Source organism: Schistocerca americana, chromosome 2, assembly GCF_021461395.2.
Source record: "Schistocerca americana isolate TAMUIC-IGC-003095 chromosome 2, iqSchAmer2.1, whole genome shotgun sequence".
NCBI lineage: Eukaryota > Metazoa > Arthropoda > Insecta > Orthoptera > Acrididae > Schistocerca > Schistocerca americana.
Genome location: NC_060120.1, coordinates 459,618,381 through 459,762,559, shown reverse-complemented (window position 1 = coordinate 459,762,559; position 144,179 = coordinate 459,618,381). Strand labels below are relative to the sequence as shown.

Here is a 144,179-nt window from a genome sequence, read left to right as displayed (position 1 = left end):
GTCCTCCTGAGGAATATCTTGCCAAATTCTTTCCAACTGGCGCGTTAGACCTTCAAAATCCCGAGCTGATGGGAGGGCCCTGCTCATGACTCTCCACACGTTCTCAGTTGGGGACAGGTGCTGCCATCATGGTGGCCCAAGTAGTCTTCGGCAAGCACGAAGGCAAGCAGTAGGAACTATCGCCGCGTGCGGGCGGGTATTCTCTTGATGAAATGTAAGCATAGGATGGCTTTCCATGAAGAGTAACAGAATGGGGCACAGAATATCGTCAACGTACCGCTGTGCTGTAACGGTGCCACGAATGAAAACCAAAGGAAGGAAAATAAATGGCATCCCACACCATCACTCCTGGTTGTCGGGCCATACTGCGGTTGACATTCAGGTTGGTATTCCATCACTGTCTGGGGCGGCTTCAGACACATCTTCGCTGGGCATGAGGTCTCAGTTGGGAGGGGACTCATCACTGAGGACAATTCTCCTACAGTCAATGAGATTCCAGGCCGCAGACGCGTCCAGAGACGCCCCAGACAGCGGTTGGGAAACAACCTGACTGTCGCCCTCCATTACGTCCGACATCCGGCAGTTATAGTCTGAGCTGGCATTTCTTTTCATAGCAGGACCCCTGTCAGGTTGTAATCTGCGAGATCCGTACAGCACACCGGTACTACGGCGATACTCCATGCCCTGTTACGTTGCCCTTCATGGTAGTCATCCTGGGCTTACATTTCAGAATGATAATGCTCGTCTGGACAGGACGAGAGTTTCCACTGCTTGTATTCTTGCTTGTCAGGTCGTACCTTGGCCACCAAAGAAGTGGATCTAGCCCCTACTGAGGACGTGTGGAGCATTATCGGCAGCGCCCTTCTATTAGCTCGACATCGAACAACTCCATCAATAAATGCCAAGCCGTCTGCCCCATTAGCTGAACGGTCAGCGCGTTGGAATGCCACGCACGGGGCCCGGGTTCGATTCACTGCCGGGGTGGGAGATTTTCTCCCCTCAGGGACTGGGTGTTGTGCTGTCCTCATTATCATTTCATACCCACAGTCGAGGCACAAGTCGCCGAATGTGGCGTCGCAATCAATGAGACCTGCACTTGGCGGCCGAACTTCCCGCCTGGGAACTAGCGGCCACTGACGCCATACGGTCATTTTCCCAATGCCAAGCTGAATGACTGCTTGCATAAAGGGCCAGAGCTGGGTCAGTGCTCAGTTTGTGATGGTCTTTCTCTTAAATAAATCATCCAGGTCTTCGGAAACCGTAATCATTTGTTTGCCTGTACATGTACATCACGCCTACCGATTTCCGTCCGATTCTGAATGATTCGCAGTGCATCCTTTTTTTTAAATCTTAGAGTGTTTTTTAACTGTTGTTCATCACCAAAGTTTCACTTTCAGACTGCAAGAATGGGAGGTTACAAGTTTCAAACTGATACCTTTTCATTCATACGATTCCCTGTTGTGTCTCTAACCATCTGTATTACTAAACACTTAAAACGATCATACAGTCTATTTTTCAGGTAGTCTGCCTAACGGCTTCCAGGGGCAGCAAAAATTTGATTTTTAATATTTAATCTAATTATTCAACGAATACAATAATTTAAAAGGCTCACATAACCTACACATGAAGAAATATCCTCTTACGTTAGAAGTTTAACACAATAAGTCAGACGTTAAAGGCAGAAAGTGTGTATGTGACTTGAGGCAGCGCAACTAAAGGCATTCGAACTACCCATCCTATATTCATACAGTACTTGAAAATGCCAGCGCTTGGCGAAAGTAATGAAAGGAGAAAAGTTTATCTCTCACCACATTTTTGCTCTCAATGCAGTGTAGTTTTTGCATCGGAAGGGCGTTTTAATTTATTACTTTTTTATTACTAACTCTATTTTCAACAAAATTCGCGGACGATGTCCACAGATATCTCTAAATTTGTCTGAAAAATTATATTATTGTACGCCACATAGTTCAGGAATACGAGATCATAAACATTTAGAAGCGTGAAAGGCTAGATTTTCTTAAAATGAGGCGCTAACTACCCACACTACATTAATCAAGTGCTTCATAATGAGACAAATTATCGACTTCCAACAAACTTTAAACACAAAATGAAACGTTTTCAGAACTTCTTCTCGCTTACAGCCACACCAAATAAAGAAATCAGTTTACTGCTTACTAAATGTTAAATACTGAAAGCATTGTTATCAGACGTTTAAAGTTTTTATTTCTTCTCCATGGATTTTAATACCTACTCCAAATTTTTCTTTTGTTTCCTTCACTGCTTGCTCAATATACAGATTGAATAAAATCGGGGAGAGACTACAACCCTGTCTCACTCCCTTCCCAACCACTGCTTCCCTTTCATGTCCCTCGACTCTTATAACTGCCATCTGGTTTCTGTACAAATTGTAAATAGCCTTTCACTCCCTGTATTTTACCCCTGCCACCTTCAGAATTTGAAAGAGCGTGTTCCAGTCAACATTGTCAAAAGCTTTCTCTAAGTCTACAAATGCTAGTAATGTAGGTTTGCCTTTCCTTAATCTAGCTTCTAAGATAAGTCGTAGGGTCAGTATTGCCTCACGTGTTCCAATATTTCTACGGAATCCAAACTGATCTTCCCCGAGGTCAGCTTCTACTAGTTTTTCCATTCGTCTGTAAAGAATCCGCGTTAGTATTTTGCAGCCGTGACTTATTAAACTGATAGTTCGGTAATTTTCACATTTGTCAACACCTACTTTCTTTGGGATAGGAATTATTATATTCTTCTAGAAGTCTGAGGGTATTTCGCCTGTTTCATACATCTTGCTCACCAGATGGTAGAGTTTCGTCAGGACTGGCTCTCCCAAGGTTGTCAATAGTTCTAATGGAATGTTGTCTACTCCTGGGGCCTTGTTTCGACTCAGGTCTTTCAGTGCTCTGTCAAACTCTTCACGCAGTATTATATCTCCCATTTCATCTTCATCTACATCCTCTTCCATTTCCATAATATTGTCCTCAAGTACATCGCCCTTGTATAGACCCTCTATATACTCCTTCCACCTTCCTGCTTTCCCTTCTTTGCTTAGAACTGGGTTTTCATCTGAGCTTTTGATATTCATACAAGTGGTTCTCTTTTCTCTGAAGGTCTCTTTAATTTTCCTGTAGGCTGTATCTATCTTACCCCTAGTGAGATAAGCCTCTACATCCTTACATTTGTCCTCTAGCCATGCCTGCTTAGCCATTTTGCACTTCCTGTCGATCTCATTTTTGAGACGTTTGTATTCCTTTTTGCCTGCTTCATTTACTGCATTTTTATATTTTCTCCTTTCATCAATTAAATTCAGTATTTCTTCTGTCACCCAAGGATTTCTACTAGCCCTCGTCTTTTTACCTACTTGATCCTCTGCTGCCTTCACTACTTCATCCCTCAAAGCTACCCATTCTTCTTCTACTGTATTTCTTTCCCCCATTCCTGTCAATTGTTCCCTTATGCTCTCCCTGAAACTCTGTAAAACCTCTGGCTTAGTCAGTTTATCCAGGTCCCATCTCCTTAAATTCCCACCTTTTTGCAGTTTCTTCAGTTTTAATCTACAGTTCATAACCAATAGATTGTGGTCAGAAGCCACATCTGCCCCTGGAAATGTCTTACAATTTAAAACCTGGTTCCTAAATCTCTGTCTTACCATTATATAACCTATTTGAAACCTGTCAGTTTCTCCAGGCTTCTTCCACGTATACAACCTTCTTTCATGATTCTTGAACCAAGTGTTAGCTATGATTAAGTTGTGCTCTGTGCAAAATTCTACCAGGCGGCTTCCTCTTTCATTTCTTACCCCCAATGCATATTCACCTTTTACGTTTCCTTCTCTCCCTTTTCCTACTGCCGAATTCCAGTCACCCATGACTATTACATTTTCGTCTCTCTACATATCCTAATAGTGTACTGGACGAAACAGTATTAGCAAACGTCTTAGGAGCTTCAGTTTCTTGGATTTGCCCGACATCGTTACTTTCATAAGATGTATGAAAGAAAAAGTAATGTCTTCCTTCACTCCTCTAGAAGTGTCCACACTCGGTGATTTAATCGTAAGCCTCTCTGTGATGTGTAATGCCTCTATTGTGGCTTCTATCCTGGAGTTTGATGAGTATCTCTCGCACGTACTACATGGATCGGTGATGACACGTGTAGGTCTTGTTTGGTTCTTCTCTACCAGTACTCAGGCAGTACTTGAGCAGTAATGAAGAATCGGTTAAACGAAAGTTTAGTAACCTACCTTTAATGTGGCTGGTTTATACTTAAGTCGGATTCTTCCAATGAATCTGGTTGTGCACACTCGCCTGGTTGGTGGGGCGATGTGCACAGTGATGCCCTTGCAGTTATCGCAAGAACATATTAACTGACACGACTGTTCTCGAGCTCTCCACTTGGAGAATAACCAAGACTCCCAGCATATTTAACGCTGATCTACTTAGAACCCATTGTGATCAAAGTGAAGGCAAATTAAATCTCCCTCCACGCCCCAAGAAGCGTTAAGCACTTCGTGTATCAACACAACATTTCAGAGAGAGAGAGAGCCCTTTCTCGTCTGCAGATTCTTCTCCCTTTTCTGTGAAGAACATTGCCTGCCTCCAAAATTAGTCTGTCAACCACGCTTCTACGTACAGCAATTATTTCTCCCACTCAAAACATTACTTTTAACTGTCCAATCCACTGTGTGAAGAAATGACGTAAAGAGTGCAATCTCCCTTCCGCCGAATTTTTCAGACTGTTCCGCCAATGAGAGAGGCTCAGATCTTTACTAGTATTCATATTATTATTATTATTATTATGTGCGTATGCACCCCGTCGGATAACGCATTACATTTATGATTCGCCATTCTACTAGCCCATATAGCCTTCATTCTTTCGCTATGTGTTTTCTTCCTTTCTTCTGACCACTTAGTTCCTGATCTTTTAGGAACTTCATTCTCTGGCTTTACTACCATCTATTTATCTTCTCCGATGTTCATATCTGTGACTTTTCCAAGTCATATTTGACTTCTTCTATCCATGGAACGTTCTTCAGTTTTGCAGTGTACGTCAAAATCTTGTAAGTTAGCCTTGAAGATGGGAATCTATGAATGTGTCCACAGAATTTCAGCCTTCGTTTCCTGATATCTGATATCTGCGCGATTTGAATCTATACCCCTCTGCTCTTTTATCTGGTCCCACATTTTCCTCGTGGTCTTTCTTTTCTCCTGCAAGATGTTCTCCATATCGCCTTTTCTATTAAGTACCAAGGTTTCGCTCGCGTACAGCACTTCAGGTTTAATCACTGTATTATAATGTTTGATCTTTGTATGAATGGACATACATTTCTTGTTGTAGATTTCACGCGTTCTCCCATATGAGCTTTTGTAACCGAACTTTCTGTTCTTCCTTTTCCAACCCTGTTGGTTCTATGATCTCACCGAGATATTTGAAGTGCGGAACTCCTTTGATCTGCCTGTATTTTGTGTTAAATTCCTGAATGTCGAATTTTGTGCAAATGAACTTGGTCTTCTCGAATGAAATTTGCAGTCCAGTTTTCTCAGCGCATTCCTTGAGGACTTCAATTTGTTAGGTCGCTGTATTTTCGCAGGCTGCTAGTATCACTAGGTCGTCTGCGAAAGCTAAACAACTGACCTTGAGGTCATCATTCTTTCGTCCGAGTTGAACGGGTTTCCAGTGGTCCTGGGTTTTCAATTCTTTCTCCCATTCTCGGATGACTTTATCCAGCACAAGGTTGAAGAGTAATGGTGACAATCCATCACCTTGTCGTACACTATTCTATATCTCAAATGGCTCTGACAATTCGCCCATGAATTTCACTTTCGACTTCGTGCCCGTGAGTATTTCCTTCATCAGTTTTAATGTCTTTCGATCAAGTCCTTATTCTTCTAAGATGTTAAAGAGGGACTGTCGATCGACCGAATCATATGCCTTCTTGAAGTCGACGAACACGCAGATGGTCGGAGAGCTTCAGGTTGCTCTGTATTTCAGTAGCATCTTCAAATTGAAAATTTGTTCAACACAAGAACGCCCCGGTCGGAAACCGACTTGATAGTCACCAGTTTTGTTTTCAAGCTTTTCTTGTGTTCTTTGAAGAAGGCACGCGGATATAATTTTGTAGCTGACTTCAAGGAAAGAAATCCCTCTGTAGTTATTGACATCTGTTCTGTCACCTTTCTTGTGTAACGGATGGATGAGTGCACACTTCCATTCTTCCGATACCTTTTCCGTTTTCCAGTTGTCTATGATGATCTGTGATGATTTGTGTGAGCTCCTCAAGTGTGTTTGGGCCTATGTTCTTTAATAGCCCTGCAACTATACCATCTTCTCCAGATGCCCTGTTATTCTTGAGCCTGAAGATGTGTCTATGGATTCCTTCTTTGGTAGGTGTTGGAGATTCTGAGTTTACTTGTGCGTGTGCGGGAGTCTCTTTGGGCCATCTTGCTGTGGGCTCCTGGCAAATGAGTAGCTCTGAGAAATATCGAGCCAATTCTCTACAATTATCTCGGTTAGTCAGCGCAAGTTTGCCGTCTGGTTTTGGAAACATAAGTTCTGAGGGGTGTATCCTCGAATCCCCCCTGCGAACGTCCTGTAAAAGTCTCGAGTATTGTGATCTTGGAAGTCTTTTTCTATCGAGTCCAACTGCTCCTTCATGTGCCTCCTCTTTATTTATCTGATAATGTTTGAGACTTCCTTTCTGGTCTGAAGATAATGTTGTTGAGTCTCCCGTGACTTCTTAGAGTTGTATTTCTGGAAAGCACTTTTCCGTTCTTCCAGTGCCTCTTCACATGCTTAGTCCCACCACGGGTGTATCGTATTCTTATTCAATGGTACTGCCTCTTTGGCTCTCTTGCTTATCTTGTTACGGAATTGATGCCAGGTGCCTGCCTTTTCCTTTTCCCGTTCTTCTTTTATGTTGCTGTCTTTGATCTTTTTGGTGTCGAGTTTTTGAAGATGAGTTTTCTTGTGGTGGATTCTTTTCGGAGTAAATTTCACTTTGATCCGCATTAGATGTCAATGTTGGATCCTCTTCGGACTGGAACGTCATGAATTTCCTTCTGTGAAGGCTGTGTATTGGCTACGTGGTTCATCTGATATTCGCCGAGAGGCTGTATACGAGATCTCCAAGTCTTCTGTTTTCGAGGATGTTTCTTGAGGGAAATGGGCATTATTTTCAAATTTTTCTGTTGGCACAGTTCAGTGAGTCTCATGCCATTCTTGTTGGTGAATTTATGGGCCGGGTATTTGCCTACGGTCTTTTGGTACTCCTTTTCTCTGCCAATCTGGGTACTGAAGTCGCCTAGTAATATCTTTGTGCCTTCTTTGGGGACTAATGCCATAATCTTCTGAGTTTAGACCAGAACTGCTCTACCTTCTGCAGACCTCTCTTATTTTCAATGTTCGTGGGTGCATGTACATTAATTAAGGTGCATTTTTTGTTTACCTATTGCATGCCCATTGTCAGTAATCTACTACTTATGGGGGTGACTTCTTTAATCGAATCAACTATGCTCTTGTGAACAACAAATGCCATACCCAGGAGTAGGGTGCCACCTCTTCCTATTAGCTTGTCTGTTTTACTTTTTAAGATACAATAATTACCATAGTCTAGCGACTTTGCATCTGTAAAGCGTGTTTCCAGAAGAGCCAGTATCTGTACCTTTTGTCGATCTAATTCTGATGTTAAGATGTGTAGTTTACCTGGTTGTCGTAAGGTGTTGATGTTGAAGGTCCCTATGTAAGTGGGTCTCTCTGGTGGTAGTTTGCCAGACAACTCCGATTTTCTCTGTGGTCATGGTAGCCCAGGTCCCCAGTTGCCGCCCATTGACAGGTGGATTGGTTACCACCTGGGGTAATTCTGTTGTTACTCTTACGAATCATAATTGCTTGTAATCGAAGACTTGCCCAGTGCTCCCACTGGGAGTTTAGGACCAGGGATTGCTAGTTCCTGGAACGGAAGGTGTGCAGCCGTACCTACTAGGTAAACAGATGCTGACCACTTTGCCACTCAGTCCAAGTCAGGCGCCAAGTGGACTTGAAATTCGGTTCTTCTACCCTCTCTGCCATTGAGAAATATGTCCTCTTCTGCCATTGAAGCCGTTGACCAGTTTCTATTCACCTCAGTTGATCTGCGGATGCTTATTTGGTTAGGCCTTATTCACACCTGCCCTGCATATCTACAGGAGATTCCCCTGTCAGCCATTGGGATGCGCCGTGTTGGGGTTGAGGGCCCCCACCCCAGTGTCTCAGGTAGGGTTATGTCTAGCTAGTATTCACATGTAGAGGTACACATCCTGCACTGTACACGTGAGTGCTGTGTGCTGTTTTAATTATGTATTTCCTTCTCTGCCTTGGAAAATGCTGCCCATCCAAGTAGTGTGAGCTGCATAGCCTCTTCTCCCTTGGGATACCCGAGGCAGAAAAACGCCTTTGGCCCCCTGTGGTGAAACAAACTAGCCAACTCTGTCGAGACCAGCGCTGCATCCAATGCAGCCACGATATTTATGGTCTATTCCTAGCCTTTGACACGGGTATGCAAATTGGCTTTTAAAGCAAAATGTTGTGTCATTGCTTGCCACCTTTTCTCCCTTCAAGGTCTGTGTCGCTACCAAAAGGTGTGTCCATGCAAACAGGAAGAGAGATTAATTAGTATTGCATTGTGATCAGCCAAATACACTTTCATTATCATCTGATATAAATCATAGAGGGAGACCAAGAGATGAATACACTAAGCAGATTCAGAAGGATGTAGGTTGCAGTAGGTGCTGGGAGATGAAGAAGCTTGCACAGGATAGAGTAGCATGGAGGGCTGCATCAAACCAGTCTCACGACTGAAGACCACAACAACAACAACATCATCTCATATCTAAATTAAGTCTGTTATAGCCGAAGTATGGTGTGTGAAATATCATTCGAACAGTCTCTTCGAGGAGATGCCCACGGAAAATGATAAAATGGACTGTCACCTTATCTATTGTCCATGGAAGCTGGCAAAAATGGACTTCCACCTTCCATAACCCCCCCTTTCTAGTTAATTTGATGCTGGGTTTAGTCAAGGATTGATGTGTTGACTAAAGCAGAACCAAATCAGATAAGTGTCTCAACTTCATTATTGAGCTGTCTTCCGCTTTGTCCAACTACCTTGTCTTAAGTTAAGGTGAGTCATCTTACAATATTACTTAAATTTAATATGTAAAAGGTTCAAGGAAGTGATTGGCAAGATCATTTGTTGTGTCTTAATGTCGTTGTACTGAAGTACTATATGTTCATAGACTAAGTGTCCAAAATTATTGATAACTCTTTATAAGTGATTAAACTAGAATGTCTCTTTCACACTTGAATCTGTATCTCACTCATCTTTAACTGGTCTAATAACGTATCAAATTTGTGAAAGGAAAGATCCACATTCATTCCAATTACCGGGAATGATAATGTGTACGGCTGACATTGAGGAAACCTTTCTCTATCATATTATTTTCTCTCAACCCTTCACATTACATGTGCATTTAAAATATTTGTGTCTTGCATATGGAATATTATTAAACTCAACGTTGTTGATGGTAAACACAACATACATCTACAATGAAGCGCCAAAGAAATTGGTATAGGCATGCATATTCAAATACAGAGATATCTAAGCAGGCAGAATATGACACGGGTCTGCAAATTGGCTTTTAAAGCAAAATGTTGTGTCATGGCTTGCCACCTTTTCTCCCTTCAAGGTCTGTGTCGCTACCAAAAGGTGTGTCCATGCAAACAGGAAGAGAGATTAATTAGTACTGCGCTCGGCAACGCCTATATAAGACAACAAGTGTCTGGCGTAGTTGTTATATCGGTTACTGCTGCTACAATGGCAGGTTATCAACATTTTGAACGTGGTGCTATAGTCGGGGCACGAGCGATAGGATAGAGCATCTCCGAGGAAGCAATGAAGTGGGGATTTTCCCGTACGAACATTTCACGAGTGTACCGTGAATATCAGGATTTCAGTAAAACATTAAATCTCCGACATCGGTGCTGCCGGAAAAAGATCTTGCAAGAATGGGACCAACAGCGACTGAAGAAAATCGTTCAAGATGAGCGAAGTGCAACCCTTCCGCAAATTGCTGCAGACTTCAATGTTGGACCATCAACAAGTGTCAACGTGTGAACCATTCAATGAAACATCATCGATATGGGCTTTCGGAGCTGAAGGCCCACTCCTGTACCCTTGAAGACTGTACGACACAACGCTCTACGCCTCGCATGGGCCCGTCAACACCAACATTAGACTGTTGATGACTGGAAACATGTTGCCTGGTCGGACGACTCTCGTTTCAAATTGTATCGAGCGGATGGACATGTAAGGGTATGTAGACAACCTCATGAATTTATGGGCCCTGCATAAAAGCAGGAGACTGTTCAAGCTGGTGGAGCTCTGTAATGGTGTGGGGCGTGTGTAGTTGGAATTATATGGGATCCCTGATACGTCTAGGTACGACTCTGACATGTGACACATACGTAAGCATTCTATCTGATCAGCTGCATCCATTCATGTCCATTGTGCATTCCGACGGCCTTGGGAAATTCCAGCAGGACAATGCGACACCCCACACGTCCAGAATTGCTGCAGAGTGGCTCCAGGAACACTCTTCAGAGTTTAAACACTTCCACTGGCCACCAAACTCTCCAGACATGAACACTGAGCATATCTGGGTTGCCTTGCAACGTGCTGTTCAGAGATATCTCCCCCTCTCGTACTCCTATGGATTTATGGATAGCCCTGCAGGATTCATGGTATCAGTTCCTTCCAGCACTACTTCAGACATTAGTTGAGTCCATGGCACGTCATGTTGCGGCACTTCTGCGTGCTCCCCGGGGCCCTACACGATATTAGACAAGTGCACCAGTTTCTTTGGCTCTTCAGTGTATAAAATAATTGAAGATACAAAGGTATACATGTACATAAAATAACTGAAGTTACAAATGTATGCATTTATATAAAGTAAATGAAGTTCATAAAAGTATACAGGTACATAAAATAATTGGCGTTACGTGGTACATGTTACATCAGACAGTAGATTATACGTTGACTTGCAGGTGACATCGAGATAATGTCTTCTGGCACTGTAGAGGACACTTTTTTCCTCGGGTAACTTGATACTGAAATACACTTTTTCCAGTACTAGAGTTGCACACTTAAACTTATTTGTGGATTGCGGTATGCAGTTCCTATTGTACTCCTACACTTATTTCTGGACTGCAATACATAGTTACCATCAAACTCATACAGTGATTTGTGGACCACGTTATACAGTTCCCATTCTACTACTGCAATTACTTGTGGACTGCAGTATACAGTTCCTATAGGTTGAGTGGCTGGGTGCACCACAGTCTGTTGTCACAGCTTATAGCATCTTGTTTCATTGTGGTAGAGACGTATGTAATGACATATTATGATGGTTCTAGTTATAGTATAGCTGGAGAAAATGGTAAAAAATTTGATGGCAGTGTTTCATGACAGACGATTAGTTAGATGTGTGTTTGCACACACATCAACATGACTTTAGTACCAGGGTCATCGCTCTGGTGATGTAACAAATCATGGTTTTGCTTGAGGTCTTTGTTCTTGATGATTGCCCGTATGAAGACCAGCAACAGTTTGCTGTTTGACGATCAGAGTGCTTCGTGTTCGTACTATTGCCTGAGCATTAAGTTGAAGTGTTACGGAGTTTTTGCACGGTATTTTGACATATTTGGCTTTTGGGATCTCAGGAGAGGATTGTGGAAGGTGAATAATCATTCTTCTAGCCCAGGTGTTCTTTCTTTCTCCCTCATGGTTTTCTCTTATTTTCTTGTAGCAATTTCTGCTCTTTTTACTCATATTTTCATTCTTCTTGCGCTGGGATAGTGTATGATCTCATAATATGTGTGTTGATGAAATTGGATAACTTTGCCAGGTTTTATGTAGGATTTTGATAGGACTGAACAGATGTTCATGGTGACCTTGGTAACTGTATGCTCAACGTCATGCCGTTCAGTAGTACTCCTGTTCCTATATCTATTGTTACATGGATGCATCGTTTTACATCGGTTGCGAAAGGCTGTTGTTCTCCAGTATGGTTCCTATCAGAAGTAAGGTTCCATACTACTCGTGCTTGACTGAATTCGCCTTCAGACTGTCCCTTTTTTATCCATTGCTTGTATTTTATTGCTCGTAAACTATCATGTCATTTGCTACCCATCATGAGTCACTGATGTCTCCAGCTCTTACCTAGCTGTCTTCTTGGAGTTCCATTCTGTTGTCCCACGATCATTGCACCCCTGGCTCGACGTTCTAAGAGCGTTGCCCTCTTGCTTGTGTCTGTATCTCGTGTTTACAATGTTATATACAAAGTTCATACCTGATGTGTGTAGTAATCTAATTTTAAGTTACATATCACTCTGAAAAACAAAAACTTTCATAAGAGATTATATGTGAAATTGTTATATGAACTTAACGCTATTATACCTTTTGCAGTTCAGTTTGGATTTTATATATAGGGCAGTTGATTCTTCAAGTTTTGCATACCATTTAATGCTATCAGGTTTCCTCATCTTACTAGTACATAGTATATAACCGAAAGGTGTTCATGTTTAAGTTTATCATTTACATGCTGCTAGTATTTATTTCCTACTTGTACTTAATTATTAGCTGTGCATGCTCTGTAAGTTCTTAGTTTTCTTTCTGCCTCCAGCAGATCATGCTCGAACAGCGAATATTATGTATTGCTTGTGCTATGGCTTGTTCTGTTGTTGTCTCAGACTTGGTAGGCATTTAACTAATTCTCTTATTTTATCTGGTGGCTGTTGGTTTTTTAGAACAGGTATGGTGGTAGTTGAGTTGTGGAATTAAGCCATTCATTTATCACATCTTGGAAATTTCATAAATGAATATCCCAAGCATTGTGCCTTTTTTTGCAATTTAGGTAGCATAAGTCACCTAAATGTTTCATCATGCATGCTGATAAGTTATTTATTTACTCGTCAAGTTCCGTAGGACCAAATTGGGGAGCAAATCTCCAAGGTCATGGAACGTACCAGTACATGAAATTACAACATAAACGTAATAACAGATAAAAAATGTCCATGAGCCTTAAGAAAGTCAGTCAATAAGTTTAAGTAAACGCTATCAACAATACAATAAAAATCAGCTTAATATTTCAAGGAACTCCCCGACAGAATAGAAGGAGTGACCCATGAGCAAACTCATCAGTTTCGATTTGAAAGCACGTGGATTACTGCTAAGATTTTTGAATTCGAGTGGCAGCTTTTTGAAAATGGACGCAGCAGTATACTGCACACCTTTCTGCACAAGAGTTAAGGAAGTCCAATCCAGATGCAGGTTTGATTTCTGCCGAGTATTAACTGAGTGACAGCTGCTTATTCTAGTAAATAAGCTAATATTGTTAACAATAAATCACAGTAAAGATTATATACATTGAGAGGCCAATTTCAAAATACCCAGACTCGTGAACAGGTGTCGACAAGATGTTTGTGAACTTACACCACTTATTGCCCAAACCGCCCATTTCTGGGCCAAAAATATCCTTTTAAAATGGAAAAAGTTACCTCAAAATATACCATACGACATAAGCGAATGAAAATAAGCAAAGTAGACCAATTTTCGTGTCGAATGATAACCTACTTCAGATACCGTTCGAAAAGTAAAAATGGCAGCATTAAGTCTTTGAACCAGATCCTGAATGTTGGCTTTCCACGACAGTTTACTATCTATCTGAAAACCTAGAAATTTGAACTCTTCAGTTTCACTAATCATATGCCCATTCTGTGAAATTAAAACGTCAGGTTTTGTTGAAGTGTGTGTTAGAAACTGTAAAAACTGAGTCTTACTGTTATTTAGCGTTAGTTTATTTTCTACAAGCCATGAACTTTAGGTCATGAACTGCACTATTTGAAACCGAGTCAATGTTGTACACAACATTCTTTACTACCAAGCTAGCGTCATCAGCGAACAGATTTTAGAGTTACCCGTAATACTAGAGGGCATACCATTGATATAAATAAGGACCTGGAGTGGCCCCAACACTGATCCCTGGGGCACCCACCACTTGACTGTACCCCACTCAGACCACACATAACAGCTGGCCGCTGTGGCAGAGCGGTTCTAGGCGCTTCAGTCCGGAACCGAGCGACTGCTACGGTCGTAGGTTCGAATCCTGCCCCAGACATGGATGTGTGTGATGTCCTTAGGTTAGTTAGGCTTAAGTAGTTCTAAGTTCTAGGGGACTGATGACCTCAGATGTTAAGTCCCATAGTGCTCAGACCCATTTGAACCCACATAACAGCCAGTCTCAACATTGTGAATAATGACCTTTTGCCATCTGTTGCTACAGTAAGAGGTGAACCAACTGTGAGCTACTCCCCATATTCTGTAATGGTCCAACTTCGGGATCAATATTTTGCGATCAACACAATCAAACGCCTTAGTTAAATCAAAAAATACTCCTAGTGTTCGAAACCTTTTGTTTAACCCAACCTGTACCTCACATAGAAAAGAGAAAATAGCATTTTCAGTTGTTAAACAACTTCTAAAGGCGAACTGTACATTTTATAGCAAATCGTGTGATATAAAATGATCACTTATCCTTACATACACAGCCTTCTCAACAACTTTAAGAAACACTGATGGCATAGAAATAGGTTCAGAATTGGCTGCATCCCTTTTCTCCCTTTTTATAAAGCAGCTTTACTACTGACGTGAGTACTTTAATTGTTCAGGAAACTGACCATTCCTAAAGGAAAAATTACAAATGTGGCTAAATACAGGGCCAATATGTGGAGCACAGTACTTTAATATTCAACTAGGCCCACCATCATAACCATGAGAGTCCTTAGTCTTCAGTGATTTAATTATTCACTCAATCTCCCCCTTGTCAGTATCACAGAGGAGTATTTCAGACATCAATCTCGGTTCAAATGGTTCAAATGGCTCTGAGCACTATGGGACTGCTGAGGTCATTAGTCCCCTAGAACTTAGAACTAGTTAAACCTAACTAACCTAAGGACATCACAAACATCCACGCCCGAGGCAGGATTCGAACCTGCGACCGTAGCGGTCTTGCGGTTCCAGACTGCAGCGCCTTTAACCGCACGGCCACTTCGGCCGGCATCAATCTCGGAAAGGCATTTGCCAAGAGAATTATATAATTCCCTGTAGAAACTGAAGTTTTATTTAATTCACCAGCAATGCTCAGAAAGTGATTGTTAAATACTGTACATATATCTGATTTATTAGTAACAGAAATATTTTTACTACAAACTGACTTTATACTGTCGACCTTGTGCTGCTGACCAGATACTTCCTTCACAACTACCCACATGGTTTTAATTTTCTCCTTCGAATTAGCTGTTCTATTTGCATACCATATACTCTTTGCCTTTATAATAACATTTTAAGCACCTTACAGTACTGTTTGTAATGGGCTACTGTAGCTTTATTGTGACTACTAACATTTTGGTATAATTACCACTTTGTTCTACATGATATCCTTATCCCACTAGTCAGCCACCCAGGCTGGCTATTACTGTTAGAACCCCATTTAGAACATTCTAATGGAAATCAGCTCTCAAAGAGCATAAGAAATGTGTTAGGGAAAGCATTATATTTGTCATCTATGTTATCGACACTATAAACACCCTGCCACTCTTGTTCCTTGACAAGGTTTAAAAAACTCTCTATTGCTGTTGGATTGACTTTCCTACATAGTTTGTAATTACTTGTGACATTTGTTTGAGTACAAAAACCTTTTAGTGTTAAAATTTGTGCATCATGGTCTGAAAGGCCATTCACCCTTTTACTAACAGAATGGCCATCTAGTAATTAAGAAAGAATAAAAATATTGTCAATGGCTGTGCTGCTGTTCCCCTGCACCCCAGTTGGAAAAAACAGTCTGCATCAGATCATATGATTTTAGGACATCTACCAACATCTTTTTTCTTGCGCCATCATATACAAAATTTATATTGATGTCACCACATATAACTAATTTCTAGTACTTCCTACAAAGTGAATCATGAACCCTCTCTAGCATGAGCAGAAATGCTCTGTAGTCAGAGTTAGGGGACCTATAAACAACAACAATTAGAAGTTTAGTTTCACTAAATTCAACTTCCCCTGCACAACATTCAAATATCTGTTCAGTGCAGTGCTGTGATACATCTATAGACTCAAATGGAATACTGTTTTTTATGTACAAAGCCACTCCCCCACCCCACAAGGAACTCCTTAAAAAACAGCCAGCTAATCTGTATCCTGGTAAAGGAAGCCTCTGAATTGTCAAATTATTTAAGTGGTGCTCTGACATACCAATAATTTCAGAGTCAACATCTATAAGCAGTTCACTCACTTTATCTCTAATACCTCTTATATTTTGATGAAATATGCTAATCCCTTCTCTACTTCGAAACATTACATCCTCAGAAGGTGAGCCCTTAGTTAGAGGGACTTCCTTTAAGCAGGTATACCTACCAGCTGACTTCAGTCTAAGAAATGTGCATCTCTAACACCAAGTACTACAGGAATTTTTCCATGAGTGATCCCACCACCACCCACTACACTGTCACCTATAAGCTTTGCCAGCGTCCCCTTCCCATACTAATTGAGGTACAGGTCATGTCTAGTGAAACCCGATCTACTGACAGACCCAAATGGCACCACTGAAATGCGGCTCATGCCCTCTGCCATCAGCTCCCTCTCCAGCCCCGTGTTAACGCGCGTAACAGCCGCATTAAGATGAGGCCGATCATGAAGCTGAAACAGTTGCACGAAATACACGTTAGTGCCACCAGTTTGAGTAGCTATTTTTACCAGGTCACCACCTATCATATTATCCGTCCCTGTCAAGACTGTTCCCTGCTCCACCCACTATCACTACCTGATCCTCCTTCGTAAAATTCCTGAATGACTCCCCTATGCTATCAGTTACTTAGACAACCCTGTACTAGGCATCACAATTCTGGTGACCTGGTAATCATTCCCCAACACTTCCTGAAACTGCTGGCCCACACCTCTACCATGTGAACTACATAGCTGCAAAACCTTCTCTCTGTTAGACTTTGACTTAGGCCTCCTAACTGCTGAGATCTGCTGCATGTCCCCTACATCTACAGCTACGAGAGGCTCCTCTCCACTCACCTCTAACAGTTGGTCAAATCTATTGCATATACGCAAAGTATAACTGAATAACTTCTCCTCCTAGCTGCCTTCTTGCCAACTGCCAGTTCCCATTCCCCACCACCCTTCACCCTCCTCAACCTATCTGGTTAGTCCTCTGCGCGTTGTAACTGCACCTGAAGGGCACAAATCTTATGCTCCTGCTCCTCTATCAACTTATTTCCACTACAGATTCTGCATTCCCAGGAGAGGATCTCGCTAGAATGCCCAGTGACTTCCCCACTGCATTCCCCCCAATGAAAATACTTTGAACAAATCCCACACCGTAACCCACTACTCACAAACCTACGACAGAGCCCACACCTCTCACTCACGGTAAAATTTTACATTTACTCCAAAAAACTGTACGTCTACGTCACATAAGTCCAGTTACGCCAGTAGAACTATTTGTAGTGAAAATAGCGGTCTCGAAATCATGTGTCTACTAAGAAAGCAACTACTTGTATTAATACTACTACACCACAGCTAATACCAATACCAACAAAACTTCACAAAATTATTATCTAAAACCAAAACTTCCAGCGGCCACTGGAACACTCAACGAAGTTAAAACACTGAATGAAAATTTTACTGAAATTTTCGCTAGAAACAATATGAAACGTCAGCTGAAAACTAAAGCACGAAATTTACTAAACGACTTCAAAGCACAGAAAACTCTAAAAAACACAGTGAGCGAACGTTTCCATTAAATCGTTATTTCGCCACAAACAGCGCGAAACACCTCTGCAAGCTATTAAATTTATCAACTGTATAACAGCGCTCAAATAACTACGTCAGTACTTAGCTTTATAACCGCTACAGCTGCAATTGCACGCCGCAAAATGTAAACACACTACTGAGGTGTGAGGCTTGGACGAACGACGTAAGCAAACTCACGAGTATCAGACAACTCGAGTCAATAACACAGCAGGAAAGACTGAAAGTAATGAAAATCCACTAATAACTTACTTTTACAGCAAATATCAACACAAATTAACTTTAAAATAAGTAACTGAAGACTAAAACTTTATAAAATATTGACGAGCAATTTCAACAGCAGTCCAGCACACATGACGTCACACTAAAGATCCAAGGGCGATGCTTCGAAATTTATACAGGTATGAATCTGTGTCTTTTCAATGTGGCTCGCCATTGAATCGACCTGTATTGTGGCCCATTGCCCAACAACAACCTGTCAACCTGTCCTATTTCTTTCAGAAAACATAAAACCTTGTTTCAGTGCTTTACTGATGTTCCTCCCCGCTGCTTTATTCAAAGGTGTGAGCATTATTTACTTGGAAGTTAGTTCTGTTACCAGTGTACGTTTATCCCTTTGTTGTGCGGGAAAGAGGCCCCAGCAGGTCTGTTGTGGCTAAGTGTCTCAATTTATTAGATATTATAGGGTACATGGGCGCCGTTGTTTGGGACGTTACACTTTTAGCCCATTGACAGTCCATACGCTTTGCTGATACCATTCAAACTCACCTTTCCACGTTACTGAAGTTGCATGACCATTTGGTTTCGAGAAAGAATTTCTTTGGTCGAAAATGACCATACCGTAGCTTAGATGGATGTACCAAATGTATTTGTCAGTTAATTAATTTGGTAGACAAAACGTCAATAACGTACTACCTATACTTCAGTGCTAAAACAAGATATCATTATGCAACAAATAATATTGCCTAATGTCTATTTCATTCTTAACCTTCCATTTGTATTTCATTTTTAGGATTTCTGAACCCTTTTCTTGTTCTGTTTTGATATTGTTAAAAGCATTAGTGATAAAGTTTTCAGATGGAAGATTTCTCATTTAGCATATTGAGAAATGTTCCTCCTGTGGATTTTGTCTTGTGTCGTCTTTGCTACACATTGGCAAAGATGATAAAGCATCTGCTATTACATTTGTTGCCACAGGTACAAAAATCACTGTGAAATCGCATTTTTATTGGGTAAGCACCCACTGGGTGAGTCTACCATACTTTGGTTTCGCCATCGATAAACATTCTAACGGTCTGTGATCCGCGTAAACTCTGGTTTTTCTGACCAAAAAAAATATATATAATTTTTGAAATCCCCATACTATAGCTAAAGCTTCTAGCTCTGTTATGGAGTAGTTTCTTTCGCATTTGGATAAAACCCTGCTTGCAAATGCAATGGTTTGGTGAACTGCTTTAACTTATTGTTGAAATTGTTGATATACAACCACTCCTAGTCCTGTTTAGGCGCTGTCTGTTGCCATGCGGGAATCCTGCGCTAGGTTTGGATGTGATAAAATCGGCGCTGCTAATAATACTGGCTTTAACTTCTTAAATTTTTCATTGGCTTGTGCGTCTATTGCCATAACGTATTTTCTCTGTCAGTGCACATAAGCTTGTTATGGACAGGTTGTCAATTGATATATTTTTTGTAAAAACTTACAATCCCCAAAAATCCCCACGGTGTTCTTCGACTGTAGGGTGTATAACACTGTCTAACAGCTCTATTTTGTCTGTGTCTGGAGCAGTTCCCTTTGCTGAAATGGTATGTCCCAGAAACTATACCTCTTTTGATCCAAAGATGGATTCCTCTATGTTTACCGTTACCAAATGATTTTTTAACTTTTGAAAGATTTTGCTTAATGTTTGGTTTCTTGAGTCCATGTTCCCTCTGCTATCAAAAGATCATCGACATAACAAGTTAATCTCTGTTGTAACTCCTTGTTTAGAATTGTTCCCAAGCCCCTTATAAATGCAGCTGAGGACATAACAGGAGTCTTTTAAATTGGTAGCCTCTATCAAATGCAATGAAAGCCATTTACTGTCTACATTCTGGTGCTGACTCAATTTGCCAAAAACTGGACTTCAAATCTAATGACCCCTTGAAATTCTTGAATTAACTCTTCTCACTTTTCTGGACTTTCTCTTTCAGTCACAGTTATTGTATTTATCTGCCTAGGGTCAAGCACAAGGCAGATGTTTGCATCTTTTTTGTCAGCAATTTGTAACAGGCTACTGTACATGGACTGTGCTAATTCTATCACCTCATCATCCATCATTTTATGTAACTCGATAAATATTTGTTTTCTGTAATGTAATGGTATGGCATATGGTAGTACCATGAAGGGTTTATGTTCTTTGACTTTGAACTTGTATTGGTAGTTCTTCATCACACCCATCTTGAGTAGGAATACCTCTGCATTGCTACGCAATGTGTGTTCAAACTCTCGTCTTTCTTGGTCAGAGATATCGTCTAGGATATTTAATTTATTGTTAGTCTCAGCATGTATTTCTTCACAAGTTCGCTATCCATTGAGACTGGTTCCTCAGTTCCTACGTAGCATGATTGTTTTTCCTCAATTCTCCCATCATCTACCACAATCTGCAATTGTAAGTATTTCCCTGAAGTAGATTTGTTGGTAACTCTATCTTCGAAGTGAATCATAACGTCCCCAAAAATCATACCTCCATTTCCCGCGTCTAATATTGCCTTCCGCTTATTAAGATAATCGGCTCCTATAATCATCTCGATTGACAATTTTGGAATAATCACGAAATTGGTTTCTAAGAAGTGTCCCTGACACAACATGTAATTCAAGTTTGAGTCGTGTTTTCAGTTGAGTATCGAATTGTGGGTCCCTTGACTTTCGTTTTCCTGGTTTCTGAAACAGTTTTTGCTCGGTATTACAACGATTAAATAAATATTTCGAAATGGCTGTTAACTCACTCCCACAGTCGAGAACTGCTTTCACCTCTATGTTACCGATGAACACTTTTATGATCGGGTGTACATCTGTTGACGTCTTTGGTTCCTCCTCTTTCACTAACGCTTCTTCCCATGGTTAATTCTCAAGCCGATTTATTTCCCTTGTTTCCGATTCGAGAATTTGTATCTCTTGTTCATTGCTGGATGGATCTGCATTTTTCTCTTGCCTGTCTTGCATAAAATCGTGCGTGTTATCTGTCAGGTAACTTGCTCCCACTAGATTGAACATTGCGGTTTCTATTTCTTCTTGCACTCCCACTTCTTCCCTTCTTGTTCAAACATTTGTATTAGGCAACCCAAACCTGAATCGTCCTCAATTTGTCTTAATGTTAATGGAGGGAGATCTTCCTCCTCTTATCTAGATTCCCAGTCTATTGTGTCCCAATATGATATTTTACCTTTTTGCCCCCTCTGTGTTCCATGTGTATCGTTTTGTCACTTTCTGCACCATAAGTAAGCGTAAGGATTTTCCTACTTTCGGTTCTGAGTTTGGGTGAGAGTAACCCATTGCCATCCTGGTTTTTCACTATCATGTGTAGACAATTCTGATGATGTCCCAGAATTGGTGGTCTTATCTCCACCCTCCTGTTGTGCCTTATTAAGGCCATCATTTATTTGATTCCCCTCAACTGTTCCCGAACAAATCATGGAGCACCATTAAAATTTTGGCTGTGTAGTTGGGAACTATTTTGCTGCCTTTCTCATTTCAACGATATGTATTTTAGTTACCATTTGCGTCGTCGCTTCTGTTATAGTTAAGCCTGTTATCAGTCCTAGCTGAGTTACAATTCTGTCTATTTCGGGCTGAGTTTCGCCATGAGTTTGCTCTTCGATACTCGGTGGTATTATCGATCTTCTGTCTGTCACCGTTACCTTCTCTCTTATACATTCCTTTACGTGTTTCTTCTTCACTAAATAAGAGATCTTATAAGCCTCTTTTGTCTCTCAAATCTCTTGCTGGTTTTCTCAGATTTCTTGTTGGGTTTGGTTTTGACCATCTAAAATTTTTTGGCAGGTTTTTGATATTTCTTGACGGGTTTGTTTTTGACTTACGGTAGTTTTCCGATTCAGTTCCGGCAAAAATTGGAACATATCAAGTCGTCGTGCTTATTGTCCTTCTTTCCTGTTACCATTGCATGCAATCGTTCCCTATTTGGTTTGTCAACTGCCTATTCTTCCTCCCCTGTACATAGTACTGGTACACTAATATGCAACTGTTTGATATTAGGTTTGTTACGATCGTGTGACCTTCGATCCTCTATGATCGTGGGTGGTTCCGCGCAAACTAATTCGTCCTGCTCATCATCACTCGTGATTTCCGCTGCTTCCTCACTTGATTCATTATCGACTACTTCTCCTTCCCCACATCTGTCATTTTCGTGATGTGACACTTGTTGCTTACTTAGTATCTCTGCTTCATTTCTAGTCTCCTGTCTCATATCGTTCTGAACACGATCAGCGACAGGCTGCTCATCTAGCTTGATCCGGTCCAACCCCCCCCCCCATCCGATCCAACCCCCCCCCCCTCCCCCCACCCCTCGACATTCCGTGACTTTGTTGTGACCTACCACTGTTTGTCATGTCGAACCGGGCTAACACTCTTTGTGTTTGGTTCCTTGTCAACATGTAATTATAATATTTTACTCTTTTCAGGAAAATCATTCATATTCCTATCTGACATCCTCGATCTACGAAAGTTTACGAAACGGTATTAATTTTGCAAAAAGTTGCTCTACTCTTTACTTTCCCTGACAGTGCAACATTGTTCTCGTGATGGAACACAATCCAAAGCTAAAAATAAAAAAAAACTCAAATGCGCAAGCAGCAACTACACTAGAATATTGTAAATGTAATGTTTCTAACTATTATGGATGTGTTACACATTATTCTCCTGGATCAGCTCAAGTGTTTTTCTTGGAGTGAAAGCGGTTTCAGTCATTTGAATACTCTACAAACATCGTCAAAATAATTGCTGTACCATTTAATGACAACTGCCAATCATAATCACTACCATTTTCTGTATAGTAGCAGAGTCATCTAATTATGATTACTTATCAGAATGACTGTCATATTCGCCATCCAGGCATGTTCATCTAATTATAATTGCCCATCATAATTACTATTATTTTTCACCGTTCTCGCAGGTTCATATAATTATAACTGCTTATCTGAATAACTATCTTTTTTTCTAATATCCTGGCAGGTTTATCTAATTACGATTGCTTATCAGAATTACTAACAGCTAATCAGAACACTACCATTTTCGCTGTCCTGGCAGGTCGCCATTATCTAACATACCAGCGTTTCTTACAGTATACTACCCACCACTTGGGATCGTTCCGAGTGTGAGTAGAAGTGTTTACGTTCTGGCCCTGATAGGTGGGAGCAGGAATCGCTGAATTGGTTAGACATAAGAAGAACAGTCATTTTTGGACTCTTGAAAGAGTTTCTCTACCAAGTAAGTTAGCTCAATGATAGTGGGTAGCCTACTTTTAGGACAAACAACCCATTCCCTGTCCTATTACGTTGCTTTTATTATCATGTTGTTTACAAAATGATTCAAGATAGAAATAGTTTACTGATAATTAATTTAAAAAGGACATGCGAATCTTAATAACAGGCTCAGATAGTTAAAGATGACAATACTTTGCTACCTGATAAGTTAAAACAAACAACTAAGGACAGAAGTAAACTTTATAGAAATGAATTCTGCAACATACTATACTCAAACAGTGTTGGTCAACCGTTTCCAACTGACATTAAACATTACAATCTCGCGCGGCTGAACGCAAAACGAGTGACGGCATCCCTGCGTGAGGGCATCCCTGCGTGATTGCGATGTGTCATTCACCTTTGTTGCACGGTGTTTTGTCGGATGTGCAGGACGCCAGATGACAGCATCTGCTCCATGCTACCTGTCAACCCATAAAACTGCCTGTTTTTGACTGGAGTGTCAGTCATATATTTATACCGAGTTCTTCCGTGAAGCAGAAGACTGTTTATCCCTAGTCTGTATGTAACGGCTGTATACATTCGCCTGGTCGGTGGGGCTACGTGCACCGTAACTAACATGACTCTTCTCGATCTCTGCACTTGGAGAATAGCGTATGACGCTAAACTGTTCAGAATCCATTGTGATCAAAGTGACCACAGAATAAATCTCTCTCCACGACACAACAAGCGTTAAGCACTTTGTGTATCAACACAAATTTCAGCCTAAGAGACTTTTTTTGTCTGCAAACTGAATATGTGGAACTGATTCTCCCCTCTTCGTGAAGAACATTGTCTCCCTCCAAAATTGGAGTCTGTCAACCACGCTCAAAACATTACTTTCAGTTGTCCTATCCGCTAATCCATCTCGGTCAAGAAACAATGTAAAGGGTGCAAACTCCCAACCCTCGCAATGTTCAGACTGTTCCGCCAAGGAGAGAGCATTCTATGATAGGCCAGCCTATTACGATTACTAGTATATATATATATATATATATATATATATATATATATATATATATATATATATATATAGGGTGAGTCACCTAACATTACCGCTGGATATATTTCGTAAACCACATCAAATACTGACGAATCGATTCCACAGACCGAACGTGAGGAGAGGGGCTAGTGTAATTGGTTAATACAAACCATAAAAAATGCACGGAAGTATGTTTTTTAACACAAACCTACGTTTTTTTTAAATGGAACCACGTTAGTTTTGTTAGCACATCTGAACATATAAACAAATACGTAATCAGTGCCATTTGTTCCATTGTAAAATGTTAATTACATCCGGAGATATTGTAACCTAAAGTTGACGCTTGAGTACCACTCCTCCGCTGTTCGATCGTGTATCGGAGAGCACCCAATTACGTACGGATCCAAAGGGAACGGTGATGGACCTTAGGTACAGAAGAGACTGGAACAGCACATTACGTCCACATGTTAACACCTTTTTATTGATCTTTTTCACTGACGCACATGTACATTACCATGAGGGGTGAGGTACACGTACACACGAGGTTTCCGTTTTCAATTATGGAGTGGAATAGAGTGTGTCCCGACATGTTAGGCCAATAGATGTTCAATGTGGTGGGCATCATTTTCTGCACACAATTGCAGTCTCTAGCGTAATGAATGTCGTACACGCCGCAGTACATCTGGTGTAATGTCGCCGCAGGCTGCCACAATACGTTGTTTCATATCCTCTGGGGTTGTAGGCACATCACGGTACACATTCTCCTTTAACGTACCCCACAGAAAGAAGTCCAGAGGTGTAAGATCAGAACGGGCTGGCCAATTTAGGCGTCCTCCACGTCCTATGAAACGCCCGTCGAACATCCTGTCAAGGGTCAGCCTAGTGTTAATTGCGGAATGTGCAGGTGCACCATCATGCTGATACCACATACGTCGACACGTTTCCAGTGGGACATTTTCGAGTAACGTTGGCAGATCATTCTGTAGAAACGCGATGTATGTTGCAGCTGTTTGGGCCCCTGCAATGAAGTGAGGACCAATGAGGTGGTCGCCAATGATTCCGCACCATACATTTACAGTCCATGGTCGCTGTCGCTCTACCTGTCTGAGCCAGCGAGGATTGTCCACGGACCAGTAATGCATGTTCCGTAGATTCACTGCCCCGTGGTTTGTGAAACCCGCTTCATCGATAAACAGGTAGAACTGCAACGCATTCTCTGTTATTGCCCATTGACAGAATTGCACTCGATGATTAAAGTCATCACCATGTGATTGCTGATGTAGCGACACATGAAACGGGTGAAAGCGGTGACTATGCAGTATGCGCATGACACTACTTTGACTCAGTCCACCGGCTCTCGCAATGTCCCGTGTACTCATGTGTGGGTTCACGGCAACAGCAGCTAACACACCAACTGCACCCGCTTCTCCTGTGACGGGCCTGTTACGGACCCGTTTGCGTGCTACGACCATACCTGTTGCATACAGTTGGCGGTAGATGTTTTGCAATGTGCGGCACGTTGGAAGCTCTCTGTCCGGGTACCGTTCTGCATACGCCCTGCAGGCTTCAGCTGCATTTCGTCGATACTCTCCATAGATGAGTATCATCTCCGCCTTTTCATAGTTCGAATACACCATGGTCACAGTTCCTACAACACTACACTATCACAGACGTCTGGTAACACGGTGTACTACAGTTGGTCTGCGTGCGGAGACGAATGCAGTATAAGAATAGCTAGATCAAACAACAACAGGGCACTACAGCCACACTCGTAAACAAGGTCGTCATCGTAAACATGTCCCTGCAGATGCTGCTCGCCGACCGTGGCCCGTGTTTGTTACAACACGCAACTGAACGTCGGAGGTTTCAAGCGTCAACTTTAGGTTACAATATCTCCGGATGTAATTAACATTTTTTTTAAAAACGTAGGTTTGTGTTAAAAAATATACTTCCGTGCATTTTTGTATGGTTTGAATTAAACAATTACACTAGCCCCTCTCCTCAGGTTCGGTCTGTGAAATCGGTTCGTCAGTATTTGATGTGGTTTACGAAATATATCTAGCGGTAACGTTAGGTGACTCACCCTATATATATATATATATATATATATATATATATATATATATATATATATATATATATATATATCATGCACTAGTCACGTTATGCCATGTGCTGTTTTAACTTCGTTCCTTCTCCATCTACGAAAATACGGCCCATCCAATTAGTGTGAACTGCACAGTCGCCTCTCCCTTGGGACACGTGAGATAGTAAACGCGCAGTTGGCTCCCTGTGGCGAAACAAACTACGCGACTTTGTCGAGACCTGCATCCCTTGTGGCTGTGATATTTAAGGTCCATCCCTATCCTTCGACATGGGTCTGCAAAGTGGCTTTAAAAAGAAATGTGTTATGTCACGGCTCATTGCTCCTTTCCGTTCCAGGGCTGCGTTTCTGCTGAAACGTATGTACATGCAAACGGAAAAATGGATTAATTAGTACCGTATTCCGATCAGACAAACACACGTTCATTATCATTTGACATCCAACTGAAGTCTGTTACGCCCTAAGTATGGCGTGTGACATATCATTCTAATCGTCTCGTATGGGAGCTGCCCATAGAACATGGTAAAATGGATGCCACCTTATCCGTTGCTCTTGGAAGGTGGTAATAATGGATTTCCACCTTACACAGTAGTCTATCAATGTAAAATTGTGATAGTTTCCTCACTACAGATGGTATTTAATACCTGAGAAAACCACTCAACTCATAAAAAATTATTTAAAAGAGGTGCGATTTTCATTTGATGATAAATTATCGAATAACAACAAAAGAAAAGAGCACATTTTGCCATTTACAATTAAAATAATAGAAACCCTAATCAAATGTCGTTTGATAACACTTTACATAACAGAAAATGTTATACATGAAAAGTTTGATCAATACACAAAATCCAGTCGGTTATCTGACATAGCTGTAAATATAGATAACGATTGATTTCGGAGTAAACTAACAATAAAGCACAAGAGGAAATTATATAATATCAAGGATAATTTGTAGTAGACTAGCAAGAAATTAAAAGACGAAATTATAGATTACTATAGAGAGTTACAATATTAAAAACTGTACACCTATCAAGGGAAACCACAAGTAGGCAACCCACATAACCACACTACGTCGAACAGCTCCGTGCTGCACTACGCAATCAAACTGCAGCTCAGAGAGACACACATGAGTGCCTGACACAGTGAGCATTCCAGAGTCCCCCTGAAAGCTACAACACCAAGAATCGCCTCTCAGCTTTTGGCATGATCAGTGTATAGTTTTTTTGGGAATAAATGTTCTTTATTTGTGATAAAAAAATGGTTCAATTGGCCTTAAGCACCATAGGACTTAACATCTGAGGTCATCAGTCCCCTAGACTTAGAACTACTTAAACCCAACTAACCTAAAGACATCACACACATCCATGCCCAACGCAGGATTCGGACCTGCGACCGTAGCAGCAGCGTTGTTCCGAACTGAAGCGCCTAGAACCGCTTGGCCACAGCGGCAGGCTATAATAATATACCGTCAAATCACCAAAAAGTTTTACAGCTTCAGAAACACCAGATCCTTTAATAATTTCATCCTGATAAATCTTATGCTGCACATGGGTCCTCAGTACGAAAGGCATCACACAATAAAAATGAGATGTACCAGTATCCCTATTAAAAATTTCACCAACATTAAAAGAACGGTAAGTACTACATAACAGTTATTAAAACTTTGAAGGCCACCAATACTTTCTGTACCCCACAGCGAACAATAGCCACGGTAAGCCATCCAGTATCATGACTAAATTCATCTTCCTTGAGAAGGGAAAAATTCTACAGATTGGTCTTGCCAAAGGCCAAGAAGCAGTTCTTGGTGTTGTACACTATGTGGTAAAAAGTATCCGGACACCTGGCCGAAAATGACTTACAAGTTCGTGGCGCCCTCCATCGGTAATGCTGGAATTCAATATGGTGTTGGCCGACCCTTAGTCTTAATGTAAGCTTCCACTCTCGCGAGCATACGATCAATCAGGTGCTGGAAGGTTTCTTGGGGAATGGCAGCCCATTCTTCAAGGAGTGCTGCACAGAGGAGAGGTATCGATGTCGGTCGGTGAGGCCTGGCACGAAGTCGGCGTTCCAAAACAGCCAAAATGTGTTCTATAGGATTCAGGTCGGGACTCTGTGCAGACCAGTCCATTACGGGGATGTTATCGTCGTGTAACCACTCCGCCGCAGGCCGTGCATTATACACAGGTGCTTCAGTGTGTTGAAAGATGCAATCGCCACGCCCGAATGTCTCCTCAACAGTGGGAAGCAAGAAGCTGCTTAAAACATCAATGTAGGCCTATGCTGTGATAGTGCTACGCAAAAAAAACAAAGAGTGCAAGCCCCCTAAATGGAAAACACGACCACACCATAACGCCACGGACTCCGAATATTACTGTTGGCACTACACACGCTGGCAGATGACGTTCATACCCACACCCTGCCATCGGATCGCCACATTGTGTACCGTGATCCGTCACTCCACAACGTTTTTCCACCGTTCAGTCGTCCAACGTTTACGATCCTTACACCAATCGAGGCGTCAAAAAATGGTTCAAATGGCTCTGAGCACTATGGGACTTAACATCTATGGTCATCAGTCCCCTAGAACTTAACTAACCTAAGGACATCACACAACACCCAGTCATCACGAGGCAGGGAAAATCCCTGACCTCGCCGGAAATCGAACCCGGGAACCCGGGCGCGGGAAGCGAGAACGCTACCGCACGACCACGAGCTGCGGACAATCGAGGCGTCATTTGGCATTTATCGACGATGTGTGGCTTATGAGCAGCCGCCCGACCGTGAAATCCAAGTTTTCTCACGTCCCGCCTAACTGCCTCAGTACTTGCAGTGGATCCTGATGCAGTTCGGAATTCCTGTGCGATGGTCCTGATAGATGTCTTCCTATTACACATTACGACCCTCTTCAACAGTCGGCGGTCTCTGTCAGTCAACAGACGGGATCGCCTTGTGCGCTTTTGTGCTGTACGTGTCCCTTCACGTTTCCACTTCACTATCACATCGGAATCAGTGGACCTAGGAATGTTTGGAGTGTGGAAATCTCACGAACAGACGTATGACACAAGTGACACCCAATCACCTGACCACGTTCGAAGTCCGTGAGTTCCGCAGAGTGCCCCATTCTGCTCTCTCACAATGTCTGATAATTACTGAAGTCGCTGATATGGAGTACCTGGCAGTAGGTGGCAGCACAATGCACGTAATACGAAAAACGTATGTTTTTGGGGGTGTCCGGAAACTTTTTATCACATAGTGCAGCTCTCAGGCGCACCCTGAAATTCTCTCTGTGTGAGGTGCCGCTATGCATCTCTGTCAGCCGCAGCTCGACTGCGTGTCGCAAGGCCGAGCTGCATGCCGCAGCGCAGTTGAGCGGGTTACTTACGTGCTGTTGTCCCCACGGCGCCACTCATTTCACATACTGCCGACGACTATTTGCTGAGGCAGAATGTTACGGTTTTGATAATTCCGTGCTGAGGCTACGCGTGGCGTGTGACATCGGCTCGCCTCCCTGTCTGGATCAGGATGCTGCACAGCCAACTGCTTCAGCAAGTCTTGCGCTACTGTTTACAAGGCCAGAGACAACAATGAAATCGCTATTGCGGCCAAGAGGAAAAATAAAGTGAAGGTGAAAGGCATTGCTTCCCATGATGTACTTCATGGTCCTTGTGTTTTGCAGGTGCTGTTTTGAATCTTTCGCTTCTAATTTCCTAAAATTAATTGTTTCTAAATATTAGATACAATTAAATTCCATATTCACCAATAACTATTAAACTTAGGGACAGTGGTCGGCGTCAGTGGAAAGATCAGGAAAAATCTTTTCGAAATTAAAATGCTGAATAGTATTTGCTTTGTGTACATTGGCGATTCTGGTGCAGTTTGTTTACATCACATGACTCAGTTCACTGACCTAAAAATCTAAAATGGCGGCAGCCACGCCCTCTCTTATCTGCCACCTTTCAAGCCACATTGAATCTATCTTTTCTCCTCCACACACTCTTTCCAAACAGTCATAATGTAGCATTAAAAATGAAAGAGCCAGTCATAGCATACAATATGGCAGAAGTAACCTAACTGAGTTAGTAGGAAATTAAAATCCCTCACTTCCCTGTCCCCTATGTCCAGCCAATCAGAACGAAAATACATTGGCGATTCTGGTGCAGTTTCTTTACATCACATGACTCAGTTCACTGACCTAAAAATCTAAAATGGTGGCAGCCACGCCCTCTCTTATCTGCCACCTTTCAAGCCACATTGAATCTATATTTTCTCCTCCACACACTCTTTCCAAACAATCATAATGTAGCATTAAAAATGAAAGAGCCAGTCATAGCATACAATATGGCAGAAGTAACCTAACTGAGTTAGTAGGAAATTAAAATCCCTCCCTTCCCTGTCCCCTATGTCCAGCCAATCAGAACTAAATATTAAAATGATGTCTAAAATGATGTCCAGTTACATTATCACACACACACACACACACACATACATGTGTACCACCTCCCTTTCTTATCCCTCAATAAGAGCCTAGTATTTTTGCTGTGTTTAGAGCCAATTACTGTGTAGCCCCATCTTGGATGTGCTAGAGGATATTGGAATTATTTATTTTAAGAAAAAATATGTTAGCAGTACATCCACATCCAAACTATATAACACCACCTGAATTCCGTAAAAAATATTGCTAACTGTGTTTTCATTAATGACTGAAAAATCGTTTACGAGTTGGCTGGCCAGTCGCATCTGTGGTTTTCATTGGAAGCTATATGTGTGTGTCTTCAGCACATTACCATATATGGTGCGGGACCGAGCACCAGTGACGTCACGAGCCACGGCGCGGCTATATAAGCACGGCAATGACAACCACACGACAGTCATCCACTTGACAATGGCAGAGGAGATCTCTGCCGAAAGCTCGTGGGCAGTAAACCACTTGAAGCGGCTTGAAACCCGAGAATGTTTTATTAATGGACGCTACATGTGATTCGCTATAGAATCGCAGAATGAGTATAAAACACATTGTTCATAAACAGCTGAAAACCAACGTATGCTTAAACAATATAACTAACAAATTAGTCCTACATAGGTGCTAAAGAGAGTTTTACTTTAAATATGTCACAAAACGTCAAAAAATACGAAATAAAATCAACTACCGGTTTATGCCCATCTGTTGGCTGTCTTCAGCAACTGAAGGCTGCAATGGCAAAAACATTCAAGGCTCGATCGCTGTACCATAATGTAAGATGTAACAGAGAGTCACATTAATTTGTACCACATCTGCGTTGCTTGTCATATGTCACAATATTCTAAAATGTCAGCAAAAACGCACCAGCAAGGCAAGAAGGCTCATTTTTTAACCTTGATACAGTCTGAGTTAATTTATTACAGTTTTGAATCAATTTTGAACAGTTTGGTGGTAACTGATGCACTTTGGGGGTTGCTGATAAAGTCTTTGTGTAATTTGATACATTTTTTTAAATAATTTGATACACTTCTGTAGCAAATTGATATAGTTTAGGGGTAATTTCATGCAGTTTGAGAGTAATCTGCTAAACTTTGAGGTAATTTGATACAGTTAATGTGTGCACACAACACTGAAAAAACATTACCTACAATACTTCCACATCTGTTTCATCATCCCCTCTCTCTGATTTGTACACAGACATGCACACAAGCACATTGACAACTCACCCATAACGGTGACGATGCAGCCTGATGTTTCATGGAAGTGATGTGAATGCTTTGATCATTCATTGCTGACTGAAATCATTATTTATTGTCGGTTGTAAGTAGGCTGTTTAGGTTTTTATATTGGTAACGCCACGTAGTGCTATGTAGGAAAATCGCTGACTGCGCTGTGTGCAGTCTGTGGCTGGTTGGCATTGTTCGAATATTCGCTATTGTAGTGTTGGGCAGTTGGATGTGAACAGCGTGTAGCGTTGGGCAGTTGCAGGTGAGCCGCCAGCAGTGGTGGATGCGGGGAGAGACATGCCAGAGTTTTGAGAGGTTACTATGAGCGGACGATCTGGACGTTTGTCCGTCAGAAAAAGGAAAATTTGTTTAATTGGATGTCACAAATATATAATGACTTTTGAACACTATTAAGGTAAATACATTGTTTGTTCTCTATCAAAATCTTTCATTTGCTAACTATGCCTATCAGTAGTTAATGACTTCAGTAGTTAGAATCTTTTATTTAGCTGGCAGTATTGGCGCTCGCTGTATTGCAGTAACTCGAGTAACGAAGACTTCTTTAAGGTAAGTGTTTCATGAAAGGTATAGGTTATTGTTAGCAAGGGCCATTCTTTTGTAGGGACTATTGAAAGTCAGTTTGTGTTGCGCTAAAAATATTGTGTGTCAGTTTAGTGATGATCAGAATAAGTAAAGGGAGGACTGTCTGAGTACGTTCAGTTTTACTTAGCTGTTTGAAAATCAGATAACGCAAGAGTTTTTCCAGCACTGTCATTCTTAATTTTCTAAAGGGAATTTATATATTATTTTTGAAATGCAGTGTGGGTAACTGTAAAAGAAGTGTGTGGCCACTATGTTTCAGTTAGCTGTGGGGAACCAATTGTCTGCAACTTCGATTTGAATATACCACAATGACTCTACGTGGTAAGCATCGTTTGACTCTATGGAATGAAACTACAATTACTGCACCTGTGACACTTTACCAAATGTGCCTCACCAACCACACACCCTTATTCAGTTTAGCTTATTAATATACGATTATCATCTTCAAGTTCCTTTTTTGCTGACTGAGTGCCACCAGTTTTGGGTCAATGTATTCTTTGATTACCACATTGGAAGATTTGCTACCTTCAGTTATTATGTCACGAATCAGCTTGCATTGACATCCACCATACACGCCATTGTGTGATTGTGTGTGTGGGATAACTTGAAACTCTAAAACACCGACGCTAGTAAGAAGAACTTCAATTCCTAGTGTGTGAATTTTCGTTAGTCTGCCTGTTCCAAGCTGTAGGTCAGAAGCAACAGGTCTAAGTGGTTTTCTGTGTCAAATTCCGCGTGAGTGAACATGGGGAATGTAGGTGTGTTGTAAATAGCTGGAGGTCCAAACAGATTAGTACTGAAATACCACGTGTAAGTGCATTTTCAATTTGGAATGTGCTAGAGGTTCCAGCCAGCAACAAGTAAACATGTCTGGTCCTACTATGTTGCTCTTTATGTTACAGAAAGTAGGTCAGCTGCGAATAGAATATGTAAACCACAGATAGCAAACAGACTCTGCACATCTGAGATCACAATCTTGTGTGTAAATAGTTACACAACACATCACTTCAAAAAGTAGCTATGGTGCAGTGGCCCGTGTAATAGCAGGGATGCATCAGGCGCTGGTTGGTGCGGGAGCGAAGGAGGGATGGGAAGTTTGAGTGGCCATTATGTTTATGTCAGTCTGGTCAGGGGAGTAGGGTATGGTTAGCAATGGACAAAGCATAGACGTCAGCACCTTGACCCAATGGGTCAGTCACAGAATATGCTGACTTGGCAGTTGATGGAGCAGTAGCTGCTGGCAACTCTTTTGCCAGCATAATATATGTGGTTCCAATGTGATTGGGTGCATGGGGCGGAAGCATGTGCAGATTCTTAAAAACTTTGCAACATACACTGAATAAATCCCCCTCTAATGACGTCATGGATACTGTCCTAAGGTCCGCCATATTGGATTTAATACTAGGATTGGATTTATTGCACGTCCAGCCAAATTTTACTTGTGCACCATTTTATATATAGGTCAAATTGCATGTGACATCAAAAGGAAGGGAGAGAAATGTAGCAATGTTGCATGATGTCGCAGGGGGAGGGTAGGGATAAAATCTAGGAACTATGCAACCTCTGCCAAAACTGGTACAGCTTTACTAAAACGACATTATCAGATGTTCGCATGTAGTCGGTGATGACAATTAACCACAGCCGACCACTTGCTTCATGTGACACAATCATTACTGACTCCACTGAGTTATCAGCTCATTCGTTGTACTTTCGTTAATCAGTCGTTTGCTTACCAAAGAAGTCGATGGCCATATGAAGTGAATGCATTGCTGGTGCTTCTGATTCCACTACCTTCTCAACGTACTTCGGATTGTTAACCTTAAAGAGGTCAGTGATATTTCTCCGATTAAGTGCCAACCATTGGGTTATAAACTGTTAATTTACAGTACTGCGTTTCGTTTACTATTTGACATAAATACACTGTTGGAAAAAAATCGTAAACCCGAGAAGGAGTTGTGTGACAAACGAAAGTTGGTAGGCGTGTTTCTACATCTGAAAGCTGATGTATATTCAGATTTCACGCCAGCCGCATAGAAGTGGCCGTGATGGGTTGGTGTTAGTCAAGAATGCCTTTAAGGCCACAAAGACGCCATTATCAGCACCGCACTGAATTTTAATGAGGTCGTGTAACAGGGCTTCGATAAACTGGATGTTCTTTCTGCGATACTGCAGAAAGGCGTGGCAGGAATGTAGCCACTGTACATGGTTGCGGCAGCAATATTTAGTCACATGGTGACCGAACTCCGGACGGCCATGTAGCAGTACCGAGAGAGCAGACCATAATGTTCGACACATGGCTCTCACACATCATACAGCATCTGCAGCAACAATTTGAGCAGCAGTTGGCAACACAGAGACACAACGAACTTTTACAAACTGATTACCTCAAGGACATCTCCATGCCAGATGCCCAGTAGCGTGCATTACACTGACACCAAACCACCACCATTTGCGACTTCAGTTATGTCAAGCAAGAGCTCATTGGAGGGCAGGGTGGAAGTCTATTCTGTTCCCTGATGAAAACTGTTTTCGTCTCGGTACCAGTGATGGATGTATGTTAGTTAGAAGGAAGTCAGTCGAAGACCTGTAGCCAACCTGTCTGTGAGTTAGGGACATTGGATTTACACCTGGAGTTAAGGCCTGGCGTGCAATGACAGCAAGAACACTCTCATGGTTAATCCACGCACCCTGACTATAAATTTGTACTTCAGTCTGGTGATTCGATCTGTTGTGCTGCCATTCGTGTACAACACTCCTGGGTAGGTTTTCCAACAACATAACACTCGCCCACATACTGCTGTAGTACCCCATATGCTGTACAGAATGTCGACATGTTGCCTTGACCTGCTCCATCACCATATATGTCTCCAATCGAGCACATATGGGATATCATCAGACGACAACTCCAGCGTCACCCACAAATAGCATTAACCGCCGCTATATTGATCGACCAAGTGCAACAGGCGTGGAACTCCATCCCGCCAACTGACAGCCAACACCTGTACAATACAATGCATGCACACTTGCATGCTTACATTCAAGTCTAGCGGTTACACCGCTTATTAATATACCAGAATTTCACACTTCAAGTGGCTTATTTCACGCTCACCTGTGATCTTGCAATGTTAATCACTTACATACATCGTATGATACCTAGAAAAATATATTCCCAAAATTCATGACTCTACATTAACTATTGTTTGAGTTGCGATTTCTTTTCCGTCAGTGTAACACAGTTGATACGATGTAAATTGGTGTGTAAGTTCTTTTCTTGTTTTGTAGTTGTGGTGCCACCAAGCAGTAATCATGAAACCACACGTACTCACAGATTCATACATTGCAGAGATGATCCATGGAGGCGGAGAGGATATGGGGAAAATACCAGGTGACACATAAAATATATATTTGCACCTTGTTTATTCTCTTAACAAGCGAGCAGACACACAAAAGCCGTCTGCACATTGTGCGTTGGATATTTAGGCAGTATCACAGAGTCAGAAATGAAAGTTGGCTGATACAGTCACCTTTCAGGTGAACAGCTTGCTGGCAAAAATGAACCAGATGTTTCTCAACAATGAATAATGGACACAAATTGTACAACTGCAGTGTCTCACAAAGAGAATCTGGAAATAACTTTGCAGAGTCTAGTAAAAGGAGAACCCTTTGTGAGTGTGCTTTATCCATTCAAAATATCCAAATTATTTCAACGATTGACATCAAAGTTTACATGTCATTCACGTCATTCATTTGGCAGCTAACACCACTCGCAACCCATTACAAAGCATACTTCTGTTTTTGTTTTTATGTGATATTTGATGGTAAGTTCCTATGGGACCATACTGTTGAGGTCATCGGTCCCTAGGATTACACACTATGTAACCTAATTTAAACTAACGTACACTGAGGACAACATACACACGCCCGAGGGAGGATTCGAACCTCCGGCGGGGGCAGCCGCGTGAACCGTGGCAAGGCGCCCAAGACCGCGCGGCTACTCCGAGCGGCTTTTATGAGATAATTATTCTCCTTAGGGACCCACTATCCCCGCTTTTGTATATAAAGCTCTATAAGTTGTTTATTTTCTTTGCTGTTCCACTCCATGTTTAATGAGAACACACTGCTGAACGCGGATGCTGCTAGTAATGGCGTTACCTCGCCTACGAGCAGAAAGGTGTTTCTGAAATATGTGGGATGTAGTGACCTGTTAAGCTGTATTCTGCATGGAGGCACAGAGCAGCTTGTCGTATGTAGCTGACTCACGACCACGCTGGTAACGTAATGAGTCTGTGAATTCCATTACGGATAGGATTCAAAAAGACTGCGAAGTAATGTCCCTTAACCGGCCGGCTCGTGTGGCCGTACGGTTCTAGGCGCTTCAGTCTGGAACCGCGTGACCGCTACGGTCGCAGGTTCGAATCCTGCCTCGGGCATAGATGTATGTGATGTCCTTAGGTTAGTTAGGTTTAAGTAGTTCTAAGTTCTAGGGGACTGATGACCACAGATGTTAAGTCCCATAGTGCTCAGAGCCATTTGAAGCATTATGTCCCTTAACCACCAGATTGAATATGCAACCTCGCGGACTCATTTGACTCGTAGTCCAGACGCCCGCTGCGACAGTGATCGCAGCTTTGCACTCTAGTGTACACTAAACACTACTGCTTTCACGTTTTTCGTCTCCCTCTTTCTGCGACGTAAGTAGAGTGCTGTTTTCCTGGCCAAGTCTTCTCCTTCCTTTGCCAGGTAATACACAGCACAATGTTGATGTATGTGTTAATTTAATGATGAACAAAGTAGGGAGTGATTATAGTTAAGGTGGCAGTTTCAAAAAGCTGTAAAAAAGAGGCTGTGCTTAGAATGACGTCAAATTTTAACGTAATATTATCGAAGAAGGGAGAAGTATTATGGAAACAAAAGCATTTAACGAAAATTTTACCACTAGATGGTACTGTAACCGTCGTAACGTAAATGGGTTCCGCTACAAATGACAGATGAATCGCAATATGACAGCTGTGGGATGAGTTGGACATTAAATCAACTGTACTGTGCAATCTGCATGACCGCACAAGTCTGGCATTCAACACGTTTGGTACTGTCAGTCGAGTAAGACTATTCATCACGCGAAGGTTGTACCACATCGGCTGGGAACAGTCCGTTTTTAATTGTCCTGCGAACAAAACGGCATAACAAGCAACAATGGCATCGATTTGTCGTTGTCTTGACGCCAAAAAACGTATAAAAAGCTACATGAAATCGGTTTTTAATCGTTCTGAGGCCAAAAACTACATCAAAAGCAACAGTGAAATCGATTTTTAACTGTCGTGAGACTGTTGCAAGACATTTTAAAATGGTTGTCGACCGTTTTCTGTCGTAAGTCTAAATCGAGAATCAGCTTGTTCACAGCACATCAGAGTGTCTCAAGGTTCAAGTTCAGAATATGTTGAGCAATATGTGCCTTCAGTTCTGCTACTTTTGTAATCGGAGCACTGAGCACAGCGTATTTCACATATTCCCACAGCCAGAAGTCACGCCCATTCAGATCAGATGATTTGGACGGCCAGGCTGCAAGGAAATGACGGCTGATAACTCTAGCATTACCAAAATTCCTCTGTAGCAGCTGCTTCACTTGCTGTGCAATGTGCAGAGGTGCACTATCTTGTATAAAAAGATCCTACCCACACATCCACGCAGTTGAAGGGCTGGAATGACGTTGGTGTGCAGAAGACTGTCATAGCATTTACCTGTGACGGTACAGGTAACAGGACCCACAGGACCCAGCTTCCTGAATAAATATGGCCCTATCATATACGATGCCACCAATTAGCACCATATAGTGATCTTTACAGAATGAAGCAGCACCGGTTGATGTGCGAGCCGATTTTCCGTAGCCCATATTCTGCAATTGTGTGTATTGATATGCCCTAGAATATGGGAATGGGCTTTGTCTGTCCACATAATATTCCATGGCCATTCATCGTCCACTTCCACGCGAGCAAGGAATCATAAACGTTCGTCTTACTTTCAGATCAAAATGAAGCACCTCCTGACCGTGGGTGATTTTGTATGGATAGCAATATATGATTTTGCCTAGCATTTTATGCACAATGCTCACAGGCATGTTCAAAGTTCGAGCAATTATCCGTGCATCACATGTTAGCACACGTCCTCTTGACCACTCCCGCAATGCTAGGGTCACCCCTTCTGCTGGCAATGGAAAAATATTATTTTCCTCCCACTGCCACATTGCACTTACCGAATGAGTTGGCGCAGTGGTTACCACGCTGGACTCATATTCGGAAGTACGACGGTTCAAACCCCTATCCAGCCATCCTGATTTAGGTTTTCCATGATTTCCCTAATCCGATCTTGTGCTCTGCTTCTAATGACGTCGTTGTCGATGGGATGTGAAACACTGACCTCCTCCCCCTCCACATTGCGCTTCAAAAAACCTATCTTTTCGAATTTCGTAGTCATGTTCTACAGATCCTTGGCAGACAACGGACCAACGCCTTCTTTTGAATGTCTGGAACATCTGCAGAGCTACTGGTACACAGGCAACGTCCTTGTCAAAGACTTTTACCAGCAGCACGCGATACTCCATTGAGACAGTCATGCTGAGAGTCTCAGACACAAACTGAGGAACAGCCGTGTACCGCACGTCTTTTATTTTCCGTATTCTGACCCTTACAGCGCCATCTAGTAGTAAAAATTTCGTTAATTTTTTTTTTAGTTTCTGTAACGTTCCCACTTCTTTGATAATACTATGATCAATTTTGATTTCATTCTGGGCAGTTTTTCGTTCTTTAACAGCGTTTTGAAAGTGGAACTTTATTTATAATAGTCCTGTATAGCAAGAGCATATTGTTGATTTTCAGATTACGTCCATATGCAGCTAAATAAACAGCATAAGTTGCGTGTAAATATGTATATACTTCCAGCTTCTAAAGGTGGTTGAAAACAAAATGAGGCGAAACGTGTATTGCGAAGTATAAATTGCATTAATTCAGCTGCAAACAGAGGTAACCCTAAACTCATCAATACAGCAAACATCATTCTTGATTAACAGTGTTGCAGTTTTGCTACACTTTTTTCCAACAGTACATTATTGTGCGCAACTTGCCCTTAAGTACTCGTACTTCAGATTATTTTCCTTCTTTCAGAAGCAATGTCACCAGGAAAAAAGATCTTACAGAGAAGCTTTCCTGTAATGGGGTATTACGATGATAGCCGATAAAGCCAATTAAAACTCCAGAGTGTTCTGTGCAGTAAAGTCCCAACAGCAGAGAGTATAAAACCCAGCAAATTAATGAAAGACCACTTTGGAAGACGTCATGCAGAATCTGCTGGAAAAGACACTAAATTGTTCAAACGCAAAGAAGCCGCACTGAAAAGTGCATGCATTTATTCATCAGGCTACTTTCTCCTGTCAACAGAAGCTGGTTTCGAAGTTTCATACGGAATCGTTGTTCGAATCGCTGAAATGAAGAAACTTCATACAACCCTTGGTTACTGGATGCTGTGAAACTACTTCTAGGAGAGCAACATGTGGGAAAGGTAAACAGGATATCTCCAACAACACAAAGTCGTATCGAGGACACGAGTCTAGCTATTTTGGATAAACACTCAAAGAAAACAGTAAATTCATTTTTTCCGATTTATTTAAATGAATCTAGCGACATTGTACTATGTTTACAGCTGCTTGTCTATGTTAGATTCATAAAAGATGACGGCATGGAAGAATACTTGTCCACGGAACCACTGAACACAACTACACACGACAAAGACATTTCCCGATCGGTGAATAACTTTGTAGAGGAAAACGAGACCCATAGGTCGAAGTTGGTCGGTGTATGTACAGACGGAACACGTTTCATGTTGGGCGTTCGCTACGGATTCCACACAATCGTGTAAGAATTTGCTCCAAATGCAACATTCAGCCACTGCATTATGCGTTATTATGCTTTGGCAGTGGAAACATTTCCACCTATTTGTTTGTAATGTACTCACTCAGGTAGCGAAGATTGTAAACCACATCCGAGGTAGTGCAACAAACACAGGAGTTGTGCAAAGAGGTCGGAGCCAAATTCTTTGCGCTCCTGTTCCACAACGAAGTACGATGGCTATCACGTGACAAGGTGTTGCATGAAGTGCTCGAAATCCGACATTAAATTGCTTTGTTTCTGGAAAGGTGAGGACAGGAAAAGAGAAAATCTTGCATGCCAAAGCAACAGATTATTTATTTCCCAAGTAGCGTATGTTGCACATTTCTTTACAGAAATATACAGGGTAAATCACCTAAAACTTGCAACGCCAATATTGCGAAAATGGAAAGTGCTACACAGAATAGATTGATAGTCATGGTCTCGTATTCTTAGCCAATAAACAACGGTTTGTAATAGTACTCAGAAAGTTTATTCTTTGTGTAAACATACATTTTTTTTAATGGAACGATGCCTACTGACATTAACAGACTAAAATAGGGTAAATTAGAATGTCAGTGGTGTTTGTTGCAGGATTCCAGTGCGAGTCTTTAAGAGATATTGTATTTTGAAAAGTTTCCATTCTTACTCTTGTTTGTGTCATTCAACCTACGTAGTTGCTTGGTACGATGTTGTTTGTTTGCTTGCAGTGTGCTCGTGTGTTCCTTGAGTGCAATACGAGTTGCTAGTCAGTTAGTGCGTGAAAACCCAAGCAGTACGTCGTGAGTGGACGATGCGATTTACCAATGCAGAAAAAGCCGACATGCTGATGGCGTATGGAGGGTGTAGAAAGAAGGCAGTTCGTTCTTGTACGGTGAATGTGGCAAGATATCCTAATAGACGTCAACCCTCTCGGCAACCATTTATCAACCTCTTCAACCAGTTACGTGAAAGTGGTAGTGTAACACCTAAACAAAGTAACAATAGGAAACAAGTGGCTATAGGAGAGGGGGGAATTAATGTTGATACTGCTGTTGCAGATGTCCGCACGTTAGCTCCTGTGCAATAGGACGAGGAAGTGGCATGAGTTAGGTAAGTGTCTTGTTTAGTGATGAAGGCACATTTACCAGTCATGGCAAGGTTCAACACCGATGCATGCACTATTGGTCTGTCGACAATCCCCGTTGGCTTCGTCAGGTGGAGAGTCAGCGTCCATGGAGTGTAACCGTGTGCTGTGGGATAGTGAACCATCAGCTCATAGGCCCGTTTTTCATAGATGTAACACTGAACACGCGCAAGCGTCGCGGCCTATTAACAGACCATCTTCCACGGACGCTAGAAGACATTCCTCTCCAGACTAGGAGTCCAGCCCATAGTGCACGAAGCACTACAGCATGTCTTCACGAATTGTTTCCAAATTGTTGGACTGGATGAAGAAGAACAGTACCTTGGCTGGCCCCTACACCGGATTTGAGGCCTGTAAATTGTTTTCTGCGGGGAAAGCTGCAAGACACTATTTACAAGGACATACCAACAACACCCGATGCTACGCAACGACGTGTTACTGCAGCCTGATCAGACGTCTGGCTGAAATGCTAGCACGTGTGCGGCAGTAGTTCCACACCAGACTGGCAGTGTGTATTGCTGCTGCCGGTGGTCATTTTGAACACAATCTGTTATGGCCAGTTGTCTCGTTACTGGTCAGAATACACATAATCAGTGTATACACCTGCGTTGTTCTTTAGTGCGTGCTCCCATAGGTATTGGACAACGCACTAGGATCATGCACCAAATACCACGGACATTCTAATTAACCCTACTTTTAGTTTATTTATGTCAGTAGGCTTTGTTTCATTTAAAAAACCGTATGTTTGCACAAAAAGTACACTTTCTAAGTATTATTATATCTGTTTATCAGTAATACCAGCCCCTGACTACCAACCCAATCTGCGAAAACCGCACATAAACAGTACTTTCCACTTCTGCAATGTCCGCAGCTCGTGGTTGTGCGGTAGCGTTCTCGCTTCCCACGCCCGCGTTCCCGGGTTCGATTCCCGGCGGGGTCAGGGATTTTCTCTGCCTCGTGACGACTGGGTGTTGTGTGCTGTCCTTAGGTTAGTTAGGTTTAAGTAGTTCTAAGTTCTAGGGGACTGATGACCATAGATGTTAAGTCCCATAGTGCTCAGAGCCATTTGAACCATTTAAACTTCTGCAATATTTCCTGTGTAAGTTTTAGGTGACTCACCATGTATACCCTTAACCTTGGCTTGTACGGAAATACGGTGCATATTTTGATAGCACAGCATAAAGTATACAGTTGTCCTTGCATATTGGAGCTTTACCAGCGCAGTGCTGAAATAAAATACGTTTCGATATTTCCAGAAGCCAAAACTGATGATAATGCTCGGTGCTAACAGTGGAAAATGCTCATTCACACATGAAATAAGTCAGCACTTGCCAGTTCTATCAGTAACTATTTCCCAGAACTGCAGAATTGACAAATGTTTCGACTGTGTTTAAGTCGATTTTCAGTCGACAAAGGGATATTTTCAGAGAGTAAAGTTCACGCCAAAGCAGAATTTCTTGGACTGCATGAAAACAACACACTGGAGATGGCTTTCTCTAAAACAGAACTAGTAACATTTTCGAGAAAGATTGATGGCGAGTATCCAATATTTTCAGAAAAAGCCCCAACTTGCAGGTGCGACAGTAGTTTTGCGTCCGTGGTGGCAACGAATGTAAAAGAAAAGAAGCGATGGAACTTGGAACACGACTTACGGTGTGCGTAGGCAGAAATTAAACCGAATATACTAATGATTATTGGAGATCAGTAACACGGTCACCTCATAGACTTCTATTATTTCTTGGTTTAATATAACATCTACAAAAACACGTGACTTTATTTTGTACGCTAATGAAATGATATGTATTTTCCTGTAATGTTTAAAACAAGAATGTTTAAACAGGTTTTACAATTTTAAACGTTAGTTAGATACTAAACTCTGTTTTGGATATTGGTTTCTGTAACGTCTCATTCAGGGGTAATGATCTCAGAAAGGTTGGTAAATAATGTTCTAACGTTAGAAAATAACTATCTGTTTGTCAATGACAATTATTTCCAGTTCTTCAAAATTACTACATTATCATCCCTACAACTGAAAAATGATTACGCTTAATATTCCCCCGAAATATTAGGCAGTACTTTACGGATCCGCCGACGGCCGGTAACGTGTGGTATGTGTACTATATGCACACGCCCCTTTTGATAACACATGCAGTGATAAAATGAAAACTTAGGTAAAATCTCGAATATCACATAGGTATAGTTCACACAACAAACGACGCTGGCGTAGAGGTCTTCAGAAATTCAATAAATATCTCACGCATTAAAACTTCTAACCAAAAAGGTAATTACATCAGAAACATGAGTCTTTTTTCCATTAGTTTATTGCCAAGATACCCTGCATACAATTTGAAACAATATTCAAATAGCAGAGGTTCATTCAGGAACCCGAAATTGCGACACACAATACGAAAAAACCTTCGGTAGCCTCGTGTTTATCTAACGGATGCGAAAATTATCACATAAAATTTAACTGTCAATTCTCCTCCCGTGCACGTCAAAATGACTGTAATTGCTACTGAAAAACCCCGTTCAAGTGTCTTTGAGAGATAAAAAGATAAGAAAACACTGCATTCTATTTATCGGTTACTTTATCCCTGTGATATCTTGTTAATTGATTTGCTTGAGAAATCTACCTAACCGTCGTAGCGAGAGCCTTCAGTGCAACGGCTGGTAGGAAAATAGACGGACGTTGTCTTACCCCTTGCAGCCGCTGCACCACAGCACGTGAAAATGACCGTCGACACTGGAACTGCAGCTCGCCCTGGTCGCAAAGGTGAGGAACATGGCGTGGATAGTATTCTAGCAACAGTTATAAGCACTCTCGTTAAGAAAATTACTGTGCTATTCAGCTAAGGGGCTATATATGGTTGTGGAACTCTACTATTGTGCTTTCGAAGTTCCGCCAGTTCCGCTATATTTCGTGAGTGCTTTTATCTACTCTGGATATCAGAAAATCTGCCTGCAAAGAATTACTAGCGACTCAATCAACTTATTTCTCTATTCACGCTTGAAAACAGCAAGTTCATAATCAAACTGAGACGAGAGGCTAATTTGCATAAAGTTCCATTGCGTTACCAAGACATTCCACATGACATTACTTGAAAACACTACACTGCCACAACCATGGATCTCACACTTTACAGGCATTAAAGAGATCTGATTTGTAATATAAACATTTTCCTTGGCCTTATTCGTGCACAGGGTGAGTCGCGTAAGACGTAGTACCCATTTTATTTCGATATCGAAAGAAGGTTTTCGGTATATGATGTTAGGGTGGAGAGGCTGGAGATGTTGTTGCGTTTTTAATACTTCTAACTCTTGTGTCAACCGAGACATGAAAGCAGTATGTTTGCTATGGACTGATGTATTTTTAAGGGTATTCTAAAGCACTTGAAAATAAGAGTACAATGTTATAACGCTTGTTGATGTTGGCGTTGAAACTTTTTGCAAAAGTATTTCTGAAATGTGCTAAAATTGAAAGTCAAGAGGTCCGGAATCAGTTATTCGGGTGTAAATACAGTCAAATGCGGTCTAATGTCAGGCTCCACTGTTATATTACGCATAAAGAAGATAGGACTACACTGCTATTTCCTCGTGTACGACATTGATACAGGATCGTCTACGATTGTTATAAATGAAACTACTATATGTTAACTTCATGCGTAACAGATGTGGATTAGGAAGACTATTCCAGATATGTGTACGTCTTCATGTTTAAGTGATTTTTTTTTTTCAAAGAGTCGAAACTTTTGATACAACAACTAAGTACCAGAGCTCCTCTTCTCGGTGTTTACACTGCAGTAGCCGATGACTGCCTTCTTGGCTTTCATTTCTAGCACGTTACTAGGATACTTTGGCACGGAATTTCAACAACAAAATTAAAAATATACTCGTTTTTTCATGTGAGTTCGAATTCGTTAAAAAGTCCACCGGCACGTTTACATAAACAAAAAGCTGTTTGGTTGGTTTGTGGGATTGAAGGGGCCAGATTGCTAGGGCCATCGGTCCGTAGAAAAACCTGCTTCAGTATCTCGATTGGTACAAGGCGTAGGAGGATTAGCAACATTATGTGACCCTCTGCGTACTATCATTTGCTGAAAACCTCGTTTCGATAACTTGAACTTTTCACGAAACAAAAGGGATGTTATGTTTTACGCGGCTCACGCTGTGTACTTCTTACTAAAATCATTTTTAAATAGTCGGCTTATGACATAGCCAGCAAAGTCCTGACCATACGATTCTTTCCTTTTATATGACGACCTCGTATCCGCTTAGCTATGAAATACTTTTACTTTCGGTACCTTAAAAAAGCTATAGACATTCGGATACGATAGTGAGACGTGTTAAGTGAGAAAGTTGTAGAGTCCCAATAATGTAAGATTTATCATAAAACGTCTACACAGACAACATTACAAGTGCGCGCAGAGTATTTGAATGTCCTGTGACCAATTAGAAAGCCTATTTTATGGTTGCTTGGATCTCTCTCAGTACTCGTTTTGCAACATCGGCAAATAGTTGATACTGTTCCCTTATAGGGTGTAGAAAAATTTCCGGTACCAGTCACAATAAAAGGTTATCTATTTGACACACGACCGGTTTCGGGCTTGCGCCCATCCTCAGGTGTTTATACATTCACGTACATGTTTATATTACTGGAGATCACTGCCTTGCCACTTACAATTGTCACACTTGTATCTGTTTAGTCACTAGCAAATAGTTTTTTTGTATTTATACAGTGATCTCCAGCAATATAAACATGTACGTGAATGTATAAACACCTGATGATGGGCGCAAGCCCGAAACCGGTCGTGTGACAAATAAATAACCTTTTATTGTGACTGGTAGCAGAAATTTTTCTACACCCTATATCGTTTAACGCCTCACCTTCCACGAAAATAGATTATTATTCAGCCATCTGCTGAGACAGGGCCCCAGAGACGTTTAACATTTTCGCCTTTCACGTACGGCGCCTCAGCGAAGCTTACTCCAGTTGCTCATGTAGCTGTTAAAAATCCATATCACTCGCAAAGGCATGGTCCATTCACATTAATGTTACCACTGACAACGTTCGACGTCAACGTGCAATAACCACTCACAGACGGAGAGTGGCAGCACTGCTAATGTGGGATATGAAAAGTATGTCGCAGAGCAGAAACAGAGCGATTTATCTGACGCCCGAACTGTGATGATCATTGGCTTTCAGGCCAAGGGTGGAAGCATTTCCGAAATGGCAAAGTTTGTAAACTGTTCGCATGCCGCCATGATTAAAGCATAACGGACATGTCAAAATGACGCCGATGGCGAGACAACTGTGCGCCGCTGGCTGCTGTGACCGAGCGGTTCTAGGCGCTTCAGTCTGGAATCAGGCGACTGCTACGGTCAAAGGTTCGAATCCTGCCTCGGGCATGGGTGTGTGTGTTGTCCTTAGGTTAGTTAGGTTTAAGTAGTTCTAAGTTCTAGGGGACCTCAGATATTAAGTCCCGTAGTGCTCATAGCCATTTGAACTGTGCACCACGGGCATAAGACGACAGGGGCGAACGACGGCTGTGGACGTGTGTACAAGCGAATAGAGGTTCAACTGTCGAGCAACTAATCTCCCAGGTGAACCAAGGAGCTACCAACGACCGTTCAGTGAACGTTCCTGCGTATGGGCTTTCGCAGCTGGCACCTGGTTCATGGACCCAAACTAACTGCTGTTCATCGGCAACAAATGCTGGAATTTGCACGTCAGTATCACAACTGGACGTCCACTGAGTGGAAGCCGGCGGACTTTTCAGATGATATGCGTTTCATAATTCGTCGGACAGATGGCCGGTGGTGTGTGCGGCCCTGGACCAACCATCGGAAAGGTCCAGGCGGGACGAGGGAGCGATAAGGTCTGGGGAATGTTTTCGTTGCCTTTCCCTGGGTTATCTCGTCATTCTGGGATGCAAAATGGATCAATACAAATCCTTGGGGACATGTGCACCTCTACATGCAGTTTATTTTTCCTCGGCACCATGGCATCTACCAGCAGAAGAATGCTAAGTGTCACACAGCTCGTAGTGTACACGTGCGGTTCGAAGAGCCCCAAGAAGTGATTGCCGTACTCCTCTGGTCACCAAATTCCCAGGATTTAAACCCAATCGAGAATCTGTGGGACGATCTCGATGGGACTGTTCGTGGTTCAAATGGTTCAAATGGCTCTAAGCACTATGGGACTTAACATCTGAGGTCATCAGTCCCCTAGACTTAGAACTACTTAAACCTAACTAACCTAAGGATAGCACACACATACATGCCCGAGGTAGGATTCGAACCTGCGACCATAGCAGCAGCTCGGTTCCGGACTGAAGCGCCTAGAACCGCTCGGCCACAGTGGCCTCAACTGAGAAACCAAACGCAGCTGGCCGCGACAGTGGAGTCGGCATGGCTCCACATCCCTGTCGATATCTTCCAGAACCCCATTAACTCTCGTCCTGCACATCCCGCGCAGCAAAAGTGGTAATTCAGGCTTCTTACAGGTGGTCACATTAATGTGTCGGTGCCGTGTAAAACTGTGGTTTCAACGTAAATGGCACTTATTCCTAACTCAGTTTACTTTTCCTGCATACATATGCGATAGTAGCAGTTAGTTCATTAGAGAAACAGTCACGTCTACAAAAGTGTTTCTCACTGGTACACGATGCATCTACTGTGAACACATAGGGGAGACCAGGGCGGAACGGCCCGACTAACGTTTGAAGCAAATATTTGAGATCTCAACGATGAAAAAATATTTTAGAAAAATTAGGAACCGTTTATACGAACATATTTGTAATATAATTTGCAAATGAAGATAGCATAAAAGAATATATTTCGTTTGTTATATCAATAAACTTAGAGTGTATCATTAACTCCTATCCGCCCCGCATGCAGGGTGGAATGGACCCTGGTTTTCTATTTATTTTCTTCGATGAGATGTCTTACAAATAATCTGGTCTTCATCGCCCTCACTATCTGTGCCAGCACACAAGTTACGTGAGCACTGCGTGATCTTATGACATGCAGTCCAAACCTCAGCTGAAGTGTAATATAATTCCTTGCAATGTATGCATGGTACATCTTTGTAGTCTTCGAATTTTCATTTTCTCTAGAGTCAGTTTCTTTTTCTTTTGTCTTCTACTTCTTCGATGGAAAGCCTTTTTCTTGTCCTTTCACTTTCTTTTTCTAGAGCTAGCAGCCAGATCTTTGCTCTATCGTTTTTAGCTTCTTCAGCTTCCGAAGATTTTTTGGCCGCTTCTTGTAGACCACTCGTATAGGGAGATGATGCGAGAACAGCGGTCTTACCTCTCTTTCGTGTCATTCGTTTCTGCCTTGGTGTAACTCTGGCTATTGGCGTAACATTTTCCGGGCTAAAAGTAGGGAAACTTGACGCTGTGGAGTTGTTGATGGATGAATGTTTTTCGCGGACCAGTTTTGTATCTCCGTTTTACGTACACAATGACGTACCGGCTGCCAACGACAAAGACAAAACATGGGGAAGAGTCCGTCAAATAAAAAGTGACCTGGGCGGAACGGACTATACCAGTAGACCGTTCCACTCCAAAGCGTATCTATTGAGAAAATAGTCAGTGACCACCATAAACAATTTTTCTCCAACTGCAATGTACACGAACATAGCTAAACACATCCTGATTTAGGTGGACTCAACATTGATTGTGAAGAAAAAACTATGAGAGATTTGCTTAGTTGGAAACGGTCCAGTAAGTTAAGAGAGATCAGGTAATTCGCTCAATTTTATAGGCAGACTATGTAACTGGTGCGCGACGAATGTAGCAACCTTACTAAGCCACAATAGACATAAGACACGTGTCAATTTCAGCACACTATAACACATATAGACGAAATGAGACTAAAGACTAACGAGGCCCTTATATTCTGGTAGTCCGTTCCGCCCTGGTCTCCCCTACAATACGTACATATATGCTTAATTTAAAGATATTTTATATCAAGGCTTTTTTTGTACCCGTAATTTCGAAACTTTCCGTGATTTAATTAACATCACGCATACTATTTTGATAGGACATTCTGTAGCTGTTTTGTTATTTGCTAACGACGTTGGTGCTAATAGAACTGGTTGTCGTAAATGATGTAAATGTTTCAGCATACTATCGTTCATGACATTAATCTTTAGCCTGCCGTTGGGTTGTTAATTTATCTACATTGGTCATCAAAATTTCGACACCAGGAATGAAAGCGAATAACAGTATTCTCCTTATTGTGTGTATGCAGTAGAGCAGAAAGGATACATGACTAAATTACTAGACGACTTGGAAGTATACATGGTGTTGTATATTTGTACACAACGGTAAGGAGAGGTGGGCTACAGAGAGGTACCGCAACTGCAATTGTAGGAAAGCTGGACAGGAGTATAAATGATTAGTGAACAAGGTAACATAACAGTCGAAAGATTTACATAACTTGTATTTCTTCAAGCGTATGAAGTCTCATTACAAATAAGCAGCAAGAAATAAGTCCAGCTATTACACTAGCAATAAGGATCACCAGCGCCCTCTATTGTGGCAGCAGAGGACGCTTATAGTCCAGAGGCGCTGGAGGCGTGGCTCAGCATGCATGTTCCATTGGGCCTGCCAGACCCCGAACGATCGCTGTTGGCGTCTGACAGAAACCTGCAGTTCCGTTGACAACTCTGACGCCTGTGGGGTAGTATCGATAGATGATATCACACGTGTTGCGAATTTTAGCGCACAGAGCTGCGACCTCTGGCACAAACAACGTCTCTGACCCGGCTAGGCACCAAAGCAAACTGAGCTTGGATGGCATAGATGGGTTTGTCATTCTGTTGTGCTTCACTTCTGTGCCAGAGCTCGTCACAGATCCTAGCGAGTGGTGGCATTCCAATCTCTCAGCAACCCATGGCTAAACAGATGTTTTCGGTGGGTGACAGACCTGGAGACAGTATTGGCTAGGGTAAAAATCGTACACCCTGTGTATTGAAGTAGGCCGTGACAGCACGGGTAGCTTGCGGTCTTGCGTTATCGTGTTGAAAGACCTTGAATATACAGCACAGTATCCAGCTTTAACGCTTCAAAAGTGTAGTGGCTATTCTCCAAATTACCCACTATGTAAACCAGTGATGATTGTCTTGTATACCAAGTGACACCCCGTTCCATCACGCCAGGGGTCAGACCCATATGACGACGAAGTAAAATCTGGCAACGTTCATTCTCTTCAAACCCTCGACATATGGATCCGTCCATCGTGAAGCTGTACGGAGAACCTGTACTCGCCTGAAGACAGTACGACAGGCCTGCCATGTGTCCAGTATTGTCGTTGAGCGCTTTACTGTCGCTGCAGCCGTCTTTACTGTCCTGTCAAGGGGAACTGCCAACTGCAGCAGTGGTTGCAGTCAGTCTGTGGTGCTCCAAACGTCGTCACATGGTCCACATGGACACATGTCTCGCTGTAAACAAGTCCATTTCTTGACTAAAGGTATGAGTAAAGGGCAAGAGGCAGATTCCATATTCCTATATTTCCGAAAAGTGCTTGACACGGTGCCCCACTGCAGGCTGTTAACGAAGGTACGAGCATACGGAATAGGTTTCTATATATCATTTCATTCTCTGTATAGAGGGTCAGCAGTAATCTGCTGTTATTTGCTGATGGTGTCGTGGCGTACGGGAAGGTGTCATCCTTCCATTACTGCAGGAGGACACAAGATGATTTAGACAAAATTTCTAGCTGGTGTGATCGAAAACAGCATTAGTAGTGTCCTGCTTGGCACAGTCAGATCCATTTAATATCTGGGCGTAACGCTGGACAGCAATATGAAGGGGGACGAACATGTGAGGATTGTAGTGGGGAAGGTGAATGGTCGATTTCGGTTTATTAGGACAGTTTTAGAAAAGTGTATCTGTAAAGAAGTCCGCATATAGAACATTAGTCGACCCATTCTTGAGTACTGCTCGAGCGTTTGGGATCCGCACCAGGTCGGGTTAAAGGGAGACATCGAAGCAATTCAGAGGTGGCCCACTAAATTTGTTACCGAGAGGTTCGAACAACACGCAAGTGTTATGGAGATGCTTTAGGAGATTCAAAAGGGAATCCCTGATGGCGACGTTCTCTTTGTGGAATGCTATAGAGAAAATTCCAACAGCTGCCAATGTACATTTCGCATGAGGACCACGAAGAAAAAAAAAAAAGAGAGAAATTAGGGCTTGTACAGAGGCATATAGATAGTCATTTTCCCTCCCTCTGTTTGGAAGAGGAACAGGAAGGGAAACATGGTACCCTCTGCCACGCACCATGTGGTGGCTTATGGAGTATGTATGTAGATAAATATGCAGATGTAGAAGGGGTTGTGCGATCCTGCATGGCCGAGTGAACATTGAGTCTGTCCTCTTGGGCGCTAGCGGCGTGTGGCCGTTGAGACCCTGTATGACCCTCTTGACCCCATCGCTCCTATATTCGCATGACAGCTGCGAAATCTCGACCAACGCGAACAGCAATATCGTGGAACGATAAACCAGAGTCTTGATAGGTCGCGATCCTGCCGGTGTCAAATTCCAGGTATATGTTTCTCCTTGAGCTTCTCACAAACAACCAACATTCAAATGCGATTTCTAAAAACCAGATATTTTCAGTGGGTAACAAATATGGAAAAAAGCTGGTCGGGGCAACGGTTTTTATACGGAGTGTAACGGATGTAAGTGCAGATATTTTTATTAGTGGCTGAGTACAGTGTAGTGTACAACGTTACAACAGTATTAACGTCATTTACAAACTTGTCATTACCACTATTACAAGTCGTATGTTCTTAGGTTGGTTAGTACCTCCAGGTACATGTGAACGTGTGGACTCAAAATGGTTGATCTATACTGGTGCAGGTACGACCTTGCAGAAAGCATTGTGTGACGTGTTTGTGTGATGACTACTCGATGCAGAGAAAAAAATTACCAACACACTGACGTGTGTACATATTAAGGTTGGTTGGTTGTTTGGGGAAAGAGACCAGACAGCGTGGTCATCGGTCGTACATATTAAGGCACACATACAAAAATATCTGCACTTCGATCCGTTACACCCTTTACACGGACTACAGACGACATTACTCTTGCAGTTGCGCTGGAATGCATACCACTTGCATATGGAAGCATGTCGTACAGTTCATGCCAGTTTTAAGTTTGTTATATTTCACCCTCATTGTGTTATAGTTTTCAATGCCAGATGTATACTACAGCCAATCAAACAGTTGTCTTTAAAGTTAATTCGTCTCAAAATCCCACCGAGTCATTCAGATTATGTATCTACCTTTTGTATCGGCTCTTCAAGTAAATCTATCACAAATATCGACGAAACATCAATCATTATTTGACTGATGAACTTTTACCCGAGATATACTCTTGTGTTCCTATCAGTCACTTCAGAATAAATGTTATGTATGCGGAATACGTTGATAACTGAAGTGCAACTCTCTCTAGATTTTCCAATGGAATTCGTTCCCAAAATAAAACGAAAGCAGCGAGCAATGCCTCATAAGTGCATAACAACACTACAGAAGCTTAGGTTTCGTAGTAGAAGTAGGGTAAATTCTGAATTTTGTGTGCACAAGAACATATTTCGAATAGGTTACAAGTTTTTCGTTCAGTTTGTCTTACAGCAGTTTAGTGAACTAGAGGCCCTTTTATAGTTGTAATAAGTATAGAAACGCGTAACATTTTATTTATTCGTAACAATAATCACACAATAAAAATAACTAAAAGGACAGGAGTGCCTTAAACTTCCTATACATACAGTTCTGCAAAGCTTCTAGATGCCAAATAAAGATTTTTTTAATAATTTACTCCAAGAAATAAAAAACTGATTGGATTAAATAAATACGTAGAAGACATGATTAAATGAGAGGAAGCAGCAGATAAAAATTTGTTGACCTGTACAAGTTCTTGAATGTCAGCCCAGAATCTGTACTTCCCTAACTGTCGTTTCTAAATCACGTCTGTGTTTCTTATCTTGTAAACAAATTCACTTGTTCATCTGCAGCTTTCTGGTTCAAATGGTTCAAATGGCTCTGAGCACTATGGGACTTAACATCTGAGGTCAACAGTCCTCTAGAACTTTGAACTACTTAAACCTAACTAACCTAAGGACATCACATACATCCATGCCCGAGGCAGGATTCGAACCTGCGACCGTAGCAGTCGCGCGGGCAGCTTTCTGTTTAATGGAAATCATTGCAGGCTATATGATCTGAGGGAGGAAATCATAGTAAAAATGTGAAATAAACTTTTAACTCTCGGAAATGCTAGTTGAAATATTAATTTTACTGTGAAGCAAACCAGATATGATGTTTTAAAATTTTCGTAGACCCGGCAGTAACGTTCCTGAAGAGTTGTTTCAACAGAGGCAATCTCTGTGGATTTTATTCCTAACGAGAACGATTGTTAGTAACCTAGCAGTCTATATTTAATCACACAATGACACGCTTCATGGCTTTGGCCACATTCAGTATCGTCGAAAGCCCGTTTCTCCACTAGTTGAACAAGGAGAAGTGCTTTAAAATTGGACAACTCTCTCAATAAGTTCATTATGATAATGTAACGACACAAACATTCAGTTATCTAAACGAATCGTTCTGTGTTCTCTCAGAACGCATGACATATACCTCTGGTTAACGGCGTGGTGCTCGAAACCGGTCGTGGTTTTTAAAATAGAAAGAAAAGTTCAGTTGGCCCTGGTATTTCGTCCAAAGTGACACTACAGTTGTGGAAACTGCATCAAGATGCTCCATATACCGCAGAAAAAACTAGATACCATAAGCGTCTTGTATTGAAACTAACTAGGGAGGATAAAGCCGTTAATCAAATAGCATGTAGAAACTAAAGATCGACGCCAAGCCGACAGCTGGATACGCTGCAGAGAAAGAACATTACTACTGCATGTAGCGCGAGCCCAGATGTGTCACTCTCAGTTTACACGAATTACTTTCTGATCACAGACGACTTACTACTCTTGGTGGTGCACGTCACATCCGTACCGAATGACAGTTCCGTAACGGCTGCTTGTTTACATTGCTGAGCCCGGGTCTTGAGGATCCACTAGCTGGCGAACAGACGGCCCTATTGAATTGGGCTCACAGGCAGCCAACCCATCGGCAATTTGAAGGACTCCTATCTGTCCATACTGAGGCGTTTAATCAGTTTGTAGTGTCTAGAGTTGCGCTCTACTAACAATACGCTGCTTTTGGTGCACTACATGAATGACGCAGTAAACCGTGGGCTTACCGGTAGTACAAGTAGAAATGGTAGGGAAGAAACATGAATAAATATGTAAGAGAGAAAATGGAAACAGAGACTTCTCATTGTTTTTTTCCCCCACATAATTCGAACCACATATCATTCATTGTTAATCTAATGTGTATAAGTTGCGCAGGATACCGTGGCCGATGCGCAGTCACCAGTTTTCATCCAAAGCGCTGAGCGAAATCGCCCGTTTCTTCTGAAGGGGATGCCGACAAGCGACTGCCACCTTTCGGCCGAGCGGCGATGACGGAATCGACACGCATACCCTGCAGTCGTTCTCAAACCATTTTACAGAAATTACTTAGTAAAAAAATTTCGTTTTTTCTTTACTTGTAGCTTTATACACTACTGCCCATTGAAATTGCTACACCACGAAGATGACGTGCTACAGACGCGAAATTTAACCGACAGGAACAAGATGCTGTGATATGCAAACGATTAGCTTTTGAGAGCATTCACACAATTTTGGCGCCGGTGGCGACACCTACAACTTGCTGACATGAGGAAAGTTTCCAACCGATTTCTCATACACAAACAGCAGTTGACCGGCGTTGCCTCGTGAAACGTTGTTGTGATGCCTCGTGTAAGGAGGAGAAATGCGTACCATCACGTTTCCGACTTTGATAAAGGTCGGATTGTAGCCTATCGCGACATTGCTGCCTGCACTTGTCGAGATCCAATGACTGTTAGCAGAATATGGAATCGGTGGGTTCAGGAGGGTAATACGGAACGCCGTGCTGGATCCCAACGGCCTTGTATCATTAGCAGTCGAGATAACAGGCATCTTATCCGCATGACTGTAACGGATCGTGCAGCCACGTCTCGATCCCTGAGTCAACAGATGGGGACGTTTGCAAGACAACAAACATCTGCACGAACAGTTCGACGACGTTTGCAGCAGCATGGACTATCAGCTCGGAGACCATGGCTGCGGTTACCCTTTACGCTGCATCACAGACAGGAGCGCCTGCGATGGTGTACTCAACGACGAACCTGGGTGAACGAATGCCAAAACGTCATTTTTTTCGGATGAATCCAGGTTTTGTTTAGAGCATCATGATGGTCGCATCCGTGTTTGGCGACATCGCGGTGAACGCACATTGGAAGCGTGTATTCGTCATCGTCATACTGGCGTATCACCCGGCTTGACGGTATGGGGTGCCATTGGTTACACGTCTCGTTCACCTCTTGTTCGCATTGACGGCACTTTGAACAGTGGACGTCACATTTCAGATGTGTTGCGACCCGTGGCTCTACCCTTCATTCGATCCCTGCGAAACCCTACATTTCAGCAGGATAATGCACGACCGCATGTTGCAGGTCTTGTACGGGCCTTTGTGGATACAGAAAATGTTCGACTGCTGCCCTGGCCAGCACATTCTCAGGATCTCTCACCAATTGAAAACGTCTGGTCAATGGTGGCCGAGCAGCTGGCTCATCACAATACGCCAGTCACTACTCTTGATGGACTGTGGCATCGTGTTGAAGCTGCATGGGCAGCTGTACCTGTACACGCCATCGAAGCTCTGTTTGACTCAATGCCCAGGCGTATCAAGGCCGTTATTACGGCCAGAGGTGGTTGTTCTGGATACTGATGTCTTAGGATCTATCCACCCAAATTGAGTGAAAATGTAATCTCATGTCAGTTGTAGTATAATATATATGTCCAATGAATACCCGTTTATCATCTGCATTTCTTCTTGGTGTAGCAATTTTAATGGTCAGTAGTGTATAATATGTTGCTACGTATGAAATTTAGTTGACATGTTGAATTTTTCTATAGACTTGGGTGGAGGTCTCTGTCTGTCACCAATCTTGAGAAAACTGATCTGACGTAGGACGTTCATTTGCGATCGCACCGCGCCTGTGATAAAGCCAGAGCGATATATCCACAACATTCCTCATATTTCATGATAGCACACAAAGAGAAGCATATTTTGCTCTATGGTTACTATGCAAAAGTTCATTATCTGCGGTGTTATTACACTAATTACAGTCTTTTCCGATGAAAGAGTGTAAATTTTAAGGGCAATCAATAGCCTGTGAAACTAGAACGCTATGAGTTTTGGAACAGCGTAAGTGAAGTGATTCCACGTTTCGATGATGTGCTTTTTCATAAGATATTGACCTTAATTTTCCTCAATTCCTCGCTTAATAAGCTTAATAAACCACTGTTTCAGAATTCTCTCGCAATTGCGTCTGCACAATAAGTTAGTGACGTGAGACTGTGTAAGCTCCTCTGGCAAAAGAAGCAAATGTTAACATGGAAGCAAGAGAAATGTGTAGGTTTCATTCACAATTCCCCACTCGTGACACTTCTCTGAAAGTCACAAATGATTAACGAACCAGGCGAAAATAAATCGCTGCATATTCGGCGGATTTCTTTTTAGATACTAGCCAAAGGAGAGGTGACATCTTTTTGAATGGTCACCATGCAAGTGTGGGAGTGAAGGGGCCCTGCTTAAAACTAAAAAAAAATATGTGAGTGTAGGCTTCAGTTTAGAATGGTACTTCCCCTCCAACACTCGGCATTTCCACCACTGGCACCCTCCCGAGGCGTGCCCTGCCATCTGCGCATCTACCAGCCACAGCATTTTGCATGCATTATATTCTATATCCTTACAGAATATATATTGCACTTCATAAGCAATAAAAATAAATTGATCGTTAACTTCTGCTCCTTCATGTAACCAAAGCAACTGATTTTGATGCAAGTACAGTTTACGTGCACAAACATAAAAATATATGTATACAGAGTGTTTCAAAAAGGTACGGCCAAACTTTCAGGAAACATTCCTCACACACAAAGAAAGAAAATATGTTATGTGGACATGTGTCCGGAAACATTTAGTTTCCAAGTTAGAGCTCATTTTATTACTTCTCTTCAAATCACATTAATCATGGAATGGAAACACACAGCAACAGAACGTACCAGCGTGACTTCAAACACTTTGTTACAGGAAATGTTCAAAATGTCCTCCGTTACAGAGGATACATGCATCCACCCTCCGTCGCATGGAATCCCTGATGCGTTGATGCAGCCCTGGAGAATGGCGTATTGTATCACAGCCGTCCACAATATGAGCACGAAGAGCCTCTACATTTGGTACCGGGGTTGCGTAGACAAGAGCTTTCAAATGCCCCCATAAATGAAAGTCAAGAGGATTGAGCTCAGGAGAGGGTGGAGGCCATGGAATTGGTCCGCCTCTATCAATCCATCGGTCACCGAATCTATTGTTGAGAAGCGTACGAACACTTCGACTGAAATGTGCAGGAGCTCCATCGTGCATGAACCACATGTTGTGTCGTACTTGTAAAGGCACATGTTCTAGCAGCACAGGTAGAGTATCCCGTATGAAATCATGATAACGTGCTCCATTGAGCGTAGGTGGAAGAACATGGGGCCCAATCAAGACATCACCAACAATGCCTGCCAAACGTTCCCAGAAAATCTGTGTTGATGACGTGGTTGCACAATTGCGTGCGATTTCTCGTCAGCCCACACATGTTAATTGTGAAAATTTACAATTTGATCACGTTGGAATGAAGCCTCATCCGTAAAGAGAACATTTGCACTGAAATGAGGATTCACACACTGTTGGATGAACCATTCGCAGAAGTGTACCCGTGGAGGCCAATCAGCTGCTGATAGTGCCTGCACACGCTGTACATGGTACGGAAACAACTGGTTCTCCCGCAGCACTCTCCACACAGTGACGTGGTCAATGTTACCTTGTACAGCAGCAACTTCTCTGACGCTGACATTAGGGTTATCGCCAACTGCACGAAGAATTGCCTCGTCCATTGCAGGTGTCCTCGTCGTTGTAGGTCTTCCCCAGTCGCGAGTCATAGGCTGGAATGATCCGTGGTCCCTAACACGCCGATCAATTGCTTCGAACGTCTTCCTGTCGGGACACCTTCTTTCTGGAAATCTGTCTCGATACCAAGCCACGGCTGTTGCCCCGTGTTAATCCATACATCAAATGGGCATCTGCCAACTCTGCATTTGTAAACATTGCACTGACTGCAAAACCACGTTCGTGTTGAACACTAACCTGTTGATGCTACGTACTGATGTGCTTGATGCTAGTACTGTAGAGCAATGAGTCGCATGTCAACACAAGCACCGAAGTCAACATTACCTTCTTTCAATTGGGCCAACTGGCGGTGAATCGAGGAAGTACAGTCATACTGACGAAACTAAAATGAGCTCTAACATGGAAATTAAGCGTTTCCGGACATATGTCCACATAACATCTTTTTTTTATTTGTGTGTGAGGAATGTTTCCTGAAAGTTTGGCCGTACCTTTTTGTAACACCCTGTATAATTATTGTTGTTATTTTGTACTCAATAGAACGTTCCTCATCATGATAAACGGCAGAAGTTTCCAGTTATTACTGATAAATGAGAAAGTTGCTTATGAATAACAGAAACAGGTTGAATATAAGTTCGCTGAAGTATTGAAGCGATGTTGATATATTTTTGGTTTGCACTTTTTTATTTTGCTTTTTTGTTAAGGAAATTGTGTTTTCTAGCACTATATGATAAATCTGTATTGTTTTCTTTATTTTTATTGCATCATCCCTCTGTTCCATGTTGCGAATCAACAACTTTCTGATAAAATGTTAATTAAACATTGACAATTTCAGTTTTGCTATAAGTACTGTTGTTTCTTAAGTAACTGACAGGAGGATAACAAACTAGAACAAAAATGTTCCGTAGGTTACCCAGCCCATTATATATCCTCACTAAGTTTCTAGACGGTTCAGCACTTCTAGTCTTTAGAGCTATCTAGTAAGACACCGATCGCATTCGTAAGGAAATCGGTCGTTAAGAGGTAACGCCCGATAGTATGCAACACGCCCAACTTACAGGTAACGACCTTATCTGACCAAAGCTGCTAGGAAAACTACCGTAGGATACGCTTACTTGTGGTATCCTATGGTAGTTTTACAACTCAAGCAGTGTCTCTTATTTTCCGCTGAAGCATCCATGGCTACATCGCCGCTTTCGTGCCACATTCGTGCACATGGGAAACCGGGAGGTAATTAGCACTTCCGTGTCGCAGCACTAACTCTACGTGCGACTGGCGAAACACATCAAATCAGCACTAGCCGAACACTGCATGCACTGCGGCTGTTCGTTTTTCTAGAGTCTCAATGTGCTCCGTCGGCAGCTGGTTCCAGTTACGTGCACACGGTGGATGGTGGGGCATGGCAACATTACAACTGCAGCAACGAATGCTAGTGATGTTTGCACAACTCTCAGTGGTGTACCCAAACCCTTTTTAAAAGTATTACTCTTTACCGTCTTATATGTGCTTTACAAGAAATTGTGATTACTTTTACAAGAAATTGTGGTTACTCTTGTCTGCGTGGCCATATTAAATAAAAAGGCTCTGAGCACTATGGGAATTAACATCTGAGGTCATCAGTCCCCTAGAACTTAGAACTACTTAAACCTATCTAACCTAAGGACTTCACACACATCCAAGCCCGAGGCAGGATTCGAACCTGCCGTTCCAGACTGAAGCGCCTAGAACCGCTCGGCCACTGCGGCCGGCGGCCATCTTCCGCAGCAGCTGTTAACACCTGTTACTATAGGTTATCTGTCTTGAGCTGACTGCAATCTGATTGAAAAGAGTTACACCAGACGCGTTTCGCTTTTATTTACAAAGCATCTTCTGCGGTTACTGGTGTTCCTTTACATAATCTGCTCCTTCCCCTCTTGCTAGCGGTAGCTGGTGTCGACTGGCTTCAATTCACATCTGCAATTGGCAGTTTTTGGTATTCTGCGTTATTCCTTGTGTTGCACTATTTGTATCTATACTTACAACGCAGCACAAGGCATAACTCAGAATACCAAAAACTGCCAAGTGCAGATGTGAAACGAAGCCAGTCGACACCAACCACTGCTACCAAGAGGGTAAGGAGCAGACTATGTAAAGAAATACCAGTAACCGCAGAAGATGCTTTGTAAATAGAAGCGAAACGCGTCTGATGTAATTATTTTTAATCAGATTGCAGTCAGATCAAGACAGATAACCTATAGTAACAATTGTGATTACTTGTTTATTTTGTTACCAATATGACCGCGCATGCCGAACGTGCATTTGTTAGATTTGATTTTCGTAATATTAATATAAGAATTCACGATATTACTGGTTATGCAGTTCGTGAAGCCATAGTCTTCAATTACAATAGGAAAATTTTAAGACACTAAAGCATTTGCCAAGTGCTGCAATATGATAGATTAAAATGAGTGAGACTCTTAGAGTTGCAGAATGCAGCTAGTTGCGTGAGTTAGAGTGATATTTCAGAATAACACTTCATTCTTGGATATGGACGACAGTAGAAGAATGATCTGGAGCTTTTTGTGGCGGGATTAGAGATTAGCTCGAACAGCATGAAGATTTACAATCTTGTTGCACAGTAGGATTGGGTTGAGGAGGGTGAGTGGCAGAAAAAGTTGCGCTTCTGGATGTATTTTGCAGCAAACACATGCATAGCTCTTCGTTAATGGTCGAATAACACAATAAGAAAGTCATTTAGTTCTTCACTTCGTCGACTTTGGACCCAATAACATTTGTCAACTTCTTATTTTGTTTTTTAAATGCTTTTTATTGTCCAAAAGGTTCCATTTTTCTCTGTAGAATTCTATGAGTTGTTTCATTTATTTGCGGTTCCACTGAGTATTCATTTTGGCAACTAAATAACAACACCGCCCACAAACAACGCAAATATACACACCCGCTGAAACCACACTCCAACACTGCGCGTGAACGCTCCCTGAAACAGCGTCCAAATACATCGCGCACGACCGAAACTCTCGCATCCTCGGCCCGACAGCCAGTGGATCGAGTTGGCCAGTGTGATCCTATCGCCAAATCGCTCTGCATTCGGTGTGGGCGTACTTTATGTTGATTACTGCATTTGCATAGGTTTCTCATTTCTCTAGAGAAACTGAGTTGTGTTGCTGCATCCCCATGATTCGTGCAAGTGCAGTACTTGCCAATTTCCTTGCATCTCTGTTCCCGTTTTCTCTGGTGTGGCCGGGACCAATTCTGTCTTGCTTTTGAAGTTCAGATAAAAAATCAATACTGACGGTATTCATTCTTATGCATAGCACGATTTTGCGCATCTACTTACATTACATAGTCTATTTGCGATGTCGACCAAATATTTTGTAACGATAATTCCTCTAACCTTTTCATAGTGGTGTTAAACATTTGCAGGTTCACCTACAGTTTTATTAAATTATTTACTTCGCATTTCTGGGTTTCTACTGTGGATACTCAAGTATCTTATTTATCTGATGTTCTGCCACATTGTGTTTTGTGCTCTGTTAAATGGAATCCTCTAATTTAGACAGACACTTTCACTCCAACTTAATAATACAGAACTTGTATTCAGATCATACTTTACCTTACGCTGAAGTCATTCTTATGGCTTACTTCCACAGATTACTCAGTTTTCAGATACTGTGTTTTGTTGTACACTTTGACTGTTTGAACTGAAAGTTATTTCTTATTGTCGAACCCTTCAGTACATTAGCTATATACATATCGAGTTGAGCTGGACAAAGAATAAAGGTACAGTGAATAGAATACTTTATTTGACATATGCTCACTTAATCTATGAGTCAAGTATTCATCTTATCCTATTATTTTGGTTCACTTTATTGCCTAAGATTTCAAATGCTGTCAGCAATATTATTAAAAAGGGATTAACTGTATATAATTTGCCACAGACGATTTTTTCGCCATTTTAACATAAAATGTAAAGATAAGAGATCTTTTTCATCGCTGACTCTTTACTTAGGAATAATTAATCTCAGATAAGAGCAGTGAACGTCCATAGCTCAATAAATGAGCTACAGTTTCTTAAAACTACGCCAAATTAGCTGACGTGTGCGAGCTGTTGTTTGTGTCTCTGAGTTTTGAAAATCTTGCACTAGATATAGAACCGACAGCCGTTCTTACATATATCTGACAAAATGTAATGTCATAGTTATCACTGGAAGTGTTTCACTTTGTGTTGCATATAATAATCATACAACCGCAATTTCAACTTAATGCCTGTTCTTTAGGATGCAAAGACCTCATTCCTGCTCGCTACATTGTGGCGATTTTGGCGTTTTTCGGCCTATGTGTGCAGTACACGCTGAAGGTGAATCTGTCAGTTGCCATCGTCGCTATGGTCAAAACAAATACCAGCTCTGTCAGCAGTGATGACGGGACGATAGATGCTTGTCCAGCAACGGAGAGCAACGCCGGAGATGGCAATACAACTCAGGTGGGAACTAACAACACGTTTTTTTTTCAGTCCCTAAAAACCTCATTCGCCGATATCGCTTAGCGCAATTGATACGAATTCCAATCAAAGTGTTTAGTATTCCAATAAAATCAGGCGATGTTTTGTACGATAACACTGCTGGTTTTTTATCTTTTCAAAATTTAACTTTTCTCCTTAATAATGTTGAAAAGTATGATACCTATGAACCTCAAAACGAAACATATAAGTACAAATGTATAATGTGATCATACGACAGCAAGCTACAACGTATCACCATCCGCTTCATATGGCGTTGGTCTCTAATACGTAAAAGCGTGCCGTTTGTCGTAGCACGGCTACTGCAAGTTCACGGTAGGCTAGGAGTATGTGGTGTTCAATTCTCCGCGCAAGCGATGCAATTCTGTAAATAAACAGAAGATCATCTCTGTTATTCTCCAAATTTGGACTGGGAGGCCATAACACAACTCGAATTCTTTAATTGGAAGCCCTGTGATATTGACATAAGCCCTGCTGGAAAGTATAACGGCTTTTGTGTAGCACATCTATCACGAGATGATGCAAAAATTGTCAGGTGCTTGCATTCTTTGAAGTATCTCTTGCAACCGTGAGTACCAAGGATTTCCATGTGAATGTCCTCCTGGCGTAATACTGCCGCCTTCAGCCTATTTCGGTCCTGTGATATATATCTCGAGGAGGAATTCTGCTGGAAGATAGCGTGTGTCGATATGATCTTCGACATAAGATCAGGCAGTTAGTTTCCTTCATTCTGCGGCCGAATCGCAATGTATCTATGCTTCCTACTATCTTAATGGTATCAACAAAAGCACAGATGCTAGTTGTGTGCTGTCGAACTCACGTTCAACCTATGTGCGATAGATTTCGTGCTCCATTTCAACCACTGACAAACGAAAATTCTACTTTATAGACTGGTCTAGCCCCAGAAATCCACATTTTTCAATGATACGTTCAACCTCTTGCAATTTTCTAATGGCTTCTCTGTAATTTGTTTACCTTGCTTGGATGCTAGCTGATGTGCTTAATTGTACGAAGAGTTTCACTTATTCTGTTCAGTCACTCGTACTTGCATCACAATCTAAGCATTTCTAAAATCACTGTAATCAGCAGCTTTTCCCATTTTCTCTACTCGTACATTCATCGATGATGACTTGACCCTCTCGCTAACATTTATTATGTAGGCCTACGTTTCATTTATCACGTGCTCCTCATCTGATCTAGGTGCTCTCATTTACACGGTGGATGACCGCTCATAATGCGCTGACGTGAGAGAGTACACATAGATATACATATTTTAAGTTCGTAGTATTTTAGTAAAAATATTGTTGAAATCATTGTTTTACAATAAATGTAATTAGTTTCAACTCATTTTTGTAAGTCACCTTCGAAAGACCAGAGGTTGCTAGCCTTTTAGTACTTGACAATATTTCAATATTGTTGAATTAAAAACAATTTTAAAAAGAAATTTCTTTTCTTTGACAATAACATTTTTAAAAATTCTCTTACAGTGAGAAATGTATAATAATTTAGTGAAAGAGTGAATTTTTTAAATGTATACTTTTACATAAGAAGAAAAAAGTTAGAACTATATACATAGGCTTTTGAAGAAATGGAGAACGCATGATTTACTGCAATTTAAGAAAAAAACGAACACAACATAAGGGGTTGGAGGAAAAGTTTGTTAGTATTTTGTAGTAGATGGCTTTTTGATTTATAATTCTGGAGATAGTATTCCAATCTGTGACTGCCCAAGCACATAGTAGAACCTACCCCAGGAAAGACTATAATTATAAGAATGTGTAGTATCTGTTCTTTCGGACATGTCCGAAAGTACAGACACCATGCAGTCATGTAATCGATTCCTCTCGATCAGAAATGAATCCCCAAACTTCAGTGTGGATGCACATTTATATTCGACCTCCAGCAGAAATCTAAAGTTAGCGAGCATGGAGCACATGGACAAGGACTACGGATAGGTCGCGCTAGGCGGAGTCCGAGTCGCCCAGGGAGCATGTACAGTAAACACTGTGTCTGACTGGATAACATCGGAAGTTCACAGAGGCTTTTTGCGGATGATGCTGTAGTATATCGAGAGGTTGTAACAATGGAAAATTGTACTGAAGTGCAGGAGAATCTGCAACGGATTGACGCAGGGTGCAGGGAATGGCAATTGAATCTCAATGTAGACAAGTGTAATGTACTGCGAATACATAGAAAGATCCTTTATCATTTAGCTACAATATAGCAGGTCAGCAACTGGAAGCAGTTAATTCCATAAATTATATGGGAGTACGCGTTAGGAGTGATTTAAAATGGAATGACCATATAACATTAATCGTTGGTGAAGCAGATGCCAGACTGAGATTCACTGGAAGAATCCTAAGGAAATGCAATCCGGAGACAAAGGAAGTAGGTTACAGTACACTTGTTCGCCCACTGCTTGAGTATTGCTCACCAGTGTGAGATCCGTACCAGATGGGGTTGATAGAAGAGATAGAGAAGATCCAACGAAGAGCAGCGCGCTTCGTTACAGGATCATTTAGTAATGGCGAAAGCGTTATGGAGATGATCTAAACTCCAGCGGAAAATTCTGCAAGAGAGACGCTCAGTAGCTCGGTACGGGCTTTTGTTGAAGCTTCGAGAACGTACCTTCACCGAGGAGTCAAGCAGTACATTGCTCCCTCCTACGTATATCTCGCGAAGAGACCATGAGGATAAAATCAGAGATATTAGAGATCACAAACAGGCACACCGACAATCTTTCTTTCCACTAACAATACGAGACTGGAGTAGAAGGGAGAACCGATAGAGGTACTCAAGGTACCTTCCGCCACACACCGTCAGGTGGCTTGCGGAGTATGGATGTACGAGGGCAGTTCAATAAGTAATGCAACACATTTTTTTTCTGAAACAGGGGTTGTTTTATTCAGCATTGAAATACACCAGGTTATTCCCCAATCTTTTAGCTACACAACACTATTTTTCAACGTAATCTCCATTCAATGCTACGGCCTTACGCCACCTTGAAATGAGGGCCTGTATGCCTGCACGGTACCATTCCACTGGTCGATGTCGGAGCCAACGTCGTACTGCATCAATAACTTCTTCATCATCCGCGTAGTGCCTCCCACGGATTGCGTCCTTCATTGGGCCAAACATATGGAAATCCGACGGTGCGAGATCGGGGCTGTAGGGTGCATGAGGAAGAACAGTCCACTGAAGTTTTGTGAGCTCCTCTCAGGTGCGAAGACTTGTGTGAGGTCTTGCGTTGTCATGAAGAAGGAGAAGTTCGTTCAGATTTTTGTGCCTACAAACACGCTGAAGTCGTGTCTTCAATTTCTGAAGAGTAGCACAATACACTTCAGAGTTGATCGTTTGACCATGGGGAAGGACATCGAACAGAATAACCCCTTCAGCGTCCCAGAAGACTGTAACCATGACTTTACCGGCTGAGGGTATGGCTTTAAACTTTCTTAGTAGGGGAGTGGGTGTGGCGCCACTCCATTGATTGCCGTTTTGTTTCAGGTTCGAAGTGATGAACCCATGTTTCATCGCCTGTAACAATCTTTGACAAGAAATTGTCACCCTCAGCCACATGACGAGCAAGCAATTCCGCACAGATGGTTCTCCTTTGCTCTTTATGGTGTTCGGTTAGACAACGAGGGACCCAGCGGGAACAAACCTTTGAATATCCCAACTGGTAAACAATTGTGACAGCACTACCAACAGAGATGTCAAGTTGAGCACTGAGTTGTTTGATGGTGATCCGTCGATCATTTCGAACAAGTGTGTTCGCACGCTCTGCCATTGCAGGAGTCACAGCTGTGCACGGCCGGCCCGCACGCGGGAGATCAGACAGTCTTGCTTGACCTTGCGGCGATGATGACACACGCTTTGCCCAACGACTCACCGTGCTTTTGTCCACTGCCAGATCACTGTAGACATTCTGCAAGCGCCTATGAATATCTGAGATGCCCTGGTTTTCCGCCAAAAGAAACTCGATCACTGCCCGTTGTTTGCAACGCACATCCGTTACAGATGCCATTTTAACAGCTCCGTACAGCGCTGCCACCTGTCGGAAGTCAATGAAACTATACGAGACGAAGCGGGAATGTTTGAAAATATTCCACAAGAAATTTCCGGTTTTTTCAACCAAAATTAGCCGAGAAAAAAAAATGTGTTGCATTACTTATTGAACTGCCCTCGTAGATCTAGATGTAGAGGATTGGCACAGTGATTAATATAATTGCCAAAGAAACGCCGGCGTGATAGCTCAGCGTGTTCGCTCAAAGGGTTAGCTGCCGTCTGTAATAAAAAACTGAGTTAATGGATTAACGATGAACTTGAACAAGCGTCATGGGACGTTCGCTCCGAATGAATATAACGCAAAACGAGATAAAAAAATAATAAAATAAAAAGGAAGCAGGCGATTCCGGGTTCGAGTCCCAGTCTAGCAAATATTTTTACTCATCACCACTGATTACACATAAAGTCCCGATGTAGCTAATATCATTAGTTCCTTCCCTTTATCCTCCCTCCACCTTCAATCTACATTAGAAAGTCATGAATTTTGAAACTGATTGGAAACACATAACATGTCTGAGCAGAAATTTGTTTACAAAAAAGGAATAAATTTCTGATGTTTTTGAACACTATGCAATATCAGTATATGTGTCAAGAAGGTGATTACGCCATTTCCAGTCTGTAAATTTTGGTATCAAAGGTGCACCTCAAAGTTAAATGTTAAGCAATGTCGACACATTAGCAGCCATGAAGTCTGCAAGAAACTAAACACCGACAATAATTTAGATAAAGCTTTTTATTGAGGGCTGACATTTCATCTGCAAAAAATTGCTACGAACAGAACTAATTTCACAGTGTTTGAAATTGCTTATTTGGGGCAACAATATTTGACCACGTGTCACAATAGTGCATGAAAGAATTGGTAGTCGAAGAATGGTCAAGCTCTGTTGGTGGTATCTAAGAGAGGAGGTTTCACGAACCTCACGGGTTGCCGAGCACTGGTCCATATGGCTGTTGTAAGCTGTGTACTTGTAACGGAACTGAAACTTTCGCGGATTCAGGAAGAACAATCTGTGCCTTTGTGAATGTTACGAACATTGTGCAACAAAGACATCGTCAGGCAAATTCTCTAATTGTTATTTAGATGAAAGAGGTCAAGCACAGATGCCTGGATCATAACTGTTGTTGGTAGCTTGCATGCACAATAGCTGAATATGTAATTTGAAAGTTCTGCACATAAATGAAACTATATATGTATTTTAGCCACCTGCTGATACAGTGTGTTAACTTAAGACGGCAGAGTTGTGAGGGGAGTGCGGGGAGAGGAGGAAGCGAGCATTGGCTGGCGAGGGGTGAGGAGCCGTTGGATTGGGGGGGGGGGGACAAGGCAAGCCTACCAGTTGCAGTGCTGGCACTACAAATTGCGCGTCATGCTTACACGAAAGCAGACGAAAGGCTTGGAAGTAAAACTCGCTTTAAATGTTGTTCCTAAACGAAACATTAAAATCTATATATATATAAATGAATGTATGTATGTTTGTCTACTATGCGCTCACAAACCATTTGGAAATGTACTGTAATATGAATTTGTTTCAAAATAATACAGTAACCAGTGGTGTTTCCATACAAAGCAATACGGTAGCAAGGAAAAATGAAATATAAGGTAATTCGGACGAAATAGGGGGCTCCTTAAAAGTGATCACGAACAAAATATCTGAAATGGAAACTCACCTTTTCTTGCCAGGCGTTTGTGGTGATACGCCAGGATGATTCTTAGAAAACTGTTTGAATTTTCCAATGCTACACATGCTTTGTCCTGTGTATGTAGCAGCTCTCACTGAAGATTTGTAAATGGGGGAAGCAATTTTTTTTTTGCTCCCTTTCCCTTTCGCAGAATTCAGTCACACGCAATATAATTTTGCGAGCATCGCTACGTAATACTGGTTTCCTTCTAACCGTAGGCCTACCGGTAGGGGTTGTTGGCGACTCCCAAGATGGGCCAGCAACTGCCTCTTCACTCATTTTGATAATGTTTAGCACAACTGCACAATAAAAACACGCAGAACAGTACAGCGCAAAACAATAACGAAGCAGACGACAATGGCTACCTTGTACAACACAGTCAGCTACGTAATGTTGGCAGCAGTCGAAACTGCGTGCCTACCGAAGCCTACCGATGTTTACCGACTTTACCGATTCAGGACTAGGGAGAGGTCTGCCATCTAAAAGTTTACACACAGTACCTTAAAAAACTGTGACGAGACGCAAATCAAATACTACCGTTATTCCGTTGCATGTAGACAATCCTAAGCTAAAATTCATTAATATAATATTTACTTTCTCGTTTATGATTTCAGACTACTGGTGACTTTGACTGGGATGCGCAGACACAGGCCGAAGTGCTAGCTTCTTACTACTATGGGTATGTTGCCACACAGCTTCTTGGTGGTTTTCTCGGTGAAAAATATGGAGCTCGGTATATATGTGGGCCTGGTTTATTTATCGCTGGGCTCCTCACCGTCGTATCGCCATGGACAGCATACGTGAACACATACTTCTTTATGGTTGTACGAGCTCTGGAGGGAGCTGCTTCAGTAAGTAACATCTTCCTTAGCAAAGAATATTTATTTCTAGAAAGTAACCTGTGGTTTATATTGTTATACTACCATAAGACAACAACAACAACAGTTATAATTATTAAATTTGTTCATTTTCCATTTTATTGTCTCGGGACACTTGTCTGTGATCACTGTTTATGTGTTTCTATGCTCTGCTTCATATTGACGTGTATCTCTACTCTTTTTCTTCCTTACGTCAAGTATGATTTAGTGGGCTCAGAGGTGTGTTGTGTTCTTTTGACACCCTCCAAGCCTTAAAGACTTCTGCCCGATTCAAGTGTCTGGCGGGGTTATAGAAGCCTTGCCCCATCTAACAAGACGTTACAGATGACAATGCTTTTGAAAGTGAGTCGTCGTAAGGGATGGGGAAAGGTGGGGAGGTACCTGCATTTTGTTTTTCACGTAGGCCTGTTATGGGGCTTCCTTGGCCTGGATGGCATCACATATTCAGAAGCACATTGTTGTGGTGAAGGTGTTGAGTGTTCTGTAGTGTGATAGGAATTGCTGTACGAAGTACAGAAGCTACCGTTTTGCTTGTTTTTAGGGGGCACTACGCTGTGTGGTGTTTGTTTGAATACAGACATTGCAATTATTTGTGTACTATCCCAGGAGTTATCTCATGGCAGTACTAAATTGTGAAGCAGCAGCGGCGACAGTGGGTGGGGTGTTTGTATGTTAGGCGGCCACAGAGTTCTGCAGAAACATGGCACTCCACCAGCCTAGTCTGGCGTTCACATGCAATCCAAACAGTTGGACAGTGGTTCAAATGGCTCTGGGCACTATGGGACTTAATATCGGAGGTCATCAGTCCCCTAGACTTAGAACTACTTAAACCTAACTAACCTAAGGACATCACACACATCCATGACCGAGCCAGGATTCGAGCCTGCGACCGTAGCAGCAGTGTGGTTCTGGACTGAAGAGCCTAGAACCGCTCGGCCACAACTGCTGGCTGGAGAGTGGTCCTCCATCGTGTAGTTAGTTTTCAAATAAAGCACTCAGGTCTCCTATTTCTTATCCGTGGTAGTGATGCTAGCAGGAGAAGTGCAGGTGCAAAAGTTATTAGCGATATGCTGTACATACATCTTCTTGAAAAGTCAGTAAAATAGCTACGAAATGTCCTAAAACTGTAACTAGCAACATACATTTGGTGGTGATAGTTATTAAAAATTTAATGCAACATGTTTAACTGTGTTTCTTGAAAAGTGGGAGAAAGTCATCAAAATATCCCAATACAATACAGTACAATAGTATGTTGGTGTGCTCGCAGGCTATGCACTGTGGTGTTACACGTTACATTTACACATTTTATAGCTCTGTATTTTGTGTGTCTTCTTGAGAAAGTAGGTATTTACGAAATTCCACGACAAAATAAAATTTTAACTAATAGCCTACAAACTGTAAGTAGTGTCCTAATGGTGGTGACAGTTATTAAACATTTAAAGCCACATACTTGTGTGTGTTTCTGGAAAACAGGTAAAATAGCAGTGAAATCTTTATTTATATTTGCCAGTTTAAAAAAAAAAATCTGTAAAATTAGTCACGAAACCCATATTTACATGTATCTTCTTTAAAAGAGTGAAGGTAAAATCGATAAAATAGCAATAAAATGAACGACTTCTTAAAAAATGGGTATAATTATCCACAGAACCATAAATAGCGTTGCATGTTGTAAAAACTAGTGTTTGGTGCGATTCTCTGCCAAACATTCATGAAAACTAGGCAAATATCTCTGTGTGCCACACTACACCAGAAATTTGCAAAATCACATGAATTTACTGCTAACATTGCATGTGTGAGTTTCAAACTAGGAATGACAGTTTAGAATGCTGGAGATACAAAGGGGGTTGGGGCATTAGTGAGGGGAGAACCAACAGGAGCACACTGCAACAGTGGGGGAGGGGAAAGGCCATTCTTTGGACATGTCTGAAAGAACAGATACCATATTCATATAGTTAAGGCAAACCGGCCATTGACCATCTTCTTCTGTGCTGGATGCACACGCATTGCCCGAACTCTTACAGGGCTTGGTAAGATTGTCTGCTGCGAGTAATGAGCAGGGGCACTATGAATGTAGTGTGTGGACATTAAGTTGGGAATGTGAGTCTCACGGGGAGCATGCAATGGATAAATCCCTACAGTTGCACTATCCTCTGTGCCCTCAGTGGCTTGTGCTTGTAAATATGACCTTCAGATAAAGTAATAAACTAGCATTACCATTTACTAATTGGACACTTATATATCCTTTGTTAATCAGTCACATGTTCCATAGCCATTTCCCATGATAAACAATATGATGTGAAATAAATGGTACTTACAAGTTTTCTTAAATGCATTTATATGATATGTGCTGGCCATTTACTGTTTCCTAATTGACTACTTGTTTCTAAAAATTAACAAGCTTTCTTTTTCTTTTCTCATATTTTTAAAGTTCTCAGTGTATTCACCTTTATTATATTATTATAAATATTACTGCATCATTTGTTTCACTTTCAGGGGGTTGTTGTTCCTTCATTGCAATCATTGGTTTCAAAGTGGCTTCCTCCAGAAGAAAGGACAAGACTGTCAGGTGTAATCTTTTCAGGTATGCAAGACAAAGCTGCACAAGTCACCAAACAGTATTTCGCAGGGCAAATAGTAATATTAATGCCACTCCTTGGTCTAATTGAATACGGCATGTGGAAAATGCAATTGCCTCTGTGCATCTGTGTGACTCCAGATTAGTGTAATTTTAGGTAATTTTAGTGTCACAGTCATTGGCTGATAGATATGTGAAGGTGATTCATAAATATTTTATAGCTATATGTTGTTATGTACATTGTGATCATTGTGACTTCTCAAATAGAAATTTACTGAGTAGGCCTCTGCATTTGAAACTCTTGATGTTATTAAACAAACCCTTAAAGACCTATTGAAGTATTTGTTTTCTCTGTTTTAAAGATAATCCACTTTTATGGATAGTCCTGTGCAAGAATCCCGTGCTAGGAAAATTGTACAGAACTCTGAGCTTAAAATTCCAGGTTATCATCAGTTTGTAAAGTGGCAAGCTCTTGAATGAACAGTCTCTGCAGAAACCAATTTTAACAGTCAACAGTTTGCATTTGGCATCAAGAAAGTAGTATACAATATCATATAAGTAAATCTGAAATTGAAATGGCATTTCTTTATGATAGCCTTTACATCTACATCTACATACATACACTGCAAATCAACATACGGTGCAAGGCGGAAGGTACCTGTACCATAACTAGTTGTTTTCTTCCCTGTTCTTCTTGCAAACTGAGTGATGGAAAAATGACTAACTATATACCTCCATATTAGTCCTTATTTCTAATATCTTATCTTCAAGGTCCCTATGCGAAATGTATATTGGCAGCAGTAGCATCATTCTTCAGTCAGCTTCAAATGCTGGTTCTCTAAACTTTCTTAGTAGTGGTCTTTGAAATGAATGTTTTCTTCCATCCAGGGCGCTTGAGTTCCCAATGCAAATCCATAACACTTGCATGCTGACTGAACCGACCAGTAACAAATCTAGCAGGTTGCCTCTGAATTGCTTTAATGTCTTCTTTCTATCCTAAGTGGTGCGGATCCCAAACACTTGAGGAGTACTCAAGAATAGGTTGCACTAGCACTCTATGTGCTGTCTCCTTCACAGATGAACTATACTTTCCTAAAATTCTCCCAATAAACCAAAATTAACCATTTACCTTCCCTACTACAATCCTCATATGCTCGTTCCATTTCAGATCACTTTGCAACTTTATGCCCAGAAATTTAAAAGATGTGACTGTGTCAAACAACACACTACTATTGCTATATTCAAACATTACAGGTTTGTTTTTTTCTACTCATCTGCTTTATCTTACATTTTTCTACATTAAGAGCCAGCTGCAATTCATCACAAAAATTAGAAATTTGGTCTAGGTCATCTTGTATCAACCAACAGTCTTCTATCCTAGACAGTGTCCTGTGCACCATGTCACCACCAGCAAACAACCGCAGATTGCTGCCAACCCTGTCAGCCATATCATTTATGTATATAGAAAATAGCAACAGTCCTATCGCACTTCCCTGGGGCACTCCTGATGTCACCCCTGTCCCTAATGAACACTCACCATTGAGGACAGCATATGGGGTTCTATTACTTTAGAAGTCTTCAAGCTAGTGACATATCTGGGAGCCTATTCCATAGGATGTACCTTTGTTAATGGCCTGCAGTGGTGTTCCATGTCAAATGCTTTTCAAAAATCTAGAAATATGGAATCTGCCTGTTGCTCTTCATCTACTTTTCAGAAAACTAGAAATATGGAATCTTCATCCACATCATGTGAAAAAAGAGCAAGCTGTGTTTCACACGATTCATGGACATGAGCTTTTCAGTCTCTAGGAAATTTATTACATTTGAACTCAGAACATGCTCTAGGATCTGCAGCAAGCTGATGTTAAGGATATTGGCCTGTAATTTTGCAGGTCTGTTCTGGCTTTGAAAACTTGCACATTTCCTTAACTTTTGTGTGTGACTTCTTGTGCCACCACTTGATCAGTAGATTTTTTATCTATCCATTTATATTATGTGACAAAAAATTAGTAACAGCGCTTACAGTTTTACTTTTTCAGCAGCTCTGAATATGCGTACCTATTCCTTTGTCCTTCTGAGAATCATATCTGATACTAGGAAACCTTTTTATATCAATTGTCACTGCAGCCACCTCCAGTTATCCTTCCTGTTCTCCATTGTAATAGTTTTATTCATCCTACTGTCCAAAAAATTATACAGGGTGTCCCAGGAGGAATAGTCAATATTCAGGGATATGACAGGAACACTCATTTGAAGCAAAATACTTCATTTGGACACATGCCTTTTTCTGAATCCTTTTCAAGATAGAATACATTTGATGTACATTTGTTTTTGGGCTAGTGGTGTGCACATTATGTGTCTTACCCCCATCCACTTTGATGTTTGATGTTTTATATGCATTAGGTAAAATGTCACACATCCACACTAACGAAAAATATGCAGATACGGAGTATGTTCAGTAGAGTGATTAAGAGTTTTCAGCACATTGCATGAAAAGTATTCTTCCACGTTCCCATTTTTCTTCTATATGTACAGTTCAGCAACCTATGCAGGAACACATTGTTTAAATGATGCAGTGTAGTCCTATTGCCAGTGCAAGGTGCTTTTTTTACACTTTCTGCATGTATCACTCTCCCAAGAACAAGTGTATGGCAAACACTGCAGGCAGAAAACATATCCATTTCACATGCAATGTGTCCACAATCTTCAAATTGCTGACAATGCCACTTGACTTGTATTTTGTCACTGTTTAAATGACAATCATTATTTAATCTCCTTAATACTGAAGTGGGAAATGGGTTATTTTCACCGCTTTCAAGTCTGTCATTTGGTGAGCCAGCTTTTACTGCCTTGCCCATGCACTGAGTTCAGGGTGTAGGCTCAGGTAATTCTAATTTATCAAACATGTGATTATATAATAATATATTTATTGGCAAAGGTAGATGCACTAAAGAACTTGCAAAAATACTGTCTGAAATGTTCTCATTCCGTGGTTGTGTGACTGTGGTAAATAGCTCAAGCATTTATCCCAGAGGGTGTATACTCCTCAGTGATCAGGCACACAGTGGTTGCGGAGAGCCGAATGATGCATGTCCGACCAAACACACAAATTACATTTCACCTTGTGGGGCTCCATTTAATTCATGGATGCAATGGAATGCAGTGAACAATCGGTGCTGTTCAGATACTCTAATGTGTCAGTGGGGAGCGTACATTTTGCTCGACCCACATGGTCCATGACTAACAGAATCTACAGTTGGAGTAAACATCCACACAGCATGGGGTCTAGCTTGCACTAGCTTTTGCTTTGTCTCTTCTGTGCCTGTTGGTGTTGCAGCAAAGCCAAAAGTTACCTAATGGTAAAATCTGTGCTCATGGGTGAATACTGGTGCACCACCATCCCTCTTAGAGAGCAAGCTCTGTAGCCGTAAGAAGTGAAAGGAAACTATCTGCAGCCAGCGTATGTTTGGAGCTCATGCACTTCATGCTGACGTCAGTGTGAGTGCAAAGGCAATGGGCTTGTCAGTTGTGATTAGGCAGCAGAAACCTGGAGTGGCAGTTGATGTGCCTTGATGTGTGTGGCAGCAGGAGTCCAGAGACCATGGAGAGTCTAGGCTCATGCAAATGCGGTGTCATCGGGACCAAAATGCTGGTCCAGGAATTGCAACAGACAGGCCCAGTAGTGTGGGGGCCAGTGTTTGGAGCTCAATGGGAAGGTGACACAGTGACAGTTGTGGGGGTCAATTCAGCCTCAATGCAGGGTGTGCCAGAGGCAGAGAGGTATGGCAGTGAGTCCAGGAGCTGCAACAGACAAACAGTCAGTGAGATGGGTGGCAACGTCTGAAGCTCTATTGGAGGTGAGATCATGGCTGGTGAGGCGGCCTGCCAGAGACAATGTCTCAATGCTAGGCAGCAGGTGGGGTGTGTGCTGGCTGTGTTCTGCAGTGTGAAGTCGTTATGTTGCAGCTTGGGCATTTGAAGGCATCATGGACATTTGAAGCAGACATAGCGGCTGGCTCTTATGATGAAGTCTGTTGTTTGCTGTGGTAGGGGGCTGGTATGCTTGAGGGAGTCAGGGTCTGGCCGGCTGCTAGGCTGGGGTGGAGGTAGGCTGAGGCACACATTGCTGCAGGGTGATAGCTGGCAGTGTCCGTGCACCACTGGCAGTTATGGGGGGAGGGGGGGGGGGGCTCTGCCTGACTGGTTGCATGAGGAGCATCCTCCATTAACAGGTCCTCTGCCAGGCTGAGGAACTGCCCCAGCAGCTGGTACAGTCAAGACATAAGCCACTTTGAGTCAGTCAATGGAAACTTTAGTCAGTTTGCTGTTACATTTTATCTGCTGAGTCCTCTCATCACGGATGACTGTGTGATGTGGTCCTGAGTAGGGCAGCCTAAGTGGTGGCTGTACTGCATCTACGCATAACGTAACACATGCTGTAAGTTGATGTGAACAAATACTTTGCTAGTGCCATGCCAGACTGGCTGCCAGTGGTGGGGCTGAGGCATTGTGTGGCAGTGTTACCTCCTGCATGAATTCACCAGGGCTTGTAAGCGATTGACTGTGGATGAAGTCTACAGGTGAAACACCAATCTTATCCTTTGGTGTTATTTGCAGGCTGAGAGTATGAGCAGAAGTGCCTCCATCCAGGCAACATTGTGACACATCAGGGACACTTTCAGTGTTGGATGAAGCCGTTCAACTATGCTGTTAGACACTGGGTAGTAGCTGGGCATTCCATGTAGTGGCACACCATACAGTCAGGTAACGTGTAAACAGCACACTGGTGAACTGCAGCTGCAGTCTGTTGTTATCAGACAGGGGCAGCCAAAACATGCCACCCAAGTTTCACAGAAGGCCTCTGGCCAGCATGTGAAACTGTCCATCATTATCAGTAGATTCCGCTTGCCTTGGGACAGAGTAAATAGGTCCAAGATGTCTGCATGGACATGTGTGAAGCAGCTTGTCACGTCAAGGAAGGTGCTGATGGGTGCATGGGTATGTCTCCCAACTTTGCCATGCTGCCACATGGTGCAAGTACATGCCCTTTACCGGCATTCTTTCTGGAATCCCATCCAGATGAAACGTGCAACCACAAGCGTCACAGTGGTGTCTACACCAGGATGTGATAGCCCATAGATGCAGTTGAATGTGCTGCACTGGAATTTCCTGGCAGAAATAGCTGATGTGCACCTGTCAAAACGTAGCACCAAATCTTGCGGGAGGAACCAGAAATGGGTATTAGTTCCAGCTGTAGGCAGCTGTAGGTGTCATGGCAAAGCTGTCCAATAGTTCATTACTCTCCTGTTATTGCGCGACGTCCTCAAAATTGACAGGAGAGGAGACAATCGTGAGACAAGCAGTCGGCAATGATGTCCATCCCAGTAACAGGTCAAATGTCAGTGGTGAACTGCGACACTTAATCCAGCTGTTGTCGTTGATGTGGTGAACAGTTGATATTGTTGCTCCAATACACGTGAGTTATCGGCTTGTGGTAGGGGAAAATGATGAAAGGAGGGGCTTTTACTGATGAACAGAAGTATTTCACCACTTGGTAGACTGCAAGCAACTTGCAGTTGTAAGCACTCCACAAGATTGTGACACTGATAACTTGTGCAAAAAGAAGTCTAGTGACTGCGAGCTGCTGCCAACGCATTGTTGGAGTGCTGCGGTCTGGGGCACACCACAGGTTCTAAGCTGAAGAACACTGCCTGCTTTCGCTATCCTATTATCTCCAGACTCATTGTTGAGCTGATCAGCTGTATGATTCCAATGTCAGCAAGCAGCTTGTGGTGGATGAGGAAATCTGTGACCAGGATTGGCTTGTTAAAGTGAATCTCCATGTGGATGTGCAGAGCAGTACGCAGCCTACATTCTGGTGATGAATATCCTATGTTTTTATGGTGGAAATTGTGTGCTGCCATGAGACACAGAGTTTCAGTCTTTCTAAGGTCTCTTAACATCGTCCAATGGCAAATTGACAGATCTGAACCATTGTTCACCAGGTACCTCATGCACCCACCCTATTCCATTATAATTAGGTGCTTTGATACTGCACCACACCTGGGTGCATCTAGGCTGGTATTTTGGTGTGAGTGTGGTGGGCAACACTTGGTCACTTCATTGCGCAAATTGGTGCTCAACAGTAACAGCTCAGAGATGGTTCCATTAGAATGGATGTTGCTGCATTGCCGACTGCACGAGCTGGGTACCTATAGCCAGATCTGCTGCCCTTTGGCCATGAGCACACCAACTGATTGACCTGTATGGCAAGTGCTGCCACCTGGGCAAGCAAGTTCTGCACTATGTGGTGTATGTTGGAGTCTGAGCCAGTGGATGTGAGAGGTGTGTACTACCATGTAGGTGAGGTGCAGTGTTGTAGGCTGCTGTGGCCACAGTATTAGGCACCATTGCTAGTGCTTCGTGTACCCGATCAGCTGAGTATGAAATGGTGTCCAGCTGCATGTCCGTCTGCAGGGCTATTATCATTTGCACCCGTGTACCTGAGCACCCAGACAGTGTGTAAAAGTGAGTCTGGGACCGCATCAGACTGTGTGAGGCTTCATAGGTGGCAGAGGAACTGAGGTTTCCAGTCACCGCTTTCCTCTTCGCAATGCAGTTGATGCACCTGTTGTTCTTCAGATGATGAAATCCTTAAGATTAATTCCTCCTTTAATTCCTCCTTCAGCTGTTTATACAAGGAATGAATCAGTGGAGTGGTGATTACATTCTGGACTTCAACTATGTAGTACTGAACGAGTTATCTCACTAGTGTACAAATCTGGTGAGTTTGCAAGTAACATTGTTACTTACTAAAACCATCTTGACTTGGATAAACCACATGAAAGAGGTTGCAGGGCCAAAAGGGGGGCAGCGTAACCAAAATATGTCCTGTGCTAGTCAAATGGTTCAAATGGCTCTGAGCACTATGGGACTTAACATCTGAGGTCATCAGTCCCCTAGAACTTGGAACTACTTAAACCTAACTAACCTAAGGATATCACACACACCCATACCCAAGTCAGGATTCGAACCTGCGACCATAGCGGTCATGCGGTTCCAAACTGAAGCTCCTAGAATCCCTCGGCCATTGCCCCCTATGGTGGGGGGTAACATCGGTGTGGTGCTGTTTTGTGTATGCAAATTTTTGTGAGCTGGCTCCAGGTGGGCCGGATCCGTGCATGCACGCTGTGTCTGCAGCTCAGCCTCCAAGAGGCAATAGCATGCCAGCAGCTCTTCCATTGCTTTTGTAGCTCCTCCATGGTTATTATAATGCAATAGCTAATTTCTCATGCACAGGGGAAAACACACACATGAAAAGAATAAACATTTAACATTAAAACCACGTGCACACGCAGCTACAGCCAACACAGAAATGTTTGACTGGAAGTCCACTCAAGTTTACTCTTCACTTTTGCCAATCCAGTCCATCACCATGTATTAGCATACAGATCATGTTAGGATCATCAGTGAAGCAGGAAAAGATTTATTTCCACCACTTTCAAGTCTGTTGTGTGGTCAGCTGGCTTTTACTGCCACACCCCTAAAGTTCGGGGTGTACACTCAGGTGGTGGTAATCTAACAAACATGTGACTATGTAATAATACATTTACTGGCAAAGGTTGGTGCACTGACAAACTTGCAAAAATATTCTCTGAAATGTTCACAAGTTGCAATCACTTGACTGCAGTAATAGCTCGACCACTGATCTTGGAGGGTACACACTCCTCAATGATTGAGCACATAGTACAACTTTGTGGTCATGGAGAGAAGAGGGCTATGGAACTGGCCAAACATGCAAATTATCTAGTATCTCACAGGGTGCCATTTAATTCATGGGTGCAACAAAAAGTAGTGAGTGAAATATCAACGTCTGTTCAAGTTCGCAAATGCTTCATGTTTTGTGCTTCGCCTATGTGGCCCATGGGCGATGGATTCTGGTGTAAATGTCCACTCAGCATGAAGGTCTAGCTCACAGTGGCATTTACTTTGTCTCTTCCATGCATGTAGGTGCTACTCTGTTGCAAAAAGTTGGCCCAACAGTAAAGTAAGCACTTTTGGTGGTGAAATAATGATGTGCCACCATTCATGCAATTCTGTGACAGGGCTGCCACTATACTATATTCACTGATGAAGCAACACTTACACAGAATGCAATCAAAAAAACACATAATAGCAGTGGTCTGCATTTTGAAACTTTTTTCTTGAGGGCACAGGTTCTTGGATGATCTTTCATATTTAGTACACACTGAATTTAAAAATGTAACTCACTTTGTTCAGTTTGGTTAAGTTTCTTTGCTATGTTAATATTTTTGTAGTAGCCTATTAGATACATAACTCAATCAAGTATTTGAAATTTTTAAGTTTGGTGTCGCAAAGCAAAATAATTTCCACATCCTATAGTTACATTAAATATATCAATATTATTAAAAGGAAAATTGCCACTCACCATATATCAGAGATGCTGAGTTGCAGAGAAGCACAACAAAAACACTGTCACAAATAAAGCTTTCGGCCCATAAGGCTTTTGTCAAAAATAGACGGCACACACACATGCAACTCACACACACATGACTGCAGTTTCTGGCAACTGTAGCCACACTGGCTACAGTTGCCTGAGACTATAGTCATGTGCGTGTGAGTTGCATTTGCATGATTGTGTGTGTGTGTATCTGCCATCTGTTTCTGACAAAGACCTTAGGGGCTTAAAGCTTTATCTGTGACAGTCTTTTTGTTGTGCCTATCTGTCTCAGCATCTCCACTGTATGGTGAGTGGCAACTTTCCTTTTCATAATATTGTTACACTCCATCCTGGATCTAGGATTAAATATATGGTATTCTAATAAATGCAGCTAAGAAGGATGATAAGACACTTGTAATTCCCTGTGTTTTATTTAAGTCCTTAAAAGTGATGCCAGAGGTACAATTATAGCTGGCAACCCTTTATACAGAGATGGAATTGGCAACTCTGTGGGAGAGAGAGAGGTGGGATTGAACTGACCTCGCTTCTGACTTGTATTAACCTGCAGGCTTGTATGATTTGAACTTTATGAGTGAAAGCTACATTGTTACAAACAGATCAAAAGTGCAACAGTCATCCTGACTGATTTTGCTACATTTGTGGTAAAGTCATCATGCCACACAGGAAGTCAAATATTACTCCTTTTCTGGGGAAAATATATTATGCATACTTTGGAGTTAAAATTGGTTATAAGGACAAGCCCTTCACACCACATGTATGCTGCAAAACATATATTTAAAGTCTATGGTGCTGGAGAAAAATGCAGGAAAAGTGTCTCAGTTTTGGTGTACCTATGATAGGTACCCTATGATGCTCAACACCCACAGAAATTGGGGAAGGAAGAAAAAGGAAAAGAAAATTGAAAAATTGGGGGAAAACTTAGAGTTGTTAATTAGACCACCTTCGATGTTGCGCTGTTGTGCTGACCCATGCAAGCACAGCATAGCCCTTCTCAGTCCTCCAGAAACAACTGACAAATGCTCAGCACTTCTGTCTCATGAAAATCTCTGCCAGTCATTGCCCAATGGCTGGTGGGGATTTAAACCAGCCAAGTTTACATCTTTTTTGCATAACACAGTATCATTGACAATTATTTATAATTACATTTATTTTCTTTATTTCTTTGTTGTAGTTGGTTTTTGTAATGGATAGATTCATTGTTCCCTGATTAATGAAGAAAAATGATTCAGCTACAATGTATGCACATAGTGCTCCTGATGGTTTCAATTCAGCTGTTTTATTAAATAAAACAAAGAAAACTAGTCATTTTGGTGGTGACCAAACCTTTCAAAACAGTGGAAAGATGAGAAGTGTGGTAAAGTGTTTCATCATATAAGTAAAGAAATGAGTTCCTCTAGTGGACCTTTGGAAAGGAAACTGAACAAGACAAGGATGTGATAAAAGCATTCATTGAGGTCAGGTTTTCTTCTCGAAACAAAGCGTTAGAAAAGTCTGCTTTTCTGGAAAGTCAAATTATCATATTTCTTGCTGTAGTAGGAAAAATGCAGTTGATAAAGGTGTGAATAGGCAGCATTTAATGTATAAGGGTAAGAAGGGAGAAATGAAGATAGAAAGAGTATTTCTGTTGAGAATGTTATCTTCACTGCATTATCTCATGGTGCAGAGTTAGCAATCCTTGGTCACACAGATGAAAATTCTAATTCTAATAATTATTAGAGTTAGTGGCTGCAGATAAATGTGATTTGTCCTGTTGGCTTGAGTATACAAAGTACAAATGGCTTTTACACAACATAACAAATGAAACAGGTTCTATTACAGATAACGAAGTCTTACACAATTTGATAAAGTTTGAACTATTCCCAATACCATTTGATAACTATGGATGAAACTAGAAATGTATGTCAACACAAGCAAGTTTTGATTTGCTTTTGATGTGTCAGTGGGTATAATTTTCAAATTAATGAATTAGTTTTTGTTTCTGTAATACTGAATCTACTACAGCTGAAGTATTGTTGACAGTTTTAATGGATGTTATCATTTATTTTTCTCTACATATCAAGTCATGCAGAGTTATTGCTAGTGATGGAGTGGAAAACATGACCAACGCTTTTTCTGGATAACAAGCAAAAGTCAGAGAACTGAGCTACGTATTCTATATGTTCTTTGTTTGGCCCATTCTTTGAACCTTGTGACCCAAGAAGCAAAGCAAAACGAGTCCTTGCTACAAACTGTCTTTCAAATGTGACAGAAATTACCAATTTTGTACACATGTCCACCAAATGACCAACAATATTTGAGTCTCTGCATCGAGCATTATGCATTCTGTAGCTCCTTGGCCTTTTTGCCCTGTCAGGTGATGCTCCAGAATAAATTCCTGAGTTCTTCAATTTTTTGTGTTGTTTTGAATTTATCATTGTCACTACACTCCGTATTAAAATTTTAGAGCCAGCTGAAATACTGAATGATTTTCTTAAAAACTTCTTTCTACAACTCCAAAACACCACATACAATATTAATAGTGTCCAAGATGTTGTGAAGCTACCTCAAACTGATGAAAGTTTTGATGAAATATTGAGCCCTTGCTTGGAATTGATCAAAGAATTTGATGTCAAAGATCTAAAACTTCCCAAAGTTCATAAGATTTATTGAGAACTTGATGACAGCACTCTACCCTATGCTTTTGCCAGCCCCTGTGATTGTTACCAGTGGATTTATTTTGAGATTTTAGGTAGTGTCATTCAGTGTTTCAATGAGTGACTTTCTAAAGCTGCTATCACTTCGTTCAAACAAATATAAACATTTCTTATGTCCAAAACTAAAGATTTCAGTAATGTAATAGAATTTTATAAGGATGACTTTGACCCAGAAACTTAAACTTTGCACAGAAATATGATATGAAATGTGTGTAAAAATTATTTCAGTGGAAATATGGAAGACTTAGTTTGACTCCTTTCCTCAAATATGAACATCAGAGAATTGAACCCAGAGGTGATTAAACTTATGACGATCACTTTAAATACAGCAATTTCTACATGTACAGCAGAACATCAGTACATTCTTTCTCTACCCTTAGAAGATTAAAAATTACCTCTGCAACACCATGACACAAGAGAAATTAAATGACAATGCTTTGATGCATGTCCATAACAAGAACCAAAAAACTTGGATCTTGACACTGACACAAACATTTTCATCAAACGGTCCACTGTTCATAGGATTACATTCTTTGTGAATGAGAAATAGAAAGTCTACAAATATTTGAAAAATAAAACAATTCTCTGTGGATTGTGGATTACTTTTTGTATTAATCAATTAGTCTGAAAAAAAAAAAAACAAATAAACTATAGTTTGCTTATCTTCATCAATCGCTGCTCATTCAAAAATACCTGAAACTGGATTTTTAGGAGGATTAGTTTTCAATGTTTGTGAGCTGTGATTTTTCAAAAGCCAGCACCCTTGATCTATGATTTGGAGGGAAGGCAGAGATTATACTACAGACTGTTATTTCTTTGTGACAAATTTACAGGGTAAGTTAATGAGTTTGATTCTTATGAACTGAATATGTCTCTTTATTAGTGGCTTTTAAATTTATTATAATAAGTATCTTAAGTAAATCAACTGCAATTACCATAGTCATTAGAATGGTCTCGGTAGTGCGATTAAGTGGCCACCAAGATTTCCAGACCTTATGCTATTAGATTTTTGTTTGTGGGGTTGGATGAAGTCTGAGGTGTACAAATAAAAGGTGAATGCATGAGATGAACAGCTTGGTCGCAACATGGACACTGCTGCCTTCATTGGCGAACATGTAGAGGCACTCAGACAAGCAATACAACATGTTCTCCCAAGAGTACGCAAATGATTTGAAGCGGACAGCGGGATATTCAAACATGTATTGTGAACTGCACAACACCTGTAATGTGACATTAATAATAGTGCTTAGAGATGAATGTATTATAAACACGTATTTTACAATTGATACTTTGTAAAACACGTCTTGTAATGTTTACTAACTGTTCTACACGTACACATGTTTAAACCTGACTGTGTGTTGATTGATAATGACAATAAATAACAATGTACACTAAATGTGTTCTATTTTGGAAACCATCCCAAATAGTGGATATATCTGTATCAAGTTTTTTGCTTCGGATCAGATCCTCTCATATCCTTGAATACTGACCATTCCTCCTGGGACACCCTGTATAATTTGTGATTACCGATTTTTGACAGTCATTTCAATCTTGTAGAAACTCATTAAGTTATTACAATTTTTATTCTCTGCATTTAAGAGAACTGTCAGAAAAAATAGAAGAAACTGGTGGTTTCCTTTATAGAACTTGTATATGTCATGCTGTTTCATTTGTTCATTAAGTTATAACCCTTGTTTTCTCAGATATCTTACTTCCATATGAATTAATTAACTTCAAACTATTTTGAGTTTTTTCTGTGTTACAGCACTCAATTTAGGCAGTGTGCTTTCCATGGGATTGTCTGGTATCTTAGCTGCTGCTGGTGGATGGCAACTGGTGTTCTACTTCTTTGGTGCTTTAGCTGTTGTATGGTTTATACCATGGATTTTCCTCATTTATGATTCTCCTGATAAACATCCACGTATTTCTGAGGAGGAAAAAGAATATATTCTTAGCAGTCTTGGTGAGGAACTTAATGCAAAGAAGGTGTGTAAAAAAGATAAACTGGTTGAATATAATTTAATTTCTCACATAAACAAAATGGAAATTCAAAACTTCAGAAGGAAACAGAGCTTAACAGTTGAAAGAATACTTTTTGTTAGTGTGGAAGCTTCTTTTTTTCTAGAAAAACGAGTGAAACTTTTCTTAATGTGTATTCACTTGATATAAAAAAAATAACATGCAGAAATCTCAATAAACCATTTTCAAAAGATAAATTTGCTTAAGAATGAGTAAATGTTGCATACTGTTTGGAAAGCTACCTTGCATTAAGATTATCATTTCCAAGTCTTTACCTTGAAAACAATAAAAGTAATGAATGATTCACTACTGGGAATCTATTGTGATTCTTTAGACTTATTTCAGGGATTTATTACAACCATGAGGTAATAATCTATAGGTACTTTCAGTTAAGTTACACGTGGGACTACTCATCTTGTAACTTCACACAACTCTCTCACTATGCACATTTGTAAATAGAACACAAAATTCCTAACTTGTCATAACATCCTCCTGCCACAAGCCACTTGAACTCTCTCTCTCTAGTAAGAACTACTTAATTAAAGATGGGCTTTCTGTGATATTAGCTTTATTATTTTTATGAGATGTAGCTCAGCTATCTGCATCAGTACAACAGTGGTGGATAGAGAAAAACCGCAAGGAGGGAGTACAAAAGATATCTTGGACTACCTTCACTTTTACCATAATAAACTGATCACTCTCACTCTTGACTAATCTTGACACTTGCACTTGCTGCAACTAGGACTTTTTACTTATTCATTCTTCAGTCTTAATATTTCTGCTTCTGAATGTAAACTAGCTTCCTATTTGGTGAATAATCCATATTTATAATTCTACATATTGAAGGTTCTCTGTACAAGAAAACATTAGAATATTCATGACTTTTCTCTAACAAATGCCAGACAGAATAATGTATCGAGACCACTAGAATGTCCACGACCTTTCTCGTAGGTATGTGTTAGCTATCTATGTCCCAGACAGAAATGAATAAAATATGATGATGCGGACGCATGTGCTACACAGGAAAGTACAACCAGTCGAGTCGACTGCCGAAAGAAATGAACAAATGCATGATAATCTTTCTCCCAGGAGTGCTAGTCATTCAGAGTGTGCAGAAGGGCTATGAAGTTTGTTAAGTAGGGGAGGGATACACTACTGGCAGAATTAAAGTTGTGAATACAAGTCATGTGTAAAACCTTGATTTTTCTGTAATATTAACATGCAGCTGCTCCCAGATAATTGAACACATTAAAGGGTCCATTTCCAAGACGTGAGGAGATGTGCTGGTCCTGGATTGAATCTGCCTCCCAGATAAATGACAGAGGCCTATGTGTCAGCCAAATTGTATGTGTTTTTAGGCAGTTTTCCACATCTACCTAGGTAATTACTGGGCTGGTTGGTTCTTCCCAAAATTGTGGAACCATACTGTCTCCAACCCAGCATTAGCTGGATGATGGGGACAGGACAGGAAAAAGGGGATCAACACACAGAACATGTACGTACTTAAGTTGTGCAAAACCAGTGAAATATGTAAGAAGATATGCAATCTCACAAAATCATTTTATTCAGTATTTAATGCTAAACAATAATTTCAACTGAAATCAACTTATGAATTATACCATAGCCTACTGTATTATCTTAATATGCACTAATGTGTCACATAAAGATGAAAAGTACATTAAGAAGGTACATTTTAAATAACAAGTACTTAATTATTTTATTTCGGAAGTCTGTAATGCACTAATAAAAAAATTGTTTGCAGTCGCATCTGTTTACTAAAATAGCCATCTTCCCTTAAATTTTTGTGGTACCCCATATCACATTTCATTCTGAAATGCGAAGAACAACCAGCTACTTTTACAAATTGTCTGCAGTCATAGAACATTGATTGCAAGAAAGAATGTTTTTGTAGGATGATGATGGTGCAAATTTTAGGAGAGGAAATATTCCTGGAGAGATGTCTGCTGCAGTATCTTCTTCACCCCAATTGAGGATACTGCAGATACTGACAAAAATAGACTAACCTCGATTTCTTGTCAAATCAGTGTCAAACCTATTCACTACCCTTTGCCCAGTGTCACGTCTACTGTCAATTAGCTTGCATTTGATAATTCTCAATTATCACTAACAATTTCTGTGAAGGCAACTCATTAGATTCTAATTCTTTAATGATACTCGCAAGGAAGCTGAAGATGCTATGGATGTACACCAGAGAATTTTTTATTTTCGCATCAGTGACAACATATTGTGCATCTCCTGCTGAAAATATCCTCTCGAAAATGAATGAATCAGCATTTTCAGGGATTGAAAATGTTCATTATAAAAACCAGTAACTTCAATCCATGTGCCCAACTTCATCAGAACAGGTGGAAATCGTGAGTTTGGCTACAGTTCTCTATACAGTGACTCACAATGTGAGGCTTTAAGAAAAACTTTATTGGTGTATGAAATTATTTTATTTGCTTATGGATAGCTGCCATGCACTTTTTCACCAATTATGTTGCAGTGCATGGCTCAGACAGGTGCATGGATTAAATGTGGAAATACACGTAGGGCAGTTGTGGTCTTAAGCATGTAAGCCACAGTACCTGATTATATAACGAGAACTTTTTCTTCTTGAATTCCCACAGGCCACAGCGCTTGAAGACTGTCATTCACAAAATGAGCTACTGCTGATTTGTCCATTCCAGCACTCTGAAGAAAATCAGTAATAGCTCTGAGTGTTCTTCCTTATAGAGTTTGCCAACAATGAGACAATCAATGAAATATCTACATATGTCCATTGTTGGGTCAACAGCTATTCATATGTGGTAGTTACTTATATAGCACTAAACACTTTTCAGAGCATCATAATAGCAAAAATATAAATAGTTTTTTCTTAATGTTGAGTCACTGTACTTTTGCAGAATAAACAATATTCAGGCACTTGAACTTGGTACCATGGAATGTTTGCAGCAACCATAGTGGAATACACATTGTAAAAATTCTTTTCTGGAGTTTTGAGTCTTTTGCATCAGCATCAATAACTCTTGCTTTTTATGCGGGTTTATTGGCCAATTCTTTGCATGTGTGTCACTGTGTATGTTGTGAAGTTGGGACTTCACAGAGCACCTGATCTGCATATTGCACACTTAATATAGAACACACTATCCATCAGCAATGAAAGCACCATCCATTGTAACCCAAGATCTTAATTTAGATGATAGTTTTGATGCAAGAGGAGACATCATGAACGCTAACAGTTACAAATCCTTAAGAAGTACCATTTGGCTGCCTTTTCTTGCCACACACACTGCCACTAGCAGGTGGGTATCTTTGGGCTGATAGTCTTTCTCGCACTATGACCAATCTCAGCAGTTCACAAAGCCCTTTACTACACACATCAATGGTTACTACAATGGTAGACACAGCTTTGTTATTGTATCTACTTTGCTTTGAAAAACTCAAATACTTAATAATAGAAAATTAAGCAGAAGTAAAAGAGTTGGACAAAAATATGGAAACAACAAAAAACACAACACATTACCATGCCTAATTTGGTGTAGGAAACCTGTTGGCATTTTAAACAGCTTCCAGTCATCTCAGAATGGATAAATACAGATCCTGAATGGTTGTCTAGGGAGTCTTATACCATTCTTCCTTTAAAACAGTGCCACATTCAGATAATGAGGATTGAGATGGATAGTCATCATGCACTCTTCTCTCCAAAGCAGACCACAAAGGCTGACTAATATTGAGATCTGGTACCTGCGGTGGCCAGGTGAGATGCAACGCTTCATTCTCATGCTCACAAAATCAGTCTTTGATGATGTGAGCTGTGTGAACAGGGATTGTGTTTTCTTGGAAACATGGCATCACCACTGGTAAACAAACACTGCATCGTGAGATGAACATCAGCAGCCAAAATAGTGACATAATCCTTGGCGGTATTGTGACCCTGCAAAGTATGCTTGGGGCCTATGGAATACCATAATATGGCTGCCCAAATCATCAATGAACCCCCATTGTATTTCAATCTTGGGACATAAACATGACCAGAAGTTGTAAACAGTATAAAACTAGATTCATCCAATGAAATGACTTTCTTCCATTGGTCCATAGTACAGGTTTTATTGCTATGACACCAAGTTTTCCTTTATGGACATTTGCATCAGTGATGAGTGGGTTTGGAATTCCAGGTCACACTGCAGTTCCCTGCTTACAGTGCTCTCTTCACATTGTTTTGGTGCTGATAAGGTGTGCAAATGTGACAATCACTCCTACAATGACTTTTGCAGCTGTTCTCTTACTTTTCATCACAATCCTCTTCAATGATCATCTGTCACAATCTCTCAACACCACACTTTTATCTGCATTGTGACTAAGCAGATGATGTTTCTCCACTTTCCCTGTATGCAGTACATAAATCTTTAATATGATTCTTCTCAAAAGACCGAACACTTCACCTCTCTTGGTTATGAGAGTACCCACCACTCAAGCACCAAAAATTTTCCCATGTTTGAATTCACTTAACTATGACATAATGCATTCACAACTACTTAGGATACTGTTCCAATCATGATGACATGGAACATACTGAGGACATTGAAAAGATGTTGTTCGTGGGTAAATTCAACAGTCCAACCTACAGGCTTTACTAACATCTGCATTTACGTTCAAGCATGCATCTCTCATGATGTTTTCATATTTTTGTCCAACCTCTGTATGTCCTTCACAATCCAATTCACACTGCAACTAACCATATTTCATTGCATCTAGAACTTGATTTTTAGAGATAATTTTTCTTCCTGTCTTCAACTTTCATGGCAGGTCTGATTTGAATATTTTTGTAAGGAAGCTGTTACTGATGGTTGGGGAAATATGGAGATGGGTAAAAAAAAGCAATAATATGTAATTTTATGAAGTGTAAAGTAAAAAAAAGTAAAAAAACAAGTAATTATAGTCAAATACATAAAAATATATAATGATAGAATGAAATATATTAACTCTGGCAACAAAAATCTTAAATATTTATGCTTGTCATGTACACAGGAGCAAAGGAAAATAACAAGTTATTGCATAAAAATCGGACTCTGTTCATGAGTAATGCCAGTGTTACTTATTTAATAATAGATAATAGCAACAAGAGGCAAAATTCTGTATGTGAATCATCAATTGACAGACAGTCTTAGTGTATCTGGAACCTTCACAACAGTACACACATTTCTGAAGAGTGAAAGATTCTTTTCAGATATAGGTACAAGTAAATTGGTTTTAAATATCTGTGAGCACTGAAGTTCATCAGTCATATTTATATGAGTGTTTATGTGAGGTCTTAAAGATTTTGCTCCAAAATACAGCATTTTTCACATGACTTTCACTGAGGTTTAAACATTATGAGTGTTTTCCCTATTAGCTATGATTATAGTATCACCCTTCAACCAAAATTTACTACGTAAAGTGTGATATAGTGAGTAGGAAAGGAGTGACAAAAACAATGAAGACTGACTATATGTGCAAAATCACAGAGGGTTTTAAAAGATGCACATCTTGAATGTAATGCTAAAAGAAATGTGTACATCTGGTAACAATACATTCGTAGGAATTTGCAGATGATATGATAGTGGAAGCTCTATAATTGTACTACTTATGCATAGTGCATACCACATTGTGAGTACAGAGAGGTTGTGAAGAATTTTTAAGTAGCTGTCTAAAATAAAAATAATTGCCACTGACTGACCATTCTGTCAGTTCTTGGTAGAATATTTTACAAATTATGAATGAAATATACACAACACTTGTGAAAGAGCATCAAATAATGGTTATCCTCCTACCTTAGTGGATTCCATAAAGCACAAAAAGCAGAAACAACTGGTGTACTCTCTTCTTTACCTTGTCATTGACCCACCAGCTCAAGAATGCCATAAAAGGTGAACAATTCCATACTCAGGAAAAGTCTCACTGGATGTAGACAGAAAGCTTAAATCCAGGAACATAAAAACATCATTTTATGTGCACAACACAACAGGACATGTCTTGCCCAGTGGTAAAGACAGAATTCCAGCTTTGGAAAAGGCTGGAATAAATAAAATTACTTGTAACTGTGGTAAAACCTATGTAGGTCAGTTGGGCAAGGCAATACGTATCATCTGAAGGAATGCCAAAAAAGATGGGAGCTTAAAAAAGGAGACTACTTTTGCAGACCATCTGCTTAAAGAAGGCCACAGTTACTAGGTGAAACATGAAATTTTACATCATATCCATTAAATAAGGAACATGAATTATCTTAAATGGGGGTTAGTAAAGACATGTCCATCAACCCAATCTCAGTATTGAATGACCGGACACAGTTCCCTCACTCACCACTTATAACTTCTGATACTACTCACAATCCAATTCATGCCATATTGTACATTACTCCTCTTACTCACATGCCCAATTTCCTTCATTTCAGTTGTTATAATTTCCCTCATTGTGTTAAAAAAAAATTACTTTGTATAAACACTGCTGCTCCAATCACCCGCTTAATACCACTATTATATCTCATCTGTTTGTAATTTAGGATCTACTAAAGATAAGGTTATTTCATTCAGCCATATGTCACCAAAGTTTATTGTTAAATTGTGTCCTTCTATGGACAACTGTTTTTATTTGTCTATAGTTCATTAGTTAATGTGTCACATATTTTATCTTAGTTAAATAATCTTACATCACATTTACACTAAAATATTCGCTCTTGATTTATTCCTAATTCTACAATTAATGTTTTTTCATCTCTGGAAATGGATTTACTTCATACAAGTACTAGTTTAAAATCTTTGATTCAGAAAAATTTCAGCGCACCACATACTTATCTTTGTCCCTGATGATGGCACAACAGCCAAAAACCAATTTGTGTAGCAAATAATAAATATTGCAGAAAATTACACCAGTGTTGTGTGTGTTCCATTCATAACATAAAATTATAATATTTTTGGGGGTGTACCTATATTGCCTTAGTCAGGTATGTTTGATGTTCTTTTGGAATCAGTTGTAAACATTGTACTGAGCTTCACTAAATTAAATAGCAACATTAATTAATACAATGCATCTGACATGGTAAAGAAAACATTAGTTGCAGGTCATTTGTATTTGACACATGAGAGTGGACTCTGACATACTTTGTATTTCTCCAAATGCTAATATTTTTAAATTCTTTCAGGTTGCACCACCAGTGCCCTGGTTACAATTGTTAACATCAGTTCCTGTTTGGACAGCAATTATATTTCATACTGGAACATCATGGACAATGTTCACATTACTCAGTGAAATGCCAACATATCTGAAAACAGTTCTGCATTTCGACATTGCACAGGTAAGGGATTCATTTACTGCAAACATCCACTGCTTCAAAAAATAAATGAATAAAATACTACTGGAAAATATATATACATATACAGAGGTTTTCATACCTTTACATAGAATATTTCATTGCCACTTCTTATAAAATGCACACTTCAAATCATAAAATGAACACTTTTGTAAATCCAAGGGTACTCTTCAACATCATTAAGAACATTATTTCCTAGTGTACTTTAAGTTTTCACAATTCCTGAGTTTTTAACTTTAGCACATATGCAGCTAATTAAGATCTATTCAGTACTAGACATTCAGAGACAGCCATTGTTGGTATGTGAGGACTATCTCAGTTCCCTCAGCTGATGTTGAAGACAGGCTGACTAACTAAATTAGAATCATAATACTAAAAATAAATATTTGGATATTAATGTTATTTTAGGACTTACACACAAAGACATGTTTTTTTTTTAGAATTGTCATTTATTATAACTCATACAACATTAAACGTTATATTCAGTCGTAACATTTTAAGAAATAACAAAAAATTAACAATACTGCACTTTCTCAGCTTTAATACTTGCAAAATCCTTCACAATATCGCTAATTCAATCCAACTTAATGAAGGACCCAATTAAACATCTGAATAATAAGTGTTCAAGAGCTTCTCACTCATATAAAACATGTTTATGTATAATAAAATCAGTTACCTAGAAGCTTTCAGTACACGTTAATAATTAGTTCAGTGGTTGGTCATCTTTGTCACTCCTAGTATGTTGTTTAATACTTTTTGGGAACTTGCTGAAGTTTGTTTACCAGAATACATAACCTCACTTTAAATCCTGGACAAGAAGAGGAGACTACATGGAATTTATTGTTGTAATAAAACAAATCACAGTTAATTTTAAATGCCTTTATATTAGTGGCAACAAATACTGTTAAAAAACGGAAGCTCTTATAAGTGACTTAGAATTCCCAGATTCTTGAATAGACCTCTGCATGATATGCATTTCTAATTTATACAATATTATTCATTGATTTTACTGTTTAGATGTTTTATTTAATTTACGAAGATATGAAAATAAAGCCATGACTTCTGACTTCAAATGAAGACAGTGAAAGATACTTCAAAGGATAGAGCATGCTGAACCAAGGTTCTTATTGATATTATGCATATAGTTTGTACCTATCTGGATTCTGAAGTATTTTGCATTTGGTTGTTCATTTAACATATAACAGTTAATGTCTATTTCTCGTGCTAATAGGTAATTCAGGAGTGAAGAAGATCACTTCGTTACTCCTAAATTAATTACATTCTACCAGAACTTTTCTTACTATTTCTTGTATCAGCAGGTAATTTTTGTTTATCTGAAATTGCATAATATGAGTCTTTTGCTTGGCAACTAAAGTGTTGTGGCACTGATGGCGTTCTCCTATCATGGATGGAGTCTTATCTTCATAACAGAAAGCGGAGGATGGAACTGAAGGGCTGCATCACAGCTAAACTCTGAATTGGGGAACATAACTTGTATGGTCAGATGCTGATAGGTACTGGATTCACTCATTTTGATCCTTTGAAGGATATTTCTAAAACTGCAATATTTGCTGATGACATGAACTTACTGTTCAAGGATCCCCTCCCTATGGAAAACATTTGAACAAAAAATACTCGTCAGTCAGGTTGTAGCACTGTAAAAGAGAGTGCCTATGGGTACATATGTGTCACCTGTAATGTGAGATGACAAATGAGACAAATTGGATACCTGAATTTTGGTTTTTAGTACTTGGCTTATGTGTCACCTGTAATGTGAGATGACAAATGAGACAAATTTGGATACCTGAATTTTGGTTTTTAGTACTTAGCTTATGTGACTACTCTCTGATCAAGAACTCTTCTTGATGGAAAGACATTGTCTTTCCTCATACTAGGTCATGGTGAATGGTTCTCATCAAGCAATAAACATGGTCTTCTGAGTTGTAAATGCACTTACAATTTTCTGTATTCCAGTTTTAGTTCAATGTACTTTGTTCAGTGCTTTTCCAGTGATTATATTGTATCCTAAAGTACAATTTTGCAAGGGCTGCAAAATATCCATCTACAGTAACGATAGCGTTTTCATTGGATTCAAAAAATTTCCAGCTGCAAATTTCTTAAATATGTGTAGTGACCCACACAGATCCACATCCGAAATCTGGGTGCACAGTTGTAAGATGCACCACAGAATTTAGCAGACACAGCTAGAAGTTCAGCAACCATTAGAGCCTGCCACTCATGGATGCACACACTGCTTCTTGTCTGCCCACTCTACTGGCTGCCTGACAGCTTTTAGAGATGTCCCCAGCCAGCTCTAACTCAGTTACATGTTTACCTTTGGATATGTGTTATTGGACTATTATTTTGAGCCACATCTTGGCTAGTGTACCTATTAAAACAAGTTGTTTTCTAAACTTAATAAAATTTGTTGTATCAATTATTGAGTGGTGTTCTTTTGTGGGACTAGAACACATTGGTGACAAGTAGGGTTGTATCTCATGTATCTCCACATGTTTTTCGTTGTGTAGTTGCTTTTTGCATTTTTTGTGGCATGGAGTCTCTGATTCAAACATTGGTGTAGCAAAAGAAAGATCTCATCATGGTCGTGCAACAGGCTCCACCAGTGTTGCACTTCAAGAATTAGATACCTAATGTTTGTGGTTGTCTTCCTATTACAGCTGCTGCTTGCACATTGTAGCTGCTTGTGTTGAATTTTACCAGTGCCAGAACTAGCCCCATAAACCTTATTGTGCACGGGCCACAACGCTCCACAACCATAGTTGCAAGTGCTGTTTTGTCACGGACAAGTCAAAAGAGTCATATGCAGGCATTATGGTTCAAAATTTTATCCTCTCTGCCCTGGATAAGGAAGTCTGGCAATGAGTCTTCCAGTTAGCAACCCCCCCCCCCCTTCCCACCGTTGAAGAGGTTTGTCTTACATGCCACTGGTCAGCAACTGAAGGCCTGGAGCGATGTCATGGCGGTACAGGGTGCCCTCACTGCATCCACTACATCTGGGAAAGATGGTGTCACAGCAGTGCAAGCCGGCCAGTCTGATGACTCCCACACAGTGCATACACAGCATTCCAGACACCGCATGCTGTTGCCATCACTTACGTCATGTTACTCCAAATACAACAGATCAGTGTCCCCACCGTTGGGCTGTCTGTCTTGTAAGTGCCAGAAAAAAGGCCACATTGTCATAGTCTGCCACTCAGCTGTCCAGAACACAGCATCAAAACCCTTGGATGTGGGTATTTAGGAAAAGTTGTCATCAGAGCTGGTTTCCAATCATTATTACAACAAGCTTTTTATCAAGGTTTTGGTTCTCTTCTGACAGCTACACCTGCAGGTAGATACAAATGCAGCAGTGTCTCTGGTTAATGCCCGAACATATTCAGACCTCTCCTCTCTGCAGTTGTTGCCAGTAAACGTGTGCCTCAGGGAATATGGTAAGGAGCAAACCCGCTTGATTGGCCAGTTCATGGTGGGAGTGATCTGTAGATCAGTGACTCAACCTATTAACCTTTCTGATTTCATGCCTCTCAGACCTTTGGCACATCTTGTTGCTGATGCATGGACATTTTATATGCAGCTCTAGTTAATACCATGAAATAATTATCTATCATAGTTTATAAATCACTGAATATTGTTTCAAAATTAATGTCTTAACTAAGTTTAACTTTCAGATTAATTCACTGAGGTAATCAAGTTAAATGATCACACACAAAATAATAATCACACAACATTAAAATTCTACAAGCTAACTACTCTCTGAAAAACTTCTTTCCAAGATACGTCAAATTCTATTTTAACTACAAAATTAAAAATTGGTTTGTTCTGCCCTTTATCTGGAGTGCACTTCTTGCCTAGTAGGTGAAACCATTCCTATCGGCAACCTTTACTGTCAGCACAGGATATCTCTGCAGCGTAGTTCCAGCTTGTTTTCGTAGTTTATCATGAAACAGAAAATACATGTATTATAGAACAATCCAAGAGAGTCCTGTCACGGTCGCCAATATAATTTTAATTAATATTGTATTAATACTGGTTGCTACCCCCCCCATGAACCATTGACCTTGCCGTTGGTGGGGAGGCTTGCGTGCCTCAGCGATACAGATAGCCGTACCGTAGGTGCAATCACAACGGAGGGGTATCTGTTGAGAGGACAGACAAACGTGTGGTTCCTGAAGAGGGGCAGCAGCCTTTTCAGTAGTTGCAAGGGCAACAGTCTGGATAATTGACTGATCTGGCCTTGTAACAATAACCAAAACGGCCTTGCTGTGCTGGTACTGCGAACGGCTGAAAGCAAGGGGAAACTACAGCCGTAATTTTTCCCGAGGGCATGCAGGTTTACTGTATGATTACATGATGATGGCGTCCTCTTGGGTAAATAAACCGGAGGTAAAATAGTCCCCCATTCGGATCTCCGGGCGGGGACTACTCAAGAGGATGTCGTTATCAGGAGAAAGAAAACTGGCGTTCTACGGATCGGAGCGTGGAATGTCAGATCCCTTAATCGGGCAGGTAGGTTAGAAAATTTAAAAAGGGAAATGGATAGGTTGAAGTTAGATATAGTGGGAATTAGTGTAGTTCGGTGGCAGGAGGAACAAGACTTCTGGTCAGGTGACTACAGGGTTATAAACACAAAATCAAATAGGGGTAATGCAGGAGTAGGTTTAATAATGAATAGGAAAATAGGAATGCGGGTAAGCTACTACAAACAGCATAGTGAACGCATTATTGTGGCCAAGATAGATACGAAGCCCACGCCTACTACAGTAGTACAAGTTTATATGCCAACTAGCTCTGCAGATGACGAAGAAATTGAAGAAATGTATGATGAAATAAAAGAAATTATTCAGATTGTGAAGGGAGACGAAAATTTAATAGTCATGGGTGACTGGAATTCGAGTGTAGGAAAAGGGAGAGAAGGAAACATAGTAGGTGAATATGGATTGGGGGACAGAAATGAAAGAGGAAGCTGCCTGGTCGAATTTTGCACAGAGCGCAACATAATCATAACTAACACTTGGTTTAAGAATCATGAAAGAAGGTTGTATACATGGAAAAACCCTGGAGATACTAAAAGGTATCAGATAGATTATATAATGGTAAGACAGAGATTTAGGAACCAGGTTTTAAATTGCAAGACATTTCCAGGGGCAGATGTGGACTCTGACCACAATCTATTGGTTATGACCTGTAGATTAAAACTGAAGAAACTGCAAAAAGGTGGGAATTTAAGGAGATGGGACCTGGATAAACTAAAAGAACCAGAGGTTGTACAGAGATTCAGGGAGAGCATAAGGGAGCAATTGACAGGAATGGGGGAAATAAATACAGTAGAAGAAGAATGGGTAGCTTTGAGGGATGAAGTAGTGAAGGCAGCAGAGGATCAAGTAGGTAAAAAGACGAGGGCTAGTAGAAATCCTTGGGTAACAGAAGAAATATTGAATTTAATTGATGAAAGGAGAAAATATAAAAATGCAGTAAGTGAAACAGGCAAAAAGGAATACAAACGTCTCAAAAATGAGATCGACAGGAAGTGCAAAATGGCTAAGCAGGGATGGCTAGAGGACAAATGTAAGGATGTAGAGGCCTATCTCACTAGGGGTAAGATAGATACCGCCTACAGGAAAATTAAAGAGACCTTTAGAGATAAGAGAACGACTTGTATGAATATCAAGAGCTCAGATGGAAACCCAGTTGTAAGCAAAGAAGGGAAAGCAGAAAGGTGGAAGGAGTATATAGAGGGTCTATACAAGGGCGATGTACTTGAGGACAATATTATGGAAATGGAAGAGGATGTAGATGAAGATGAAATGGGAGATATGATACTGCGTGAAGAGTTTGACAGAGCACTGAAAGACCTGAGTCGAAACAAGGCCCCCGGAGTAGACAATATTCCATTGGAACTACTGACGGCCATGGGAGAGCCAGTCCTGACAAAACTCTATCATCTGGTGAGCAAGATGTATGAAACAGGCGAAATACCCTCAGATTTCAAGAAGAATATAATAATTCCAATCCCAAAGAAAGCAGGTGTTGACAAATCTGAAAATTACCGAACTATCAGCTTAATAAGTCACAGCTGCAAAATACTAACACGAATTCTTTACAGACGAATGGAAAAACTAGTAGAAGCCAACCTCAGGGAAGATCAGTTTGGATTCCGTAGAAACACTGGAACACGTGAGGCAATACTGACCTTACGACTTATCTTAGAAGAAAGATTAAGGAAAGGCAAACCTACGTTTCTAGCATTTGTAGACTTAGAGAAAGCTTTTGACAATGTTGACTGGAATACTCTCTTTCAAATTCTAAAGGTGGCAGGGGTAAAATACAGGGAGCGAAAGGCTATTTACAATTTGTACAGAAACCAGATGGCAGTTATAAGAGTCGAGGGACATGAAAGGGAAGCAGTGGTTGGGAAGGGAGTAAGACAGGGTTGTAGCCTCTCCCCGATGTTGCTCAATCTGTATATTGAGCAAGCAGTAAAGGAAACAAAAGAAAAATTCGGAGTAGGTATTAAAATTCATGGAGAAGAAATAAAAACTTTGAGGTTCGCCGATGACATTGTAATTCTGTCGGAGACAGCAAAGGACTTGGAAGAGCAGTTAAATGGAATGGACAGTGTCTTGAAAGGAGGATATAAGATGAACATCAACAAAAGCAAAACAAGGATAATGGAATGTAGTCTAATTAAGTCGGGTGATGCTGAGGGAATTAGATTAGGAAATGAGGCACTTAAAGTAGTAAAGGAGTTTTGCTATTTGGGGAGCAAAATAACTGATGATGGTCGAAGTAGAGAGGATATAAAATGTAGGCTGGCAATGGCAAGGAAAGCGTTTCTGAAGAAGAGAAATTTGTTAACATCCAGTATAGATTTAAGTGTCAGGAAGTCATTTCTGAAAGTATTCGTATGGAGTGTAGCCATGTATGGAAGTGAAACATGGACGATAAATAGTTTGGACAAGAAGAGAATAGAAGCTTTCGAAATGTGGTGCTACAGAAGAATGCTGAAGATTAGATGGGTAGATCACATAACTAATGAGGAAGTATTGAATAGGATTGGGGAGAAGAGAAGTTTGTGGCACAACTTGACCAGAAGAAGGGATCGGTTGGTAGGACATGTTCTGAGGCATCAAGGGATCACCAATTTAGTATTGGAGGGCAGCGTGGAGGGTAAAAATCGTAGAGGGAGACCAAGAGATGAATACACTAAGCAGATTCAGAAGGATGTAGGTTGCAGTAGGTACTGGGAGATGAAAAAGCTTGCACAGGATAGAGTAGCATGGAGAGCTGCATCAAACCAGTCTCAGGACTGAAGACCACAACAACAACAACACTGGTTGCTAGTGAGGAGGAAAGTTAGTTATTAGTATTTTATTAATGATCACATTCATAACCAGCCATATCACAGTCATCACAGTCGCTCAATAAAGTTATAATTAAGCTTGTTTAATCAGAATTGGACGATGACTCTCCTTGTCTGCAGTCTTGATTATTCGAAGCGATTTGCAGTCGTGTGTAAATAAAATGTCTTGGTTTTCTTGCGTTACGTAGTCAGTTGGGAAACCTCAGATCAAGCGGAAAGTTTGCTTTGATAGAGTTTAATTATCCGATGAAGTAATGGAGCTCTTGAATCTAATAATTGCAGGTTCATTTCCAATTCATCGGAAGTTCCCTACTGATTACCAATGAAATGACACCTCCATGCAAATTTCCAATTAGAGAATACATATATAATACACACCTTTGATGTAAATGCTCAGTATATATTCTCTTGATTAGCAAACAATATATTTCCAATCTCTTTCTTCCAGTAATCTCGATAGCAACATTACAATTATTCAATGCGGCTATTTGGTACCAGAGAGAATATTACAAAGAGTAATTTATGTGCTCATGGAATAGTAATAGTACTGTACTACTTTGCGCATCAATTCTGTGAGTATATAGATGGTCAAGTAGGAAACATAATTCACTCATCGAATTGTGCAGGGATAATTAGTAGAATATAAAGAGATATTACAGTCTATTTACCTCTTTATTATTCTGCCTTTTAATGCTGCCTCTCACAATCGTGTTTTCCATCTCTGTTGTGCCCCAAAAATTAACTGGGTTGACTGACTTTAATGAGAGCTCAAGGCAGTGATGACACTAGCTCCTCTACTATTTCCCATATATATGCCATATCTGAATACTTCTCATTACTGTAATGTTGCATGTTACCACCATCACTCATACAACATAACTGATGCGCTGCACACAACGGGCATGAGTGGCACTCTGTCTACAATCCCATACCTTGAAATTGTAAATGGCGGCCACACCATTCGCATGCAGCATTTATGCAGAATCACATCGGTAGTAGCTGGCAACAACTAAGTCACAATTATCTCCAAAACAGTTCATTTGTAGACCTGTGTTAACTGAGACCTTTTTTGCTTTGTATCAAGTACTTTAAAGTATATGTGCATACACAATTAATTATGATATACCCTGTATAGATTACATAAGAAACTTTCTAGATAAATATAATATGAATTAACTTTGTACATAATATGATGTTTACAAAAGTCATCATGTGATGACTACAAGCAAAAAGAAATAAAATAAATAAAAAATAGTAGATCACTGTTCAATAATGCCCTATGCCAAACTTTTCATGAACATAAATTTTTGTCTCTGTTGTTAATTAAAAAAATAGTCTTTTACTTTATAAAATTTGTGGAATGTTACATACTGTGTCCCATCTTTCAGAGCGGTCTACTTTCTGCATTACCATATGTGTTTTGCTGGGTGTTTGGCAGTGTATTTGGTTGGCTATCTCAGTGGATCCGAGGGAAGGGATACCTCTCTCACTTGGCAGCGTACAGAGTTTTCAATGCAGTTGGTAATTACCTTATTCACATGAATGTTCTGACATTGCATTTAATACAGTAATCGAAAACATTCTGTTTTAACTTTTTCTTACATCTCATGATTCACTGTTTTTATTTCCGTTTATTTTTCTAACATAATCTTAAGAGTAATATGGCATACCATAATACATTTAATAGTTTATTAGCTGAGAATAATATAATGTTTCCAATATAATGTTTATAAGTTTCAAACTTGTCATGTTTAGAAAATGAAACACTTCATCATTTTTTCTTTAGTTCAATTACTTTTTGTCACTATTATTTAATTTTTTATCAATAGATTAAAATTATCAATTAGCAGTTCAATAATTACAGAGTTTCCTTAAACTTACATGAGTACAGTAAGGTAACTCCTTGCAATTCATAAATTAGTTTCTCTTCATAGAAATGTTTATCTTTTCATTAGTAGTGTAGTCAAAAATAAATTACATACATTTTTAAATATTGCCCTTTTTGGATAACACTTACCATCTAGTTTATGTCAATAAAACATGCAATTAAAAATGCTGAAGACAACACTTTTACTTGATAGTTGAAAGGAAGGCTTTTCCTACTATCACTCACTGTCTAACAGTGACTGGCCAGCCTGTACAAGGATTTTTGATTGTTGTGTGGCACAGAAAAATTAGTACAGGTATTTACTTGTTTCCATGACAATTTATTCTTCTTGCATGAGGATTTTTCATAAATCAATGAGAATACTTTTTACACATCAATTAATGTTTGCTGGACTACCCTACCAAGATGTGAAAAATGGAGAGGAAGTAATAGAGATTTGAAAGTGAGTAGCACTGCAACAGCAGAAACTATTTTGAATACCTACAGCTTTCATTAATTGAAAAGATTTTGACAGGAACTCTCCTGCCATTCAGCGTGAAGGCAGATTTGATGCAGCTCTGCATTCCATTACCCATGTTAATTTTGTTGATGTTCTTTTAACCTCTTTCAAAGAGACTATCCATTTCATTCAATTGGATGGTGTTATGCATCAGCTTACCAAGCACTAAAACTTTATTTTGAGATATTGCAAAAATGTGAAAGAGTTAATATGAATTCAGTTCCTACACCAAATCTAGTTTTTAAGCACTACAATTATGAAACTGAATTAAATTTAGATGCCCATATCTTAAAATCATATAAAATGTAGCAAAACTGTGACTTTATGTAGAAGTGGTACTTGGTCATGTGATGCTTTTATATATGATTTTCAGTTCTACATTTTATCTTAGCTGATTCCAGGCCAAAATGTGTCTCTTTGTCAAGTGATGAAAATTAGAGAAGGATGTAATGTCATGTCAATTATTTCATAAATCATGATACAATTGTATTAGTTCAGGTTATATTTAAAGATACTTAACTGGTATACAAGGAAAATAGCATTACCATTCAATGTTTAAGCTTTTTATTTATCTGTTTATTCAAGTAACATCTTCCTACATAACTTGAAGAAAAATGCTCCTCGTATATTCAGAAAATACTGCACACTCTCTAATGCAATTAGAAAAACATTTCTAGAAATAAAAAATTATGATAATAAATAATAGTTTGGAGCTATAATTGTATTTTATTGACCTAAGAACACAGGTAGTAACATTGATTTTATACATTTACATACCTTATTTGAATATATGAATGCCAGATACCGACTACAACATTACAAAATTATAGCATACATTTAATTTAAATAGAATGAAGCTATTTCTTAGGATGTTTTTTGTTGTAAATTTTGTAGACATGAAATTATAATAAACACTCTTACAAAGAAATGGAAACTTAAGACTTGCATAAGTGAAAAATAGAAATTTCTTATTTTGATATTTCACTATCAACAATAAACTACAGTTGTGAGCAGCCAAAGCCATCAGTTTCATCATCGGAGTCAGGGTGCGTGAAGAGTTTGTGGTAAAAATCTTGTGCATCATTTGCAATGAGACCCATCAGGGAATGAATGCCATTTAGCTTGGCTTTAGAAATTGGGTTCCCATTTGACCATAGAAGTGTTAAGAGGGCATGAAAATTGATTTTATCCCATATTTGAGGAGGTCAACCAGCTAATTTCTTACTAATGTCAATTTCAAACAATGGAAACTCCAGAGAAAAATATCTACAATATAGGAAAAGATAGAGCACTACTTACTGTAAATAAGACATGTTTGCCTGCAGAGAGCCACAGTTAAAAGACACTTAGATAAAGCTTTTGGCCACAGCCTTATTCAGCAAAAGAGAAAGACACAGCACTCACACACACAAGCAAGCACACATTGTACATACATGACTGCCACATCCAGCATCTTGGGCTATAATGTCAATTTCAAATTGTTCATCATTAAATCCAGTTTTGAACAATATATTGAATGGTTTATCTTTAAACTGTTCTACATCTCTCATCATCAACCACTTTATTTTCTTTTCTGGGAGTTGATTTTGTGATTTACTATGTTGTTTTCTACATTTGACACACTCTTGAAATGGACAGTAAGAGGATTTCTTTTGTGACACACTTCCAGGACATACATGTAATCATTTGGTATAAAAAATCTCTGTTGCAGTTTGAGAGTGCATGCTATGAGGGTCAGTCAAATGAAAACCTTAAATTTTTAATAACAAATCAAAATTTCGCACTGTTATCCTGTAGGTTGGGAAGCATACTACAAACAGCATGCAGAATGGCCTGTAGGTGGCAGCATAGTGCAGATGTACACATACCGTCACAGTATCAGTATAAAAAGATGGCTGCCCCACTTGCGACTTGCACCAGGGAAGAACAGGGTTCTGTTATTCAGTTTTTGCGTAGTGAAGGTGTGAAACCTGTTGATATTCATTGACGAATGAAGGTGATGCATGTTTGTCACAGCAGCAAGTCTACAAATGGAGTATGAAGATCGCAAATGGTGTGACTTCAGTGGAAGATGCTCCTTATCCAGGTCAGGCACAACGTGTTGTGACTCCACAGAACATGGCAGCAGTTGAAGCCATAGTGAAGGAAAACTGCCGAGTGACACTGAATGACATTGCAGCATGTTTACAGATTAGTCTTGGGTGAGCACACCACATTGTGCATGACGTACTCCAGTTTCACAAATTGTCTGCAAGATGGGTGCCATGGCAGCTGACTCCTGAAATGAGAGAATGACGTGTTGATGCTTGTGAAGAACTTCTTCGGCACTTTGAACAAGAAGGAGATGGCTTCCTTGCAAGAATCGTTACTGGGGACGAAACCTGGTTTCACTTCCACCAACCGGAAACAAAGAGAGCGAGCAAGCAATGGTGCCATTCCTCATTACCAAAACAAAAGAAGTTTCGAACAGAACCATCAGCAGGGAAGGTTATGCTGACTCTCTTTTGGGGCAAAAAAAAAACCGTCATTTTGGACCATTACATGCCTAGAGCGACCACTGTCACTAGCGCATCATACACAGATCTCCTAAAAAATCATCTGCGGCCTGCAATCAAATTAAAGTGATGTGTATTGCTGTCAACAGGCGTACTTTTGCAACATGGCAATGCAAGGTCCCACACTGCCCATACAACGGTTGCAACAATCACAGACCTGCATTTTGAGTGTCTTCTTCATCCACCATACTCACCAGACCTTGCCCCAAGTGATTTCCATATGTTTGGACCACTCAAAGACACAATGGGAGGAAAGAAGTTCCATTCTGATGAAGAGGTACACCACACGGTGCATGTGCATGAGTGGTTGCATGGACTACTAAAAGAATTTTTTTCTAAATGAATTTATGCACTTTGTAAGTGCTGGAGGACTTGCATTGAGTGTGGGCGAGATTATGTTGTAAAGTGATACAGCTTTGTGCCACTTCTGCACAATAAATAATATTTTAAAAAATATTTAAGGTTTTCATTTGACTCACCCTCATATGTCTGCAGAATTGCTGTCATCTGGAAGGAATATACGCCTAGGTATAAGAATTCTCTGCCTTATTTTCTGCAATGCAGGATGATGATCTAAAACGGATTTTAGCATGAAAAACATCTTGATGTTTCTATTTTCTCCATGTCCTGCCTCACCCTCTAACCATACCTAGCAGTGTCTTGTGTCCATACTAGCATTATGAATACCTACGTTATATAGCCACAATTGTTGCTTGCAGAACACAACGTTTGGAGGAATTCTTGGAGGAGGCAACATTTCTTCAAGGTCAACACAAAGAACTTCTACCTTCTCATCTTATTTTGCTCATAAAATATCTGAAGATTTCAGATCCTGAGCAGCCTTCACTATATTAAGATGAGTCTTATGGTTTTGTGCCACTAAATTGTCACAATTATTTATCAGGACCTCAAGTCTGTCACAAACATTAGGCTACATATGTCTTTTTTCAGCTCCTTTCTTTGTAAATTAAATTTTGACCGTAATGTTTTCTTGTAAGAGGCCAATGTACTGGGTCTGAAAATTCTTTTTTGTACAGACTGTACGTGAGGTGAAGGGTAATTTCTGGGACAAGGACATTTCTATTTGTTTCACCTCTTCTAAAGTGAGATTTGTATTTAGGAATTTTTCTGATATTATCTACTACTTCTTTGCATTTCTCTTCAGCAAGCCTGTTCTTTCATAAACTTCATAAACCCACTCCTTGGAAGTGTCAAATGTCCTGTGGTGACTTAATTTTCTGTAGAGTCAAATGTTTCATTCTGTTGGATATTCTAAAAGTCTAGAGTAAGAAAGTTTTACATACAAGTACCCGCATATTATGTACCCTTGTTTACATCCTTTTCTGTAAGTTCTTAAGTCTCTCCCTTTTACTTCATTTTCCTGTAGGCGTACCATAGTGCAAATAAGTGCTGTTTGAGCATCATGTGAGTCAGTATTGTAAAATTTTAAATTATCCCTTCTTAACTTTGAAAAACATTTTAGGGACAGAGATATTCCCTGATGCCTTTCTTTTCTTTTGCTTTTACTCTTTGAGTTATGTAAGTCTTATTTCTAACATATTTGTCCTCCTTATATATCAATTTTGTGATGGGTACTTTCTTGCCTGTCCCTTCCTTGGTCTCCCATTTGAAGACTCTCCTATGTATTCATCATTCAACATTTCATGATCTTGTATTTCTTCACACCCTTCAGAAATTTTAGTTGGGATCACAGCACCCAAATTGGAAACATTATTTCTTTCATAATATGGTTGTACAGATGTTGGGGCTTAAATCAGACTTTATTGGACTCGATGGTGTGACATCAACAGCAGGTTTATGTGATGGATAAGATGTTGCAAAGGCAAGTCACTGGAAGCCTACTGCATCTTCATTTTCCTGCGTATGGAAAACCAGATGCTTAATTAAATATAGTAATTTAGAATGTCACTTTTATGAATCATAGCTAGAAGAGCCTACATATAATTTGCAATTAGACTGCACCTCAAAACCCAATCTTATACTAAGAAACTAACTTGAGTTTCAAGTTCATCCATCTTCTTCATGATCTCCATTACACATTCTGCTCATGTTCCATTATCCAAACAACACTCAAGAACAGTAAAAACTATAAAATATATTATTAGAGGACTGTCACACAATCGGAAAAACACACGACACATGGGAGTGGGTGGGGACGGCGGGGGCGGGGGGGGGGGGGGGGGGGGGAGAGAGAGAGAGAGAGAGAGAGAGAGAGAGCACAGGCAAAGCATTACTGCATCATGTGTCCAACTGATATTTATTTGCCACATAGCCAACTGATGCAAAATAAAACTGTAAGATTGTGTGGTTAGTCAACTGATGTAAAATGTGATAATTGAGGTGGAGTGTTTGCCGTTTCATTCAAATTAACTTTCTGTTGAAAAATTGATCATATTGGTGTAAAACAATTTTTATAGATAGTTTACACTTCCACACGTGAGTGGGTACAAAAATCTAAAAAAAATACAGAATGGTGCTTGGTCAAGTGGTGCATAACCACCATCCAATTGATTTTCCAAGTCCTGTGCCATCTTTTGACAGGATTACTTCAGCCAAACATAAAAGTATTACTTTCTTTTCCTTGCACTTGAATTCATTTTTAAAATATCTGAATTGTTTCCTTTACTGCGTGCTTGTGGTTCAAATGGCTCTGAGCACTATGCGACTTAACTTCTGAGGTCATCAGTCGCCTAGAACTTAGAACTAATTAAACCTAACTAACCTAAGGACATCACACACATCCATGCCTGAGGCAGGATTCGAACCTGCGACCGTAACGGTCGCTCGGCTCCAGACTGTAGCGCCTAGAACCGCACGGCCACTCCGGCCGGCTGCGTGCTTGTGTGCAGTATTCATAACACTGTAGATTGGCTACTCCCTTCTCAGCTATTGTTCACTTTTCACATCTTTCATCTCTTGTAACTACAGTCTGGTTTCTGCACTAGTTGTAGATAACCTTTTGCTCCATGCTAACTTCAGAATTTATAAGAGTATATTTGAGTCAGCATTGTCAAAACCTTTCTCTGAATCTACAAATGCTATAACATAGGTTTGCCTTTTTCAGTCTGTTGTCCAAGACTAGTTGTAGGGTCAGTATTACCTTGCATGTTTCTAAATTTCTCTAGAATCTAAACTAATTTTCCCTGAGGTCATCTTCTACCAGTTTTTCCATTCTTCTATATGTCATTTTATATTAGCATTTGGAAACCATAATTTATTAAACTATGGTTCAGTAATATTCGCACCTGTTGGCACATGCCTACTTTGGAATCAGAATTATTATATTTTTCCTGAAGTCTCAGTGTATTTCACCTGCCTCATCTGTCCTGTAAGAGTACCAGTTTTATTTACATCTACATCCATACTCTGCAGATCACTGTGAAGAGCATGGCAGAGAACATGTCCCATTCTACCAGCTATCAGGGCTTTCTCCCTTTTCCAGTCACATATGGAGTGTGAAAGAATGACTGTTTAAATGCCTCTGTGCATGCTGTAATTAACCAGATGTTGTCCTCACAATATGTAAGAGGTTGTAGTAAATACTTAGAGTCATCATTTAAAACCATTTCTTGAAACTTCGTTAGTATTTTTCCTCAGGGCAGTTTACATCTTCAGGTGTCTCACAGTTCACTTCTTGCAACGTCTCTGTGACACTCTGCCGTGGGCCAGACAAACTGATGACCACTTGTGCTGCCCTCCTCTGTATACATATAATACCTCGTGTTAATCCTGTTGGGACAGGTCCACGCATCTGAACAACATTCTAGGATGGGTTGCATGAGAGATTAGAAAGCAATCTTCAGTGTGGACTGATTGTATTTCCCAAGTATTCCACCAATACAACATAGTCTGCTACCTGTTTTTCATAGTATGTTCTCCCAAGGATGACAATAATTCTGAGGAAATGTTATCTACTCAAAGTGCCTTTTTTGACTTAGAACTCCCAGTGCTCTGTCGAATTCTTCTGATACTATCATGCCTCTCATCAAATTCATTTCCTTTGAATAGCCCTTCTGCATCTGCTTCCTCCTTTTGTCAGTTATAGTCAACAACACATGTGTTATCCAAGAATTATACTGGGCCTTGTCCGCCCCCGGTAGCTGCATGGTCAGCGTGATGGAATATCAATCCTCTGGGCCTGGGTTCGATTCCTGGCTGGGTCGGGGAATTTTCTCCACCCAGGGACTGGGTGTTGTGTTGTCCTCATCATCATCCTATCATCCTCCTTGACTGCAGGTTGCCGAAGTGGCATCAAATTGAACGACCAGCACCCGGTGAACTGTCTGCCCGACGGGGGGCCCTAGTCATGTGATTAAATTAAATTGACCTTTTCTTCATTTTTGATCTTTTGCTGCCTTCACCATTTCATTTCACAAGCTACCCACTTAACATTACCTAATGCTCCCTTTAAAACTTTGTCACCAGTGGCAGTTTCATTTTATCCAGGTTCCATCTCATTAATTCCCTAACTTTATGTATTTTTAACTGTTCTAATTTGCCGTTTATGATCAGTTAATTATGGTAAGAGTTCATATCTGCCACTGGAAACTTTTCCAGTTTAAAATTTGGTTTTGAATTCTCTGTCTCACTATTATATATCTGACACCTTCCAGTGTCACCCGCTCACTTCCAAATATGCAGCTCTCTTTCATGAATCTTAAACAACATGTCTGCGGTGACCAAACTGCACTATGTCTGAAATTCCAGCAGGCTGCTTCCCCTTTCGTACTTTTCCCCCAGCCAATGCTTTCCCCTTTCCCCCAGTTCATTTTCTCCTGCTATCTTTTCTTCTCTTCATTTTCTTACTATCAAACTACAGTACCTCTCCCTTACAATTAAATTTTCGTCTCTCTCAACAATCAAAATAACTCTTTTTTTTTATTTCATCAAACATTCTTTCAATCTCTTCATCGCCTGCAGAGGTAGTAGGCATTTAAACTTGTGTTAGTGTAGAGGGTGTTGGCTTTGTGTCTGCCTCGGCTGCAGTAATGTGTTCACTAAGCTTTTCATAGTAACTATGGCTTATTATTATTACCTTGTTCATTCTTGCACATACTCTTGCATTACCTCTGTCTGATTTTGTGTTGATAACCCAGTACCCATTTTACTAAAAGTCCTGTTCTTCCTGCCTGCACTTTTCACTAATTCCCACTACACCTTCAATCCATCCATTTGTCTAACCTACCTACACAATTAAGGGCTCTAACACTTCATGCTAAACCTATAGAATGCCAGATTTCTTTTTAAATGGTTAAAATTTTAATCTTTTATTGGGGTTTTCAGAAAAAACTGAGATATAAGATAGTGAAACTTCATGTTTACATGGGTTCTAAATAATTGCTTAGCAAGTAAATATTTCTAGAACATTTATGTAATATAATTAGTCTTTGTCGCATGCAAAAACTTAATTTGAACTTTAAGATAGTACCCATTCCCACTGTGCTGAAATTCTCTTTATGATATGCAATATTTTTTTCCAGCGGGAATTGGGCCAGCAATAGCTTTTATCGTCATTACATTTGTGGGCTGCAATTCAAGTGTTATTGTGGTTCTTCTAATAATAACAACAACAACAAACTCAGCGCTCTATGGAGGAAGTTATCTTAATCACATGGATCTGGCACGCAACTTTGCTGGTACAATATCAGGACTTCTCCACACAGTAGTTACATCCTGTGGAATATTTGCTCCACTTGCTGTGGGAGCCCTGATTAATGAAAATGTGAGTATTTAGAACACAGCTTTTTTATATGAATAATGACATCCACTCATGAATGCTTCTCCATACAAATCAAAATACAGTTTTTGGGACACAAACTATGAAGGCTAAATCACAATTGTGGAGTGTGATGCTTTAAAGTCCCTGTAGTTTAGTTGCTTTCTGACTCAAGTGGAATATACTGGACATATAACAATACTCAGTTCCAGATGATTTGTATCGGCCTATTGTGAGTTAAAAAAAAGTTTTTTTTGTATGTGTATGTGACTGTTTAATGAAATAAAATTAGATCCAGCATTGTGGTGTCTGTTACCATAGGTGCTACCTAGTAGGCCTATAGATCTGCATACAATGCCAGGTCCCTATTTCTCCATTTACTACATTATAGGTGCAATCTGCAAATCCATTTGATGATTTGACATTAAGAGTTTATGCTGTAAGTACCACATTTCTTAATTTTTTGTTCATTTTTTTACTAATCAGATAGAAGTAAATACTATGATATATCACCAGTTTGAAATTTGTTCAGGGCAACTAAAATGTGAATCCACTCCTTTCAAGTACAACGTATACAATACTGTCTCCTGTATACTTCATCTGTCTCTTAACCAGCTAATGCCTACAAAAGGATCAGATCATATAAGTGTATACTTACCACAGCTCAACTGAAAATGAGGTTTCTAAAATATAGTATCTATCACAACATTTCAATTTAGCAGACTATGTTACAATGTATCGTGTATCTTCTTCTCTTCAGCAGATACCTGCCTAGCAAAAATACAGTATTTTTTATGAAGTTGTTCAACTAAACAAGCCTCATTTGCACTGCATTTGCTATGTATCCATAGATCACTCCTCTCACCAGCACAGCCTAATCTACACACACAGCTACTCACGTAGAATTCTGAGACATCCACTGCACTGATGGGATCTGCAATAACACTTCTACTTTTCAAGGCAGTTATAAAAATGAAAATGGCAAATGAGCAAACTTTCATTACTGTGTTTAGTTTCGACTGTCCTTAACCCCTTGTCATCATCATCTGTGTGATGATAGTTCCAAAGGTCCTGGAAAGAACCATGTGAGTCCATGTCTTGTGACAAATTTTAGCCAGGAGATCTTCAAGATTATCTAGTTGCCTGTTGAGTCACTCAATTTTCAAACATCAAGTAGATAAGCATGGTAATTAATAAGGAAGTTGGGTAGAAACAAAATAAAAGTAAGAGGCAAGACTCATCTCTCTGGTAATAGGATTGGGTCACATTTACTGTCTACATCCAGAGCACCAAGACATAAAACAGACATAAGATACATCAGACACAAACATTCATTGCTCAAAAAGACCATTAATGAATAATGTGAATTCTCAAGAACTTCCTCTGTATCTGAAATTTTGGCTGCTCTTAAAACTCTAAAACCTGGAAAGGCACTGGATAGTAACAGAATCCATCCCAAACTATTCAAAAAGATGGCTGGCAGATTTCTTCTCTGATATTATGATAACTGGTTCAATCCTACAAAAAATGAAGCAATCAAAGGTCATAGCAATAGCCCAGTCCCATTACTGAGCAGTATTTATAATGCCTTGAAAGGGTTATGTACAGTTGGATTAGCCCAGTGATCTTTCAGAATCTTCCTGTTAAAGAAGCTGGCTTTGGAACAGGACTGAGTAGTGTTCATCAAGTCTTATCATTAACCCCTGAGCGGGCGTGCCTGTGCATAAAGTACGCCAACCAAAAACAAAATGTTTCAGCATGGTTCCATTGTTGTTTCACAACTGCAAACACATACCAGTTCGTTCACTATTGGATCAGGGAACACAGCAATAAATTGTGTTGTCGTATGTCCAAGTGAGCAGCAGTAATATAAAATACAAAGAGAGCTAGGTGAGAAAAAAATGTACGATTCGTACAAAAAAGTGACCCTGTTACGAACTAGCAACATAATGCCACAATGAGGCAGTTGTATATGAGATTATTAATGATTGAACAAGCAGCTGGCTGGGATCTGATGCATCTGCATTGTTTAATGCTTTGAGTGGGTCATTGCTGTCTCTGTAACATCTGCCCTTGACAACAGAGTATTATAGTGAAAATTTATTTCATTATTGTTTAATAAAACAGTGGTTAAGGTCATATTATGTAAGTTTATTTTCCCATTGTTTAAATAAACTAAGATTAAACTGTGATTTTGATGATACATAACATAAACAAAGCTATCCTATACATACGCTAAAATTCCCCCGCATGAAGTGCGCCACATGCCTGCTCACATTATGAAAAATGGCGCACCTGCTCGAGGGTTAAAATATTTATTGAAGCATGATACCAGATGAAACAAAAAGCATCATTTGCTTGCACTAATCTAAGTGCAGCATATGATACAGTTTGGAGATGTGGGTTACTTTACAAATTATTACAAGCTGCTCCGTGCAGAGGACAATGAAACTAACAAACAACATGTCAGTTGGAAGAACATTTACTGTAACCACAGGAGAAGACACTAGCTGTCCAGAAGTATTGAATAATGGCTTACCACAGAGATCTATTCTCAGTCTTCTCATGTTTAATTTGTATATACATCTGATATTCCTCTAATATAGTTCAGGAGGCTTGGCCATGTGAGTGACTGGGCAACTTCTGATCTAGGTATCTTATGCCAGTATTTCCATAACTGGAGGTTACAACCCAAATCTTCATCACCATCTTGTGACTGTGACAGACAGTGTCTCACACTGTATCAAATTGTCCCACAAATGCCTACAAGGCTTTTTTCAAAGATTTACCGACACTGACAAGTGGTGTGATAAACCACACAAAAGACCTTGACATTTGCTTCTAGCTGTTTTTGTTTGTGTTATATTATGTTGGAGAGCTGTGTTGAAATGTTAACATGTAGTGATTTAGTAATCTTTGTGTGTTTGTAGCTATCCTTGTGATTCAAAAATTCTTAATGCACACCATACTGTAACAAAAAACATTATGGGCTCTAAATTAAGTGAGTACTGGACCCCAAGCTGTGTTTCAACTGAAACCTCTGTCTCAGTTTATTAAGTTTTCTAATATCTGTATTGTGATAGACTCTTTTAACTATGCTGTCACAGAAACTTGCTAATTTCACCACACTGCTGGTCCCATTGTACTTTATTTTATGTTTATATTCATAGCAGTGCTTGGCAACAGCTGATTTACTTTGTTGTTTTAGTCATTTTCATCACTAATGTCCCTTGCATCTCTTCCCAACTGTTCTGATGATCTGCCCCATATAAGAAAGTTTTAGTTAGTATAGCTTCATATCACATATGTAACAATAATGCTTTCAGTGTCTGTTCCCTTTTAACACCAAGTAGTAGAGAAGGGATAATACAAGCTGTGGTGTAATAATGATATTAGCAAGAAGTATACTACCTTCTATATCACAAAGAAAATAATTCTATAATATTGTGTATAATAGATCTAATGTATTTTTATCTCTCTTTCCTATTTTACAGCCATCACTTACACAATGGAATATAGTATTTTACATTGCTGCAGGAATTTCAGCAGCTACATATGTTTTGTACTTTGCATTAGGAAGTGTTAAAGAGCAGTCCTGGAACACACCCAAAGTTGAAAAGGAAGAACCAAGTATCAGCACAATCACAGAGAAAGTATAATACCAAACATCTGTTTGATATTTTGGTAGTAGGCCTTGTTGCCATTGCTCATCTGGCTGTGCTACAACTGCAAATGCAGCCACCAAAGAGACATAGTACTTAGATATTATCCTCGTAACTATTGTATTAGAAGCTATGATCTGAGTACTATAAAATAGGTTTGTGTACCTTTAATGAAAGTATTCTTCCCCTACTAGCAGAAAAATTGTGTACAGGATTACGTTTGTATGAACCTGACAAGTAGGGTTTTTGAAAGATTGACATTAAATATGTTAATATTTGAGCTTCAGGTGGTGCTCTATCACCTAAATAAACTATGTCTTTACTGTCCAGTCAGATACATTTCATTTCACTGACTGCTCCCTGTCTGACTGTTTTGTTCACATATTTGCATGTCTGATATTACTGACTCTATAGTGTCAGAACTCTAGTTAATCATATACATCAAGTGCTTTAATAGACCACAGTAAAAATTTGTTTCATTCTCTTTCCATATTTTGCAAACAAAACTCATTGAAGCTGTCACTCAGCCAACATTTCTGGAATGCATGTGTGTATTTGTATGCACTTATGTAGATGTCTGAGTGTGTGAAATATCACCATTATATCATTTGTATAATACTTAACCCATTTTATGTCTAAACCAAACATTTTATTAGTAGGTAAACTCCCTGAATCTGTTTGTAGTTTAATTTTCTTGTGGTACAATAAGCATTATTACTGTTGTAAGCAGAAGAAATACTCATACACAAAATAAACAATATTTATGAACTTTGTATCTCTTTATTATCCTGCATGCCATCCACAGTAATTGTTTTCCTTGCTACATAGATAAAAAACAATAACCCTATCTGGTGTCTGCAATAAATAAAAAATGGTGAAGTCTTAAAACCCATTCATGCGTACCAGTCCTTTGAATACAGTAAGACAGTTATTATTCATCCCTTCTAGAAATTATGTTACTGCATAAACCTAATCTTAAATAATAACAATGTACTGGTGGCACAATAGTTTCCATGAAACTTGTTGCCATCTGCCATTTATATAGATAAATATAATGCTTTTGTTCAGCTCAAGAATTTTGTATTTATTTTTATCATCTGTTTCATACAAATGCTATATTATTACTCCATTGTTTCATTTTCTGTGTTTTTCCTCAAGATCATATAAAACATGTCTATTAAATAATCAGACTGTGAGACAAAATGTGAAATAAAAACAGGCTGCTTCAAATATTACAGTACTCATTATTATTATTATTATTATTATTATTATGTACTATTCAGAGAGAGAGATAAATTTACTCACCATGTGGAAGCAGAGTTCCCATCTGCTGTTACTTGATGGTTACTTTTGTCTCTATCCATATTATAAATATTTTAAGCTCACTGGCTGCTGAAAATAGGGTGACATACCCCATGTAGATCTCCACCAAGTTTGGATAAATTTCTGTTGGCAAAAAACCTCCAAAACAAAGAATTTTAAGGTAGCTTTGTATCCCAGTTCATCCATCTGATGAAACATACAACACACCTATTTTAAAAAGCTGCACAACAACACTGTTCTTTAATAATAATAATAACAATACCAGTAATAATAAGGATGCAAAAAACATTATTACAAACAAATGGTTTCCTGATGTTGACATATTCTTTTCAAAACACTTCTCATTTTGCGTGTAACTATGATATCCTTCTGATGTGTACAAAGGGTTTTGAAATTGGAATTTCTTAAGCTGAAACTTAACCTTTGCTGTGGAAAGAGAAAATAAGTGTAACAGGCTTTCCACTGGCTAATTTTGACCCAAATGATGTTCTATGGCCACTAATGTAATTTTTTTATTTCAGGTACTGTACTGACACAAATCAAACAAAATACATGCTGGGGTGCAGTTATAACAAGCAATATTGCTTTTAAAATAAACGTGTTCACTACAGTCAGCACTCCAGTTCTTGGAGACTGTTTATGGCACAATCCCTGATATTTTGTTCAGCAGATGATTCATATATCCCTTTTTGAAGAACCTATAGCTTATTTAGATTTGCTGTGAATTGCTTATTACAAATATATTCTTAGGCAACTTAGGTATTAGAAAGTTGACAAGCCTGTCTTTTTTCAGATCACTTTAAATGCTTGAGCCAAGTAAGTTTACACTACAATCATGTTTTTTTTTATCATTTTACTACCTACATACATTTTAATTCCATCAGTGTTATGGAACTCCATGAGACACATGTTACTGGTACTTACACTTACCATATATTGGAGATACTGAATCACAGGGTGGAACAACAAAAAGACTGTCAGAATATGAGTTCTCAGCCAACTTGGACTTCACACTTACAATGACACAACTGCAATTAACACACACATGACCACAGTTTCTGCCTGCTGAGGCCACACTGCGAGCAGCTGTGCATGATGGGAGACGCAGTCGGGTGATGGTGGTAAGGAGGATGCTGGGATGGAGAGGGGGAGGGATAGCAGGGTAGGGGTGAGGGACGGTAAAGTGCTGCTTGTGGGAGCATATGAGGATGATGTGGAGTCAGATGATTAGATGGAGAGAGAGTGGGAGGGGGGGGGGGGGCAGATTAGCTGAAAAGGGAAGACATAAAAAGACCAAGGGTGCATTGGTGGAATAGAGGACGATGTAGTGCAGGAATGGGAACAGGGAAAGGACTAGAGGGTAAGGACAATGATTAACAGAATGTGCCATTAGGATCCTTCCTACCACCACCAGCTTATCTGAATTGCGCAGGTGGGAACTCTCCCTGCAATATATCCTACGTTCCTGCAACCCTCCTTACCCTCTAGCCCCTTCCCTGTTCCCATTCCAGCACTACACAGGCCTCTGTTCTAAAAATGCACCCACAGCGTTTTTACCTCTCTCCTTTCCCGCTAACCTCACCTCCCCCCCCCCCCCCCCCCCCTCACGCTCTGTCTAACCTCCGGACTACACCTAGTTGCCCTACTCTTTTTCCACCTCATCCCTGTATGTTCTCACAAGCAGCACTTTACCTTCCCCCACCCCTACCCCACTGTCCTTATCCTCCCTGCCCCAGCCTCCTTCATATCTCTGCCACCCGACTGCATCCCTCATCATGTGCAGCTGCTTGCAGTGTGGCCCAGCCACCAGAGAATATGGTAATGTGCGTGTGAGTTGCACTTGCATGAGTGTGTATGTGTATGTTCTATCTCTGACAAAGCCTTTGTTGGCTGAAAGCTCAGTTTCTTACTGTCTTTTTGTTGTGCCTATCTGTAACTCTGCATCTCCACTATATGGTGAGCAGCAACTATCGTTTTCATAATGCTGATACTTACACTTAGGTGGCTTTCATTAAAGTACTGAACAATTTCACTTGTCTCATTACTGCAATGAGTCTCTAATTCATTAAAAGATACCTTTTTACATGCAGTGGATTACTTTATGCACACAGAACTACTTTGGACCTTACAGAGCAATTTAACATCATTCACACACATAAAAAACAGAAGAGGTTCAAATACCACGCTATATACTATGTTAACAATATTATGAAAAGAATAAATTGCTACTCACGATACAATGGAAATGTTGAGTCACAGACAGGTGCAGTGAAAATACTGCTAAACAAGTAAGCTTTTGGCCAAAATGCTTTCTTCTGGATTAGACAACAAACAAACACACACATTCACACAAAAGCACCTCTCACACACATGACCACTGTCTCTGACTGTCAAGGCCACACCTTTAGAGGGGAGAAAGAGTGTGGGGTGGGATTGGGTTGGTAGGATGAGGTAAAAGTGCATGCAGCACAGGAAAGTACAGAAAATAACATGCAAAAATATACGAGGGTGCCACAGGAAGAATGATCAATTTGGAGGTCTAGGATTAGTGATATTGTCAGGCAAAATGTGGAACATGAGATGCTGCACCAACAATCAGCGCGGTTTGCAAATGTGTCGAGCACAGATGAGACAGTTGGTACAGTGTGGCTTGTAAGTAAGAGCATTTTGTGCAGTTTGGAGGGCGACAAGTAAAACACAGGAAAGAAAAGAAAGAAATGGATGGACACTGGGTATGGTAACGCATTAGGAAATAGTAATGAAGGAAAATAGTGCTGGGTTATGGGATGGGATAAAAGCCATTAGGCAAAATGAAACAACAGAAATCCAGGATGGAATAATGACAATATTATGAAAAGGAAAGATCACTGTTCACCATGTAGTTGAAATGTTGAGTCGCAGACAGTTGCAACAAAAAAAACGCTAAACAAGTAAGCTCTCAGCCAAAAAGCCTTCTTCTGGATTAGAGAACACACACACATATTCATGCAAATGCAACGCTCACATACGTGACCACTGTTTCTGGCTGCCAAAATATGCAGAAATAAAAGTAGGCTGTACGATGAACATATCTGTTAGGGCAGTGCAGCAAAATTTGGCATTAATGGGCTATGGCAGCAGATGACTGATGTGAGTGCCTTTGCTAATCAGTACATCACCTGCAGCACCTCTCCTGGGCTCATGATAATACCAGTTGGGCCCTAGACCACTGGAAAACTGTGGTATGGTCAGATGAGTCTCGATTTTGTTGGTCGGAGTTGATGGTAGGGTTTGAGTGGGGCACAGACGTCATGAAGCTATGGACCCAAGTTCTCAGCAAGGCAATGTACAAGCTGGTGATGGCTCCAGAATATTGTGGGCTGTGTTTACATGGAGTGGACTGCTTCAGCTGAACCGATCATTGACTGGAAATGGTTGTGTTTGGCTACTTGGAGACCATTTGCATGTTCCCAAACAATGATGGAATTTTTATGGATAACGCATCATGTCACCAGGTCACAATTATTTGCAATTGATTCATAGGACATTCTGGACAGTTTGAGCAAATGATTTGGCCACCCAGATCGCCCAACATGTGCACCGATAGCACTTTCAAGATTATGGATGGCTATAGAGGCAGCATGACTCAATATTTCTGCAGGGACTTCCAGCAACTTGTTGAGCCCATGCTACATGGAGTTGCTCCACTACAGTGGGTAAAGGGAGGTCCAACATGATAGGAAGTATTCCATCTCAGTTTATTACATAACCTCTACTTGTAGGTCAAAGATATTTGTTATTTCCATCAAAGTCAAAGACATGTGAAATAAAGCTGTGGGGATGTAACGCAGTGGACTTGTCCGGAACAAAACTGCTGCCCTGAGGTAGCTGAACTAACCTCTCTGGACCTGCAGTTAGTTCGCTCTGATCAATGTTTGTTACAGCACGCTTTGTAACTTTTAGGACAATAAAACATGTTCATGTGGACCTGTATGACAGTTAGTTATTATTATACACAATTACTATCCTGAATACCATATTTCCCATAGTAGTGACCCCAAAATTTCAGCCGCGCTGTGTTTAAAATGTAAAATCTCCGATGCTAGTCCATTGTCCTGCACTGCAGCTGCAACCTCCAGCTCAACCATCTCCTGCTCTGAGGGATGTCAGTCTCACCTCTTCATCAACATATGTGAATTCCACAAACTTTTTGTGCCTCAATTTTGTACAGTTTCCCCAAAACCTGGGTGAAGTGTCCAATTCGACTGTGTGTAGTGAGCCAGTAACAATACTTCTATTGTTTCCATATCTACCATGCCAGGCTCACGCTGCTTCATACCAAACTTGTCAATGGCATGTGTCATATTCTCAATGTGACCTTACCAGTGACAGCACTGTAATGATGTTGGATGGCTATTTGCCTAGTAATTCTGCTACAATAATGAATGCGATTGTGGATGAACAATGGCTTCCTGCGACTCCAGCTGTCAGTACACATAATGCTCTGAACTTCCACATGGGAAAGGAAGACACTTATTCCTCTGGACACTCCTTTAGTGCCATTGAATTTATTGCATTAACACTACCAGAGTTCTGTAAAACTATACGGACACCCACCAAAGTGCCACGATAGTTAGTCAACAATGGACTCCGCTAAATGATCCTCGAACTGTTTCCAACTATGTACTGCCTCCCAGACAAAATAACATGGGTTTGAGTGACATTCTCGGACATAAAAGTTAGCAACTGGACACAAGAGTATGTTGTCATGCAACACCTGTCTGTGTCATACACCTCACAACTGCTGCCACCCATACCATGTTCACTTGCAGCTGTTTCCACTATGCGTGATGTGCACACTCTGCAACCCCTCCATGTATGTGTAATGCACAGATTCAGTACAACTGCATTACCAGACTCATTACCCCGTGAGCATATCATGTACTCACTGTGTCCGGCAGCTCCCACAGACCAGCACCACATACCACCAGTCACACCCATCTTCATGTTCGGCTCACATGTAATGCACTGCACACATCTAATGCACTGCACATACCTTCGTCTCATCACCACATGCTCCATCCTGATGCTTCTGGTATTGCCTTACCAATCATGCTGTGTTTCTCTTCACCACTTTATGATGCGCTACTCCCCGATGCTTCCGCACCTGCCGCACCAACCATGCTGCATATCTCTCCGCTTCTTTATGACGTGCCACTCTGCAGTGCCTCCACTCCTGCCACATCTACCTCTCTGGGCAACGCTCACCTCATGATGATGCCAGACTCACACAGCCATGACCTTTACCATTTCGCACATCCTCAGCTGAAACTCCCTTCACTGAATGTGGACTCCCCTACGCTGTGGTTTTCACTTAGTGAGTGCATAATGCAGTCAACAAACATCACTGAGGGCAATGACAAATTTGCAGAACTTCTCAACCACCTCGGTGATAACACCTATCTCATTTGTGACTTTCTGCATGATGTGTACACGCAAACAAACAAGTGAGACTTTCAAGGCACTTTCGCTTCTATGCCTATACTGCTCGCCAGAGCAAAAACTTCATCTAATGATAAGTGGAATCTCATTCCGTCACAGAACACCTTCTGTGTTGTGGCGCAAGGTTTACCTGCAAATTGACACAAGCCTGCTCTTGGATCATACTTTGTGGCTATTAAAACTGTTGGAGAGCATTCAAATGGCAGTGCAGAGAATGCTCCACTAGTTTACAAACTATGTCTGGCTGACAGAACGTTAGCGTTCGACAGCACTGCTCACTGATTAATTCTCATTGTGACCTTACTATAGCTGACAGCATCCCCACCTACATTGCCAACAACACATGAACCCAGATGAGCCTAGCCAACACCATGCTTGTGCTCCCAGCCAGTACTGTGCACCTTGTACCTTGCAGATGCGGGCCACTAGAACTCACCAAATCTTGGCAAACCCACAACTGCTCCATGCTGTCTCCCAGATGACGAACATAAACAAAAGCCTACAGTGCAGACTACCACCAGTGCACCTCTGCACAGTCACCGACCTGTACCTGGCAATCAAAACAATGTGAGTCAGCCGGGCACTACGCCCGCCCATGCTCATTGTCACTGCTGGTTCCACTCTCGTTTCGACACTGATGCACTACATTGTGGACAGCCTTGCTCATATTCAAACTGATCTCGCAGCCTTATACTGGTGCACCAGGGCGCTTGTCCTCTTCAAGTCACCACAAATCACCATTTCATGACAGCGTCTGCAGGTCTCATCTGTGACCAGATGGCTCTTGTCTCTTCATTTATGATGCACAACTGAATTCTTCCCTTTTAGTTGACACTGCAGCCAACATCAGCATGATTCCACAAACCTCTCGCACAAGCTACCACCTTCACCTATGCAACTGTGTGCAACTAATGACTCCATGATACCAGTGGTGGGCATCACCTCCATTACTCACGATCCTGGCAACCACTCAACTGTGCCCGGGACGTTCTTGGTGGCTGTATTGGTGGCACCCATCTTGGAGCCATCTTCCTCACTGCCGTTTACTGTCAGACCTGAACCGCACTCTGCTCCTGCGCCATGATAGCCAACAGCCGATCAGCTACAAGATCAGAAACTCCTTTCCAGCCAATGATACGAAGTCGTCTCCTACTTTGCAGACACTGAATGAGCTGGACACGACATCTGCTGCACACTCTGAACTCTGTCTCTCCAACTCGGATATGCGAGCAGCCAATGACCTTCTCCACTCATGCATCGCCGAGACGTCTAGCGAGTTTCATAGGGCTCAACAGGAACTGCCCGACGATGAAGACATTACGTTGGCTTCAAAACAGGTATCTTAAGGTGATGGAATGCTGTCAGAAGTATGTTACAATTGCGTGTACCAAGTGGAAAGCTCATACAGTTTCAGACAAAAGTATGAAGAAGAGATACTAAGCTTAGAATACTACTGGGTGCTGGCAAAGAAGCAGAAACAAATCAATGAGAATTTAAGGAAACTAACTTCATCACTGTCAAAAGCGACATGTTTAAGCTTCAAACTACTGCAACAAAACCGACAGAAAAATCAAGCACATTATTTGCGTGCAGCTCCACAAATGACAGTAATTCTGAACTGAGTTCTTCAGATATATTTCCTGCTAACAGAAACCTTTGTTCATCATAATGAGTTTCCATAACAGTAGACTGCAAATCAAGTTCTAATCCAGTCTATGGTTTGAGTGATTTACTTATTCAGAACGTACACAAATCATTGTTTAATTCATCGCAGGTAGAAACTACTACACCAGAATGTGAATTGGGAGTGATGACCTTAAAACAACAAGTCAACCAACCAAGACTCTTCAAGATAGACGTTATATCCCGAGAAAGTCTATTAACAAAGTTTCAAGAACTGGCTTCAAATGATTACTCTAGGAATATACTACGCTCCCCTATGTATCGCTCACATAAGGGTCGTGAGGATAGATTAGAATAATTACTGCAGGCACAGTGGCATTCAAATCACCATTCTTCCCGCGCTCCACTCGTGGATGGAACAGGAAGAAACCCTAATAACTGGTACAATGTGACGTACCCTCCACTATGCACCACACGATTTTTTCAGAGTACAGATGTGGATGTAAATGTTAGAAACTGGTGAAAAACAATAATAGAATTACAGTTTGAAAGAAATGGAGAATTTGTCTTGTAGCAAAGTTCATCCTCATGTGAGAAGGACAGGTGATATCCATTTTCAGGTAAAAAGTGAGAAAAATACTCAATATTCATTACAACTACCTGAAAATCGTCAGAATTCACATCCTTCATATACTGGAAATCAGCCGCTCAATTTCCTCCAACAACGAAAAATGAAGATATTACAGCAGAGCATTTGGTGGCAATAAAGCACGCCTTGACAAGGGGGGTTTTGGAAATGTGAACTGTGATTCGTCTTTCGTGGTTCAGTACATGACTGTGTCTGATTACAAACTGATTTTCAAGAGTGATAAATGTCCCAAGAGGTTCAGCAAGAAACTAGACCTGAAGTGACACACTTAGTTCACAATCAACAAAGAGGGTCTGTCTGTGGAGTATGTGAAAAATGGTGCCCTAATCAAACATACTTCAAGCGACATGAGAGAACACATACAGATGAAAGGCCATTATCTTGTAAATAATGTTCAAACAGTTTTTCACAGACTGGTGTACTTAACAGACACATGAGGACTCATACTGGTGAGGGTCTGTCTGTGGAGTATGTGAAAAATGGTGCCCTAATCAAACATACTTCAAGCGACATGAGAGAACACATACAGATGAACGCCATTATCTCGTAAATAATGTTCAAACAGTTTTTCACAGACTGGTGTGCTTAACAGACACATGTGGACTCATACTGGTGAAAAACCATTCCAGTGTAACATGTGTGGAAAGAAATCTATTCAAAAAAGTCTTAAAATTCATTCACGGCAACATTTATCTCGTAATGATATCACGACCTTTCATTAAAAATGTCCATTTTGTGAAAAATCTATTCAGAACTAGTCTGGTCTTTCAAGCCAAACCGACGTGGATGAACTCTTGTGTGCTGATTTTGTATGGCCTCACAATGCCTAGGCTTCTCATATCAAATATGTCCTCTAAAACGATAATACGATAATACTTAGCGATAGTGTGGCGATTATTGGTAATACAATGTCTGGGCTATAATAGACAGCCACCCTGTACCGAACTTAAGACATTGCACAAGAACTTGCTAGGGCTACTATATTCAGTGCTGTTGACTGTGAAAGGGCCTATGGCTGACGAGGATATGCCAAAAACTGTAATAATCGCGCCATTCGGTATATTCGAGGTTTTATTTATGCCAAAGCGTTAAAAAAACGCGGCCCAGTCCTGGCAGAGGTTTACTGACGACGTCCTATTTAACATGTCCTTCTGCCTTGCTTATCTAGACGACGAGATAATTTTCTCGCAGTCTCCTGATGAACGTGAGATTCATTTTTGGTCAAGTTAGTGATACAAGGCGTCGTAATTAATAATGATAAATGCCAACTACAGCAATCGTGTGTCATTTTCAATGGACATATGGTTGATGTTTCGGGGATGCACCACACGCCTGTAAAAAGGGAAAAAATTCACCTCCTTCCCCTCCCCCCCCCCCTTCCCCCTCGGACTTGAGCCACTGCATGAACACCAGTGTCAAAAGATGCCTGATGTGGGTGCCTGAAATGGATATGGCCTTCGACAACACTAAGTCCGACCTCACACAGGCTGTCACTGTCGCCCTTCCATCACTGGACGCACACCTTTTGATCAGTGGAGACGCCAGCGACCGCGCGATTGGCGCAGTACTCCACCGGAGTAACACAGCCACTGCGTTTCTTCTCTCAAAAGTTGCCCATTACTCAGATGAAGCCGTCGACTTCCCATAGAGAGCTTTCGTATATCTATGAGATGGTCCGCTGTTTCCAGGATGACATTGAAGGATGCCCTCTAACCATTTACACTGCCTACAAGCCTCTTGTAGACACGATCAAAATCCCTTTTGTTAACATCACGCCAAGACACTTTCGCCACCTCTACCTGGTCTTGCAATTTACCACAGACATCAGACACGTCCAAGATGCAGAAAATATAGTCGTGAACAACCTTTCCTTGGTGACCACATCTACTCATTTGGACTTTGATCTACTCGCCAACGCACAGGCCAACCTACCACAATTACTCACTGGACAAGACATTGGGCTACAACTATAACAGTGCACACTGTCAGGAACCATCAGACCTGTTTGTTGCGACGTGTTACGTGAAAGGATACAACCAGTCGTCTCACAGCCCTCTTGTAAAACTCTGTTTGACATGCTGCACAGTCTTGCACACCCTGCCGTACATGCCACACTCAAATTAGTCACGTAACATTTCATGTGGCCCAACATCAAGTTTTATTGCACTGCATGGACCAGGGCCTGTGTCCCTTGTCAACAGGCAAAGGTAGGACACCACGCTCAGTCCCCTTTGGGACATTCCCTATCACAAAGGGCGTTTTCAGTACGTTCATTCTGATTTGGTCTGACCACTTGCTGAGTCGCAGGGTTCAGAGTACATCTTATCCATGACTGACCGTGTGATGCATTGGGTTGAAGCCACCCCATTACCAGCTATTTCAGCCTACACAGTTGCCAAGGAGTTTGTTTGCACCTGGATTGCCAGGTTTGTCTGTCCTACATCACTGATGACAGACCGAGACTGTCAGTTTCAGTCTCCCTTGTTCAATGACCTGTGCTGACTTTGCGAGTGCCATCATTTTCACACAACTGCTTACCACTCCCAGTCAGACGGCCTAGTGGACTGATGGCACCACATGCTCAAGGCAGTGTTAATCTGATCTTCAGAATTGTGGACCAATCCCCTGCCCTGGGTACCTCTCCGAATTAAGACTGCTGTTAAGGAAGATTTGAGTGCTTTACTTGCTGAGGTGAGCTGCTCTGCCTTCGTGCAGAATTTGTCGCTCAAGGTGTAGCTACACCGGACCATGACTTGCCAAAATTAATGCAGTGAGTGCACGATCATATATGCAACATCCGCGTGCCACCTCCTACCCATCACACAAAGCCTACAATATTTGTTCATAAGGGCTTAAACACCTGTCTCCGCATTACACTACACACAGATGCCATTCAAGCGAGCTTTGCACCCCTACAGCGGCCCATACCACACAGTCATGTGGAACACCATCATTATCATCTTGGGAATGACCACTACAGTGTCCTCAAACAGATTGAAGGCTGCATGGACTTTAGCCGACCCCTCAACGGCATCCCATGCATAGACGCCTCCACAGCCAACAGATACTCACTTCAAAGTACAACTAAATATGAGTAACTTCCTGCTGGAAGATATTCATGCCAAGCTACATGGCTCACTGTTAGTCATCTCCACCAGTTTCGCAAAGGCAGGCCCCAGTGTAGTCTCCAAATCACTCTAACATGCCACGCCCCTGCCCTCCTCCATTGATACAGCGGGTTTAACATCTCACTTCATGACCTATGGAGCCCTCATCATCATCACCCCCGTATATGCCGCTCCTGCTGCCGATGCTGACAATGATGCCGCCTCGTCATCCTTTAGTCACTACACCAGTTACACTGCCCTCTTCTCCACTGCTGATTTCGACGTCATGCCTCCCGCTGCCTCGTCGGTCGTGGACCATCATACCGCCTTATCACACTGCCATCCCCATTTCCTCAACCACTGGCAGCTCCTCCCTCTTTATCAAGTACTTTGCCAGAGTAAATTCGAAAATTGAAGCAGTATCCATTATCACAGCGCAATTTAAACGTTTTGATGTCATTTATGCATCTCTTTTGTTTCAATTATTGCCTAAGTATAATTTGTCCTTGAAATAGTATTAGAGTTTGATTGATATATATAGTATTTTGGCAGGCTCATAATATTTTTTTGTTGAAGTGATAGTTTTCCATTAATAATTTTCGATTTTCACACTTTAGCCGCGCACTGCGCCCATTGGCGCACCTCGCCGATTACAACATCTCATCAATTAACACCTCCACTGCACTGAAATCCTGCTGTGCACAAAGCTTTCTCTCATGTGCTCCGCACTAAGGGAGCACGAGGGGGGTGGGGAGGGGCCTGTAGTTAATTCACTCTGATCGATGTTTGTGACAACATACATTGTATCTTGTAGGACAATAAAATATAGCGGTATGGAATTGTACAACCTGTTAGTCATGATTTTGCCTATCTAATATACCGTGTGCCGTACTTCCTACAAAGGAAAAGCAATCAGTCACCTACAGCAGATGAATGAGTGGAGCACAGAAGCACATAAAAGAAAACAGCACTCACATTAGCTTCTGAGCACTGGCTCTTTTTCTTGCAATAGTGAACACTTTCACACATATGGCCACAACCTACAGTTCAACAACTGCTCCGCTATGTGGACCATTCGGATACTCCCTTCCAACACAAGTTTCTCTGCACTATGCGGATGGGAATGGTCTCTCCAACACATCCTGCACTCTTGCAATTATCCAGGCTTAAACCTTCACTCACCTATTCCCAATACCTCACCTGACCTTTTCTCTACTCTCTTCTGTCCACACAACTCATCAGCTGATATCGTGCAGTGCCTCCTCCCACCACATCCCCCCTCTCTCCTCCCTTTTTCAATCCCTCTCCTTCTCTCCCCTCTCCTTCACCTTTCTCTCCATTTTCTCTCTTCTCATTTTCCCCCCTCAGATCTCCCCTCCCTCTCCTCTTACATATATTTTTGTACCCTCTGTGCTCTTTTCATTTTCTTGTGTAGCCATCAAATCGTCTGTCCATAGACCTGCCTCATTCTCCCTACCTCACTCTCCATCCCCATCACCTTAAGCAACTGCTTTCATCAATCGAGTATCAATAATTACTCTTGCTTGGCCACTGGATTGTGCATTTGGTTGTCTATGTGGTTGTATGTGTGAATGCGTTGGCTGTTGCCAGAAAAAGAGCTAGTACTCGAAAGCTAGAGTGAATGCTGCTTTCTGTTATGTGTTTCTATGCCATCCAGGAGTTTCAATTATTAATATTACACGAAGTCAAAGAGTCTCTTCTCTTCTCATTGGACAAGATGGAAATGGTCTCTCCAACACATCCTGCACTCTCGCCATAATCCAGGCTTAAACCTCCACTAACCTATACCCAGTACCAACTGGAGAAGAGAGGAGAGACTTTGACTTTGTATTTTAGCAGCCATTAAAATGATACAGCCAGTCACAAATGTAGCACCGTCTTGGCTGTGCTCAAAATTACCCAAATGTCATGAATTACTTATAAAAGAAAATCAGATACACTAAAAAAAGTATTTCAGTTGTGTAAAACGCGGAAAATGTCAAATATGTGTGCATTACTGACTTCAAAAAGTTGTTTATGTACTGGCTCACTCGCGACGACAAATTTCATTGGAATCTGTATAGCATACACTATGGAATATCGGAATGAGTACAAAACATACCGTATTCGCTATAAATAATTAAAAATCAACATCTACTTACAAAATGTGATTAATGAATTAGTATTATGTAGCTGTCGAATATGAGTTTTACTTTAAATACTATTCTGCAAACCATGAAAAACGCGAAATAAAATCAGCTGTTGATTTATGACCCAATTGTTTACTGTCAGCAACGGATTTCTGCACTAAATTTTGGTCTCTATACCATACTTGGCGTATTACAGAACAAGGTCTTAAATTAATTGTTTTCCATATGTATGAGGCTTGTCAAATATCACAATATTACATACAAGTCTGCAGAAATGCGTCAAAAACGCAAACAAATGCAATAAGTTCCCCAATTTTACTTTCACGTCTAAACACACTTGGCTAGTTAAAAAGGCAGATTAACTTCTTTTTGGATAATGAAAATGAGTGTAAACAATGATTTGTCATTAGTTGTTAGCATGTTGAGCATGGAGTTGATTTTACTGGATATTCCACTAAGGTGGCAGCCCTGCGTGCTGACATGCACTTGATATGTGTTGACAAAAGGCCTGTCCACACGCAGCGCAGACAGATCGTTGCCTGTGGACAGAAGATTTGCACCAACCTGAGGTGTGTCAAACCTGGAAGTTGGAGTTGGAGGTTTGAGCGAAACCCCTCAAATCTGTGGGCTTAAACCACATCTGCGCAGACAAGTTGTAGCGTGTGGACAGGAGATCGCCGCAAATCTGGCGCGAATCAGCTGTTTGCTCAGTCTGGTGTTTGTATTTGTGGGCACAGGGGATGAAAATGGCTGATACTCGTCAGTGTTCTCGAGAGTTTGTAAGTGAATTTATTGAAATATATAGAAACCACCCATGTTTGTGGAATAAAAGTAAAGAATATAGTGACCGAGACAAAAAGACAGCAGGACAGCAGCATACAATGTTCTAATTGAAAAATTGTGGGTTATCCAAAGTTCAAAAATCTAGAAGATCTGGTGTAGGAGCAGATCAAGTATGCCAGCAACGTTATGGTATTTTGATCTGCTTGGCTTTCTTAGTGATCAAGAAACGCCAAAACCAAGCAGGAGTACAATTGAAGATGAAATTGGACTGTCAATGTGCGAGGAAATGGAACACGAGGTAATGCAAAACAATATATTTCACACATGTTTATCAAAAGTTTATTCAAAAGAATATATTTGTACGCAAACATAATAGAAAATTAACTGCTGTTATAAAAAGAAACATGAGTATACTTGTCCATGTTTTAGGTTCGCCCTGCTACTCTCGCAGTAAATTTACGTGAGAACTCTGCTTTCGCTTTAGCGGCCACTGTCTACACCATTTTGACCGCTTTCTCTGTTTCCTGTGGTTGGTCTGAATGTTTCTTGCAACACAAGTTGTGAACACAGACCACAACAGAACTTCCTCCATTTCTATATTTCAGAATAACTTAATTAAATTTTTGGCGTTTACGGGGAGCGTAGTCGCTTGCCACTGATATTTCTTTTCTACACCGACAGATGGCGGGCGAGTAGTAGAGTGGGGTTTGTGTCGCGTGAACCATGGAGGTAAGAATAAGGGGAGATGGCGCTACGTATCACAGCCGTACTACGTTTTGAAGCCATGACACTCTGACCAAAACATTGCCAGTGTGCTATAGCGCTGCGTGTATTACAGTCACTAATTGCACCATATACGCATGTAACGTCATCAGATTGGTTGTTTCAAAGTTTTTGTTTGAAATAAAATCTCGTAAAGGCGAAATTCCGCATTTCTTCTGATTAAAAATAGTTTTTAATGTAGAATAGCTAGCCTTCAATGTAAACGATACAATTTTGTTAATTCAGTAATAAACGTGTATCACAAACTAAATAATAGAAACTGAAAACTAAGTTAGCTATACCCTCCCTCCAAAGCCCCATAAATACATCTTGTTTGTAATACGTACTGGGACATTTCAGTTACATTACACTACTGGGAAACACTGTTCATTACCACCAATATTTAGTGAAATACGGTACATAGAATGGCAAATCTACACAGTGTCCTGTTTAGGTCTATACTTTACGCCAGTTAATGTAGTGTTAGCTTTTAATTTGGTACATGATGAAGACAAAGTGAGTTACTCAACACTTCGATTATCGACGATACGTACGTATTATACTGAAACGTGAACTTGAAAACTAAGAATTTAATTCTTTGAATTAACATACCTTTTGCAAATGTTTTGGGTGTGTAGGGAAAACTGATGGTACAGCATTTTCTCAGAGCCTTACTGTTGAAAGGGAAGTTCGGTCTATGTCCTCTTCTCGGAAATGCTGAGAACATATAGTGCTCCATTTAGACGCACGCCAATTCTTCCTCCTCACGGCATTCTCCCACAGAGCTTTCCTACTTTCATTTTTAGGAAATCTAAAATCATACAGGAAAAAAACACGCTATAGTACAAGTATCGATGTAGCACACGTTCATTCACAATGAAGTTGTAAAATCACACTTAACGAGACAACTTACACATGAAATGTTATTCCCTTCGATTTCGCATCACAATCAGAACGATTCGTACATCCGAACACCACACAAGTCACCATAATAGCGCAAAATCCTTCCAAAAGCGAGCGACAAGCCTATGCACACAAGCTTACAGCAGCAATGTTTTGGTCGGATTGAGATGGCTACCCTCGGCTTCACATAGCTTCACAGCTGTGACGTCACGGCGTCTCCCTCTATTCTTACATCCATGGTGTGAACACACCACATTTGCAGTGATCTTTTGCACGTACAGACATCTGCGCCAATGTGTGCGCAGACAGATCGTTGCGTGTGGATGGGGCTTTAGAGCAAGGAGGTACATAAACTACATAGAGTGGCTATCTGTGAGGTAACAGCGCTCCCAGCGGCAGCAAAAAGCAACACCGGCCGCCATTTTTTGAAACGTCTACATGTCAGTATATTTACGTTTGGTGTATAGTACTGGCGTCAGAAAATCACTGATTTCTGGTTGTAATTTGTTTTAAAAGTCTTATTGACCGATCGCAAATCGTGCCCAGTGTATGTGCAGCGTACAATTGCGCTAATAGAAGTGATAAAACAACTGGAATATCATATTTCAGGTGAGTATCTAAATGCGTGTTGTACTTAGCGTCTTGTGCATCATTTTCGTGTTTAAGCTGTATACAAAATGTAAATAACCTACTGTATACACGTCTCTTTATTTTTAGATTTCCTCCAAAAGAAAGAGCTGTTAAGTCGGTGGGTAGCCAATATGAGGCGAGATAAGTGGCAGCCAACTCAATATAGCTACATATGCTCGTTTCACTTTGAATATAGAAACATGTATAGTACAAACGAGAAAACGCGACTTCTGGCAAACGCAGTACCGACAATATTTACGTTTCCTGACCATCTGCAGAAAACAACTATAGTATAGCGACAACCAAGGAAATGGCTTGTGATTGAAGAATCAGCTTCCTTATCAAATGAACCAGGTAAAATAGTTTTCCTGTTATTTATTTGCTATATGGGTTGTGTGTGAATTTTACTATTAATCAATGTATGTTTAAAGAAAAATAAAGCTTAATGATAATACTTCATTTTTGTAGGTGAAAGAGTGAATCAGAATGATCATACGGATCATTCTTATTGTTTGCCTAGCCCCAAAAAATTGAAACAGAATTATGAAGCACTACAGAAAAGGACCGAGAAGCTGAGGAAGCAAGCGAAACATGCAGGGCAAAGTGTTTCAAGAAAGAAGAAACAAATTGTGACATATAAAACAGTGGCTGTAGGCCTAAATAAGAGACTTCAAGACTGTGCTTCTGAAGTGATAGGATGTGACAAAAATAGTGATATTCTGAAGCACTTTTTGCAATGCAAAACAGATGTTCAATTCTTGAATATCCTAAAGAAGTAAGGCAGTTTGCCCTTACACTCAAATTTTACTCCTCCGAAGCTTATAATTATTTGAGGAAGTTTGTTAAATTACCCCATCCTCGAACACTCTGCAGGTGGGTAACAACAGTAAATGGCAGTCCTGGATTTACAGAAGAAAGCTTAAAAAAATTTGCAGATGAGGTCCAACGTAGTTCTAGACCTATTTTAGCTGGACTTATGTTCGATGAGGTGGCTCTTAAAAAAGACTTAATATGGGATAGTAATAAGGTCTGGGGTTATGTTGACTTAGGACAAGGATGTGAGGAAAGTGATGATAGCCAAATAGCAAAAGAGGCACTAGTGTTTATGGTCACTGGGATTAATAGGAGTTGGAAAATTTCTGTTGGCTATTGTTTTCTTAATGGTTTAACAGCAAGTGTGAAATTTAATTTACTGCACAGTACCTCCGTAAATTGGAGGAAACTGGTGGAAAACAGGTTTCATTGCAACAAAATGCATCGAAAATAATTTTTATATTGCTCCAAAGGGTGTATTCAAATTGTTAACAGTGCCAGAAAGGGTTCTCAGGGACTGTCAAACCTTAATATGGAAGAAGAACTTCCTTCTGTAGTTGTGTGTGGAATTGTTCAGAATGTTGGGTGACAGGCCGAATTTATTTACTCTCTTTTGACCATCTAATGGTGCCATCTGAGTTTGGAGAAGAGTCACATTACTCTTTTCCAGTCAGGGTGCTGTTAAAATAGTATTTTAATTGTAGATTACACCATTTGTGCAAAAACCTGGCCAACGGAAGAAAGAGGGAAACATATTTGGCAAATATATACAAACTCATATTGTTTAAGGGACAATGAAAGGTCCTGCGCTGTCAATTGATCGTTTTTGGACCTACTGAACTATTTAAAATTGTTTTTGACCTAATCTATACGGCATTGCAGCGAAATGAACTGTAACATTTCGAAATAAACTTTTCAATTAATCGATGTCAGAAGTGTGTTTCATTTATTTTAGCCTTCATCACTATATGTTTTACAGTAGAGAAATCAGATTGTCAGTGCAGATTGGCTTTTTTTAACGCCATGCGTAGTAAACAATAACAACATTCAGTATTAGCAGACGGCGTGTAGGCTGCACCTTGACGTTACAAGACATGGCGGCTCAGTTTTCAAGTTGCTTCAAAGATGGCGGTGCCATAGCCAGTCTGTGTTGTTTATATAGGTCGTTGACTTAGAGTATAACCGGGTCGGGTAGTGGCGCACATTCTGACCAGCAACATATCAGACGGCTGCGCAGTACTTGCCACATACCACACAGATATTACCATGGAAAATATTCACTCAGCAACTTTTGCCAAGCCGGGTAAAGAAAATGTAAATATACTACGTGACTGAGTTGCAGAATAAACAGGTGCAGTATTGTAAGAACACAGTCTCCAAGGAACGATAATTTAGAGAAAGTCACAGTTGTGTAGGGGCCGAATTGTTTCACAGCGATTATTTTCAAAAAGCTTAAGTGACATGTTGCGTCGCCCCATCTTGCATGAAAACAGTGGTATAGACACAGATCCATTCTTGCAAAGCTGATATCCAGGTGTTGCACAAGGAGGTCCTTATAATGTGCAGATGTCACTGTACTCTAACAGGCCCATGAGATGTCATCTCCTCGAAGAAAATGGGACAAGAATAAAGGAGCTTGTGAAACAACACCAAACAGTCACATAATGTGAAAGCAATCGATGTTCTGCATAACATGTGGTAGAGTAGAACCCCACATGTGAAATTGTGTGCATTCATGGCACCGTGAAGAGTAAAATGAGTCTTGTCCATCAAAAGAATGTTCCCTGGCCACATATCATCCATTTCCTTGCATGTCGAAAAAAGGAAGGGTGAAGTCACGGTGTTGTAGTCCAGCTTGGGACTTCATTTTGTGCACATTCTGAATGTTGTAGAGATACCAATGTAAAATGCGCCACAAAATTTTTCAACAGTTGACCAAGAGAGAGACATTTCCTGTGACACAGTTTAGCCCTGGGAACAGAATTTGAGGCATTTGCTGCACTGTCAGCTATAACTACAGCAACGTCGTCACCAAGAGCCATTTCACAAAAGAAAGCAACATGTGTCATCAAATGACAACCAGCATACTGACGTCAAAATAGGAAACATTTCACGTTATGACTGTTTACAGCGCCATATTTTCACCTTGTGGCAGAAAGTGGAACTATGATTTTTTCAGCATACTCTGAGAGCACACCAATTAGTGGACATATCTGCAGTGTTTTAGCGGCCTGCAATATATACAGCCTGCACTGCAGCACTCAGAACACGATCAGTTTAATTATAACCACCCAACATGTGGTTTGATCCTAAAGGCAACCAGCTTAACATTGTGCATTTTACGATTACCCATTATGCCAAAATTAGTGATGAAAATGTGCAAAACTGTAACAAAGTCGATAATTTTTATGACCTTTGTGTCACAGGTGATATACCTGGACACAACAGTAAACAAACAATTTTTATGCTATACAAATGACAATGGTTTCCAACCGTTTGAATCAATGAATGCCAATAAACAAGGGTAAAATAAAGCTGTTTTTTGGATTAGTTTTGTGGATAAGATTGATGAAATTTCCATTCATACATTTATATTGATCCTAGGATTGGCTGTTTATTCAAACATTCCCATGGAAGGTAATGAGTAGAGATTGTTTTCAAATTTTGTTGCAGCCAATACAAAAATTGATACTTGAGATCATTTACCAAAACATCAACTCGTCATCAAAGAACAATTTAAAAAAAATAATATTATGAGCATGCCAAAATACTATACATCAATGAAGCTCTAATACTATTTCAAGGACGAATTATTCTTAGCCAATATGTGAAACAAAAGAGACACTAACATGACATCAAAACGCTCAAATTGTGCTGTGGTAATGGATACTGCTTCAGTTTCGAATTTACAGTGCCAAAGTACTTGGTACAGAAGCTATCACATCAACAAAAAATGGTTCAAATGGCTCTGAGCACTATGGGACTTAACATCTGAGGTCATCAGTCCCCTAGAACTTAGAACTACTTAAACCTAATGACATCACACACATCAGTGCCCGAGGAAGGATTCGAACTTGCGACCGTAGTGGTCGCGTGGTTCCAGACTGTAGCGCCTAGAACCGCTCGGCCACGTCGGCCGGCTGTCACATAAACAAATGTTGTGATTAATTTATGTCAAGATTTATTTACTAAATGCCATACGTTCCACACCAGTAATTGGTACACCAGTGTAGATTTGGCAGATGGCGTGGTAATACTGGTTCCCATCAGGTCACTCAAGTGAAGTGCTGTTGGTCTTGGTTAGCATATGGATGGGTAACCGTCAAGGCCTGTGAAGTGCTGCTGGCGAGTAGGGTGTACTCAGTCATTGTAAGGCCAACTGAGGAGCTGCTTGGCTAAGAAGCACCAGCTGCAGTAACGAAAGCTGACAATGGGCGGGAGAGCAGTGTGCTGATCACATGCCTCTCCATATCCTCGTCAAGTGACACCAATCAGCTGAAGATGACACAGCAGTCAGTCGGCTCCATTTGGCCTTCCAAGGCCTGTCAGTCAGAACCGTAAATTTGGCAAGCAGACTCATAACAAAGGATACACCATATCGAAACGCAGGGAAGTGATTGCAGTACAGATTAGTCAAGAAATTGCGGTCCTGAACTGAAGAGACAAAAGAGATGTTTTCGTTCTTTCCACCAAACATTCGAGTGAAGTGAGAAACGTGAGAACCATAAAAGGGGCTTTTCGAAAATCGAAAGTTGTTACTGAGTATAATAAGGGAAAAACTGCTATTGACCTCTCTGATCACATGAGTGCATTTAGAAAAACAGTGAAATTGTATAAAAAGTTACCATTCTGTCTATTTTTGAACACAGCTATCGTGAGTACTTTATATGTATTCCAAGATGTGATGGGATGGAAAACGTCATTCACAATTTTGGAAACAGATGGCAGATGCACTCCTATGGTATTCACATGAATGAAATGCAGTCACTGTTGATAGAAGAAGAAGCAAGCACCAGTTGGGAAAAAAGGTACCTCTCACATCTAAACTCCAACTTTGTACTGAATGTTTGAATAAATTTCATGAAAATTACATTTGTTTTTTAACCTTGATACTGCTGTTACTGCGCACTGATGTCATCCAAACAAAAGGAGTAGTGTCAGTCTCCATGGATTGATTTCATCCACATGAAGAGTCCACAGTCAGGTCCAGGGGACTGAATGCATGCTTAACTTGTTAAGCAACATCAGGACAAACTTAGTGAAGTTGGATTCTTTTATGCTGCTGATGAAGATCAAATCATGTGTTTCCACTGTATGAATGCATGGTGTCTGCTCATTCAGACATAACCAAAAGAACAGACACCACACAGAATTCGCAGCTGTGATACGTATTATTATATACACTGGAATTGGAGGGGAAAGAAAGGAAAGGAAAGGGAAGGAATTACTTATGCCGCTGAATCGAGACTACATGTGGAATCAGTGGCATTGAGTGAAAATGTGTGCCAGACCATGGATTCGAACCTGTAATCTCCTGCTTTCTAGGCAGTTACGTTAACCGATGCTCCATCCAGAGAGTGTTTACCACAATTTCACGGATTATCACAGCACAATGCAATCGCCATCCCCGAATTTCTCTTCAACACTGGAAGCAAGAAGGTGCTTAAAACATCAATGTAGGCCTATGCTGTGATACTGCCACGCAAAACAGCAAGGGGTGCAAGCCCCCTCCATGAAAAACACGACAACACTATAACACCACCGCCTGCGAATTTTACTGTTGGTACTACACATGCTGGTAGATGACGTTAACCCGACATTCGCCATACCCACACCCTGCCATCGATCGCCACATTGTGTACCGTGATTCGTCACTCCACACAAAGTTTTTCCACTGTTCAGATGTCCAATGTTCACGCTCCTTAACACCAAGCGAGGCGTCGTTTGGCGCTTACCAGCGTGATGTGTGGTTTATGAGCAGCCGCTCGACCATGAAATACAAGTTTTCTCGTCTACCGCCTAACTGTCATAGTACTTACAGTGGATGCTGGTGCAGTTTGGAATTCCTGTGTGATGGTCTGGATAGATGTCTGACTGTTACACATTACGACCCTCTTCAGCTGTCGGCTATTTCTGTCAGTCAACAGACGAGGTCACCTGTACGCTTTTGTGCTATATGTGTCCCTTCACGTTTCCACTTCACTATCTCATCGGAAACAGTGAACCCCGATGTATAGTGACTACTGAGGTCGCTGATGTGGAGTAGCTGGCAGTAGCCGGCAGTACAATTTACCTAACATGAAAAAAACGTATGTTCTTGGGGATGTCCAGATACTTTTGATCACGCAGTATACAATTTATACCGGAACAAAGTCGTGCTGATTACAGTGAAGGATGCAATTAATATTGAACACCCACCAAATCTGCATGAAGCTGCAAGAATTGTTAACCCTAAAGTAGCAAATGCTTTCTCATCTAAACATCAAGTGACTGCAGGAGATATCGACAATGCTCGCCTATGTAAAATTTGTTTTCAAGTAGTGATGGGAGTGCTATTCTTTTCACATCACAGTTTTCGTTAAATTTGATCTTCCCTTTCCTCGTGTGTTGTGTGTCAGAATCCGATTTTGACTATAGTAAGAGCATATATGTCGTAATAAATTCAGTACTGCCATCAGCCAGTAGTTTCAACAATAAAAATGGATTGTTAATATACTTTCTTGTATTTTATTTACTGTGAAAAATAAATCACTATTTTGAAAGATATCATTCTTTTTTATATACTAACAAAGTTAGGTATAGCACACTTCTGCAAATCGTTCTCCTGTTTTAGCACACCAACTCCCTTTTACAATGAACAGGTGCTTTCTGCAAAGCATCTACTGAGGGGATGTCATGAATACGATATTCTAAACTCAAAATTCCGTCTTTTTCAAGTGCTGTTGAACCAAAAAGTTTTTATCGATAGTACCAATATGCAAACTGCGAGTATTTTAATAGTTATGTAGATAATTTAGGTGTGGAAATATATAATTTGCTTTCAAGGGGTGTTAAACTTCTTGTGATTTTTAAACTTGATAGTAAAAATGTTAATGTATGACTAGGACCTCTTGTCGGGTAGACCGTTCGCTGGGTGCAAGTCTTTCGATATGACGCCACTTCGGCAACTTGCGCGTCGATGGGGATGAAACGATGATGATTAGGACAACAAAACACCCAACCCCAGCACGGAGAAAAGCTCGGACCCAGCCGGGAATCGCGCTGACCACTCAGCTACCGGGGGTGTAATTAGATTGCAGTAGCGCTTACACGAAGGGCCGCTGACATGCGCCCATGGGAGGATTTGTGATTGGATCCCATATCCAAATATAAGAATCCAATTTTATTGTTATTTTAACCCTTTCAGACCTGATTTTTTATTTACTTGTAAAAAAAATGTCTGACATCATTTTCACATTCCGGTGAGTCTCCTGACAACATTTTTCTAAGAAAAAATTTCGGATGATCTCTACTTTTCTAGATATTTAATGTATACAAATGTGTTCATCAGGTCTCGAGCTTCATGTCATACATTAAGGAGGTTAACAGTACGGATCAATTATGCCACTCTTTATTTCACATTAAAACAGAGGAAACAATAAAAATAATTCCATATTACATTCTTGTTTAAACAACAATGGTCAACACCTGATTTTAAGGTTTAGTATGAAACTGCAAAAAACAATTTCTGTCCTTTTGGAGACACAAATGTACTGAATTCTTGAACGCCCTGTACATTTTGGAAATTTGCACCGACTTGGACCTCCTACATCATGCAAAGGCAAATGGTCAATGGAATCAAAATGTATCTCTGTAGCTGGTCGTAATTCTCGTCTTTTTCTTGGTATGACTCTTATGTCTGAAGCCAGTCCTTCATAATACGGACGCCCCCTCTTCGTTCCAGTCACATTCTTTTGGCGCAGTATCAATCCATCTGCTACCCTGATACGAAAGAAAAGAAGGTCCATTTGCTTCTTCTTTGCGATAGACAGGTTGTCTGCATCTCGTCTGTATTCCAACCAACTTCGCACGATGGCAAAGTCAACAGCGTGAAAAATCATACGCAAAGGCCATTTTCTAGATCTGATGAAAACTCTGTAGTAGCTTATTAATTGATCAAATAGATCCACATCACCCATTGCTTGATTATATCTTCTCACTATTTCAGGTCTTTCTGCTTTCACATATTTATGGTGCTTTTTGTCCCAACGCTTGACTTCATCCACTGAGCCTTTACCAACAAAGCTTGAACACAATACAACTGGCCTATTGTCTAACCACTTACACATGGTAATGTCGTCAGCACTAGTGATTTATTCACAGTAACTTCTGGTTTGTTTCATTATTGTTTTATCATCTGAGAAAGGCAAGTTCTTTCCAAATCTGTTTTGATGGACAGTACCTGCTGCATTGATGCCTTGGGATTTCAGAACTTGAAATAGACGATAAGATGAAAAGAAGTTGTCAAAGTATGATTTATGACCTTTACCTTTTGAGAGTGGAACAGAAAATCCTAAAACGACAGCAGGACCTAATCAAAATTTTTTACAGCATGTGGTATTTAGTTCAGTTGTAGTACCTTGATACAAAAGGAAATCATGCACTATTCCACTCTTTCCACACAACATGAAGACTTTGATTCCCCATGGACTTGGTTTCTCCTTGACATACTGCTTTGCAGAAAACTTCCCATTGAAAGGAATAATTCCTTTGTCCACACAAACATTCTCTTCTATAGGAAGCTTACTGCTGCGTTTTCGAATGGCTGTGTAAACTGGCCTGACTTTGTAAAATTTATCTTTATTTTCAAGTGGCTTCTCCAGATTGCTCACCAAGTGTAAAGTTGTTCGTAATTCTAAAAATTTGTCTCATGACATGTTTTCCCAAAACACATTTACCTTCAGGCTTATATCCGAATACATTTGTAACCTGGGAAATTTCAAAGCGCCAGTCAGTATATGCAAACCAAATAGCACCTCTAGTTCTTGAGTTGTTGTCTGCTTGAATGAATGAGGATTTGCCTTGTTGTAATGCATAAATATTAGTATGTGCTGTCGTGCTAGTGAACAAATCATCTGGTATATATCTTTTGAAGTATTGTATTGGAGAACACAAGACAGATTCTTCAAAATTTGGAGCTTTGTATGTTTCTGCCATGGTACTTAGAGGCTTGCGTTTCCATTTTATGGATTCTTTAGTTGTCACCATTATGTTGTCACACAGGTTATTCAATTCTGGGTTGTTTTCATTGCATAAAGTTCATTTCATCATCCACCACGTCTCCGTCACCTTCATCTTCAGATATGGTGTTTCTACACACATCATTCACGCCCACTTTATCTGCTCCAACACGTTTCACTATTTGTGGAGCTTGCCTTTCAATAAGTGGTACACTGTCATCCTCATCTCCACTCAAACTAATGTCAGAAACTTCACCAATTTCAATTATGTCAATAATCAAGTCCCAATCTTTCCCCACAGAAAGATATTCCTTATCCATATTTGTATGTCAAAAGCCAGAAATATAAAATAAAATCATGTGTACTGGTCAGTTATTCTCCTCCTTGCTGCTGGTACTGAAATTACTGAAAAAAATATCACACATAAATACTATCGCCATGCAAATACATCTGAGGCAAATTTTAGGTTACGTTTCCTATTTTACACCATTAAGGACCTGTTGTACACAAATGTGTACATTAAATTTTCCTGATACATAACACAAACATGAACTGAATGAAACTGCTGAAAATTCCACTGAAAGAAAGTCTAATGTTTCCAAAAGAAGGAAACCACACAAAAAATTCATTAACAAAATCCACAATGTGACTATTACAGCAATAAAGTCAACGAGTAATGGCTTGACACAGAGAGACAACACCAGAGAGTATATTTTACTATGTAGTTCACTGACTGCTCACAAGAGAGCAGCAGCTGCTGGAGCATGGCTAAAATAAACCAACACAAATGTGCACAGTGAGTTTTGATGCACTTGACATTTCTTGTCAGCGAAATATTAGTGAACAAACTTTATGTACACAATTGTGACCACCAGGTCTGAAAGGGTTAAAGAATGTTTGACGGGATTTAAACATAACACAATGCGGGGAATATTGGAGACACATACAGTATACTCACTGAAATGAAATATAGAACAAATACTCTCTCTTATTAACCGCTAAACATATGTCACAAATGCATTTTGCTATGGTGTGAGACATTTCCGGTGGAATTTGAACGAACTAACAGTTACTCATTGTGTAGTGGCTTCAATTTGAGCGTCAAGTAGTATACATATAGGTATCATCAAGCCACTATTAACAGCACCAAGTTCGACTGCCTGTAGGATGCAGCGACGTCCTGCATAACAGAGTCTGTAAACATTAAAGGAACTTATACAGACTGTGGCATGTCACAGGATTATACTTAGAAACCGTGAAGTGTTCCGACCCAGAGCAGAAAGTTTAAATCCACATGTACCTGAGTAACTCTCCCTGATTTTCTGATGTAGTGGACATGAATATAAACATTACTTGTCAATAATACATTGTCTGAAAATGGTTAGTTTTCCACACCAAAGCCAGTGCTCACCATTCAGATTTTAAATGCTTTTATTTCAGCTGTTATTCGTCACGGACGTACATAAATAACATAGTGTCAGAATGGCAATTTCGAACACTTTTCTATTTTTGAATTTGTATTTCCTCTGGGAACAGGACACATTTGGCCTCGTTAATGTAACTTGTTTTTGTTGATGTATTTCAAATAAACAAGAAAAGAAGGTAGTGTCGAGAAAACCATGCTTTCGTAATCCATCTAATTTCACTTTTACTGTGTTTATGTTTATAGGAAATGAACCAATCTTCGTTTGCTTACTGGTACTGTATCTTGTCCGTTACATTTTCAGGTTTCAACTCGTAAGCACTATATTTTTAATGTTCACATCCGCAAAAAAAACTTACCTGCTTGTTCTTTACTAGCCCATTAAGCGTACAATAAGGAAAGAAGCAAGGCATGCAATTGAATCTTGACTTGTACCGGCGGAGGTTCGAGTCCTCTCTCGGGCATGGGTGTGTGTGTTTGTCCTTAGGATAATTTAGGTTAAGTAGTGAGTAAGCTTAGGGACTGATGACGTTGGCAGTTAAGTCCCATAAGATTTCACACACATTTGCACATTTCTGAACAATTGTGTCTTGTGCATGTCAACAAAGCGAACAATTACAGAAATGTTAGAGAAACCGAACTGCATAGAGGTATACCTCCACGCCGAATAGAGCTCTTGCATTATTAGACTGTCACTGCGTTAGTTTCACTGTAGTTTACACATCTTCTCACTTTGAATGTGTGGCCAATAATAGCAATTCACCAGATAAAAAAAAGACATCATTTTTTTAACATGTTCCAACATTGAGAAATACTATGAATGTGATTAGGGGAATGGTCTCAAACGCTTAGACACTGCGTAATGGATGGTTTGCTTTAACATGTCTGTAAGCAATTTTTTTAGTAATGATTGCTTAACCTGTATAATATATAGTCTTACCTTTCCAACAGCAGCATAACTGTATTTACTTCTTTTTCCTGAATATTTCTCACCAGTAACTCTGTCAGTTCTTTAGGAATAACCAATCATATCACAACTGAAATGTATGTCTACTTTCATCATTTGCTTCATTTTACATTTGAATCTCATTTTGAGGTTTTCAAAGTATATAAGTCTACACCATGCTTTGTGGTATACCAGTATTTAGTTAGTTGATTTTATGTTTCATGTGCCATTTGCGTGATAAATCGTTACGTTATGGAAAGAGTCTCAAAGGGTGCATGGCAAATACAGGACGTTCTTGGATCAAGGAACAGTCGGAATTGTAGTTGTAAACTGTTGTAGTTGTGCTGGGAAAGTCCCTGAGCTTCAAGCGCTAATAGAAAGCACAGAAGCTGAAATCGTTATAGGTACAGAAAGCTGGCTAAAGCCTGAAATAAGTTCTGCAGA

The 144,179-nt window shown here is 40.6% G+C and overlaps 1 protein-coding gene across 1 annotated transcript; it reads left to right on the top strand.

Moving 5' to 3' along the window:
* Positions 1-44,501: 44,501 nt before the first annotated feature.
* Positions 44,502-116,101, top strand: LOC124595906 (sialin-like). Its single transcript, XM_047134817.1, has 9 exons — positions 44,502-44,623; positions 63,220-63,425; positions 69,821-70,057; positions 72,578-72,665; positions 85,600-85,820; positions 93,034-93,186; positions 101,971-102,103; positions 111,026-111,267; positions 114,756-116,101. Exons 1-9 carry the CDS (start codon positions 44,581-44,583, stop codon positions 114,918-114,920), a joined length of 1,488 nt encoding a protein of 495 aa, XP_046990773.1. The 5' UTR covers positions 44,502-44,580; the 3' UTR covers positions 114,921-116,101.
* The last annotated feature ends 28,078 nt before the right edge of the window (positions 116,102-144,179 follow it).

Coding starts and splice junctions, on each gene's coding strand:
- LOC124595906 (XM_047134817.1), top strand. CDS start 44,581: ATGACCGTCGACACTGGAACTGCAGCTCGCCCTGGTCGCAAAG. Junction 70,058..72,577: donor CTCTGGAGGGAGCTGCTTCA/GTAAGTAACATC, acceptor TTTCACTTTCAG/GGGGTTGTTGTTCCTTCATT. Junction 85,821..93,033: donor AGGAACTTAATGCAAAGAAG/GTGTGTAAAAAA, acceptor AAATTCTTTCAG/GTTGCACCACCAGTGCCCTG.